Below are 144179 nucleotides of genomic sequence, written 5' to 3'. Positions count from 1 at the left end.
CATGAGGGACAGCACGGGTTTATCAAGACTGTGGAAAAGGTGAGTGGTTCAAAAATCTATGTTGTCCAACCACATCGCCAGCTTGTGATACAAAAGGCCAGGTGTATAAGAAAATATGTCCAAAGATATCTCCTCAAGGCATATATTTTTCGTGGTCACAATGGGTTGCTTCATTACGTCACCTTTGTATACATATAACGTTTATTAAACCTGCAGTTTTTAAATATTGAGCTGAGTGCAAAAGTTAAAACAGATTTGATATCAGTGAAAGTCCGAAATATTATCCTGCAATAGGACGATTGCGTGACATGGAAGAATTTTCATCCCCGAGCCGTCCAGCTAACTCCAAACTGAGGAAATCCTCACGTGGACCTTTAGCCGTCGATGCAGTCAAAGGGTACTCAGAATGTCCTGCTCTGGATCGAGACGTTCTCACCATTTGTGGACGTTGTCAGAATATTTGGTATTCTTTGAGAATGAGCAAGAAGAGGGGAATAATAAAGTCGCCGGAGGAATGTGCCGCTCCTACAAAGGACAACAACGTGCAGTCGAGAGGCGTGCACGGGCGGCTTCCGAGACTGCCGAAGAGAAGGAACACCGACTATCGCAATGAGCCGCTTAATGCAAGAGGAAAGTCGAGGAACATTGCAAGAACACTGGCTTCAACGCGAATTTTCAAACTTCTAAAAAGCTAAACAACGATAAAAGAAGCTAAACAAGGCAAATTGATTCGCGCAACGAACTCGCCCTTACGTCAACCATGAAACTTGAGAAAAAATTTTTTTACGGCCTTGCTCTTTAGGGTGTCAGGGCATCAAAGAAGCGCTAAATATGCGAGACGCACCTTTAAGAGCGAGCATTCCGAATTCTGGCACCACGTTTGCGAATAAAAAGACATTATCAATAAAAGGGCAGTTAAGGAGCATTTTTAGATGCAAGCATAGATCCAGCTTTCGCTGCGGAGAAGAGGAGAAAGACGAGATGTGGTCTCTCGCCTCAGCCCGCCCCTCCAATTCGGCTTGAATTGGATAACCTTGTCAAGCTGGATTCGTCGGCGGATCGTGAGTGGTGGCCGGCGCACGCGGACCTTGGCAGCTCGCTGTCTCTGCTAGGGCCTCGGCTGCCGGACTTCAGCTGTCCCGCTGCAGTAACCGGGTTGCAAAGGCCACTTTAGGGAGCAGCTCCTTCTCCGAGGTGAGCCCGTGCATCTACTGTGTAGATCCACAGGCAGCCCCTACCCGAAGAACTCGAACATCGGCACCTCGTCAATTGCAGATCTGCGTTATGAGCAGCCATTAGTTTCGGTCCTCCTTAGTGCAGCAGCCGATCGTATTGTTCAGCGGAGTAAATTGTATCGGTCAGAAGCGGAAATTATTGGAGGTGACTTGAGTTTTATTGCAGTGAATACCACCTAGACCGAAGATAGGTCCGCCCAACCTCTGTACCATTCTCCGAAACCGATCACTTCCTGTGTAAGCGGGGCTGCCTGATATGAAAACAGCTTTTCTTTAAGATACACTCATCTCCCTCCCAACTTTGCAAGTCAGAAGAACCGCCTTTGTGATCGAATGGCGCCTAACAAAAGATGTCCTTCCTTAGCCACGTTATGTTGTTGACAGAGATTCTGTGTATGGCTTTGTCGCGAAATTATAATCCTCCTTCCATTTGGTGGCACAACTCAAAGGTTTGTGTTTATAGTTTTATGACCTCGGCGCTTTCATATTTCACATGGGTAGTTCGTTGGCGTGCCAATATTGTGAGCAAAGCGACGTACTGCACTGAAAATACCTCTGTAAACCATTTACTTAATGGGACTGTTAAGGCTTACAGCACTGCTAAATAATTCAGACAAAAAAATTAATCTGCTCTGAACGCAGTCCTAGAAATTTTGTGTAAGATATTCACTGTTTAAAGCTTCTTGTGCTTCAAGTTGTGTCCTCCGCTTCCTGTCGACTTGCACCTTCGGGAACTCCTCCTCCTGTACCAAGGGCAGAGGCGGCGCCGTTGTCCCCGGGATCTTAGGTGCCGCATTTTATCTTGTGCACTCAAGGTGTGAGTTAAGGGAGGCGCCACAGATTAACCGTAAGATAAGGGAAGGCGCAAATAGCTAATAAACTTAGTCTAGAGCAAAAGCTGCGCCAGCCTTGACGTGTACGCCCTCTCATTGCGCTCGTGGCAGCCACCATGGCAACGCCCCTTCATAGCGTTCGCTCTAAAAAGGACGGAATAGATGAGATGCTAATGGGGTAACAACCATTTTTCAGATTCCGTGAATTGATCCAGTACCATGATATCTGCTACGGCAGCATTTGAGCCGGTGTTTTAGGATTACATGTCCCGGAAATATTGTTTTGAGATTTTACCGTTTGGTAAAGCAATAACGGCCTTATTTTGTGCCTGTTTCTGTGCTATCATAAAAATCTTTCGATGTGTTGTCACGAAAATCTCGGTTACGCTCCGCCCTTATGTTATGCCTTCGGCCCTTTAAGGCAAAATGAAAGACATGAAACGATACTTGGCAATGCAATTAGGACGCCGCAGATGATTGCCACAAGTTCCTCTCTTCGTTTTATAAAGCGAGGAGAACTTTCATAATAAATATTTTAAATGCGCAGCGACGTATCCCTCGCTGCGCATTTAGAAATAATAAAGTTACGATGTGCATTCCATCATGCAACTCGAGTCAGCCGTTCCCAGCGTCAAAATGCGCCCATTAAAAAGTGTAAATCCTTTAACATTGACGTGGGCACGATAGGACATTCAGCCTCCGACCTGGCGTAGTGTAACATATTTAACTTCTTCAAAGTTTTGCGGTGCACTCCCCCCCATGATAATTAGCCGTTACTCTTACTACTGCTCTCAATGCAGGGATTGTGGGAACAGAGGTACAAAACGGCCCAATGCTACAAGCTTCCGCCCGTCTGCAGAGCAATGTGCTTGTATAAATTCTGATCGGTCTGTCATTATAGTAGCAGAGATATCTGCTTTGAAATTTCTTAATTTCAATCCCAGTGATTGCATATTGACTACAGCATCGGTGTGTCGGCCACATGTTTTTTTTTTCATTTATTTATATCGCTCTTGTAGTCCTCGATGTGCTCGAAATTATTGTTTCTTTGGAAACCCCGGAGACGGTGTATCGTGCAGCGTTTAAACAACGTTTTATGCACCGGCTATATTTGTCTCTCACGCAAGCGCATGTCTTTTCGTTATTGTTTACTTTTTGTTTAGCGCTTTATACTGTTTTAAAGCGTTGAAATCTTTTTCGTCTGACTGCATGATATGCGCTTTTATGATAAGCATCAAATGCCGTTCTCTTCCGCTTTCTCGCGAAGGAAAAAAAAAAGACGCCGTATCCGCACCAGTGAATTTATGAAACGTTGCAAAGTTAACGGCGCTTTATTTTTTCCTGTTGCGACATTTTTTGGCTTCCTCTTTTATATTTTTCAGTGGTAGCGCAACGAAGCAACAGCCATGACAGATCAGTAAGAAAAACCTTTCACTACACTCTCACTTTTGTTTTCCACTTGTTTAGCTCTAAATGCTATCTAAAATGCCGATACACTAGCTGCTTGTCGGGAAACGGAAGAACACATGTGATCGCCAGCTCTAGTGCTGAAACGTAGCCATGAATTAAAAAGAAATCAAGCCCACAATTGTATTATGTATGTAGGAAGCACACAGTAAACGAATGCAAAGAAAGCTTGAAAATAAAGAAATTATCCTTTTTATTGTGCTGTTAATTTATGAAAAATTAGTAGTGTAATCTTTCTATGGCTCAAAGATAATTAATTAGAAAGTATAAGTTAGCAGTGCAAAGTAGTATAAGTCAATGTGTGTCTAACGAGCCCCTTATTTCGCTACCCTTGTCCGCTCAATTGCATTAGTTTTGTTATCAAGAGCAAAACACACAAGATTTCTACTAATTTTAGTATTCCTTAGTTATCTAGTAAAGAAACTCCTCATTACAAGCTGATAATACATAAGCAGACATTTTGTATAATTTCTCGTGCACTGTATTCTAAAAATAGCCAAGAAGGAGTTAACACTCCACAACAGCGCCTACCTAATGCATCGTAGCGCACCTCAGTACCAATTGTAGCAGCTATGATCACTGAGTTTTACGCTTGCTTGGATCAAACAGCCTAATAACACTATTTTCGTCTCTGTTCTAGAGACCCAAAGGAGGGCACAATTTAACTAGCAGCCTCGACAGATGTCCGAACCGAGAAAATGGCTGTCCGCCCCAGTTGTGGGCGCCAGTGGCGGCACGCGGTAATAGCGGGTTTCCTCTCAAACAGAGTTCATGAGGTCGCGCACTTAAGACAATTTTTCTAGTCGAATGCAAATCCCTTTATTGATTCACACTCTTAACCCTCTAATGAGGCTGCTTACAGAGAGGAAAACGAGCCTAACTATAATTCATTTTCATTTTAAACAAAATTCATTCAAGGACAGAATCAGCAGTTACCACACCATTCCTGCCAGAACGTCTACTCTTCTCCTCGGCACCACTCCGCAATTTATTCCACATTTCCAGTTCATCGGTGAAACATAATTCCTGGCGCATATCACTATGTGTTAATATAGGTCTTATCAGGAGTTGTTGGTTGTGAGAGGTGACACCTTGCTCCCATTATGTAACGTGATTGCGCCCTAACTGCGGCATTCGCTGAGTAGCCTTCATCATCCATGTGGTCTACAGGAGTGGGATGAGCGGCATGGAGCCGGGCCCCGGTGAAGGAGGAGGAGCCAGCCGCCCCTGGCTCTCGTCTAAGGGCATCCTGCTGCTCCTCTGCGTCTTCATCATCTGCATGTGCGCCATCATCGGCCTAGTGGTCTACCTGATCATCCTCAAAGGTGAGCCCACATAACTAAAGCAAGGCTCGTTGGTGGGCCTGTTGATATGGCATGTTGAAGGCGATCTTTTACCAGCCAAAAAACAAAGCACACAAAGCAGAACCTTTTCCTGGCTGGAAAAAAAATCTCCAGCATACCTAAAGTACCGCCATTCTTTGAACTTCGCTGCTGGATCACCGACCCTCCGATTTCCTCCTTGCCCGCTTCTCTAATCAGCGCTTGTCCGAGGGATGATTGGCTCCTCCAGTCCTCGCCTTTGGAGATTTGAGCTCAGCAACGTTGTTATCTTTCTTTTTTTGCTCGGCGCCATTTACAAGCCCTGTGGCCTTCTGCCGCAGCTATACCACTGCTGCTAGCAGAGCTTCTCCGCACTCGGTGTTTTCGCTAGCACCGCACAGATGGAGCTTTTGCATGAAACGCCACGTCACTCCCATCTGTTTGATTACAGCCGGTACTGTCAGCATTGAACAGTATTACCGCTGCTCGTACAGATAGCGCGAACTGGTTAGTTTGAGCCTGTTCTGTCACCAGACAGAGCTTTAACGAAGTCTGTGCCTAGCCGTGCATGTAACAGAGTCGCTCATATTGAGGCTGCATGTATCTACAGTCGTGGACAGAAAATTACGAACCACGCTAACGAGGTCGAACTCTTCTGCCGCTTTGAACAGTGAAAATCAGTGTTTTTTATGCTTACGCGAAGAGACCGCGCTTTAGCTCTTCCGCATAAATACAGCGATCATTTATATATCTGGCAGGCAATGCTAGTAATTAAACTCCTAAAGTATTCGGTAAAGAAATAAAAGTGGCTTATTGTGCATCACTCCTGAACTCATGGACTTTTTGGGACTCAAACTGGACAAAGGTTAGAGAAGTATGCCTTCAAACTAATGCACTAGCCGCCTCTTGAGCCTGTTCCTCACCACTAATGCGACGCTGTTAACATTGGTCACAAACTAGTCTTGAACACTGTTTTCGCCACGCTTACCAAAAATCCGAAACCCGCTGAAAACCATTTTTCTGCGCAACCTATGCAATACCTGATAACCACAATCACAAAAATGATGTTAAGATCAGCGCGGAAATACATTTACGAACGTGCAATCCAGATATAAATCATGGCTATTTCATTTATCTCTGAATCCGTTGAGTGGAAACGTCTTTAAACATAGAAGCCAATGTGCGCTGTAGCGTGCGCGTTGAGCGGCTTCAACGTATTTTCCATGTCGCCAGCGTTCTTCTCTAGAAACTTCACTGCCCGTACCAAAGCGTTACAGAGGCGGCTTTTCTTATGGCAAACAGCATCAAATCGCATGCGTGCCGTTTTCTATGCAGTAGCCATAAGGAAGCTAAAATGTAGGAGCGCTCAATGGTGTTAGCCAATCAATGAATATGGTGTCTCACCCGACACTTTCTGCAATTTTTTAAAAAAGTTCTTTGAGTTAGAAGACCACTTTTTTCGGCAAAGCATTGTCAGCGGTGTAATGTTTTAGAGTGCAGCTAAGAAGTACTAATTGAAGGCTGGTTGACTAATACCGAGAGCGAATATTGAAGTTACCCGGCCATTGGCTGGTTGGCAACTGGACCTCACTATTGGCTGGAAATGACTACTATGTGGCGACTGGTGAGGTGTGTCGCAGCACACTGTCAACAGCAGGCGACCGGACTTAGCCGTTGGCCGCCTTTAGCTGGGATATGCAACCAATGATGAGGTTCGGTTGACCCGGGTCACTCTATGCAGACGCTTGAAGCACGCGAGCCTATTTTAGTGACCAATGACAGAGGACCAAACGGACGCGAAATAGCAGTTTTAAAATGCATGGGTTATAGAATACGGCCTCTGGTTCTGAAAAGAGCAAGGAATGAATCTGGATAGGACTACAGCGCGACCACAATAACAACACAAGAACAAGCCGTCTTCTGTATTTTTCTAACGCTGATCTCGTTAGCTAAGCCACACTGCGCCCACTGGTTATTAACCACTTGAATGCACTCCCATTTTCGCGACAAACTGCTTAGCGTGGAGAAATATAAAGGTTTATTAAGCAATTCATATTGTGCGAAATGTAGGCGGCAACTAGTGTGCAGTTTTCTACACCCTTGCCCTAAGCGGTAACACTTTGAGAGTCAAGGCAACCTACAAGTGCTGTTCTCTGGTACCTTTTCTGCTGTTATTGCGACACGCTCATTCTCCTCTCGCTTCTACGCAGGAAAATCGCTACCCGGAGGAGCACCACTAGAGAAAGAGGGGCCGGACCGCTAAAGTAAGTGGCTTGTGAATGGTAGGCGTGAAGGATTGGTCCGCTGTGGCAGAGTGTCTAGCTGGAAACAGTGCAGAATCCACTATGATTTGCCGTCGCGCGATATGCTGCCCTGCCCTTCACCGATTTTGCAATTTTGTTTTCTTAACGCGAAAGCATATAGGACGCATTGACAACAAATCCCGACGTCAGGGATGACCAGTAACAGTGGTCCCAAAAATCCCAGATGGCTTCACAATGGCATCAAAGGAAAATGAAATTTATTTCCGGAATGCAGCCTCGTAGCGTGTGAGAAGGTTTGGGACATAAAACCGCACGTACCATACAATACCATGCCATACCATACCATCCATACTGCACCTAACCGCACGATACCACACCATACCATACCATGCTATGCAGCACTATACCATACCATACCCTGCCGTCCATGCCATACCGTACTATACTGCACGGTACCGTAACGTACCGTACCGTACCATATCATACCATAACATACCGTACCGTACCATACCATACCATACCATATCATATCATAACATACCATGCCATGCCATGCTATGCCATGCCATACCATACCATACCATACCATACCATACCATACCATACCATGAAATGATTTGCCTACGCAGCGCCTCTTCCTATAATTTGCGCCAATGGTCATCATTAAAACGGCCAAAAAAGACTCAACACTCTCGTTACTAACTCAGCTGCACGTCGTGCAAACCAGAGTAACCATGTTAGCAGATTCCGCTACATAAACCCATAAATCCACTAATTGTAGCTATAATATTAATTGCTTTATATGCTTTCCTTAGTAGGAGACTGAACACTACGGTGAAACCGGCTTAAGACATTTTAGAAATCTGTCCATTCCACTCCCAAACAAATGTCATAATGCTAAAAGAAACAAGCGGGTGGAAGTTAGCATCTCATTTTGTTGTGAAATGCTGGACGACATAATAAAAGAGCTTACATGCATACATATAAATTAATAATTACATCCAGAAACCTACCTGCTGTGATGGCTTAGTGTTTGCGGTGTTCGGCAGCTGAGCGGGCGTTTGCAGGCTCGAAACCCGTCCGCGTTGGCCGCATTGCGATGGAGGCCAAATAAGAAAACTTGTGTTTGCTGTGTGATTTGAGCTCAGGTTAAAGAACCTCAGATAGCCAAAAAAATAGGAAGCCCACAGCTGCGGCATCTCTTATGCCCCATATTCAGCTTTGGCCTATTAATCCTAATAACACCGTACGATGCCATTCAGAAACCTTTTAATGAAGTTCCCAACTGAACAATGCATAAGGGTAGACGGAGCGTAGTGGCGAAAGAGGGTGGCGTGAAATTTAGTATCGTGTTGCTGTGTAATTTTAAAGTTCTCGAGTCAGACACAGACAAAAAAAATTCGGTAGAGAAACTTAAGACTCCTTGCATGCGGGAATGCGAAAGGATTACAAACACTGTCGTGCTTCTTCAGCGTTAGCGTATTCGCGGGGACGGCCACGTTTCACTTCGGGTGGTGCCGATGTCGAACCTGTTAATCTTGATGGTTCACTGTTCGTTGCACAAGCACACACAAGCGGCCACAGTAAAATGCAGCAACGGTGTACGGTGTACTCAAACACGCGTATGACACCACTCGCAACGCTGTAGGACGAAGGGATGCATCACAGTTTTGATACAAAAGTGTGCGACGACATACCATAGAAGTCATATACGTCGTCAGTTCGAATCCCTGTCGCGAGCTAGCTTTCAACTTCACTGGCACCTGTAAGCTATATGCAACGAGACATCGCATGACACCATCCGGAACGCTGTACGACAAACTGTTGAGCCGCAATTTTGATACGCGAACGTCGTGAACTCTAGATGAAAGTCAGCAAGTGGTGGTGCTCTGCTTGCTGTGTGACTCATACGGTCGTTTAATGACGTCAACCTATTTCTCTTGCCATCGCTGGGATTTGCTGATCCATCTGTGAGTACACATATGCGCGCCGCCGCCTTTTCTCCTAATTGGTCTAGCAATGCTTTCGCATTTTTAATGCACAACCAATTGGGTCATGAATCTATTCATCCGCGGTGCGTGGGGATTCAGTGCTTAGCGTTTTAAGTGCCGCTGCTGAGGGTTCTGAACGCCAACCATAAAGTGTAAATGAGTCGTATGCTGCATAGAAGCAGTAGGGCTCTGTGCAATGTTCCTCGTGTCACGTAGGAGCATTGAACGCATCCATCGTTGGTTAAAATATCGTTCAAATTCCAACTATACACCACCCAATGGACTGCCTCCCTACCACTGGTTCTGCTCAGCCTCCGTGCTACACTGAAACGAGATCGTCGTTGCACTCCGGCAGAACTTGTCTTCTCCTCGTCCCTGCGACTTCCTGGTGAATTTCTCGAATCTACTGATCGTCTACAAGTTCCGACCCTACCGATTACGTGACGCAGCTCCGCTAACTTTTCCGCCATCTCACAGCGCCGCATCTCCGATGACAGTCTCGACCATCTTCACAAGTTCCATCCGAACTAGTGACTTGCACGCACGTCTTCGTTCGCCGAGACTCTGTACGCAAGCCGCTTCAGCGCCACTACGACGGTTCCTTTCCTGTATTCGAAAGAAGACTGAAGTTCTTCATCGTCGTCATTCATGAGCGCACTGCCACAATTTCAATCGACCGCTTGAAGCCAGCCTTCACAGCGGACGCCCCGCCCACTGGGCCTTCATGTGTGCATAGCTGGGCTTACCATGGTGTTTCTGATATATACATATACAAGCATGCATATATATATATATATATATATATATATATATATATATATATATATATATATATATATATATATATATATATATATATATATATATACGCACACACACAAGCTATACCGCCACCGCGCTCCTTCAAATGAGGGCTCGCCGGCTGAATGAAGTTTGGGCTAAAAACACGGATTTCATTCCAAAGACACCGCTCTTGTACAAGGCGGAAAATCGGGCCAGGACTAAGAAAGGGCGCCCGGGTTGACAAGAAAGATCACACGCCGCCGTCAGTGATCTCGAATCGCGTTGCATGTGGATGTGCACCGGCGGGAACGGTGCTGGAAAGTAAGATGATACCAGCACATAGGTAAGGTGCACAAGCTTGGGCCGCCCGGGGAGGAAGAACCTCAGCCAGGACGGAGGAGCAACCGCGCTGGCCATGTTAGGACGTGCGCAGGGCGCTGAGAGAAGCGGCGAGATGGTCGGTCCGGGCCTCAAGCTGGGACATGGTGGAGGACTCTGTTGTGGTATTGAAGGCGGCGACAGAAGGAGAATGCGCGTCGTGGACTCGATCAGCTAACTTGGGCGAGGCGATCGAGGGGCACGTCCCTGCAGCAGCCATGACGAGGCGGGTATACTGCGGCAACCGCTGCAGGAATAACTCTCTCAACCACACAACGTTGGATACGACGTTGCTTTCTCCCAGGAGCTGCCGCGTGCTATTGAGGAGCTGGGAGGGGCGGCTTGCTCCAAGCTCTTCGCCAGTGAGCAGGGGCTCAAGGCGCGCGCTCTCGGATGCTGTGGTGCGTTCCAGCATGCTCTGCTTGAGGTGCTAGTAAGAGGCATCATCCAGGGGTCCAGAGATAACAATAAATTCTTTATTGGTGCAATGTCTTGGTACCGTCTTTCCGAAAATAACCAGGCTAGCATGAACGGCCCGGGAGGGGGAGCGCGGTCGTGAGATGGCATCGCGTTCGACGACATTTGGAGGCGAGCCCTTATTCGGAGATCACAGCTGATGACGTTGCTTTGCGCCTTCATGCACACGTGTTTGTGATCCACGCAGCGATCGTGATGACGCAAAGCAAAGTGGTAACAGGCTTTGGTGAGAGACTTTGTTGACGCGACTCCGTCGTCATAGCTTAGAAGCTCTTTCGCATCAAAACAGTGGGTATATTCAACAGATAAGAATACACTCGTCTTTTTCCGACAACTTTTCCTTGCGCACTGGCCGCTCCGTCGACTGTCCTTTTCACACGTGCACACACACCGAAGCTCCCTCCCTCCCTCTCCCTTGCCTGACACTGTCCGTGTTCTGACCCCACATGTCCATCTTGGCCTTCGTCTTCGGGCTCGGGGAGAGGATATGTTTACTGGCTTGAACTTGCAGAGTAGGCCGTGGTGCTGACCCAGTGTTGACCCCGTCGCTTCCGTCGGCGTTTCTTTGAGCTTCTCTCGGATGCATCCGTTTTCTCGCGAGAGAGCTCCGGCTTCTAGCTGTTCTCTTACCTTCTTTGGGATCTTCTGTTTTTCCCGGTATCAGGCCACTGCATTTTTTCCCGCTTCTTTGTGTAGTTGATGTTTCTTATATCTTTTCTTTACAAGCAGTACGTGCGTGCAGCAGAGATAGCGTGGAAGAGACAGAGACCGAAACGGTATTCTTAAAGGGAAACGACACAAAATTGGGGCATGAAGTACAGTGATACTCTCAATTAAAGAAAAAATAGCCGCATTCGTAAACATAGCCGCCGAGTCAGCTGTTTGTGTCACTTTCTTACGCCTAACGCGTTACTTGTCCGGGTATTTGCAGAACACGTCGGTTGACATGAACTTCGCGTTAGACTATGTAGACCTCGTTTTGTGTGGGATGAAAAGAATGGCTGCTAATTCTGAGGAGTAGTTTCACAAAATATTCTCTGTATGCCAAAAGACAGCGGCTGATTTTGGTGTAGGCTCGGATATGCCGCGAGTGGTTGACTCTCAGAAGCATCGGGCTAATTACTATTATACTTCAACTGAGGAATACAATAGGCGAGCGACGTTTATACCTTACATGGACAATCTCATAGATTTTCTTCAGCGCTGCTTTGAAAACCACAGGGAAACTTTAAGTAGTTTGCAGTTTGTTCTACCAACACACGTTTCTAAAGGGAAGTTTGAGTCCGTGCAGCCAGCTATTGATTTTCACATACAGGACATGCAGACAACGCATGTTTCTGCGCTAAGGGGAGAGTGGCAGATGTGGAAAGCACAATGGGAAGCAACAGGAGTAGTGAGACGCTGCACTACGCAACTGACGCATTAATTAACGTCGGCAACGTCCTAATTACGGATGTTCATGCACTCTTGAAGATTTTAACAACGGTGCCAATGACTAGCGCCGCCGCAGACCGCAGTTTCTCTACATTAAAGAGCAACACATACCTTCGGGACCGAACAGGTGAAGAGCGCCTTAGCGGGTTAGCCCTGATGTCAATTCTTCGGGCTCCGTTTAGCGTTGACGTAATTATTTCGGCATATATTGCGAAATCACGGCGACTTTGGATTTCAGCGCGAAAAAATGATATTGCAATCCAAACAAGAAGTAGAATTTGCTGAAGGAAAAAGGGGAAACACCATCATATATAGCGGTTTTTGAGATTTATATTTGCCACTCACATAATGGTGTGGTAGTGCTGATGCTAATGCTTATTTGTGGCAGCGCATACATCGCTGAGGTGTCCCTTCTGAGTTGCGATTATTTGTGTGCAATGGTGTTGTGTATTTGTTTCGTCGTTTAAATTGTAAGCTGTGTATTTAATTTTCACGGTACATATATGCTTCGTACAAGCTGCTTCTGTGTAACTAGCATTGGTAGTAGAAAAGTTGCATACAATGCCTCACTGAAATGAAGCTCTGTTTTTTGTTTCTTTCCTTTACCATTACAACTTTAATGAAGCCAGATTAAACAATTGGTTACCATTATGTGTGAAGTCAAATAGAAGATATGTGTTTTGTAGTGGACGTTTTTCTATTTACTTTAGCTTTTTTCATCTGAGTGTATATACGACCATGTTGTATTGAACGGTTGCCGAGGATGAAAATTCGCCTGTGTGCGCCACTTTAGTGAGGGGCATTCCACACATGCGAACCAGACAAACTTTAATTTATTCACACTTGCTTTAGAAACAATATTCCTTTCCCGCAGTGTTAAAAGAAAATTTTGTTCAGTTGCACCCCTACCCTCCCCCCCCCCCCCCCCCAAAAAAAAAAAAATTCTGGCTACGTGCCTGCTGCCCGTGCTTGGCTTGTGCCACGAGCATGCTCCGCTCCCCTTTATTTTTATTTTCTGCCAAATTGCGTAGCAGGCACCAAGCCTCGAGCTGGGAGCGCCGAACTGAGCATTACCGCGTTTCGGCGTCGGTGGGCGCCACAACGGGGCTCCGATTCCATGGCCAGGACGGATTTTTCTTCATCTACGATGTTTCTGGGAAGGCTGTATAGCGTTTCTTCGTGGATCAATGGCTGTGCTTCGATGAGTGCCAATGAGTGTTTCTACCTTAATATTTCAAATCTACGCCACCTTTGGGGATTGCCCTGAATGCGTACATTGGAGTTAGAGGCACGTGCAAAAGAATAAGGTCGATGGAACCACTTAATTAATGCGATGACGTTAAGCAGAAACCCCAGCGTCGTTGACTGTAAGGGAAAAATCCAAGAAATACTCCCAGCAAAGCAACCTAAGCGGCAGTCGTGCACCTGTGTCATATAACCTTTTGGCGTCATCACGGCCTGCCCACCGGATATTGAACAAAGTGCCCATCGTGGCAGGCGGCATTTAAATGAATGATTGGTCGCTCGGCAAGAGCAACCTGGGTCGCACAAGGCCCACCGCTGGGAGCACCTGCCATCGCAGGGCAGTGGCGCATCGCTTAACCGCTGCACCACTGCGCCAGGAGTGGTATGAACACTACCAGCGTCGTGTGAATGTTAAGTGGAGAATGACCAATTCTTCATATATGCTATCACGTCATACCCTTAGGGCACACATTAAGTATCGCTCCAATTTTTTTTCATTCTCTTAATGTTTTGCAGACAAACATCTAAGCACTCTGGGATGTCATGCATCGAGAGCAGTAATTAATCGAATTAGAAAGTCACGATTGTGAGAATGCACTGCATCGACAATGTGATGGCTTTATGGGACTCAGTGCACGTCGCCATATCTGCCCTGTCTCAAAATATTTGCTGCAGCTCTCTCGGAAACAAGCGCCACTTGAAACCTTTTTGAGGTAGCAGGGGTAGCAAATGTAGCGCATATAAATACTAGGCTGGAAGGATTCCCAAGCTGCCATCGATTTCTTCGCGGTCCCCATTTCTTTTGTGCATTTGTAGTCAGGTTTGCTCTCTTATTGAGACTGCGATTTTGTCTGCTTCCAAAAGTATCTATGGCCATAAGTTTTTTATCGCAGATAACGTTTAAAGTTTTCTAAAAATTTTTTAATATTCCCTTTTAGTTTATGCGCAATTTTACACTGACAATTCTAAAAGGTGTAAAATTCTCCTCATGAAACATAACCAGCAAGCATTTTAACATCAGTGTTGGGATGTGAACACCACTTGTCGCTTGTTTCCTTACTACGTTATTCGTTGGCTATGGGGTTGCCCTTGCGTGACGACTATGCGGAAGCTCAGCCTACAGAAACCTTTTTTTATAGCGCATGGTGTGCTATTTGAAGCATATCTTGTAACACTACGGGACTAATCACCGCAACCTGCACTCTTCCGCACCTCGAAGTCTTTTTATGCGGTGGATGTTGTGGAGAAAAGTACATTAAAAATTTAATTAGCAAACTTCATGCCTCGTGAATTCATTACAGAGCAAGCTTGCGTAATGTACTCTGACGCTAACATCTCTTCGCTGCAGGTCGGATGTCCGCAGGCGACGGAGCTTGGCCGCTCTTCTGCTATCTCATGAGATGAAAGGCCAAGTGTCTTGGGCATGCCACTGCCGCCGTCGTAAAATGCATTGGCCTATGGCCTGCGAACGCTGGTCGCCTGTGCATGTGGAGCGCTTCTCCGGTTCCAGGACGGCACCTCTCGGAGAGTAATAAAACGATGCTTTCCGAAGCGCGGCGGTTGGCACAGTTCACAGGCTAACCAACGCGTTTGGTGGTAACGTTTGGGACACTATGGCTGCCGAATTCAATTAGATGCCGAGGAATCCCTCAAGCTGGACAGTGTGTCTTTGTATGTAAGTACGAACAATGGCAAGCCGGCAATAGCAGTATCCTTGTTATTATAGCTACCGATGCATACGCGACAAACCCGCGATAAAGTTTCTTGTCACCCTACTCTGTGCGATATTTGCAATAAAATAATTCGTCTATGCTCTTCGTTACCTACAAACACTAAATTTTACGATAATGATGAAAATCTGGAGCCTCTTATGCAACTTTTAATTTAGTTATCATTTCATTTAGTCGTGACATAAGTGTGGGGAAGCAAATTACCAACAATAGGCTGAACTCTTGAAGCCGCGCAGCCTCAGTTAGCTACCCTTCGGCTGCAAGCAGACAGTTTTTTGCTCAATAATTTCGAAAATCATCAGGCACGTGCATCATAGTGCATCTTCAATCATCGTCTTCAGCGCTCACACTCAATTGCGGCATCGGCACGGTTCTGTGACGACCAGCTGCGCGCCATCCGCAACTACATACGTCACAGGGAGCCGCAGGGTATTGCTGTGCATCAGATGCAGCAAGATTTCAAACATGGCCGTTATAAATATTTCTAATAAGGTACGTAATTACGCGGGGAGAAGGCGTATGACATGCAAAGAGCGTAACTTCCGAGTAGTTTTGTTTCATAGAAGGCCGCTGCATTTATACCAGTTAGGGCAATAACAAAGATCAAAAGATAGTCACGTTCATTTGATTTCAGCATTCTACCACTGCAACTATCTTAAATATTCGACATCTTCGTTTCCATTTCAAATCGCCGCAATCTTAAATATTCCCAATGCTGTTCCTTTCTCCCCTTTCTCCTACTTTATGTACTGATCTATGCTCGGAATCTTTCATACCGAATTTACCCACTTCATACCCAGTGCCAATGCGGGCAGAGCAATTCACTCCCGACCAGGAATGGGCAACGCACCTCCGAGAGACGCGAAAACTCAGCTATCGAGACATATTCGGAAGAGCCTACTCATAAAACCACCTCCCAAGAACATGCATCCCGTGCACCACAAGGGCTGTCATAAAGCCAGAGCATGCGCTCTGCACGAAAAGTGCAGACAGCACTCGGGAGTGGTGTACGTGGATACACGCGGAGTACCCACACAAGGCCTAGGCATTGGTGGCGGTGGATGGACCCGACGGACTTCTCCGCGACTATCAAAACAAGGAGCTCCGAGATTGCAGAGGAAGCGGTAATGGCTTTAGCTATAGCTAATACCACCGCTGATATTATTTTCAGCGACTCGAAATTCGCCGTTTGCGATTTGGCGGAGGGGTGGGGGGGGGGGGGCGAATAGCACACATCACCCTTAGAATTCTTAAAAAAGCAGCCCAACCTTCCATACAGGCTGATTAGAATTCTTAAAAAAGCAGCCCAACCTTCCATACAGGCCGAACTGATTTGGGTGCCGTCCCACTCGGACAATCCGGGCAACGAGGCAGCTCACAATTAAAGCCCGAGGTTTCATAAAGAGGGCAGGGAGCTCGCCTATTAATCCGGGGTTTACGAGAGACGGCATGACCTCTTTTCATAATATTATCCAACATTGCACCTTGGGCACACGAGTTTATCCCTCTCCGGCTAAAACGCTGTCCAAAGCACAAGAAACCAAGTGGAGGCGGCTTCAAACGCGCTCCCTCACGAACCCCGCGCAACTGTCACACATGTACCCCTCGCAGTACGAGCCCCAATGTTTCCGGAGTGGCGAACGCGCCACTTACGGCCACAGCTTATGGGATTCTAAGGAAGAACCGCCTCTGGCGGAGATAGCACAAATCCCTTCTCTCGAGCGGTGGGAGGCTGTGCTGGCCAGCTCAAACCCGGAGACGGAAGTCCGGGCCGTCGAGTGGGCTAACCAGGTCGCCCACAGTCATGGACTAACGGCCACGTTACACGGCCCTCCTATCACCGAGGTTTCTTCTTGACGAAATAAAATGTTTTTCCAATCCAATACCCAGTGCCGCATGCCGATTGTTCAACAATTTTATTTCCTTATTCGGGTGTCACTCACGTATTGTTTTTTGCTAGCAGTGTTTGTGCGAATGCCCTTGTTTTCGTTCATCTTGCGTTGTCTACTCTTTCCGTGCCTTAGGAAAAATAAGCATTTTTTAAAAGTTCCCTGTTTAGTTTTACTTTAAAAATATGGAAGCTATATTAGCACCCTCAACATAAAAGTGAAGCTCAAAACGTACTCTTTGACAGAATATATTTTAATTGAAAATTTTGGAAATGAAAAACTTCAATTCTAATACAAACTCTGGGAAAAACCATGTCAAACTTTTAACATGTTAGGCGTACCAAAGGAGAAGAAGATATTCCAGAATAAAGCGCTTGAAAATTTCAATTGGTTGACCGACAAGTACCTCCAGCTCCGGAAAAAGTTTTCTCCCTCTCAAAAATACGTATATTTTGAAGATGTTACAAAATCTATTTTAGTTCACATATTATGATTGTAAAATGGTGGAAAGTATAAGGCGATTTACTAACATTACTTCTCTTCTGAATATGGACAATGAAAAAAATACGGAGTAGTTCAAATTCTAATGACTAAAGGTCAGGCATAAAAAGAGTGTGTCTTACTGATAATGCTTTTAGCTAGAAAAGAAAACCTTTATTAACAAATGTTCACAAGTCGCAGCGCAAAACTGCTCCTGACTATAGGCGCGTACAGACATCCAACAATCACAGACAGCGAATAAAAAACTTTGCGCACAATATCCTCAGCAGAAATAGACCTGAAAACAAGATATAGTATGATTGCTATAGAGATGCAGTCGATCTCAATGGCTACACATCTACACATAGTTACTCGTGTACACTGAAATCGTATTGTTGTTGTTGGGAAAAAGAGCACGATACATCGTTACATCTTGTCAGCTGTTTGATTCACCACATGTGACCATTGGCTTCACTACACATCGCCGCCAAGCAGGGGGCAAGTTCCTTTTCGGGCAGAACAGCTGTATCTTTAGAGATGATGGTGCCAAGGTTTGGTCACATAATGCAGACAAACGGCAAATATCGGTCATAGCACTGCAAACATCTCTATTACATCTAAGGTAAGATAAAAAATTCGTACCGTAGCAGCTGGTAAATCGCAATGCTCCTCGGTAGACAGAAGTTGCACTATATGTGACATCACTTTCAGGTTCAGTGCTACTGCAACCACTGAAAAACATCAGCGTTACGGCCAAAAAAAAAAAACACAAATCGGACGTAGTTTGCTAGTCGGCCATGATATCTGGGACTTTTCCTTGCTCACTACGACAACTGCGCACTGTGCTCTTCAGGCGCGCGCAAAAACTCACCGCTTCGTAGCAGAGTTTGGTTTATTCGAAGCTGAAAGTTGACTTCTTGGAATACATAAATTATCGCATAACAAGTCGAGAAGTTCATTGGAAAGATTGAAACAGCGCGCAGTCCCTATGGGTCACCAGTGACCCACGCTGACTAGACATGGTATACGTAAATAGTAAAGCACAGTCTTTCTTTCTTGCGCCGACTGCCAGGTAAGCTACATCGGCGAAACCAAAAATCTCAAAGAATTCGGAAACATAAAAACGACGTCCGCAACTTCGCAACAGAACGCAATCCTGTAGCCGAGCATTCGGAGGACTCAGACCATACAATCAATCACCATACAATCAACTTCGAAGAAACCAGCATCCTCAGAACCGAAACAAATTACCACAAAATTACCTGGCACATCCAAACCACCCCGAACAACATCAACCGCACAAAAGGAAACCTGCCCCCAGTATATGCTCAGTGAATTCGCTCTTAGACTCAACAAAAAAGTCGCCTTTGACCGCCTCCCCACAGTGCAACAACATGACTAATAGCCTTAGCCCCCCCTCTTCCCCCTCCCCCACGCCTTTTCCATCACAGCTTTCGTTCCTTAGACCCCGTGCTCCCCTCCATACTACGCTAGCTACTTCCCTCAGTCACCCCTGATGAAGGAGCCGAGTCGGCTTCGAAACGTTCGGTTAAAATTGAAGTTTTTGGTTGCAGATGTGCAGTTCATTATAAGTATTCAAACCCAACCAGACAGGCAAATTTGTCAAAATGTTTAGTTTTCAGTCTTCACAACGTCTAGTCAACCAAAGCTATCCAGCAACATGAGGCATTTCATGAGTACGGACTGTTACCTCATCAGAACTTCGATAAGATCGTGATACGTGTGCTGGCATCGTGAAAGAATAGCACAAAATCAGTACGCAGGAAGAACTAGCAATGACACTAAAGCGTTTTTGTTGTTGTTTTCCGCTGCTGCGCCCTTGGGGCTTTTTTTTCTTCTTCAAGCTGCCTTTCCTATCTGTGATTAGGCTGCCTTCTTACACACGCAAGACACTACTTGATATCTGTTTTCAGCAGTTTTTTTAAATTGCCCCGCCGCGGTGGCTCAGTGGTTAGGGCGCTCGACTACTGATCCGGAGTTCCCGGGTTCGAACCCGACCGCGGCGGCTGCGTTTTTATGGAGGAAAGACGCTAAGGCGCCCGTGTGCTGTGCGATGTCAGTGCACGTTAAAGATCCCCAGGTGGTCGAAATTATTCCGGAGCCCTCCACTACGGACCTATTTGTTCCTCTCTTCTTTCACTCCCTCCTTTATCCCTTCCCTTACTGCGCGGTTCAGGTGTCCAACGATATATGAGACAGATACTGCGCCATTTCCTTTCCACCAAAAAAAACCAATTATTATTATTATTTTTTTAAATGGGATTTTAAAAGCGTTGGCTCTTACTGCTGCCACCGCGAAATCGCAGCGCCATCCGTGGCAGCAACTACTCATCACATTTCGAGATTTCGTGGGTCTGGTACCCACGAAATCACAGCGCCATCTGTGACAGCAGCTATAAAACACCACCATTTGCATTGATACTTGTAGCGCCGTCTACAATCTATACATTCGTTCCGCTATATATTCTCCGACAACAAGGAGCACCCATCCGGGGACAGTTGTGTACCGAATTTGGTAGGCAAATAAAGCCCTATGGATTGTGGTATAGAAATAAAAACACAAATAACTAATAGGTAAACATTGCGTACATGCAATTACTAACTGAAGTTTTACTATATCGCACCGCAAGCCGAATTCTAGGCCCAGCTTGCAAGTCCAAAAGAAGCAAATTTCGTTTGAGACGTACAGTATTGTGCGTTTTTATCGCTGACACATTCAAAAATTTCCCCGCCTCAACCGCTGGCTCATTTGCGGTGAAACTGCACACAGAGCTTGCGTAGTATGGTAACTTTTGTATCGTAGGAAGTTTGACAATGGTACTTACTTAGTTCAGGCGCACATGATGCGAAAACGTAAGCGTCTACGAGAGATCGGCGAGCCAAAACCCGAGACGACGCTTTTTCGCTCAGAACCGGCAGTGGCGCCATCTGTTTTCGGCAGCGGAAAGCATCACGTCAAGGCCGCCGAGGCGAGCATTGCAAACAATATTCTTTAAAAGGTAAAGCCTCGTTAGATCATTTGTTCTGATATTTTCGGCTGAATTAGTCGAAAATGTTGTAAGCGCTTCAGTAGAAGCAGACGAAACGACAGGAACAGCATGTTCAAACGGCCCGCGCTCCTTGCAACGCTCTCCTCGACGGCCTTATCAAGACGCTTTGCAATACCGCAAACAGATGGCGCCACTGCCGCCCTGCAGCGAAAAAGCGTCGTCTGCGGGTTTTGGTTGTCGATCTCTACGTAGACTATTATGTTTTCGCATCATGCACGGCTCAACTAAGTAAGTACCGTTGTCAAACTTCCTACGATACCAAAGTTACCATAATACGCAAGCTCTGTGTGCAGTTTCACCGCAAATGAGCCAGCAGTTGAGGCGGGGAAATTTTTGAAAGTGTCAGCGATAAAAACGCACAATACTGTATATCGAGGTGTTTTCACTCGACAACGGGTTGTCGTGCATCGTAATTTCTCTGATAGATGGCGCTAGCCGTCGATCGATCACTAGGTGGAAAAGTTTACTTTTCCTAACAGCTCTTGACGCGCCGCGGTGGCTCAGTGGTTCGGGCGCTCGACTACTGATCCGGAGTTCCCGGGTTCGAACCCGACCGCGGCGGCTGCGTTTTTATGGAGGAAAAACGCTAAAGCGCTCGTGTGCTGTGCGATGTCAGTGCACGTTAAAGATCCCCAGGTGGTCGAAATTATTCCGGAGCCCTCCACTACGGCACCTCTTCATTCTTTCTTCTTTCATTCCCTCCTTTATCCCATCCCTTACGGCGCGGTTCAGGTGTCCAACGATATATGAGACAGATACTGCGCCATTTCCTTTCCCCAAAAACCAATTATTATTATTACTAACAGCTCAGGGTTTTTTTTTTTTAATGGCCCCGCTGGATGCGGAAAGACTTTCGTTTTACGCATGGCCACTAAAGCTAACGATCGTTACTTCAACGTCTTCCACATGGCAGCGACCTTTTTTACTTTCAAAATCACCAACACGGAAATTGTTTACGACGTCGCCTAAATGCCCCGCCGCGGTGGCTCAGTGGTTAGGGCGCTCGACTACTGATCCGGAGTTCCCGTGTTCGAACCCGACCGCGGCGGCTGCGTTTTTATGGAGGAAAAACGTTAAGGCGCCCGTGTGCTGTGCGATGTCAGTGCACGTCAAAGATCCCCAGGTGGTCGAAATTATTCTTCTTCTTCTCATCAAGTAATATGGCACATACCCACGTGGGGGGGATTGGCCAAGGTATAGAGTAGAATGCCAATGAAGCATTTGCGCGGGGAAGGAAACGTCAGAAGACTGAATCAAGATAAAAAAATTGGAAAAATAAAATGAATTCAAGAGGTATGAGTCATCCGGAATAGAATCAATCTAGCCTTTTTTGGACATGCGAAAGAATTTTGTATATAGCTAACAAGATAATCGATTAGTTGCACTTATGTAATCGTGAAGGTAGCCGCATACACTGCTTAACGGGAATCCCTTGGCGCTCGCACCGAACGATAGAAGAACTGTAAGAGACAGAGGCAGTCCTGGTCTCGAAAGAGGAACCTCCAGATATTGCTTTCTCTGAACCGCGAACCGCCGGAAAGAGAGGAGAAAATGATCGATTGATTCAACTTGCCCGCATGATACACAAAGGTTTGTCGCAGCGAACCTGCACCTGCATAAGTAAAAGTTTAAGTGAGGGATTCTACATCGCAGGAGCGTCATGGACACATCACAAAGCCTTGACTTTCACCACCGGATATTCCATGGGCACTTTAGGTGTTGGAAGTCCACGGTATTGAGCAACGGATCACTCAAAGTGGCTGAAATATGTTGGAACCGCTGGAAACGTGAAGCTGCTAACAGAATGAGGTGAGGGACGGGATATATTACAGGTGCGCTGAGAGCTGACCTTGCCAATAAATCAGCCACTTCGTTAAAATAGACGCCTGAATGCCCAGGTACCCAGACCAAACGGATCTCGCGCACTGTGCTCGGAACAAAAAACCTAAGTGAACGAGTCAAGAAAGATTTTTCCGAATTTTGGAGAGAGACAATAACTGAAAGGCAGTCTGTAAGAATAAGAACGCGTGCGACATGTCTGGGAATTTTGAGAAGAGCCAAACCAATGGCCACAAACTCTGCGAAGAATATAGGAGTATAATCAGGGATACGAACGGAGTAGCTCCAAGCTAGATCCTGCGAATATATGCCAATCGCCGCCTTCTCACAGCTGCCGGAGGCATCAGTGGAGAGAACAGTATGATGTGGAAAATTCTGTAGGTGCTCAGAAAGAAGACAATTTAGGGTATGTGCGGGCATATGCTTCGCATGGGACGGGGAAATAAAGTCGTAATAGAAGACGGGATCAGCCTGCGTGTCAGCAACTCGTTGCAAGGAGATCAGATCAACCTGAAGCGGAGCTAACAGATTCTGCGTGAACCTAACTTGCGGAAGCTGATAACATGGCCAGTGATTAGTCAAAAAAAGGTGTGGTTGGGATAAAAAATTGGAATACTAACGCCTGGGGCCGGGTCAAAAGACTTGAGGAAAGTACGCACTGTTAGAAGTTGGAAGCGGGAATAGAGGTTGGGGATACGGGCTTCCAGATAAAGGACAGCGTTGGAAGCTGATTTTGGGAGCCCGAGGCATAGCCGTAGGGCTGCAGCTTGTAGTTCGCGCTACCAGAGAACAAGGGGCAACCAAATTCCAGAATCGGTCTCATATAAGCCTTATAGAGCAACAGTAGCGTGTCACGACGCATGCCAAACTTTTTATTGTCAACTCGGGTCAAACGGCCCAGTGCACGTTCCTTTTTAATAACATTATTCTTAATATGGTGTCCCCAGTCCAATTTTTGGTCATAAGTAACACCTAGGTATTTAACCGACTCCACCTGCGGAATTGGAGTGGAGCGGTAGGCTAGCGAGATGTACATAGGAGCGTCGGGTGGAAATACCAGCACGCCACATTTGCTGACATTAAGTGATAAATTGATTTGGTCCAACCAGACTTCAAGAGCATTCAGATATGCCTGCAAATACCCGTAGAGCACATGAATATCCTTTGCTGATGCGAAAAAAGGTATATCATCTGCGTATACATAAACTGTAACGTTAGGATGAATGGGGTGTCCCGAACTAATATGTTGAAAAGCAGCGGAAAAAGGACAGAGCCTTGCGGCACACCTCTTGATTGACCATAGGTATTAGAACAAAAAGATCCGTCTGTACAGAAGAAAAATCTACCTTTTAGAAATTCACAAATCCAGGCGTAGAGGTAATGCGGTGGTTGTAGTTGAGCAAGATTGTTAATGAGGACTGTGTGCTCCACGCTGTCATAGGCCTTCGCAACGTCAAGCGTCCCCAAAGCCGAAACTTCTCTCTGGCGCATTGAGAGTCGTATTCGGCTCTCGAGATCCACATGCGCGGACCATATGGAACACCCGCGACGAAAGCCAATCTGTGCGGGGCTGAGGCCGTTAATATGATGAACATGCTTTGTGAGGCGACTGTGTACTACTCTTTCTATTAGCTTTACTAAATTTGAGGTTAAAGCAATCGGCCGAATATTGTCTAATTGAAATGCATTGTCTGCATTTTTTAAAAGTAAAATTATTTTCGCAATTTTCCAACTGTGAGGAATCCAAGAGGTTTCCAATGGCGCATTTACAATATCTAGAATGTGAGTTGGAAAGTCGTGCGCTAAAATCTTTAACATGCCCACAGTAATCCCGTCAGATCCCGGAGCAGCAGAGTGCATCGAGGAAACAATTTGCAGGTGCTCCGACGCGTCGACCTCAGGATAGTCCGAGCTGGGGGTGAGAGTGTGCAAAGGTTCTGCTTTCTGCACCTGGAAACGTAAGGCCAGCCCCTGCGCGATGCGTTCAAGGTTTTGCTTAGCCTCCTGCGGAGACATTACCATTGACATTATGCGATTGGAGGCCGGAGAGCTGTTATTCTGCGCCATGAATCTATAGAGAGCCTTCTTATTCTGGGGTTTTGAGAGATACGTGTTTAAATTTTGATTATAATCCTCCTTTGCCTTTTTAACAGTTCGTTTGAAACATGCAGAGAAGAACTTATAATTTATCCAATTAGCTGGGCTCTGATTATAGGAAAGGCTTTTCCAGGCTGCTTTTCTACGACGATAAGCTTTCTCACACTCCTCCGTCCACCAAGGAGACGGCTGTCTGGCAGGAGCAGTAGTGCGCACCGAGAATACAGAGCTCTCAGCAGCATCTTGCAGAAAGGTAATTGTCCGCTGAGCTCTTTGTGCTCGACCTGAGCTAACTATGGAGGGGAGTGAGGCAGATATCAATTTTTTGTACATAATGTGGTTTACAAATTTCATGGTTGCACCACCTTTTCTGATAGGCGAGGATATAATAGAAAAGGTTATTGGAAAGTGGTCACTAGATGTACCTGAGTCTTCAGTTGACCATGCAGATACGCCAACCCCACGAGATGCTAATGTTAAATCTATGATTGAACGTGATCCTCGTCGCATAAAGGTTACTGCTCCGGAATTACAGCAACGCACTGCATTCATTGACATCCAGGACCACAGAAGCTGGCCGCAGGAGTCAGAGCGACTATCCCAGACACTGTGGTGCGAATTAAAATCTCCTGCGATGACTGTGCTGTTTGCGCCGCTCAGTAAGGTATCCAAACAGTCTGTCCTGTGAACACCGATTGGGAAGTAGACGTTAGCAATAGTGACTTTGGCGCACTACGGCACCTCGTCTTCCTTTCTTCTTTCACTCCCTCCTTTATCCCTTCCCTTACGGCGCGGTTCAGGTGTTTAACGATATATGAGACAGATACTGCGCCATTTCCTTTCCCCCAAAACCAATTAAAAAAAACGTCGCCTAAATATGTTTCACATTTAGGAGAAATGTTCCGCCAGAATCTGCTGTTGCAAACCTGCGAGGCTAGCAGTATCGCGAACCCGTATGTTGTGGAGCAGTGCTCTCACGTGTTTCATTCTGATAACGTTTTTACACTTCTGGGTCACTTCTTGGGTGCTCTGCTCCTGTATAGGTATGCCCGTTTATATTAAGTGTCACCTGCAACTCACTAATACAACATGCGCGCTTTCATTCTGCGGCATGCATCTTCTGAACAAACAGGGCCACAAATCTCCGGTAAGCTCTTTCTGGTTATGTAGACGAAGTTGGGTAGAGAGCCAAAAATCTTGCTGTCGACAGGCACGAAATTTCATACCATATGCCTTATTTGACACAAAATGTTAAAATCCCCCAAATGTTTAAGCATCAAAGGTTTGAAATATCCTAATTGTTTGCGAGAAATATTATTGCTCGAAATAAGTTTTCAAAATTTAAATTTAAAACATCGATTCTCACCAGTATCAGTGCAAAACTGGAGTCATGCTATCCACTGCGTGTTTTCATTCAACGTAAACGAAACGCCCGCGTGGTTCCAGTTTTCCCCTAATGCTGCAATACCCCCTGCATGCTTACGCACTAAACAGGCTAAACGAGACTAATTTTTTTAAAGTAACGCCCAAAGTAGCTTTAGCGGGGGTGTCGTGTTATGCCATTTTGGTGCTAACCAAAACATTCATAAAGCGTAACACTTAGCAACCATCCTTACGTCATGGCGCGCACTTGGAGTGAGCATTAGCCTTCTGGTAGAAAATTTCGATGATAAGTGCTGAAAGCTGCAATCTTTATTCACACCTCCGGCTCCAGCCCAGCGCACAAGTTCAGTTAGTCAGGAAAAGGAAGGGGCGGGAGGGACACTGGTGACACGGCTGGGCAACCGTTACGTCACCAGAACGTGCAGCGAAGTGTCCTGTTCATGGGACTGTCTTCTCGGCAATTAAATGCTTCGGCAAATGAGGCCATGTTGCTGAAGGGAAGGTTCACCCTGCGAAAGTTTTGTCACAAACATTTATATTAGCGCAAGCAGAAGAATGACGAAGCCACATTGTAGCAGAAATGACAGATAAACGCAGAAGTAAAAAGACACAGCTTCATTGAGAGGTGTAACTTTGTATTAATGCTAAAAGGCCTTATTTTGTAGCTACCGTCAGCAAATCTAGTGAGAGCAATATTTTGGAACGTTGTTTATATTGATGTTCTCAAATTTTGAGACATTGTATTTGCGGTAAACATTCATTCATCAAGCAGCGATTACTGGAGAAAACCGGGGTATGTTTAATAGCATGAAATGAAAATACCAATGCTTAGAGTTTTATACCAGCAAAGAAATCCTCTAGAATTACAGTGCGCACGCTGAATTGAAAATATAATTCATTTTGCAAGAGGCCAAATAGTGGCGACTGCTTGGAAGGTCGCCTTCTTTGATGCACTTGCATTGCATTGATAAAATTTAGAACAGCAGTCCTCTCAATTCGTCTTGAACTTTGTGACATCACAATAAAGCACGAGCCGCGAAAGACACATCACCGTCCGTCTTCGGCAAAATGCACGTTTCACTACTCTTGGTAAGTGTTCCAAGGCTGATATTCTCGTAGGTACGAGTATCAAGTACAATGCTGTTATTTGCGGCAGTCGTTTAATATGCAAGGTGGCTTGATGGATGCTCTACGTGAAAGAACGTGCTATCTCTTCGCAGGATACGATACAGTAGCCCATGAACAGGACCAAAAGAGTGGTTTTTTCGTGCTTGAAAGGCACATCACCGCAAGGCAATGAATGCAAAGACGCTTGCAGTTGGAATCATTTCTTAAAGATGAGACAAGGATGGTTAAGGTGAGCGAACACTTAATAGGCCTTTACTCGACATACATGCGATACCTTGAAAAATATGCGACTTGTCGATAAGTGTTACAAAGCAGTGCTGCCAGGCAGTGCTTTATTTTTCATACTTCCATTCCATTTTGCTCATTCGATCTGGAATGGCACAGAGGTGCATGTTATCGCATGGAAAATATATATTTGATCGGTTAGCTGTCAAATAAATCGCTTCTTTTCAGTGCTCCTTTCTGCAGCGTTCTCTATGCCGGTCGGTTTGCTGTTTTTATTTTCCGAGAAACTCGAAAATTCTTTGCCTCTAATTTGATTAGGAAACGGGTTACGCAGCAAAAGGTCCCTTATTTCGGATTTTATGGGACCACATTTTTCACCACGAAGCAATTCACAGTCAGCTCTAATGTTCCTGCAGGACATAAAATGCTATGCTTTTTCACATTGTTGACGCGACAGCATTACAAGCCCCATGACACCAATATGCCTCGTCGGTCATATAATTGGGGATGTAACGTCACCAGACGAGAGGATTTTCACGGGCTCAAGGAAGGTGATGTCACCAGGATGTATGTGACGACTTCGATTTAAGGCATCAACAGGTGCTAAAGCTTTCACTTTTCCAACACATAATATGTCTTCCTGCGAATTTTATTTCGTAAACAAAAATTCGAAGTTCTGCTGCAAAGCACTCACAGAATCACGCATTTGTTTTTCTTTATTTATTTATTGCAGTCCTTTCGCCGCATAATTTACTTTAGCTGCTGCGCAACATTTACGCACTTGTGCACGACCTTCCTACATTTGCTTGTAGACTGCGACAACATTCATTGAAACGTTAGAGCAATCATTTCAAAGCGCAGAGGAGCCTTGAATCAAAACGTCTTTAGCGTGTAGCCGTGTTTAGGCTTATCACTTCTAAAACGCACTTTTCTATGCGGCCTCAAATTAAGTGCAGTCACAAATGAAAACGAAAAAAAAGTTTAAAATGAACAGCTGACTGAAAAAGCCTCTCTGGAATCACTAGAAGATGTCCGCCCATTATTGCCAGGTGAGTTCAGCTATGCCAAAAGGAAAACTAAATTCTCCATAGCGCTTATTTTCGGCGGAAATGTGGTTTAATCTTGGTTGCAGGAATCGTTTAAGACAACGTTTGATCCAAAAAAGTAAAAATTCTGGATATTTTTTACAGGCTGACATTTGAGTTTTCAGTGCACAGCAGCTGTCAACCCCGTTAATAAAGCCGAAAAAGTACGCGGCTTTCAATCCTTGGAATTACACGCAGTTGAACGGGTCATTCTCACCTGTACTTTGCTGGACTTGTCGTGCCATGAAGTATTTCCTTCCTGAGGAACTCTTCCTTCTGCTCTTCGCAGAAACCCTGAAAGAATGAAGAGAAAAGAAAAGTTTATGGTCACGCAAATAAATCAGGAAGCTGCCGGGCTGGAAAGCAGCCATGCGTTAAGCAACTCGCTCATCTTCGCCTCCCGTTACAATAAAAGAGCAGAAGAACTTGATTTGAGGCTAGTTGGTTCATGATTGAAGTTCTGAAAGGCGCAAAAGACACACACGCAAGAAAAAAGGAAAATAGGCGCTCTTTGTGTCATTCCACTTTTTTCCTGTGTGTGTGTCTTTTGCGCCTTTCAGAACTTCAACAGAAGAGATCTCGCTCCAACAGCCCACATGGGCCTGATCATGCATCTCGTACCTTCCTAAACGAAGTCTCTGCATCCCTTTGGATTCCGAATTTTTTCTTGTGGGCGAGCACAATAATTTTGAAGACAGTAAGTAGAATAGTTTTCAAGGGAGAACCATTTCCAGTATAGTGGGCACTGGGATTTATTTTTATCATTGGGAGTAGCATGATTTCATCTGCACTGAAAGGATTGTAGGCACTTTCTTCGCTATGAAGCAAAGACTATGGCTAGAATTTTCCCGCTTCGTCGCCTGAGTCTGAATCGACATCAAGGTCTGAATGACCTCCAGCAAGAGTTCCTGGATTTCCTCATTAGCGAGCGTCTTTCCTGCTAAAAATACCACAAAATTGTGCTAAAAATTTTGTTACTTTCTTTATACATCTACATCAGGATGTTTCTACAACGAAATTGGCAGTTATGTATTCTGGCGCCAAAAAATATTGAAACAAGCGTAACCCGGCCGCTTGCACGGGGATTTGAACAATACGCGCCAATTGAATCCTAGTGACCAGTATACTGGCCATACAAACATTGCCACATTTCGAAAAAACTGCTCATAACTCGGCCAAAATTTTAACTAATTTGTTTCAAATAGAGTTTAAATAACACGCACAAATTTATTTATCTGTATTTCGTGCAGAGAAAATTTTAAAAGAAATTATTTCTGAGCACGTCGCATGCAGCGTTCTGCTCGTGGAGGACGCCATTACTGTGTGCTGCCCTCCAAAGATGCGGTCGAAAGAACTATCATAATTGAGGTATTCCTCGTCTATTTTGAATGCAGTAGAAACGGATTCGGTATTGATTTAGGCTTTGTTTGGGTCTATTTCAGCGCTTTATTTCTTATGTCCAGTGTGCTGGTCTCTGGATCGGAAAGGGGTATGAAGCATGCATGTCATCTCACCATGGCGTATGAAATGAAGAAGAGCTGGTCCACGGTAAATTTGTCGACGCTGGCCAGGGAGAAGCGCTGGCCGTCTATGTCCATGTCATGGACAGTCTGCCGGAAAGCCTGCACCGAGAAAAGGAACGCGGACGGCGTAGTCAATTAAGTAGTTATAACTGGTGTGCTTTTCTATGGAGGCTGATACCTTTAAACCATATTACAGCGTGCAAAGCCAGTTCCTTAAGAAATAACTTTATTTCCGTGTTTCTTTCTATGCAACAAGAAAATGTGGACAAGCATATTTTTTTAAACGGAAGTTGTTTATGAACAGGATATCTTCATTTGCATGCACATTGTAAGATTACACCATAATAATCCATATAACTTCAGATCCCACTTCGGGACGCTGGTAGATGTCTTGTTTCAACATTCTGCAACGTATCGCAAGTTCAGGCGATATTTTTCAATATGTTCTTAAGAGTATCTTCACAATTTCTACGCAACAAAAAGGTGTTGATGAAATCTGGACTTGCTTGGCTTGCACGATTTCACATTGCGTAATTTTGCTCCGACTTCCTGAAGGCGAGGCGTCGTTTGCTAAAAACCCGAATATCAGTGACATGACATTTGTTATCTTGTCGCGCCTTCGTGTTTATGTGGAAGCTGTTATTAGGGCGTCTCGTTTTTTTATGTCAGAGTAGTGTTACCTTGATCATCACTATTAACTCCTGAAAGCGCTTCAACCTGACAGGATATTCTTCAGTATACCAGAAGCAAGGATGCACATCACATTTTCTGTTATTTTTTACTCCTCAAACCACAGAGTAATATTTATCATAGCTGATAACATTCACAAGACACGCATGAAGTGGGTTGCATATCTTTCCTTGCATTTTAATTCCCACAAAATTAATATTAAAGCCATGGACATCAACCTAACCCGGGTGGCATAAATGGTGGATTCTAGGTCCTAATCTTCGGATCTCTTGTAACTGCTGCACAGTAAGGAATCTGAAGAAGAAGTTGGCAAACAGTTCATCCAGTGTGGATTTCACGACATCGCGCTAAACAGCGGAAACGAGAAACTAAGAAGACTGGACATCAGCAGGCTCATCAATGCGTATTTTGAGATAGGTATCATGTTAATGCGAATGACAGCAAAACAAAGATCTTGGCAGTGGCTTAGCTCAGCTATGCCAGGATATACGAAGCAAGAGCTGCGGTTCCCCCCTGGTCTATTCGCGTGGTCAGTTATTCGACCAGCCTTTACACCCTCGTCTTCAATTGTTGCTGATGATGATGTTGTTGTCATTGCTTCATCTTGATTTTTTTGCGAAGGAACCATGCGAGCTGCTATGCGCCGCTTGTTACGTTCCGCCTCTTGGCGTCCCCGCTTGGCAAGACGTTCTTTTCTTTGCTCAGGCGTCTCCGCCGCTCGTTTATACTTTAGATGTTCATTCTTTCTCTGCAGAGCGGCCAAATACTATGCGACTACTTCTTGGTCCGAAGAATTCATCTTCTCATGACGATACCGCCGCATAGCGGCGGCTGGAGTCTCCTTTTCGTCACCCATACGAAGCAATTTTGATGCACCGAGTCGAATCCTCTCAGCTTTTATACTCACAGCCGCACATACGCAGTTTATCCACACGACTCCACATGCGGCCGCGGAAGCGGCCGAGCTCTGACGTCATGCGCCGCGCACCTGCAGCCCTTCTCCTGTTGCCGCACATGCGCATTCACGCGCGGCGCCGCTGCGGTTCCTCGCGCGGCGGCGGCGGCGAACTCTGACGTCATGCGCCGCCCCGCTGCTGCTCCTCCCTGGTTTCGCGCATGCGCACTATCGGCCTCTCAGGCTCACGACGAAATGCTCGACTGGATAGCAAAGTGAAGCTCTCGCTAGAAAATGCCTAGAAGAATTTTTTCAACAGCAGGTTTATTGATGTTGCATTTACCAGAGAGCAGCCTGATTTGTGATGTACACAGTCATGGTTTATATTAAAACTTGCCTCAAAAAGAACCTCTGGCGCCGCGTTGTCGGCGACATTCATGTCAGCAGTGCCAGATGTAGTGAGCTGAAAATGCAGAGTATTGCAACAACACATTAATTGACATCCAGCATATGTTGATTTTGTGAGTGTGATCTGTCATAGGGCATCGCATGTCCTACCCTTAGATGAAGCTTGCGGTCGACGATGCCCTTGTACTGATCCATGAAGCAGGACAGGACCTGGGCGTATCGGTAGTGCGTCTCTTCCGTCCACCACTTGCGGTACGTGCTCGAAATTGTGTACAGGAAGCCTGCGTTGTTTCCGTGCACCGTCAGAAAGGAATGGCAAGGCATCCGCATTTCATCCGTTATTACTGCATCTTGCGAAAAGTGCCCGCGTGCTTCATTATGAAAATCCTACCCAGGGCAAACATACAGTACTTGAATTTCAAGTTGCATGCTACCGGTTGTGCGAATCACAGTGCAGGTGGAAGTAACACCAATATGCGTAAAAACCGTATGTTGCTATTAAAATCCATGATAGCTGCGTATATGCTGCGACTTCAAGGGATTGCATGTAAGACAAAAGAAAAGGAAAAGCTGCAGTTAAGGCCATTGCAAACTTCCTACCGGCCACTTGTTATCATAGGGCTATAACACCTCTACAGAAAAAAAATGATGACTTAAGTACATCCTCTCGATTAATGGGCATCAGAAAAAAATTCAGCGCATAATCCTATTATTTAAAAAAGGTATTGTTAACAGTGTATATTTAAGTGCGCTGCAGCTGCTCACGGTTAAATAATTTTTTTTTGTTCCTTTAAATTTCGAAGACCGTAATATTTCCCACATGTTCCGTACCACCATCCTGAGCCTAGTATTTATAGAGCGTTGGTGGATATTTTCCGCCAAATACTTATAGGAATTTGATGTACAAGTATCTTATGGCGTTTACAGTAAAACAATCGGTGCTCTAAATTTTGAATGGCATGTTTTGCATATTCAACCATATGACTCCGGGGGGCAGCCAACACACCTAGGACAGTATGACCAATCTGACATGTACTTAGCTATTTCGTCATTCCTACTGCCTAAGCAGAGAGTTGATGCACATATAAGGCTCTTTTTTCTATGTGTTTATCAACAACTCATATTTCTGCAGCGTTAGTTGAGTTAATTGTGCTCGTATTTTTTGGGAGTGATATGTTACTTCTTTTTGAGACCGTTATCAGAGTACTCCTCTCGCAGATTGATGGGTGTTTTTGTAGTGAGCTCTGCGCTTCCCTACAATCTCGAAAACTAAGCGGAAGCCGGTAAACAGCAGCATGTTGCAAATTTGCGCGTCTGTGTTCGAGTGCTCTGATGAGTGAAATTTCAGTTATAATGGTAGCCCACGCTGAAGCGTCAATGAGTAACAGAACTTTATCGTTACTCTGGGGACGCAGCACGATATCCTGAAAAAAAGAATTGTTGCGTGGAGACATAAGAAAATATCATAAACTGTGTTTGTGGAATGTCCTTTATATGTCCTTAAAGTACCAACTTTCCGAATTTTCTGCAAAATACACATTCATAAGTGCTACCTAGCAGTTTTTCGATACAAAGCTGCACTGTTCCTTTACTTATTCTTTTATATCCATTCATTTATTAGCACACAGTCGAAGGTCCTCCCCAAGGCATTACTGCCGTTATTGTAGGGTGGTGCGTGTGTGTCTTTGGAAGTAGGGGGTGTTGGCGTTAGTTCAATGTGACAATGAAAACAAAACAAAAAATACAAAATAAAAAGCAATCGCACCTTTGTTTTGCTTCTTACAAACACTCAGTTGCTGTTCCAGAGGCGATAATAGTGCTGGAGTATGCTGCTGCAGCTATGTTGAATGATATCACGTTTATGTCAGCTGAAAGTATACCGCTCCAGAAGGGAGAAAGGTACGGGAGAAAAGACATACTGTGCTTCAGGCTGAAGCGACTATGCGTTCCTGGACATTCTTCATGGGTTTAGCATCCATGCTTTGCATATCTTTAAAGACGCCTTGCAAGAGGGCACCACAACGGTGCAGTTCTGGAGTGCTTTTGTTACTGCGCCTAATGTGTGATAGCATCGCTCGATGCACTACACTGATGTGACGAGGGATAACCGTTATCCTTCCACGTTCTACTTCCCGCGTTTTTGTCGCCGAAAAGGAGGAGGAGAAAACCGGAACCAGAGTGCAAATTGTTACTTGAGGCCCTAAAAGACAGCATTAAAGAAGCCTCTTTTACGTGTAATGTTATCGTTGTTAATTACATTTCATGCGCTTACCTCTTTTGTCGATTGCGGCCAGCATGGCGTGTGCGATCCTGGCTCCCGGTCTGGCAACGCTGAATATGCTGGAGAAACAGAAGCACAAAGCATGAGCGTTATTCCACGTCATAAGCATAGCGCGCAGTGAATACGATGGAGCACGCAGCGCGGCCTGGACGAATACAAGGCTTTGTTTTTCTCGGGACAAACTGAGACGGAAGCTACAACTTACAGAATCCAGTTTTTCTCACATCCATATAATGCCTAATTTCGAGTTGGAAAATGCATATGTAAGCCACTCCACGAATGTCAATGGTTCTCATTCATGCCACCTGTTCCGCTTCACGGCGTTGCACATGAAGATTACAAGTTAATGAATATGCTGACTTTTATTACCGCCCGCGTTGCAGGCGCGAAATGTTCACGTTTGTAATGTAAACCCAGTAAAAATGCATATCTCTGCAGTCTCTCGAAACTTTGCTGGAATACGTCTCAATTTTAGATTTCTGCGAAATCGCAGATTCAAAGCGAATTTTGCGGCTGGCACACGGCGAATTTATGGAAGGAAATGCATGAAAGTAGAAATAGACGAACCAGAAAAATTCGCTGCGTACTAGGCACGCCTACATGGTTCTGAAATCCAGGATTGCGAGTAATAGAAATACTGGCTGAGAAAGAGGCAGTGAATGCGTGTAAAACAGTTAGAATAATTACTTGAGCGTAGCGACCTTCTTATCCTGAGTAATAAAAGGGCATTTTTCGTCATCTTCAAAAACGTGGCAAGTTAGGCAAAGGTGCAACGACTATGCTTAGCGGTAGGAGACCAGCTTGTCGCATCGGCCGCTTCTAGTCATGCAAAAAATCAAGGCGTGAGAGCAAAACCGGCTACCCTCCCTTGAAAGATAGGACAGATACTTACGCAGAGACTTCGGAGTGAAGAATAGGCTCACTGAACAGCCCCATGGGTATATCTGCGAATGAGTTCGCATAATGCCTCCTTTTATTTTTCTCGCTGAAAAATGCGAGGTTCTGTTCTTTAATTTTCTCGAAGCAGTTCAATATGCAATGCGAATAAAAATCAGAAAAAGCGGGGAATAAAGGCGTCAAGTGCGATGTAGCGTTATCTTTTGTTGTTTCATTAATTTAAAGATACATAATTTATCGCATTGTTTAATTGATAATATTGCTTCCGTCTCACATCGGTGTTTTTTGACGTACTCCGATCACTCACAAAGAATGGCAATTTAAGACTATTGTTTATGCTGATCTTTAAATGAGTATATTAAACAAGCGGACGTCGAGATAACAATGAGGACCTGCAGAAATTGTTTACGTACACAAAGAGTTGGCCTCACAGTCGTACGTGCAGTCCATGTCGAAGACGGAGCCTTGCCATCTTGAAGTGTATTTGTGGGTAAAAAAGAAAAATTCAGTCATTTCCTGTTTGCCACCGCAAGTTCGCGTAATACAAAGAGTAACTATACTTGATGTGTAGTCGCAACCAGCTGACAGTATGAAAAGCAGTAGTGCTAATTTGCTCAGCTACTAAGAAAAACATTTTTTTTTTGCGTAAGCAGTAATCGCTGTAATAGTTGTGATCGTGCATACCGACATTCACCGAAGTGTTAATAAATTCTGTATTCAAAGCAGGCATTAAAACAATGAGACTAGCTCTAATTACAAATAAAAAATTATTTCCCCAATATAGGATATGCAGTGTCACCTTAAATCGCAAAATTGAGTGGTAGGCAAACTACGAACTAATCCACATTGCAGAAATCATCTACAGTTTTGTGTCCTTTGATCTTGACTGCGAACATTACCAGCGTTCAGCGGAACGCAAAATTATAACGAAAGAATTGCCTGGACCACTCCTTGATGCAGTCGTAGTATGCCCAACAATTCAGGACAAAAGTATTTTTGAGCTGGAAACCGTATATCATCGCAAATTTTCATCTAATGTTAGATTTCGCTATAAAAATCAATATATCCGCAGATCAACCGGTTGCAGTCTTGAATTTTTTTATTAACGTTTCGGCTGCCGTCAAAAGCTTTCCCCATTGTTTTCAATGGCACTATAAATAGTTCGAAGCGATCGATGGCAACACTTTTAAAAAATAGTTTGCAACATATCAGAAGAATGGACCATTACCTTCAATATTTTCATAATAGTATCTTACAATTTTGGTCTGACAATCTTAGACATGTGGACAAGATGGTTTAAAAGAACGGCAATTTGGGCTACATGGCGAACGCAATTTGGGCTACATGGCGCATACTATTTGACAACCTGTGGACAACCTGCATGTGGACAACTTGGATCATATGGACAACTAGCATTCCTGTTTTTTCTTTTCCACACATAAACAGAGCCCCATATGAACACCAACGAATCGTGCATGGAATCGCATTGAGAGTTCAAAGTTTCTACTCTAAGGGACACCTGTAACGTAGAAAGCAGTGCACTTCGATTATATGCAAACGATAAGAAATTTTCTTGCCACGTTCTCTGCCGCACGGCCGCTGAAAAATTACTGCCGAGTGGCTTCGTTACAAAATATAAAGTCTTCAGCAACCAGAAAGGTCATGAAAACTTTACCGCTCAGTAAAAAATAACCTTGTGAAAGTTATCGTTGCACCTTAACACCAGCAAATAAAAGTCGGGTAAATAGCATTGCGGTTCATTTCCATATAACAACGTGTTATCAGGCTTCGCTACAAATGTGGTAACTGTCAGGTCGCTTCGCAAACTAGTCGGTATTGAACAAAGAAAAACATGGCTGAAAATAACTAGAGAAATGCTAAAAGTGCAGCATTGCGTCGATAATTTGTTGTCAGGTTGAAGGCGGATAAAAATTATCGCGCATTACTAGCCAGAACTAAAGATAACAATTGACCATCTGAGTGTAGTTTAACCGCAAAGCAATTGGACCCTGTTACGTCGCGCCGTTAGAGAGGGCGGGTGGGGGAGGGGGGTGGAGTGTGTGTAAAGGAAAAGCACGACAATATAATGTTCTTATTCAAGAGAAATGGTTCAGTTGTAAGAATCAAATTGTAGAAAAGAAAACTCGCAATATGAATCACTTTAGGCGTAGCTGTTCGGCCAATGCGGTGCATTGGTGACGAAGTTGATAGCGTTTCGTTATTACTATCATTAAGCGGAAACGTGGAACGAACGAATGCCAAAGCAGAGTAGAGCCTTACTGCAGTTTACTTTTTTTTTGTTTTGACCTCGGTAATGTGGGGAAATCACACCTTCCTTATATTTTTTTCTTTCTTTATACATCAAAGTAAATTTAGCTTTCATGCCTCGGCAAGGAGCTGTGCTTGTCTCTGTCAAAGAAACCTGCCATCGAAAAAGGTGCAAGAAGCCTGTGTGTTGTGCGATGCCAATGCCCGTTAAAGATTCCCAGGTGGTCGAAATTATTCCGGAGCCCTCCACTACGGCACCTTATTCTTCCTTTCTTCTTTCACTCTCTCCTTTATCCCTTCCCTTGCGGCGTGGTTCAGGTGTCCGCCGATATATGAGACAGATACTGCGCCATTTCCTTTCCACACAAAATCCAATTAAAAAACCAATTAAAGGTGCACCGCGTAGACGATAACAAGTCAAAGCAAAGGTGCTAACGGAGTGTCGAAGAGCTTACTCCGGTTCTGCCTGTTCCTTGGAGAACTTGGACCAGTAGCGTTGCATGGTAGCGCGACGGAGCAAGTAGTAGCTCTCCGCGATCTCCTTACGGTTCACCGTGGTCTGCGAAATCAGCACGGGAAGAAAAGAGATGCGTCAGTTCGAGATTAGATTACTTTGTTGAGAACAATTCAGCGCAATATCTGTGCATGATGCTTCGGAAGTGTGTGCGACATCTTTTTAGCCAGCGAATGGATTAGCGCGACTTTACATGCCGAACTCTGTTCTAATGATTGTGTGCGGCTGTTTATAAGTGTACGACGCTCACGGATATCCCAGACACAAGACCCGCACGTCACAGTAGTCATCCTGACGCGAGATTTAAGTACGTGCTGGTACGGAGTCGTGAGTGGATCTGTTTCGTGTGTGTGTATCCGCTGCTTCTTTCACTGTGCCACGTGCTAGCGCACAAATGAAACTCGTCACTGCTCTACGAATTCGACTTGAGCGATTACTTTTGAGCATAAGTGGGCGCTCGCTGTAAATATTTTGTCATGTCCCTATTGATCTTGTGCCCTTGAGGGAGGGACATGCAGGCAAAAGGTGCAAAAGCAAACTTCCGGGGAACACTGAAATTCTATGGGCCGAGAAGTTAATTCTCAATGTGTGAAGGGGGCGATTACGGAAAGAAAATTACACTGGCTTAAAAGAAACAAAACGCAGTTGTTTGTTTCATTTTTTTCCCATCCTGGTTGAAATCCGGAGAAAAGTATTAAGCCGCAGAACACGCAGAAGAGCTCGATTTGTGCGGAGATTGGAGTGGCGAGCAGTCGCAACTTTCTGCCGCTGCACATGTGTAGGTGCCTCGCTGACAGAAATCGGTCACAGCTGGTTCAGAAAGTTCCCTAGCCACCTGGAGTACAAAAGCCGCAGAGCGTTTCCAAAGGTTCTGTCTACTAACGTATTGAGGCGTAAGCCTTTCTTGGCTCATGAGGGGCGTGGACGGAAGTAGTAGACGGAAGTTGTCCGCACGAACTGCCAATCATAAGTTGTATGGTAAATAAAATAAAATGTAAAAGTTGATTTAGCAACATCTGATAAGCAACATATATTTAATGAAATAAAACAAACAAAAAGGGGGAAATAAAAATTATGATACACAACAAAAAACAGAACAGAAAATAAATATGTAAAATAAATTAAAAATAAAGAACAAAAATAAAAATCAAACTGCAAGAAAATAAAAACAAAAATATTTTTAAAAACGTAAACTGTAGGGAGAAAGAGGACAAAGAAAGGCTTTCGCATTTCAGCCCTTAAGCAGACTTAAGTTCAATGCCGTAACCTTGCTGGTCAGTCGGGCGACATCAATTCCTAGCGCATTTAGACATTTGCAATGAAAAAGCCAAGAACAGATTCCTGCGAGGAACGATTATTCTTATACAAAGTATACGGTGTGTGTTGAGGTGTGTAACCGAACGATTACTGTGACGGCACAGGAGACTTCCCGCATTGTACCCGTTCAACCACCCTTAGGTGCCCAACCCCGCATCTACCCATGAAACTAACGTGTGACACTACCGACAACCAAACGTCGGCGCAACTTTGCCAAGAGGCAGCACAAAGCTCTAGCCGAGGGATGCAGCCAACGTTTGTCGAAGAAGCAGAAGAACGTCAACAGCAACAACTGACAAGACGAAACGCAGCAAAGACCGCCAGCGGGAAGGAATAGAGAGCTGGTGTCCGAGCAGCAGAGCGGAGAAACGAACGCTGTGCTCGATGGCCACCAGCGGCCGTTTTACACCAGTGACGCTGCTATTCATGCCGGCTTCGCATTTCCGTGCTTTACTCCAGAGTGAGTACGATGGGTGGCTAAGCTACGCTATGCGCTAAGTGCTCCCAGAAAGGGTGGCATTTACCGCTAAGCTGACGTCTACGCATTAAGAGAGACTTGTTAATGTGGATATGGCAAGAGTCAGGCTTCGATAAACGCATAGACTTACTATGTAGACATATTATGATCAAAAAGTGCTAGTTTGGAAACTTGGACGGAAATAGATCCGAGGAACACACAATTGCATACATGACATCTACAAAAATGTCAATTACATGTGTCTGTGGATGCCACATAAACGGTTGGTGAGATTTCTCGATAGTCGAGAGAAAAAATGACGCGTTTACGACTGCACGGTCAGTATGCCGTCGTTGCAAACGATGTTAAGATTAACACATAGGAGGAATCATCTCAGCGTACGAAGTTTTTTTTTTTTTTTGTTCTCAGTTAGACATACCAGGCCTGGACCTGGGTCTATCCCAGAAGAGAGTAGTCTAGAAATCATGGATAATTCAGTGCTTGCAATGCATAACTGACCCATGACGTTATTTTTTTCTCGGTGCATTGATTTGGAGAAAGCGCAGCCATGAGGTCCACACTTCCTTTTCAGTAACGTGCCTGCCAGGAAACATAGTCGCAAGGCAACAGCTTTGAGAGTGCTGAAGTAACGCCTGAAAATCAGCACCAAAGCCACTAAAATGTAGAGAGCGGTATTAAAAACTGATTACGAAGGCACGTCAGAACCAATCACCTGCTTCAAATGGAACTGTTCTATACGCACTCATTATGGCCTGTACGAGAGCTGCTGCCGTCTTTGTTTGTTTGTTTGTTTGTTTGTTTGCTTGCCAAATCGTCCACGCTACCCCATGAAATGCCAGATATGGTGAGAGGGTTCGTTTACAAGGCACTCACTGAAATGAGTAGAGCACGACTGAAGCGAGTTACCACTCTATGTACTCATCACAATGCTTTCACCATGAGCAAGTACCAAATTCTATTCAAAAGAAGAAAAAATTTCTTTTAACGAGCCTTTTACCGTGGCGTAGATTTTTTCCAGGTTCTGGGTGTCCATAATCCAAAGCGGGTAGAAGATGTTCACGTTCATCGTTTTAAGCTGCAGAGCACACAAATAAAAAAAAAGAAATGAGAGGAAATATAGTATACGGCGCAGAGAAGAACGAAATGCCCAGTATAGTAAATCGGTTCAAGGCCAACCAATAGCCGCTATGCCTGAGAGCTTTAAAGAATAGGACGACACATTCAGTGGCTGTATAAAAAAAGTCTTCATGACTTAACGCTAGTGAAATAATAGATTTCATTCTTATTCATTACTATTATGCATTAGGTTTGTAGACTCGTCAAGCTGCTCATCGGCAGATTTTTTCTACAACCCCTCCGTCTGTATTGTTAGGGGCGGAAATTAATAAAAAATCATTTGATTCATTATATAATAAATAAATAACTAAAATATAATAGGTTTGTTCGATTTGGCTGCATTCGATACATTAGTTCCGTGAAGTTCCGCAATAGTGCCGTGAATGTGCAGTGCCATTTCCAGCAGTTAAGTGCAGCTTGGAATTGGCTGCTTCCAGAATAAAAGGTCGAGCGCCGGCCTGGTCGTCTTCTAGTCTTGGAGTCACCAATAAATTTCAGTAAGCTGCATGCTGCCCAACAAAACGGCCGCCAACATCCTGAACCACGTGAATAAGTTTCAAATAGCGAATCAGAATGAGAAGTTGCCATAATCCAGCACCAACATATTTTTCGTTTTCCTTAAAAATGCCGTTTCACGCATTACCCGTGCTTTATTTAAGAATATGCACAAAAAGCGCTTCCCACGGGGCTTGACTTTATCGATCAGGTTTACATTTCTAACGCCACGAACAGCTGTTTACCTCTTCCTTTCTGGACGAAACTATACAACCATTTCACCAAGACTAAGGTCATATCTTTCAGGACTTTCGAGTGGAAACCGTAGTATTGCCGCTACAATTCCACTTCGGAGAGTGCACGGCAGGCAAGAACTCGTGCTGCACCAGGCGTCCACTTTTGCAATGAAAAAACATAAATACAGAGCGCGCCAGCTACACTGGCAAAACGAATGCGACAGTGTGGCACTTGTTGAACAGGTGCGACAAGTGCAGCCATTTCTAAGACACCTACTACTTAGTCCATGGCGCTGGCACAGCGAAAGCCCACTTGGCGTAATAGTTTTCTTTATGCAGCGCATTTATGAAATTATATACTAAAAAAATATTACAGTTTCTTGTAAACGTGTCCTTCTCCATTACAACAATGTAGTTGGAAAAAGAAAACTGCTCCAATCATCGATGAAAGCAACAGTGCACAATGATGGAAACAAACTTTTGATACTAAACTCAGTACATGTTCAAAAACATCTAGGCAGTTTCCTTAAAGACTTGGGAGCGCGATGAGGCATTCTGTTACGAACAGCGTGACAACTGCTGCGTGCACAAAACAAAAAGTGGGTAGGAAGGATGGGCACTATAAATGTTTCAACGGTTTCTAAGTGATATAATTCTTTAAAGCATAAAGCGGTTTAAGTCAGATTTTATGTCTGGTTCTCTTACATTTTAGCAGGGTGAAAAAGAACGCGCCTTTTGCTCGAAATGTAAGGAACAGACGCGTGCCAATTACAAGGTGGCCACAAAGTAGCCGCTGCATAACACAGTTCTTGAAATGCTAGTTGCAAAAAAAAACCTAGCTTTATCACTTATCCCTTTCGCTCAGAGAGCCTACAGTGTGTAGTCTCTGTTGGTTTCGGTGCAGTCAATGTTTGGTACCCGAAACTAGCATGGAAAATGTTTTCAATACGGAAGGTGCGTGCGCGTGACAGGAGCTTCGAAAAGTATCTTTCGTATGGGTGATTTGGAATCATGAAAGTTTTAAGCGACCAAAAATGTATTTATACATAACGAATACTTATGACATATGCCGACCGAAGCATCTAAAAGTAGTACCCTCAAAGCAACCTTGTTGCAATATATAAATGTGAGGACACGAAAAAAAAAGGTGATGAATAATCACATGGTATTCCCGGAGTTTTTCTTATTTTATGAGCAAGATCGGCGCGTTGCTAGCGGAAATGAGAAAATTTGAAAATTTTCTTCTCACTATACTTCATTTCGTCACTGAAGGGATTTATACTTCTTTATCCGTAACGCCTGTTGGCTTTTTCATGCTCCGTTTTACACTGTTCATTACATTTTACTTTATATTTTACATGGTGTTTAAACCCCATAGTTGTCTCAATAGAAAGAATAATATTACGTCCCCTTTTTGTGATGAGCACAACGCAAGTTTACTCAACCTTGTACTTCGCTGCTAACTTCGACGATTGCTCCATCCAGTGGGCTTGCTCGACAAAGGCCTTCATGAAGTAGCGGATGCTTTCGACGGTGTATATAACCTAGTAGAGGGACAAAGAGAACAAAGATGCATTAGAAAATCTTAAATAGTTACATGTTGTATTTTGGCATTTTTTCGAAGAACTGCAGTCCATATGACCCACGCTTGAAATTTCGGTCTATTCGTACTCTTGAGAAAGTTACCATGCCTGGCAATATTGCGTAACATAAACAAACGTGCCCATCCTAACTGGGGCCGTGACGGTGATTCTGCTTGTTGCCGTGCTTCAATTTCTAAGATGTGGTGTGGAATCACGGTGGTTTGTCGAAGGCGAGCGGATTGTAACAGCCATCTCATTCTGCATTCTCGTATTCGAGAACCACGCCGAGACATCACGCTTACCACGGGAGCTGCACAAGGTCGCTCTCAAGACAAAATGCCTCATGAGAGAGCCGAACGTTTTGGTCCAACATGTTCAAGGGCACAAAGAACCATGACAGAAACAGGACTTAGAAAGAGAAGTGGACATCCGTCTGTACGGCGCAAATTCACAGGTGCAGGCAAGTCGCTTTCCGATTTTCACCGTACTAACTGTGCATATATAAACGTTCAATTTGGACTGTTCTCAACCGTTTGCTTGGTGAGGGACTGCATTTCTGTGCAGCAAGCTATAGTTGCCTCATTAGAGCAGCAGAAATGTTAGTATGATAAACGTCGAACTTCCTGCGCTTGCTGTAAATCTGCAGTTCCGTACGCTACGCATTGATACCGAAAATTCCCAAACGACATTTTCACTCCTGCTTTGGAGGCCCGAGCTACGTCGTCACTAAACCGCATGATATTCTGCGGAGGAAGAGGCCCTCATGTAGCTTTATCCTTTTATAAACTCTATAGACATTTATAGTACCTCCCAAAATGGGGAAATAACCGTTTATCGAGAGGAACGTACGCAGAAGCCGGCTTGATCTTGTACTGATTTACATGAACCAATCTGCCTCCGCAGAGCGATTTGCCTTCTCTGTCCAATGACCGACAGTTGTGTCTTGTGTGCGCCCTGTGAGCTCAAGAAAGGTAGGCAGCGTCGTGAAATGATGCGTGGGTATTATGCAACTTCCTTGTGCAGGTACCAATTGTGGGCAGATTTTGACGGCAGCAATATCTGGAAGCGGGGGAGTGGCGGGACAATTAGAGGTTTAGAAAACGATAAATCTTGGCGACATCACCTAGTTGTGCACTATCTACGTCTGCCCCCTCAATCATCCCGCCACCTATATGTCGTGCAATACGTCGGCCCGGTTCTGCGTCCACCGCCGCTTTGAAATACGAGCACAGCCATGCCGAGTCAGCATCATGTCTCACTCGATGAGGGCAAGCATTAATTACAGCAACAGAAAAACTGCAGGAGATAATAGAAAGGTTTAGTTTCGCGTACGTACAGAGTTCACGTACGCAAACGTGAGGAGTCTACGTAGCATACGCGCATGTCGTTTCAAACCCTTTTAGTTGCACGTATGCGACAGACGCCACGCGTTCTTCCTAGCGCCATCTACTGACAGAGGAAGACACCGCTGTAGCCACTCTAAGACAAGACGAGTCAAAACCAATCCAGTCGAACTGCGTCGCAGCGCTGCTTCGTTAGGCTTAACAGCTGGGAAATCGCCATTTTCTGAAAAACAAAAGCTATTTGTCGCTTAAAACTTTATGCGAGGGTAAGAATGGACAAATTTCGAAGGCGAATACAACAGTTTAGAACACAATATCGCACCGCGGGATTAGCGACGAAGCTGTTATCGCTGTGGAGCGGGCGGGCAGGGCGCCGCCACGTTTGTCAACGCTACGTACGCAAGCAACGCAAAGACCGCAACGTAAAAATCCGAATCTCACATGCGAAAGTGAGACTCGCGCATACCCTTTGCGTTCTGCTCATGCGCACTGGTCACCCATAAGAGCTCTATGTACGTGAAGCCTCTACGTATTTGAAACTAAAACTCTCTAATACCTGAAGCTACAAGAAACTTCCGTTGACAATGATTGCTCGCCTAAAAAACGAAACCGCGATCACAACACGATCATTCGACCTTCTATCAGTGAATAAATGGCAGGTTGATATTTAGCAAGAAGGAAGAAGTAGTGCCGAGTGAAATCGTTCCAGCAAGCGGTCATGATCGCGGTTACTTTTTTGTTTCCTCTGGAAACATCATATTGGCACTCTGCTGAATTTCCAAAGGAAAGACACAGAAAATAGAACACAGCAAGACTCTTTCGGCGTTCGCGTTTTCGTTCTTTGTCATTCGTGCAACAGACTGCCAAAGAGTTGAGAACGTAGACGCCCTTTAGAGCGCACGAATATTGGCAAAATGAAGCGCGTTGCTATGATAATCGTAAATGGGTTTCTGGCACAGGCCGCTAGGTCGTGACCAGTGATCTGAAGTTGCGAATAGACGAGAACGTGAGACGGTTGCCGTACATGGTTAGCAAACGTCATGTTCGAAGATCTGCTCACTTCAACTCGTACATAGCACGGCTATAGATCAGGCTATATTACGGAGAACTGCAATAGACTGTACCAAAAGTAGTCCAGAGCGAAAATGGGGCGCAAAGTCAATGCAGTAGCACCGTACCACAAGCACTCCGCTGGCAGCAACGCTCTGCGCTAATGGATTCAACAACTCGAGTAAATAGATAGTCGGCGCAACGCGGAATCTGATTGAATGCATCTACTGGGGCAGGAGGTTACAGCTGGCCAAGTTACTTGTTAAATATTCTATTTTAGCGTAAACAACATATACCTCCCTCCACACCTGCGATCAAAATATATTTTACAATTCATTATCTTTATTCACGCACCTACAGACGGCAGCTGCCTTCAGCGTACAATGTTTCGAGTGACATCGCGTCTTGCTTTCGAATCTGGCGCCAGACCCACTCCCTAAATACTACTCAGACTTGCAGCGCCATCTATAAATAAAAAGCGCAACAATCTTCCTCCAGTTGTTGTTATCGTGATTCTTCGCGATGGATGGCGACGCTTGGCTAAATGGCTTACTTCGCGAGCTTTCTTTGGAAGAACATGCGCTATGACTAGATGGTGTGTACGTTCAGACATGGAAAGAATGCACGAAAAGCACGCACAAACAAGACAGTACACAGGAAGAGCTCGTCGAGTGCCCTGTCTTGTGAGTGCTTTTCGCTCAATCCTTCCAATGCCTGAACTCTCTGGGATGTATTCTTTCGTGCATGACATCCTGCAGTTCTAGCACAGCGCCCCATCCTGTTGCCTTACCGCACGCTAAGTTCTCACGGCTCAGTGCCACGCATAGTGGGAATAAGGGCTATATTTCAATGTGGCAAGCGCTGTGCCCGAGGAAAGTAGAAGAATTTTGCGCCATCCAGGTCGGACGAGTGGAAGCATTGTAACGCTGGGAGGAGGGAACTCCGTTCGCAATAATTGATGATAATCTTGATGGAGTGAAAAGCCGGGGCTTCTCAGTGCGAAAGCACTATTCATATACGTAAACCTCAAGCTAGATCTTTCGATGTTTCTGGTTTGTGCGCTGTGAAATAAATAAATAAGTCAAACAAGTATCTGCGACTGCGATTCGAACCCGCGGCGTAGCGAACAGATCGGTTTCGCTACGTACTACGCGAGAGCACTAGGCTGACACCGCAGACGAACACGCCTGGTGTTGAACTGCAACACATTCTCGCCCTTCTTCTTCTTCTTCCTCTTAAAACATGACACATACCCACTTGGGGGAGGGGGGGGGGGACTGGTCAAGGTGTAGTGGCATAGCAAGATTTCCACAGGAGATCATGGTTCTCGCGCTGTGCATTACATATCGTCTTCCCCATCAACTAACAGTACTCTCAAACTATTATTCCCGCTTTGAGCTATGTGGCGGTAGCAACAGAGAGACGTGAGCTGCAGGCATTGGCGTGGGCAGTGTTGTGGCAGAAACACGGCACTAAAGTAAAACGCGTTGGAGTTGACAACATTCCTGCACAAACGTGGCACTGGAGCATTGCCCGCCGGCGTACATTGTGTAAATTGACAGCGACGATCGAAAAGTTGAGACGCGCATAACTTGGTCAGTGCACACCCGAATCGCGCTTTCAGGTACGTGGCGGTGGCGTCCACCTGCAAAAAACTGTGCTTTCGCATATTATTTCGTGCTTAGTAATGCTAAACCCTGCAAGTGAAGACGTAAAAATAAATGAAAGCTTAAAAGCTGACGAAGAACTGAGAACTGTTTTTTTTCTGCATCGCTCCTATGACAGCTTACACCGTGAACCAGAAAGGTTAACAGCTTTATCAAATAACAGCTTAATGAATGACAGTGACTAGTCGTGATTATAATGACGACATGATTTTGAATGGTACAAGGCCAGCTTAGCGGCTAATGCATTTAGTCACGCAATAATGTTCTCGAAGCTTTTCGCCTAGAAGAGAACCGCGCACTAGGCCGGGAGAGACCTTCTGCCCATATTTAAGCCACTATTGCCAGCTATACTTTTAATTATGTGTTTTGAGGACGTGCGAAGTGACCGCAGCTATTTAGAGTGACCTAAAGCATCAAAGTATGCGGCAGAGCAGCGGCGACGCTGAATTTTATTTCCTCCATTCTGGACAGGCTGGTTGGCGTCATATTGTGAGCACAATCCACCCGATCCCGGTCAAGGTCATAAAGCAAACCTATGAAAATTTCCAACTTACACTAACGCTATTGGGAAGACTGCGTCCGGCTCGAGCTCCCCGTCTACATGTTTTTTCGCCAGTTACGCTGTCATTCAAAGCCAGCTAAAATCCTTGTTAATTTTACAGGACTTTTATTTCTTTAGTGCTATATTTGTTTCACATTTTCACCTCAAAGAGACTGTCAGACTCGAACCCAGCTCAAAATATTAACACTCAAAATGAGTGGTATCTCTGAGATCTTTTTACTGGAGGGCAGTGTTAATGCTCTAAACTGTGTGATATCGAATAAAGGATAATCATTTTCTCCACAGCGTCTGTCATTTTGTCTTGAAGCACCCAGCGCCGTTGCTTCAGCCGAACCTCAAAAAGAAGACGCGATGATACTGTACATGTCTGACCACGAAATAACGCAATGCATACATGGATTTCCAGCAAACTTTGAGCACGGTGATTCTCGCCTGCAACACCAGCTGCGCTTAGACCAGAAGTTTCTGAGTTTTAAGGTGCTATTTAAAATCAAATGTTACTTAAACATGCCAGCAGTCACACTTCATGTTTCCTTAAAAAGTGTTGTATTTAAAGGAGTATACATTCCTCTGCCGTATATTAGCTTCTCCGTTAATAACTAAGTAAAGAAACGAATCATCAGTGTTGAAGAAAGCGATCAGTTCGGAAGTGCGATCGATGGCCTGCCAGCCTCGTGTTGCTCACCTTCTCGACACTCGGCGCGTGGAGTTTGTTGAAGACCACAGCGTACACGTGCAGCGCGACCAGCGGCATGGCGTCCTCAGCCAGGTGGAGGCAGACGCGCTGTCGGCCCGCCGCCTCTCCGCGGGACTCGAAGCGTCGCCGCAGTCGCAGTCGAGCCACGTCTCCGGCCTCAGCGTCCGATAGCAGCGGCGAGAGGGTCAACACCACGCGGAAGCCCACGTAGTTGAACACCGTCGCGCTGATCGTAGGTGAAAGACATAGAGCGGTCTCCGTTGCAGTGGTATGTCCTTCTATCTTGGAGGTCTTGTCGCTACTAAATTTAATCAGGTCGCAAATGCTCTTCTTCGACTAAGCACCGTTAGCGCTCTTTAGTACCCCAGAATCATTTCCAGACTAGGCAACGCAGCGAAATACCGAGTGGGGGACATATTGTAATGCAAGCAGTCGCGGTAAGCAACTTGTAGAACCTAATACCTCATTTGTTCCTTGCTATGACACATTTCGATAAGAATATGGCGTATATCTCTAACAAGAGTCATTTCCCGTAAATACGCCGCTTGTGGCTAGTGTCCTCCAGATATTCACTTTCCTTACACACGGTCATGGTAGCGAGGAATGCAAAATGCATTGTACATGGTTTGGATGCCTCGCAGGAGGCGGGACAGGACGTCAAGGGACATGTGGCGCTTCATGCTAGATTTGCAACTGACAGATGTCCATCAGCAAACTTGAGAGGGGTAAATGTGCAGCCGCAAACTGGCTAGTAGACGTCGACCTACCTCTGCTGCGCAAGTGAAATTCCTGCGTCATGGGCCCGATCGCAGTTATGTTCTCGCCTACAGCATTTACAGTGTGCGATGTCAACCATGACGAGAAGCAAATGACTGTCGACAATGTGAGCACGTACAGTGCACGGAATATGTGGATAGAATAATTTTTTTTATGCACCTTCAGCCTCTTCACACGGCTCACAGTGAAACAGACGTGATGCCAAAAATGTTCCAGTGGTTGGAAATGCAAATAAAGACCTCAAGCGCGTAATTATTACTTTTCATGTTTTTCTTGTTCCAGTTTTCATGGATAAGTATTTCAGCATGAAATTTATTAACCTGACGAAATAAAAAAAAAACTTTCTGCGGGTAAGCACTGAGCACAAATTTCCCGATTTTCGGCTTAAAATTCAAGATTACAGCCGTTGATGGCTGTCATAGTAGTATCCTAGCGGCTGCACATCCGCCTGTCATGCTGCAGCTGCTAGGTTCGAATCTCCAAACCAGATAAATCCATTTTTTTCAAGGGGAGGGGGGGGGGGGGTGCTTGAAAACATGCCCTCCGCTTTTCGGGGAAGCAATCGCTTTAAAAACATTAACCTTCTTCAGAAGCATATACGCTCTCGCTCTCTATCTAAGAGTAGGGCTCCAGCTAAATCATGCCTCATTTACAAACTTGGTTAAAACGCCTGTGGACTGACATGCTTGAGTGGTTAACAGAACGAAGAAACAACAAGGTCGAAGGGAGAGACGACACGACGAGCGCAGCTTTTCCCTCCCTCTTTGTTTTTTGTTTGTGCTGTTACCCACCCAAGCATGTTAACCAACCAACTGGCCCACCTTGCAATTCTTACTCATGCGTGTGGCCTCGGTAGCAGGAACTCTCATAGCAGCTCAACAGCTACCACAAGGTCAGCTCTTTGAACGAATGACAGCGCTTACCAGAAAATACGAACAGAGCGAAAGTCCATATGATACACCTCAATAACAAACCATATAAGTTGTAGAGAAAAGGTGCACAATAAGAACATGGGCTATAATTAGCAGCTGCAAGTATACCGCCACGTTTGGCAGGTGTTGGTCTGGCACATTCGGTATGCTATCTATGCAGTTTGTCTGAAGTCACGATGGTATTTTACATAACTGTATAATATGATTTAAGTTACCAGTGATTCTCTTAGAACGAACGGGTAGCACTTTTATTGATCGTTTGTTTTCTTCGTGAGCACAGCGGCCACCGGGACGGGCACCACTTCTACTAAAAGCAAAAACTTGCTTCACTGCGTCAGTAGCGTTTTAACGTAGTATATATACTCCCACCGTCCTGAACGACGCGTCAGCTCATTCCGTAGCTACAATATCTGCAGCGCGAACAAAGACGAGCACAAAAGACAAGAAAGTGAACGACACGGCGCTGACTAACAACTGAGGGTTTATTGCTGATCACACAAGTATAAATACATAGATGTCGGCAATAAGGGAAAGGTTTACAAAGTGCAAAAAAACCAAAAACAAAACATAAATGTGACAACAGCAACATAAGCACGCTAGAAATCAGCAGAGATTATCAACCCCCAGGAGTGACAGCTCTTTTTGCAGAAGTGTTAGCGAAGGGGTAGTTATACATGCATTTCCCTGCTTGAATATGTTGTATGCCTCGATGATTTCCCTCGCAGTTTTTTCCCAATTTTTGGCAATGACCTTGGTTTCATGATATAGCGATACGCACTGTTTTTTTTCTTTCTTTGCCCATTCACAATCCCGGCAATGAATGCCGAGATGACCTGAAACTACTTTTGACACCTTATAGCTGTGTTCGGTGAGCCTTTTATTTATGCAACGTCCCGTCTGTCCAACGTACTGCCCTCCACAGGGAAGAGGGATGTTATAAACAACCCCCTTATCACAAGGGACGAAGCGTGACTGGTGCTTAGTTGTGCACTTCGCCACTTTTCCTTTGAACTCATTAACAGATCGGCACAAACCGGTAAGACGATCAGGCGCGGAAAACACAACATGGACCCCTGCTTTTTTCCCCACTTTTTTTCCCCACGACCACCGAATGGCTATGGCATCTGCTGCTTCCCCGGCTTCTGCAAATGGAGAACAATAGGCGGCCCCAGCCAGAGAGCACCGTCCATGTTCTTGGCGATGTTGAACTTCCTGACAACGTCCGCTGTGTACTCAGGTGCGGACCCAAGTTCGCCGTTGAACCACGGAAGAACATCCCTGAGCTGCTTTCCATGGTCCGAGCGGTTTCCTCCAGAGCCTCCCCAGCTGATCGGGACAGATGCACTCTGGATGGCGTGGACGTCCTGTCAAGAACAAGGAAGGATCCCAGGCGCTTGCCCGTAAGAGAGACTGTTGATTTTCTGAGGGGCAAGTCTCTAACTCTGTTACAGTCGGATATGGAAGGGGGGTTTGTTGTATTGCCCAACGAACTTTTCCTGTCAAAAGCAGGCGAAGCTGTGTGTGCCGTGTTCAGGGAATGCAGTACGGCATCTTTACAGAAGGCAAGGGGCCGTGCAAAAAAACTTTGCAACGATTACAACCTCACTAAGCTTGCTCAGGACATTACGAATAGCGATAAACTAAGTCTTAATATGTTCTTTTCCGCCAAAACGCACAAGCCTGAATGCCCGCTCCGTGTGATAGTCTCAGAGAGGGGTACTTTGCAGAAGTGCCTCGCTGAATTCATTAAGCGGCAACTCGCCGTAATCTCTGTTGACGATCCTTTCCAGGTAAAAAATTCGAACCAAGTAACTGACTTCCTGACGACGCACAATGCTGATGAACTTTTAGCTTTTTCTATTGACGTGAAAGACTTGTACTATTCGATTCCCCATGACGAACTGTTAACTAGTGTCAGTGAATGCATTGACCGACATGGCGTGGTTGCCTTTCAAAACGCGTCCGGTATCTCTGTAGCAAGATTTCTGCATCTGCTTTCCTTGTACCTGCAATCAACTTTCACTGAGTGGAACTCTTCCATCTTCATTCAAAAAAAAACGGCATATGCATAAGCTCCTGTATCGCTCCCATACTCCGTGACATTTATCTCGCCAGATGCGACCGCGCTCTCAACGAACTCCTTGGGAAAACTAAGGTCGTAAAAACATTTAGATTTGTCGACGACTACCTTGTTATTGTCAAGTGCTCTGGACTGGAGTTTGAAACGGAGGTGTTTCGTAGTCTGTCCATTTTTTCTGACACTCTCTTCCCCCTTGAGATCACTTATGAAACTCCTGTTCACAACCACGTCAAGTTTCTAGACCTTGGCCTGTACTTCACTCCTAGCCACGTTTGCTGGGCTTTCGAACCCCGAGGTAACAAGCCCCTTCTTCCCTATGGTTCTTGCCATTCCAACCTCAATGAGAGGGGTATCATAGGATCCTGTTTGAACAGCTCATTAACAAAATCCTGCCACCACAGACTGCATTCCAGCGTTTCACACCAGGTAAAAAGATTGCTTTCGGCAGGGTACCCACTAGAACTTATCACGTCAGTAGCTGAGTCGGCCCTAAAGAAGAGCAAGTCAGAACCAGCTACACGAGACGACCAGGGTTCGGACAACAACCGCAAGCGTGTCGCTGTGATTCCATATCTACATGGAATTTCACACTCCCTAAAAAAAGTGGGGAAAAAAGCAGGGGTCCATGTTGTGTTTTCCGCGCCTGATCGTCTTACCGGTTTGTGCCGATCTGTTAATGAGTTCAAAGGAAAAGTGGCGAAGTGCACAACTAAGCACCAGTCACGCTTCGTCCCTTGTGATAAGGGGGTTTTTTATAACATCCCTCTGCCCTGTGGAGGGCAGTACGTTGGACAGACGGGACGTTGCATAAATAAAAGGCTGACCGAACACAGCTATAAGGTGTCAAAAGTAGTTTCAGGTCATCTCGGCATTCATTGCCGGGATTGTGAATGGGCAAAGAAAGAGAAAAAACAGTGCGTACCGCTATATCATGAAACCAAGGTCATTGCCAAAAATCGGGAAAAAAAACAGCGAGGGAAATTATCGAGGCATACAACATATTCAAGCAGGGAAATGCATGTATAAGTACCCCTTCGCTAACACTTCTGCAAAAAGAGCTGTCTCTCCTGGGGGTTGATAATCTCTGCTGATTTCTAGCGTGCTTATGTTGCTGTTGTCACATTTATGTTTTGTTTTTGGTTTTTTTGCACTTTGTAAACCTTTCCCTCATTACCGACATCTATGTATTTATACTTGTGTGATCAGCAATAAACCCTCAGTTGTTAGTCAGCGCCGTGTCGTTCGCTTTCTTGTCTTTTGTGCTCGTCTTTGTTCGCGCTGTTTATTCAAGATGCTTAACCAACTAGCCCGCCAAAACGTGTTAACACAATATCTGCCTTTAAATCTATCTCACTAACCAGCATTGCTTGACGTCTGAGAGAAGGGCGGTTTAATATAAGCCGATATTAAAAATTTCTAATATGATCTTCGATGAAATCACACTAAAAGTGCTATATGATTAACTTTCTGGGGTAACGATGTGTTGTTTGTTAAAGCTACACTTACAATTTTGTATTCTGTTCAGCATGCCAGGAGCTGCATTGAGGTATTCTGACGTCTGAGCTATGATAACATTAAAAACGCGATGATTGATCAAAAATGGTTCTGAATTTCCCGCTTTATAGATTAATTACAATGTTAAACATGAGCTAACGCAGAGTGTACGATTGACTTTTGTCGATTTCATAAGAGTGTTTTAGATAAGTGAGAGCGTTAAGCTCCTTTTGCAGGTAGCCCTTGACTGCGTGAACCGCTTGCGCACTGATTGGACGAAAAAAGGGAAACAGTAACCTCGATACGGTGTTCAGTATGCGTGAGATGTGGCCCACGTAGAAAGGAGTCTTTACACGCACGTAATCCTTGTCGTGAACTTTGACGATTCCATGGAACACTGTGTTGAGAAACTTGGCCCAGTGCCACTAGGAAAGAAAGAGGGCGGGATAAATGTTGAATTGAATATTTTTCACATTTATCGGGTTAAATTTCATTCATCGCCACAAAGAAATACACCGTATCTTCCATCCTGTAATACATGAAGAGTATGGAAATCACAAATTTCTTTTTTTTAATGAAGCGCAGCAACATTTCTTAAAGGTATGGGTAACCACGGTCAGTCCCCCCGTCCCCAGTTTCAACTTTATCTTCATAACTAGTTATCTCACAGAACTATCTCTCTGCGTTCCAAGTTTAAGCGCCACTTAAATGCTGCGTCTTCGACAGCCGCCTTTCAAGTACTTTAAACTATTCAGAAGAGAATAAGTTTGTGCTTGTTTATGGCTCATGCTTAAAAATCAATATTAGCGCACAAAAGAGGACAGGACCAAGGAGAAGACACGAGCAAGCGCCAAACTTATAAAGAACTAGTCAAGGAATACTTATAGTTTAAAATAAATGACGCACAAAAGAATACAGGACGAAAAGAGATGAGACCGACAAACGCTTATGCGTCCTTCTCGTTCGCCCTGTATTCTCGTGTGCTCTAATATTTCTCTTTTCACTATGCTTATTAGTCCCCCCCCAACCATTATTACCTCTCATGGCAACAAAGAGACCGAGTTTCGGCCACTTTCACACCGATCCAGACTTCATTTGTATTAGTGAAACAACGAGCAGTACCAGTGGGTGTTTCTGTGAGCGCTTACCACCTAAACCTAAACAACCTTTAGTTTGCGCGCTACGAAGAGCACTAGAGTTTCGGCAATAACCGCCATAGCTTCGTTATTATGTGTATCGAGACTGATGCACTTACTCTGGTTTTCCCTTGAAGGCTGTCCAATCGTTCGCGAAGAAAATGGGAGCCAATCTTCGTTCGTTCTTTTAATGTCTTAGTTGACTGTAAAATACAAGAGAAAAGCTATTAGTGCCGGTATCGGAACGTCATTTGCATGCGTTCAGTTGGGAATTCGAGAAGCCTGTGTCTGCTTGAGTTCTTGTATTTATTTCCGTCTCACCCCTTTTCATTAATCGCATTTCGTACCTGATTACATGCTTATTAGTGTCCAAAAAATAATCAGATATTTTTTCTTCAAATGCTAAGTTCTCAAATCGCTACCGGCCAATACTACCTTTTACCAACAGATTAACCTCGGTGAACTTTGCATGTCTACATTGTTCATGCTGAAGAAGAGCGCTCGAGACTACTTTAGTAATTGAAAAGACTTATTATCTTTTACAATGCTTTCCTTCTCAAAAATATGGGCAGTCCTTGAAATATTTGATATTTCACTGACGCAGAATGCTTTTTTATCGTTGATCACTACGAGACTCTCTCTCTCTCTGGTTATGCGTAGAATTATTTTTCGACGCACTTGGTTGCTGGACCAAATCAGGTTTATTATAAAAAACAATGTAAACTCTATCTCTCTCTTTCTGTGAAGACTGCGCAATTCCTTCTTATTTCCTGAAGTACAGGCTAATTCCGGCGGCAAAAAACTGCAAATGATAACAGTTGTTAATGTTAAATGGCATAAATGTACCACGACAACCGCATGATAAGTGAAAGAAGCCTTCTACATAAAACCTCGAACCAACACCTGCCGTTTAGCATTACACTGCCGTATGCTGTGAACCAAATCAAGTGATAAAGCAAGTGAACCGTACTGGTAGAAATTTTCTTTCTTGAAAAGCAAAAGAGGTCAGCAATTCTAGGTTTGCTTCAATAATATCCTGCACAATCTCTTGTAATTAGAATTAAAGCTTTATTTTTCCATCATGTGACAAAAGGAACACGTCTACACAGATGAGATTTTTCTACTAAAAAAAAGGAGCACTTCCTTGGCATCCTAAAATGTGTAGCGATAACATTTACTAGGAAGTGACTGCTTACACCTAAGGGAATAAATTCTACATACGACGGGTGACAGCCACCATTAGATAACGTCCAGTTTCATGCAAATGGATTTCTTTTTTTCTTCGCTGCCCAAACTCCAGGTAACCTTCGTTCCTCCATCCCCTACCCCTACCTGCAACCTCTCCCAGAAACTCTACGGGTGGGGATTTGGTTGAAGGCAAAGATGCAGCATACAAACAGCAGCCTAGTGTGTGTGCCTAAAAAAAAAAAAAGCACACGCACACTACGTTGCTCTATGCAAAACAATGAATAATACCTTGGACGCTTCCTTCTACCATGGAGCAACCGCAAATCGCGAACGAAGAGAGGCAAGGCAGGTAGTTCCCTCCACAATAGCACTTCTTTCTTCTTTCTTTCATTCCCACCTTTGACCAATCTTTTACGGTTTGGTTCCGGTATTCACGTTGATGTGATACAATCACTGCTCCATTTCCGTTCTTCAAAAACCAATTTTCAGTTTCAATTTACGTCGAAGACTTTAAGCGCTGAACGGACTGTTTTAGCGAGGGCGGCTACTGGCCATCGGGACATAAAAACAGTTATGAACGAGGACGCAGGCCATACATGACCACGCGTCCTGACCTTTAAGGTCACACCGTGCTTCTACCGTTACCACTATTATAGAGCAGTTGCTATGTGCAGTTAACTTGGAGAGACGTGCTTTGATAATATAACTACTTTAAAGGGACTATGCAATAAATTAATTGAGATTACGTAAAGCAGACGAGAGATAGGCATTCGATCACTCGTTACCCCAGTGCAAGAATTTTTGAGCTAGCATCAATAACAGCGAAGATATAGACGATTAAAAATTGCGCTCCTCATCTGCCCCCTCAACTCGTACACGAGGAGCACCAGAAAAAAAATAAAGATAACAGCTCTGGGACTGGGCCCCACCCATAAATAAGTCATCCGCTGACGTTTATTTTGCAACTTCCGGTTGTTGCTGCTAGCCCCCCAGCAGCAGCATCGGCGGCGTGGCGGCATCTCTCCGGTCTCTTCTCCTTCCTGGATTGCGGCGCGCGTCGGGTTTCTTTGCTTGTCATCTGTGGTAATTAGCAGTAATAAACCCAGACCTCGAGGTGCGACTGCTCGCTTTTACGGCCGCGATGGGCATCGAGCCCTATGCGTGCGCACGAAGAGCCGTGCGAGTGGCTCCGGAACTCCCGACAGAAGGAGGCGGCAGAGGAAAATTGAAACCATATGCGCGAAGGCAATGCCCCGGCTCGCGCTTGCCCGACAGGCTCGCGCGGCGGCACGAGCAGACGAATTTAACGGCTACCGGAAGTGTGCCCGTGACGTCGTGGCTGCCGTGGCTCCAGCGAATGACAGCGTGTGGTGGCCTGGCGACGTCATGGTACAGTGACGTCTTTGTTCCACGATTTTAGTTTCAAAATCGGTCACTACGAGTACACCAATCGGCCCGCGAATTTTAAAAAACACAGTTTTTAAAAGTTCATAATAAATTGCCGGCTCAGTTCTGAAGACTCATACTTGGTGTGAATGCTTCTTAGCATCATTTATAAGCATTCCAAACATTTACAAGTGACTTTTTATTCGTTGCATAGACCCTTTAATGATAAACAGGCTCACCTCGAAGGACGAGGTCAAGAACTCATTCTTTGTACTTTGTCCGGCTTTGTACTATGTACTATGTCGTTAGTGGCGTAGCCAGATATTTTTTCCGAGGGGGAGGGCATGTTCAAGTGCAGCCTCCTCATAAAATTTGGGTGTCAAACGCGACAACAACAACAGCATTGCCACTGCCATTGACAATGCCATTGTGTATTAGATAACGCTACGCACTGTTTATACAAGTGAAATATGTATTTTTAAAAATAAAATAATGTTTCGTATGTCTTCAAAATCGCGGCGGACATAATTAAAAAACAAAACTGAGCAGAGTACAAGACACAGGGGAGAAGGAAACAATACGAGCTCGTCCCGTTTGCTTCTCTTCTGTGTCTTGTACCCTGCACAGTTTTATGTCTTGTAATCATGTCACACCAACTATCCCCTTATCGTTCACTCGTGGCAGCCATAGCTGACACCAATGCTTCCGTGTTTTTGCGTATTTATTAAGTAAAGTATTAAGTATTAAGTATTAAGTATTAAAGAAAGGTGGCAAAATCCAGAATGACTTCCAGCGCCGGCGCTTGTTTTGTTCAGCTTTGCGTGACTGTTAGAAAGAATTTCAGGTGGGGCTGAAGCCCCATAAGCCCGCCCCCCCCCCTCCCCCTCCGGCTGCCCCTGCCTGTCGGGCAGGTTAAGAAATTAAAGAAAAGACATGCGGACAACATACCCTGGCGATGCGGTGCACGAGGTTCATGACGTCACCGGCAAGGCCGTCGAGCTGCTCATTCGGCTTTATAAGGGACATAGCCTGCTTGACGATGTTACGGTACGCTTCTAGATTTCTCACGTTCCCTAGCAGATGGCCGCGGCGTATGGAAAGCACTGGCTGGTCTACCTGCGAGCAGAACACAGGGAGAGATGGATACGAGACGCAGACGAGACGCTTTAAAGAGCGAAAAAAAAACGAAAACGACGGCGATTAGTAGAAAACAGGCTGTCTTTCCAACTACGAACAATAGAATCCGGACATAATTTCTCAACCTAGCAATGTAATATCGATAGGTTTTCGAAATAAAAGCGCCCGTTAGTAACTGCAAACATTCAACTGGTATTTTTGCTTTGAATATATTTCCCCTAAGAGTCTAATCCTTGCTAACTAAAATTTCTCCCGATTTTGCTTCCTGAGCTAGTATGAAACTCGATACCTGAAATTGTAAGACACTAAGCAAAATGTATTTGCGATGTCGTTTGCACTGCATAAGTTATAATCGGTCACCGACTCGCCCAAACTACAAGTGTTTGAAGCAAAGGTAAAAAATCGCGGAAGATAAATGCCGCCTGTTAACCGAACTATCCGATTCGTTTCGTCAACTAGCCACTCAGCAGGAGAGCTTTGGTGTTCTCGAGTTCTCTACATAGTCTTTGTGGGTGTTCGTGCAATTACGCGCGGTACGCAAGGAATGATCACTCTTACACCAGTGCTACGATGCTGCACAACATTACTCAAGAGGTGCTAAATGTTCTTTATCTACAGATAGCTTCCGAGAGTTATGAGTATTTTGAGAATCCCTGATGTACAACAAATAAAATAATGTGTCTTGTGTCCCTGTCTTGTGCAAAGCTACAAGACACAGAGGGAGCAGACTGGGTCAGGCAACAAACGTGTTACTGCTATCATAGCTGCATGCAATAAAATAGAATAAGTTCTCTAAGACTACGCACTAGCATAGCATGATGAGCAAGGCGGAGAAGTGTCTAATGGCTTCTTGACGCGTAACAATGGATTTTTACACACGGTAAACGTAGCATGGTGTCGTTATCGCCACCATCAGCCTGACTACACCCACTGCAGGGCAAAGCCCTCTTCCTTGTCTCTCCAATTAACCTTGTCTTCAGCCCGCTGCGCACACAGTATGCCTGCTAACTTCTTAATCTCATCCGCTCACCTAACATTGTTCCGGCCCCTGCTACGCTTTCCTAATCTTGGAATCCACTCCGTTACCCTTAAGGACCGTCGGTTATGTTGCCTTCACATTACATACACTGCCCAAGCTCATTTGTTCCTCTTGATTTCGACTAGGGTGTCATTAACCCACGTTTGTTCGTTACACCCGCCGCGGTGGCTCAGTGGTTAGGGCGCTCGGCTACTGATTCGGAGTTCCCGGGTTTGAAGCCTACCGCGGCGGCTGCGTTTTTATGGAGGCCAAACGCTAAGGCGCCCGTGTGCTGTGCTATGTCAGTGCACGTTAAAGATCCCTAGGTGGTCGAAATTATTCCGGAGCCCTCCGCTACGGCACCTCTCTCTTCCTTTCTTCTTTCACTCCCTCCTTTATCTCTTCCCTTACGGCGCGGTTCAGGTGTCCAACGATATATGAGACAGATACTGCGCCATTTCGTTTCCCAAAAACCAATTAAAAAAAACACGGATCATTTTTCTTTCATTGCCAGCTTCGTTGTCCTTAAATTTAGCCGAACCCTTTTCGTTGGCCAACACGTTTCTTTCGCCATAGGGGAGTACCGGAAAAGTAGATCAAATACTTTTCTCTTCACCGATGTTTGTAAACCGGCATCCATGATCAGCGAGTACATGCTAAATGCACTCCACCTTATTCTTATTCATCTATTATTCTTCACTCTCGTGGTCAGGATCTGCGGTTACTACCCGCCCTAAATAGGCGTATTTCCTGAGCACTTCGAGATGCTGTAGTGCTAAGTGAACAGGGCCACAAACAGAGCAGGCAATATGACGTTGCGATGCTTGTAGGGGTGGCAGAAAGCAGACAGCGACCGAGTGTGCAAGAAAAGAAATGAGGCCATGAAGACTGCGCAGGCAGAACGATTGCATCTAAAGGACGACACGGTTTGTCCAAAGTTGATTTTAGAGGCATTTGTCCTGCAGCAACCCCCGCTATACGGTGTTGATGATTTGGAGACATGGAGGAACTATGGCCCCAGCAGATAGGTTCGCTATTAATGGCTCCATTACTAAAGGTGGCTTCGGTTCCATTGTATTCACACGAAACCGCCTGCCTCCTCAGAAACGTAGTCATTTCTGTACCTCCGGTCTTTACTTCTCCAACGACCATGCCTTAAATATTAAAAAAACAACATTTAAGATATTAAAAATAATGCCCGAAAGGACTTTTTTTTTCAGTGTTCTTCCAGCGACATGAACTTTCACTAACGGACGGACCAGTCTCAGCTTTATTTAAGTACAAAGAAGAACGCTGGAGATCTCGGAGAGAGATTTCGCCTAAAAGCATGCCATCATTTGGTGCTACCTGTCAGCCTGTCCAGAGGCACACACACAAATGCAAATCTGCGAGGTCCTCCATATTAGCAGCTAAGGTTACAATTGAGCGAGTAGAGCTTGCACGGCGCTGTTTCCTGCCAAAAAAAACAAACAAAAAGAAACTAATATAAGCAGTCTTGCGCGATTCGAAGATCAGTAGTGAAGTGTTGTTTTTTAAGTAAATGCATGTTTCACGGAGCTATGCAGTACTTGTGCTATTCGTGGAAGTAAAAATCCAGGTGATGTTTATCATGCGTCCTGTCTTCTGTTCTCTGTTCATATCTGAATTGTTCGTTTATCTAATAGGATAGTCTCACGTCTGCTCCGATCTGGTGAGTGCCAAAAGGGCTCTGGTAGCGTTTTCAAATTCTAATAGGCAATTTTCGTTTTCCACTGGTTTCAGCTTTTGCGTTGCAATAGACGATTAGGCTCAGTTGTGGATGCTGAGTGCAGGAAGCTCACAGGCATTTGGCCATTCCCTGGGGCGAACAAGTGCGCCTAATGTTAAAAGATTACATGTTCTCGAGGCCGTGTACTGTATTTAGTGGCGCAGTCTATCCTGAATCATGCAGACAGAGTTCCTACTCATAGAAAAACCGATGTAATATTGTGTGTGGCCATCAAATGAATGCGAGCACATTTGGATGTGACACGCTGCTACGACAGCGCCGATATGTTTACCGATGTAGGTAACAATATTCATTTAAGACCTGCTGATGTGTACGTCCTGTGTTCCTGTGAGCACCGAGACAGTCGAGTTGGTCGCAAATATCAACGAAAAGGACGCTTATACGATAGTATGTCAGACAAAACAAGCTTTTCAGCAGTACTATAAAGTGAATATATGGTATGTGACCTTTAGGTCTCCAGGCTCCACTTGTAGCATTAACCTGAGTAATTTCTTGCTATTTTGCCCTGATTGAGGCTGTTGCGTGTCACTTTTTTTGCTCGCTTGAGCTTTTAATATCTCTCTTGCATGATTTGACGCTTGCTTCTTTTAGTTGCTTTCGTTATCATTCGTTACTATTGTATTTCCCTCTACTGCAAGGCACTTTCTACAACTGCAAATATGATAAAAAATAAACAACGGCGTTACATTTTAGAACAGTATTCAGAAGAACACAGTAATGCAATTTCTACGTTGTCCGTCTTCTTAAAAATTCACTTCACTCCGATAACTCGTTCCATGTCTAGGCTGTAAAAAGGGCGGAAATGTATGCTTCCATATAACAGTCCCTTCGTGCTTACATAGTGTTCCATGGTAGATGTTCAAAGCCACCAGTTTTTTCCGCTTCAGAATGCTATTCTACTCAAGCAACAGTCTGAGCTCTGGATACTACTCTGCATTTGCATGAGAACAAAATATTTCCGGCAATGGGAGCTCTTGTCCAGCTGGACCATGCGGCGCAACTACCGATGTCATTTCCTGATCCGGCGCGTAATTGAAAAGGACTCCTAATTTTCATTTGAAGCGTTCTACATGTTGAATTCGTTTCCACTCACATGCTGGCCTTTACAAATAATACATTTGACTATATCGTCTCCTCAAAACTCAAAACCCTCCCTAACTTTTAGCATGATGATGTTGCCCTTAGTACCACCAGTTTTCTATTGTGCTCTTTCATAGTACTTTTCGCGAAGCAAACACTGCCTCGATTTAGCAGGCATGTGGGTAGGGCTTACCCGACATGCGCATGACTTCCTTTAACGGACTTGAAAATTGCCACATCAGGAAAAATAAGAGGAAAAATTTGAGTAGCATGTGTGCTCGCAGTGAAAAGCTTCGCGAAATGCGGTGAGCTTACGTTTAGCAGTGCTAAGGCCTAGGGAAAGTAAACATGCGCAAATCTCAGGGAACGTTCGCCTCACCGTGATGATGTTGCGAGAGTTGTTGGCCAGATCAGGTCCGTATGAGACCGAAAAGACAGTCGACTCGCCCAGGTCCCTGGCGACGAGTCCAGCGACCGCCTCCACAGCTGGCTCACTGGCCCGCACGCTAGGCCAGTTGCGGAGACCAAGGTCGGCGAGAACACGCTTCAGCGGCCCCATACCCACGTCGGCGATGCTTTCTGCGAGAAGCGGTCGTTACGGAGTTGGGCAGTGACATTATTAAATATATCGAAGCGGTGTGGATCAATATACCTGATTCATTCCATTCGGGACGTTCTTGTAAAACGTGTGTCGTTCGCAGATCTTGGCAGTATTTGCTGCAATAACAGCGGGCGGAATGGGGCGTGGGGTAATGGAACTTAGGCCATAAGGCGCTATCCGGAATGTGGTGTGTGTTAGTCATGACTATTAATTACTGTGGCCTAAAATTCGAGTTCGAATAGCCTAAAACATCGAACAGCGCCTTAAGCGCAGCATAACTAATAGAAAGCTACCAATGTCACTGGAAAGAAAGTCTCCTTATATACAACCTTTATCCGTAAAGTTTCGAGACTGATTTATTTCCTTCTCTAGAAACGTTTCCCAAAATTATGTTGGTGTGTATGTGTAGTGCCATCTTTTCGTGCTAACCTAAGCTATTTCTGTTTATTGCAGTGGCAGCCGTTAGGTGGCACTACTTGTAGAAAAATACGTTGTCACTATTCGTCTGCGCATTCTACGGTGAGTGAATGTGGAGAGATGGACGTCCACCTTGAACAGCGTGTAAACATAAAATTCTGTGTGAAGCTTGGCAAGACAGCCACACAGACGTATGAGCTCCTTCGTGACGCTTATGGGACCGATACATTATCGCGGGCGCGAGTTTTCGAGGGGTCCGCACAAGAGGTTCGTTTCGGGGGGAACGTCGGTGAAAGACGACACAAAGCAGCGGCACCCTTCAACATCACGGAATGAAAACAACGTGGCTCGCATCAGGAAAATCATACAGCAAGACCGCACAATTACAGTTCGCATGCTATCATCTGCTCTCGGCATCACTAAGGCAACATGCCACCAAATGGTTTGGGAGAACTTGGGGAAACGAAAGCCTAATACCAGACTTGTGCCGCAATCCCTCGAACAGGACCATAAGGACAAGCGGGCATCAGTGAGCGCTGGTTTGCTCTCTGAGGCGGAGAAGTTTGCTGCATTCTTCGACAGCATCAGTGCTAAAGACGAAATATGGTGTTCTCAATACGATCCTCAAACAAAGAGGCGGAGCGCCATATGGCTGTTCACAAGCTCTCTGGCATCGAGAAAGGTTCGGCTACAGAACACCAAAACAAAGACGATGCTGATAGTTTTTTCGATGCCAAAGGTGTCATACACCACGAGTTCGTCCCACAAAGGCAGACGGTGAATCAGGAGTTTTATATCCGCGTGCTCCAAAACATGCGTGTTGCACTGCAACGCCGTCGCCCTATATGGACAATGGAGCCTTCTCCGAGATAATGCAAGGCCGCACACTGCTCTCGGCGTGACAAAATTTCTCGTCAAGCACAAAATTACTGTACTTCCTCATCCCCACACTTGTCTAACCTCTCCTAATGCAATTTTTTGATTTTCTTGTGTGAAGAAGCCCTAAAAGGTTACTGGATGGGGACCATGAAGGCCATTGACGACGCCAGGAGAAAGAAGCTGACAGCCCTGCCAAAAGAAGCATTTTGCAATTGTTCCCAAGACCTCAAGAAGCGTTGGAAGCTGTGTATGGACTGCAAGGGAGACTATATTGAAGGGGTGCCGCACAAATGATTTCAATATTAATCATATTTTTTTTAATGAAGTCAGCCTCGGTACTTTACGGACAAAGGTTGTATGACAAAAGCCTTCATCGAGGAAAATGGCGGAATGAAATAGGATGGGTTCGTAATAAAGTCATAAACTGCACAAAACTGCAAGCACATTTCCACTGTCGTGGCAGGAATGTAGCCCCATGTTTTGGAGAAAAAAGTTATATATGAGGCGTGCCTGCCTGGCTCTTAATCTTGCAAATGTAACTTGATAAATGCGGTCATCAGGAGTGTAAATTTTTCATTGCTTCAAAATGAGTTGATATCATTTTGTTCAATTATTTTGCAATCTAGACGGATGGTACGAGGGTTAGCACTTATCATAATTAGATTCATGTGTAAACGAGGTCAGCCAACACCCTCTAGACTAGTCAAGGCCTCTCTGCTCCTCCGTAAAATCATCACACTACGACGGGCGCCGGAGTACGTGCTCTTCCTGAAGGGACGGTGCTGCGGGCTCGTTCTTTCTTGTGTAACTGCAGCACTACGTGAAATCGTCCTTCGAAGATTTTGGCCCCATAATTTAATACTGGCATATATGTATAATGTCATTTTCTGTACACAGTACGCGGTGAATAGGTTTAAAAACTGAAAGTTAGCTGTTTCCGGATTATGAATATATGTTGGCTATTCAGTATCTTTTACTTTTGCCTAATATCGCCTGAAAGTCCGCAAATTGTTTTTTTTTCTGCGGGGCACTGATATTGCGCAGTGCGTTCACATATATCTTTATTTTTGTTAATAGCTCGCTGCATGACGAGGACTTGGAGATTATTTTCGGGCAAAAATTGAACCGTGTGGTATATCACCTAGCGCCGACTGTTTTCCAGGAATCTGACTACTATTTGTAACCTTTTTCTTCCAAACAAACGCTCACCCTCTCTCCACAAACACACGCAAAAAAACATTGCCATAAGGTATGGCTCTCAGAACAGCTTACAGCTCCATGCATGGCATCTGAAGTGAGTGACTGAGCAGATGCCATTCGACTTGATAAAATTGAAGCAAGCTGTGTTACATAAAAAGGATATGTTTATTAAGAAGTACTTGCAGCTGGGCTTGTTGCTGCGTATTCGTGAAAGACATGAGAGCGCAAAATGGCAACACGCTTGAGTGAGAGAGCAGGACGAGCGCTCCAATTTCAACAGTATTTATTCAAGGAAGAGCGTTTATATAGGCTCTGCCCTTATCCATGCTCTTAATTGCAGTTGGCAAACATTGTCAACTGCGATTAAGAACGTGGATATGTGCAGAGGCTATATAATCGCTCTTCCTTGAATAAATCCTCTTGAAAGTGCAGCGCTCGTCCTGTTCCCTTACTCGTCCGTGTTGTCATTTTGCGCTCTCATGTCTTTCACGGATATATTTATCACAGAGTACAAGCATTCTGAAAACTTTCAGAGATGTGCTACCCAGAGAATCAGAACAGCCAAGATTTCAGAGTGTTGAGCTTCTGTTTTTGAGCAACTTTCGCTTGCACAGGACTGTCGCTCCTATTTTTACAATAGTTTTTCACCAGAATGTTTGTTCCAGCGCTAAGAATGTGACGTATGACCAAGTGAGGAATATGACCGCTTTCACATTCGTCGAAACTGTCACCGTCTTCTATCAGGTTGGTAGCCAGTGTGAAAAGGGCTTGCTTTTGGTTCGCTAGAGAATGGAAATGCACAGCATACTTTTCACTTCGCAGATTGTTCAGGACGATTTGAGCAGTCATTAAAGCATTAACAACTGGAGGTTGGGGGAACTTGAGCCCTCCGCGATTCATGTTTGCTATAATTTCAGCATTCTGAATTATGATGTCTTCATTTTCAAATAAATTTGCTCGGCAAGCAGTGCATGCAAGTTTTTGAAGTGGTGCATGTGCGCTGTATCCGGCCACGTACGTTATAACTGGCAGATTTTGTGCCTTCATTTCGAAGTGCTTGTCATTTATTTCAATGTTGTACCTCTGTAGAATCGCCTCACCAAAGATGGCAGGTGGCCCTGAATCCATGTCTGGAAGCGCCAGGGCTCTTTGTAGGCGAAGCTTGCGTTCGGATTCGAACACTTGTCTGATGGACACATGGTACTGCGACCTGGAAAGCTGCCTATACTTACCAAATCCTTCCTCCAAGCAGTCTTTCTGGAACTTCCCCAGAAGTATGTAGTCAAACCCAAGGTCTTCAAGGCAATAGTTTATTATCTTGACCAAGGCTTCCGTATTGAGACTCAAGGCACTGTGAGTCTTCCGAGTGAGAATTCTATTGTCCAACAAACTCTCCCAGAGGTCAAGCCACTGCATGATGGTTTGAAGGAATTCAACTTATGGAAACAGCTTTTCTGCAATGGGAGTCTGCAGGTCATCACGAAGCCGGCGTCCTTTGCTGGGCGACTTCACATTAACAATCCTCCACCAGGCTTCGACAACCTTTAAAAATTCCGCTGTTCTAGCTGCATGCTGCAGTGCATAGCGTGGACCGCATGCTTCTAGAGCAGCTATGGTTGATAGGTTGAACGCTTTTAGTGCAAACTTCACGTTTTGCCTTTCCATATTAGATGGATTGAGAGCCTTTACTGACAGTGTTGAAGCAGCCTTGATAAGGTGGTCTCCTTCTTTTAGGTGAAGATCACGAAAGGTCTTGAACGAAGCAGTGATAATTTTGGGTTGGAGTTCAAATTCAAAGGTGAAGGAAAAAACATGCATGTTCTATGGTTCTTTTGGTTGATCCATTTGTTCCGAATATATTTCAACAAGTGAACAGGGTGAATAACGAAAAAAAGAGGGCGAGTGGGATCTGATGGGTCAGGATAGGAGCTGCTGACTTTTGATGACAAGCCAAAGAGAAACATTGTTTTTCGATTGATAGAGTTGTTATCTGTGGTGACTGCAATGATGCGAAGCTCAACCTTTTCATGCTCCTTTATGATGCTGCGGAGCACAGTGTTCAGCTGTTGAGCATTCATTTATTCACTGGCAAAAAGTGAACAACCCTTTTTTGTGATGACAGGAGGCTTTGAATCATAAAGACATGAGCTGTCTTTTCTTCATTTGAAGTGTTGCTGGCAGTGCCGACAATCGTGCCACCCTTATAATCAAAATACGCCTGTAGATGGATCTCATCCATCATGAGAATCACTGACTTCTCATGATCCTTTATTGCACTCGCGATCTTCTTCGCATAAAGCAGGAAAGAAGCATCCTGCTGCTCAGCTGCTGGATTTATAACATATGCATTGCATACACGCCTGATCGTGGACTCATGCGGCAATGCGAGACCTCCGCAGTTACGCAAGTATCTATAAGCATGAGGAGAGATGGTGAATAGAAGGCTGGAAAATTCCAACAGCTCGGGAGAGTAGCGGGGTGACTTGCTTAAAAGGAGAAAGACTCGTTCTTTTAAAAATGTCAAAGCATCTTGCCGATCTTCGTCTTGCATTTCTTGATTTGTTCCGGCTTCAAGAAGAGATAGCACAAGCTTCAATATGCCACCTGTCTTGGCTTCAGGTTTGCGGAAGGCAGGAGCCTTATCAGAGCTCTCAACGTCATCCAACAGACCTGTCAAGCACAGAATATCATTCACAGTTTTTGGAATGACCTCCACGCCATCAAGTTTGGTGACTTCGACATTATGAAAATAAAGCTTTAGAGAGAGGTCCTCGATGACTTTAACTGACTTTTTGATTGCCGGGGCACCCTCGACAGTCAGATTGAGGAAGAGTATAAAGGCATGCTGGGAAACCACCGTCCAGAATTTGGAGACCTTGATACATGGTATGTATTTCAACAGCGCCTGAAAGTTGTCAATTTTGTGTCTGTCCTCTTCTGCCTGGTGTGCCTCAGTAGACAAGTTGATGGCATCCTGTAACGCAGCTGCCTCTCGGCGCGTCCTCTTTTCATCTGGGACCTCTCGATACGTGCTTGCATTTGAGGCAAAGAGATATGCCGGGCAGTCTGGAAGTATGCTTGGAACAGCATCGGGTCGTAACCGTACGAGCTTCAGCGCCACTTCAATTACTGTTCCGGTCTTTGCATCCGTGTAGCTTGTTCTATTTACCATGTCAGACGGTTTAAAGTGGTGCTCGCAGACCTGAGATAAGAAAAAAAAAACTGTAAAAACTCTAGAACCTGAAGTTTAAACAGACAGGTGGATGACAGTACGAGAGAAATTTCTATAAATGTCGTGTGAACTGAATTTCAGCATTACTAATTCATTGCGACTTTACAGATTTACCCGGTCAAAAAGAGGCAGCACTACGGAACTATCTCGCAACATGATGCCCGCAGTGTTTTCAATGCAACTGAGGGAGGAGTAACAACGACAGTTAAAGGAATGTTTCCTTACCACCGACCGGTTTCCTGGAGTAAAGTCCGCACGGTGGATAGCTCTAATCCATTGGGCTCTTCTTGCTTGGTCCGAAGGGAAGGTGAAGACTCGCACACGCTCACCACCATCATAGTTCCCGCGGCACCGCGGTACGCAGCAATGCCCAGGCATTATCAAAGCCTGCACACTGGACACACACTTCCCAGCACCGACGTAATTCCTCGTCCTAACCGACGTCGTTACCGTACCAGTGCTAACTCGTAAACAGCGTTGAATTTCTTGAAACACGCTGCACGAACAAACGCAGAAATGCGAACACGTGCAACTACATTCACGAAATGAAGGAACCATTTATGTTTACCACAGTGAAAACGCATTTTCCTGTCGAGCACTCTACGAAAACAAAAAAATATAACAAAACCACGTGCAAAAAACAATATTACCTTCCAAAATAAGCAGTTCAACAAAAAGTATAAATTTTTACAAAATAACATTTTTATCTTTGCATCAAAGCAGTTATGAAAGCATCAAAATGTTTTCTTAAATCCGATACTTCGGCTTGTACTGCTCCGCGCACGCGTTGTTGCACCAACATCACGGAGACCGTTTGGAGAAGGGGGGGGGGGGGCATGACGGGCGCTCCTCGAAAGCGCCGAGAGCTGGTCCGTCATAGTGCGATGACGTAGCCACAAAAGAGAGGAGGATATGGAGAGGCCTTAGCTAGTCTAGAGGGTGTTGGGTCAGCTGGGCCCCATCAGACGATGGTTACGGACCAGTGCAAAAACTTGGCTTGCGCGGAAAGGCGGCTGATTGCCAGAGGCAACACAAGGAGTGGAGTGTTGATATTGTATATCCGAAAGGGCATTTCATTATATGAGTCAAAGGCTTACCGATTCTTAATGCTGCTTGTATTTACGCTACTTATGACAAAATTAGGTACTGGCTGTCATCAACCAATGGGCGGCTATGAATGTCTACGTGATGCACGGTTATCGAAGTATCGGTGTAGTTTCTTTGAGATTTGCGTGACCAGAAACAAACTGAGTGAGGCGCCTCACCTTTTTGCTCACAGCCGCGCACGAAGTTTACCAGCTTCTTTACGACGGTCATGTTGTAGGTTGCCTCGCCGTCATTCGACCCTGTTGTCTCCGCTGAAAGCAGTTATAGGCACAACAGTGTTGTTTGAGAGGTAAACTCTGGAAAATGCGGAGGACGCAGACTATTACTCCATTACTTGGCATGCGTAATTTAATAAGCGCAAAGCCCGACTACGGGCGTTACGAATATGAGTTTTGTGACGCATCACTTTTATGCTCTTTTGTACACACCACTATTTTTCATTTCAACGCACTTTTCTTCCTAGTGAGATCGCGATCTTGAGCTGTGACATTTGTAGGATTACTTTTCGCTGCTTGCGGTTTTAAAACGATAACATTACAGGTCCCATTATAGAGAGAAGCCGGCGTCAGCGTTGTCTGTGAGTGGAGTGAGTGGTGATGCAGAAAGAGGCAGTTTCACTTAAAAGAAAAAAAAATATGGTCTACTGGAATCGAATCACTCTCCATTGAGTGGAAAACATGGTACGCTACCGCTGCACCACTCAGGAGCGTTCGGCGTGCTACTATCGCTTTCTACTCTTAGGGGTACCTTAAGCGTCGTCGAAGGTTTTTATGTGACAGACCTCAGAAAGATACTGACGCCGTAGATGGCCTTCTATGAGAACCATTTGTCTCTAATTTTGCCCTATGTATACTGATAAAGTTTATCACAAACTCTTGTTTACAAATCTCAGACAAAAGAAAAGGCGCAGGTTCACATTTACTACCAGCAGAACGTATAGAGAACTCTATATTATAGAGTCGAGCCCACTAATAACAGCCGCAGTTAAAACGAATGCTTACTCATTACGAACTAGGGCGGTGCTACCATTAAAATGAGTATAATGGCTGGGGCATTGTATCTCAGAAAAAACGAACAACCGTGGCCGCACCACTCAGTTATAATGGACAACAATGCGGAGTAAACTCGATTCCGGAGTCGAAAAACGCACTCTTCCCGACAGCGCGCAGGGAGAATAGAATCTCCTAGCACGCATGATCTCCACCCATAAATTGTCAACCCCCAAAAAGCAATAAAAAAGCGGCATGGAGATTGGACTTAACGACCGGCCAAATACGCCAGCACAGTCTGCAGGGTCAATCGGTGCGTGGTTGTGTGCAGACTGGGCCCAGCGTTTAAAGCGGAAGCAGAATTGTTGCAAGAGCGAGGCAGGGGCAGCGTTGAAAGCAAATCCGCTCCGGAAGGCCGGTGATCAACCAGTGGCAGCACATGAGAAGTTTCAATATCAGTCATGAAGTATGTCTGCCGGCCCATCCAGCCACGTGGCGTGCGACGCCTGCCAAATCAGATCTCCGCCTTTTGCAAGTGACAAATGCACTGCGGAGCCCTCGAGTTGGCTCTTGTTACTTCTTTTACCTGGTTATACTCTGTGGTCTTGAAGCAGCGTTCCCATGTAAGCGCGCGGCTTTTAAAGGGACACTGAGGAGAACTCTATCATTTTTTTTTGTTAGCAAAATCTGATAGTTCGGCATTTCATGACTTTGTTGCCGCTTGACCGGGCGCGAAAGATGCAGTTATTTCAGAGAAATTTAGATACGAAGATGAAAAAGTTTTTCCCGCCGCTCTGATTCAAACTCAGGGAACTCTTATGACGTCACGGCAACTCTTATGACGTCTCAGAACGGAGTGACGTGAAATGTGACGTAAACGCAGACTCCGTGATTTCTGACGGCTAGCGGTGCGGTGCGCAAACCTTCCTTTGCCAGCCTCGGAGATTCGTGGCTTCCATGAAGTAAGGAAAATTCCTCCAAGGTGGCGCCTCTTGTCCTAGGAAGTCATCACGCTTGTACTTGCGAGATTGGCCTGTGGCGGCGACACCTATATTTTGGTTCTTGCTATTTTCTACATTGCAAGAGCTTTGTTTTCAGTAAGAGTGGCGTTTTTGTTATCAGGAGCTGCTATTCTATCGATACAAGCCAACTTGAATTTCTCCTCAGTGTCCCTTTAAAACTTTGGCAATATAACGAACGCTATCGAGAATGGCGAGGCTTGCGTCGGCACCCCGTCAGCTACAGGACAATAGAATGAAATTGCCTACCTATACGACAGGCTCGTGCCTGCAGCTTTCTTTGCCTCTTCTCTGGTTATTCACGGTGTGTGCGCATAAAATATCAACTCTAAGAAATTAAGGGCCAGCAACTCCGCACAGTAGCTGCAAACACCTAGAGCCAACGTGTTTTAACTCTACGTCTATGACAGATGGAAATATAAAGCGCTGTTCCTCGTCGATCAAATGTCTGAATGAACTTTGTAGAGCTAAGTATACGCACTTCCTTAAAATATAAGGAGCACTTTTTAGCTACCAATTCCCGCGGCAATTAATCACGTTTTGACGGTACTACTGTAGCTACTTTCTAGCCGTTCTACAGTACCTTACTCGATAGTGTTTCAGCGAGTGCGTTTAGAGTGACCGGTGAGGACATACCTTCGACGAAGGACGTCATGCCGGCCTCGACGCGCTCCCTCATCTCGAGGCTGTACGAGTTTCGGGCGGCGCCGCTGACAATAGGGTTGTCGCGCAGCCAACCCTCGCAGGCGAACGTGTAGAAGTCCTCGCACGGGCCCACCTTCCCGCTCTTGTTCACCGACTGCGCGATGCGCTGCGCTACATTTAACAGAGATGAGTGTCAGTTAAATGTTTTCTACCAGCACTGTCTTTCTTTTTGCACCATTGCAGTCAAAACGCGCCCACAAGACCGCATGATGACGTCTCCGAGAGCTGCATCACATCGCTATCAGCCATGTTACGCCCAATTGAGGACAAGTGCCTGGACGTCTGTCTGCGATCTACAAATAGTCCTAACCTTTGCCAGCTGCGCCGCAGCATCCTTGAAATTTTCCAAATCTCAACACCGCACCGTACCCGGCTGCGCTCTTGTTATTACGGAAGTCATAGAAAAAGAGGGCTATATATTTTTACATTCCCAATCATACGCGGGCGGCGTAACCAATCTATGGGTTAAAAAAGCCATTGCGCACTTTGCTGCATCTTTGAGTCTACCATTGTAGTTCTGGGGCCCGCCACAGGCTCTTTTCATCTAACTTAAGATGGATTTCGAGCATTTCTTTGTTTCGGGCTGTTACTTGCTGCTGCTGGATATATTAGTTCTGTTCAATACTACTTCTTAAGCGAACGCGTCTCCTCAATCGTCTTAATCGTAGTTTATTACCTACCTTCTCTGACGCAAGCGTTAGACGAGCAGGAGAAGGCACTTTTCGCTCGTTGGTGTTGTTCTGCGAGAGAAACAAGAAGCGAAAATTCAACAGGAACTCTTAATCACGCCACCCAGTTAGTTTTCTTTTTAGATCTATTACAGTACATCTTCCTATACTCGCCAACAGCTTTTTGCGGCTATGCTGTGGAAGCTACGAGCGCGCGCCGCCAGCTGAAACGCCCATCTCTGTCCCTCGGGAGAGTGTGATAAGAACACGCTTGCGAAAGCCTTGCGCCTCGCCCACGTAACTTCCACTGCATACACATCAAAAGCTGTCCGCGAGTATAACATTACAAACTTAACAAAAGGCAGGACACGAACATCGGCATGGCCTGTCCTCCATATAGCAGTTTTCAGCACTTGTGCAGCTCAAAATATTGACGATCCTGCCACTTAAATAATACGACAGCAACGTTTGAGCCGGACAGAAATGTTTATCCAATTGATTACCAATTTCTGCGAGCGCAGTACACTGCAGTGCTTAATATGTTTTTTTAACAGTCACCTAAAAAAAAAGATTCTTCGTGCATGAAAAACGATCAAGGCACTAGATTTCGTCCTGGTCGCCAGTAAAGTGCACTTTCGACATTGGATTTTTTAAATGTTTAATTGGACTGTTATGTAACAAGCTACATTGTGCCTAGTACCGTATCGTCTCATTCATGACACCAAGCCGCGGACGTGATGGATGTCAATATAAGTTTGTTTTGCATGACGTAACGCGCTGCAGAAAGAAAAAGAGACAACAGTAATTACTTCTAACATAGCAAGTAGACTTATGTACGTATGAGTCCACACTTCTAGGAAACCTTGCTGCGAGCTATCTCAGATGCTTTGCTTACTTGTATAGTGAGAAGAGGGCTTCTGTCCAAAAATTAAATGAAGCGTAACGAGACGCCGGGTTGGCTCATATCATTGCTTGCAGATGCGCTCGCACCGTCCTGATAAGTTTCTCGTAGTCGTCGTGTATTTGTCTCTATTTGTTGGCGCCAACTTTTCGACACATATAATCAAATGTGCAGGAAAAAAAACAAGATATATAAATTTTGATCATGTGTTCACACTATCATGATGATGAGGCTGGATGGGGCCGCATATTGCGAACGCGACTCACAAGCGGTACTTTAGTAAGGCTTTCTGACGGGCTGGTTGGTACATATTCATTTTTGATAGACTGCGCTAAGATGCACAGGACACCTCCACAAAGCTCAGGCAAGCGAAGGCTGCAGTTCGAGCGCGTAAAGAAGCTTTGCAACGCTTACTCAGCATGTCTTTGGATGGTTTCTTGCATAAGTGGGATAAGGTAACGCTGTCAGCGTTGGTTCTAGTGCCAATAGTGTGGCATTATAATATTAGGTTCCTAAAACTTTGACCTCACCACTCAAGGTGCCATCAAGAAAGTTTGTCAAAGGGAACATGGCGCGCCTCCCGCCAATGAACCGGCACTAGATAATGAGCGCACCACAAGTTTTTTCAAATCTTGTGTGCGCGGGAAATTGCGCTACAGTATGCCCCTATGGCTTGGTTCTGAAGTAAGCCCTGGTTATTGATATATATCTAGTGGCACTTCGTAAACAACCCGTACGAGCGTATGCGGCGTATTGTAGCGTCCTGTTTCAACACCCACCGGTTAGAAGTAACGGCAGCTTATATGCGACGTAGCAGCAGTGAACTGAGCGCTCAGATCTGTCGGGCTACCTGAACTAATTTATGTGGATTGGGTTCATCGCCGCAAGAAACATTACACGATGGCCAAGCGGAACCCTGCTTTTCCCCGCTGCACACAATATAGGCCCCAAGGCTTTGAGTGAAATCATGTGCAGGGCATTACTCCTTCGTCGAATCTTGCAGTGTATTTCGGGCGAAAAACGGAGCCGAGTGAACGCTACGGCAAAGCTTCGAGTTACGGTAAGGTTAGCAGGGTGGCTGCGAGAGGAAGGAAAGGTGCAGAATCTGTGCCATGAACGCTGCACACCTCAACCGCGCCGTGAGAAAAGGAAACATAAGGGGTGAGATATGGAGAAACGGGGAATCGGCGTAGTTGAGGGCACTGGATTAACTTCGACGACCTGAGCTTTAAAGTGCGCTGACATCCCTCAGCACACGAGAGTTTCTGTAGTTCGCCTGTCAATGAAATGCAGTACTACGGCCTCGATTGGAAGTGGTTGTTACAACCAAGCAAATAACGTCATCATTGCGTGCAATAACGACTTGATGCGAAGTGGCGAAACATGTGGCAGAAACAGGCGATGCTGTGCGGAAAAGCCGTTCTTGAACTCGTTGAGCGAAATTGCGTCACTAGGAGAGTAGAGTGTGAACTGGTAGCCGATCAAAAATCGAGCTTCGGGCAACATTTGATTTGTTTCTGCCTTAGCTTTCACCTTATGAAAACGTTCGCATTGAGTCTACTCATTTCACTAGATTTTTTTAAATCTTCGGAATCCCCGCGACATTAAATATGGATATGAGGTGTGACAAGAATTCATTCAAAAAGATTTTCAAGATCTCTTATATGAGCCACTGTCTCCCCTTTTAGGGTTTTATTTCACGCACTCTCTATAACACGTCGGCTTACCTGGTTTCTCTTCCACTCGGGCATGGACAGTCCTAAATGCTGTAAGTGAGCAGAAATTAGACGTCAAGTGGAGAATCGAAGAGGAGAACGGGCAGCATACCAAGAACATAAAACAATACGTCCTTCGTGACGAAACAATTTCAGTCAGGTCTGGTGTCACGTAACTAAGCAACTTAAAATTGTGCCACCATAGTATTGGGTTGAATGCCACTGCATGAAAATTTGCCTCCACACGCATGAAAATGAAGACCGGTAATTTGTTAGATCGCGGCCGCTCGGCCACACAGAACCCTAATAACGAACAGTGCGAACTGAGAAAACATCAACATAGCGGGATACCGTCTTCGGCGCTTCCCTGTTTTCACCAAATCCTCAAAACTGATTTAGAGGGCTTTAAACTTCATGGCACAAGTTAGGCTGTAACCGCGCATGCATTTTGAGACGCATTTCAGGCCTCATTTGTCTCCAACTAGTACCGAACAAGAACTACATTTTACTTGATTCGCTCTTTTTTCATATCTTGACTTTTTCTCTATATCGCTTATTAAACAGTAGTCACAGGCCTGAATTTTTTTCCCGGTGCAGTATACGATATGTGGCTGCTGTCTCAGAAGAAAATTTATCTGGAATAAAACAAAAATTTACTGAGTAGATGTCTACCATTCTCGTTCAATAGCTTTGCATTTGCCTGTAAATAATGGTCGAAAAAATTACCCCTTTAATTTTTGTCGTGTTTTTAAAAATTGCTTTTTGTTACAGGAAAGAACGTTTTGATACAATTAGCACACAAAAGAACTGCGTGTTTTGTTCAAATTTTCACCAAAAATAACATGCACTGAAGCATCTGTTTAGTGCTCACCAGACCCACAATCATTACTACTGTGAACTTCACGCTTAAGTGCTCGTCACTTTGTTTCTATGACCTTCTTTGTAGTTTGGTGTAGGCCGCTCTGAGCACAGGACATTCTAAGACGACGGCCCATCCTACCCTAATATGTGATTTAAAACTGCGGTAATATATCAAAGACACTGGTCGTTAACACGTCACGCGGCCGCCATAAATATTACAGCTCCCTCTAAGGGGATGATCCGGAGATATGCGTTCGAAGAAAGGCATTCTTTGGTACGCTTTCCGAGATAGAGGTGCTGGTTAGAGGGTACGTCCACGTTTTACATTCTTCTATAGACACATTTCTGAGAAGGTGTGATTAAGACCATTGCTAAAAAATAGACACTATGAGCTGATAAACTGACTGGAGCGAGCTTTTGTGTTCAAAGGGCTAGTTCATCAGCTGAGTTTGCACGCAGACCAAAACGTCGGTATCCTTCTAACACAGCTTGCGAGTGCGTCGTTGTTGGTCACCGACATTGGGAAGTCGCCAAAACATACATTATGAATGATTTCTAATATCCTGCTTGTATAATACAATGCGCCGCTTGTGCTTTGCCTAACTGCGGTTAAAAAACAACAGCTCATGCAAAAAGAAAGTAAACTTTTCCTTTCGACATAATTTTTTCTAATATGTTCAATGTGGTCAAGATTCAGACAATAACTCGTGGCGTTTTGCCATTTAGTTTTGAACACCAGGCTGTTCTCACTCTACTAAAGAGCAGCAAAGCGCCTAAGTCACTGAACGATATTAAGGAAGACTTAAGTATTCGATACTGAAAGAGAAACCAAAAATGTTTTCGTTCTCATTTCAGCTTAATGTACGCCCTTAAACACGGCTGTTACACGTTAAGTGTAGCGCAAAGACTGGCAATGAAACTCACACTATTTATTTATTTATTTATTTATTTATTTATTTATTTATTTATTTATTTATTTACTTATTCAAAATACCCCCAAAGGCCCTCATTTGAGGGTATTACATACATGGGGGGGGGGGAGTAAGTACAAAGCATTGTTATAAGGTTAAAGATATTGCACTAAAATAAAATAGAAATCACAAAATATTAATCATAAATAGGCATTCACAGAAAGGGTCGCAACAATGCACATAACAGCAAAATTTGAGCATAAATAACAGCACCGCTAGAAAAAGAAAAAGACAACACTGGAAAAGGTGCGCTGAAGTACAAAAAAAAAGACAAGGCGGAAGAAAAGAACGCTCAAAAAATACCTTTTTAGTTGTTGAAACATGAGTGCATAAGATGTTGGAATTTATTTAGATCAGATTCAGTGGCAATTTCTGATGGCAAAGCGTTCCATTCGGTTATTGTGCGTGGTAAAAAAGAATAGGCATAATGGAATGACTGGCAGTTAATGCGTTTAACTTTGTAAGGATGATCGCGACGTGGAAAGATAACTGGCGGTGGCTGAAAGAATTCATCATGAAGGGAAGGATGGTGATAAAGCTTGTGGAAAAGTGACAGACGGGAAATTTTTCGGCGCAGTGCCAAGTTATCTAACTCGGCTTTAGTCTTCAATGAGGTGACGCTGGTGTAACATGAATAATCAGAAAAGATGAATCGCGCAGCACGGTTTTGCAGGGCTTCGATGTTACTGATGATATAATTCTGATGAGGATCCCAAATGGCAGACGCGTATTCGAGTTTCGGACGGATTAATGTGGTGTACGCTAGTTTTTTTAGATGTGTCGCGGCCTCTTTTAAATTATGTTTGAGAAGTCCGAAAGTACGGTTAGCGGAGGCAAGAGTGAGATTAATATGATGATTGCATGATAAGTCGGATTGTAGGTTAATGCCAAGATACTTGTAACTTGTGGTGAATTCTACACTATTGTTATCAAGAAAGTAGGCGGTAGGAATACGTGGCTTGTTAGTGAAAGACATGAGCTTAGTTTTGGAAAGATTTAAAGGCATTAACCAATTAGAACACCATGTGCTTATCGCTTCAAGATCAGACTGCAGTGGCTGGCTGTCAGTGTTACAGGTTATACGTCGATAAAGCACACAATCGTCAGCAAATAGTCTGATTCTGGACGTCACGCAATTGGGTAAGTCATTAATATAGATAAGGAAAAGTAAAGGTCCCAGTACACTGCCTTGTGGAACTCCAGACGTAACATTAGCGTAACATGAGTTAGAGTTGTTAACTGATGTGAACTGAATTCTAGATGAGAGAAAATCTGCTATCCATGCAATAATATTAGGGTGAATGTTCAGTTGGGAAAGTTTAAGCAACAAACTTTGGTGTGGAACGCGATCAAATGCTTTAGAAAAATCTAAAAATATTGCGTCAACTTGGAAACCAGCGTCAATCAGTGCATGAATATCGTTAATAAAACCGGCAAGTTGGGTGTCGCATGAGTAGCCCTTGCGAAAACCGTGCTGATGATCGAAGATAATGTTATGATCTTCAAGGTAGTTGATGACCTGAGTATGTATAATATGCTCGAGTAATTTACAAACTGTACTTGTTAAGGAGATGGGACGATAGTTAAGCGGAGAAGCACGATCACCTGATTTGAAAATGGGTATTATCTTAGCTATGCGCCCGTCGTTAGGAATGGTGCCAGTTGATAGCGACTGGGAAAATAATGCGGTTAACATGGAACAAATGCAAAGTGATGTATTCCTTAAAATTTGGCTTCTTTTGGTGGAGCGCGCGTGATTATGGTTCGAGACCTGCGATAGGAAGGGTGATGTGGAAGGACCGCAACGAGCTCATCGAACGGCTGTTTCGAACGTTCATTCGACTTCCTGTAGCCTTTCGTGTCGGTACGTATTGCTTCAACGCCGGTATCCTTGCGTTCTACATGCAGGATCGAATAGTAGATTTAGACGATCAAACAAATTAAAATTTAAATTAATCGAAGGATAAAACAGCGTGTGTTTTGCGGCTTGCAGCGACATGGGGGAACGATGTCGCTTCACCTCTGCAAGCAGACTGCACCGGAGACTCAGTAATGTGAACACTTCGAATATGCATGCATGAGGTTGGCTTACCGGACTTCTTCACGACGACGGTGGTGACGCTCACCGACACCGTCAGAAGGCTGAGGACAGCTGCAACCGACGCCGATAAGATGAGGTACCTCTTCAAGGTCCACCTGATAATAGTAAAGGCCGCATCGTTCCTAGGTACAGCCGCGATTTAATGGTGGGAAAAACAATAAATTTGCCCAGAAAACAGCTAAAGAAAACAAGCCTTCCCCCCCCCCCCCCATTATGGTGGCGAATGCCTTTAGGAAGCTCCCCGTGCCACCCTTTCTTTTTTTTTTTGGTTTAATGTACCAAGGTAGTCACATCTGATAGTACCGACAGTGGAAAGTTATCTAATTTTATTTTGCTATGTCATTAAATCTGAACTTTGACACACTCCATCGTGCTTTGCACGTTCCTTCCTTGTCCTTGCTCTGGTGCGTTGTTTTCATCTTTATCTGAAATATAACCAACGTGAGCAAACGGAGCTACGTTTTTTTTTATTTAAAGGATTTCAAGGCTTTCAGTACAATTTATTAATTTCTTGCTCGTGAAGGCCCTCCATTTCCATGTTCACTTGAGTTTCATACCATCGAGATTCATTATGTGCGAAGAAACATGCGGCGGTCTTCGCCATTAGACACTACAGTCCAAAAAGTAGCGCAGGGGACTGAAAAAGCCCCTGCAGAAATCATTACTGACCGATCGATCAAACCACGACTGCGACAAATAGACATCAAAAGTGCGATATTGTTCGTAATATTTATCACCTCAGCCATATGTCCCCTGCAGGTCAAAAGCCGTTTTTACTGTTTTCCAGCTAACGTCGTCCTGTGCCAGCTGCAGCCAAGGTATCCCCGAAAATTTAATATTATCCATCAACCTGATCGTCTGTCTTACGCTGCTATGTTTGCTATCCTTTGTTATCCGTATAGTTACTCCAAGCGACCATTGGTTATGTGCTGTCCACGTTGTACTCCATGTCCACGAGAATTTGTTCTTTTTGATTTCCGCAAGGTTTTCATTAACTCTCCGTTGTTACCTGACTCACTCTGCTTCTTTCTGTCTCTTGACATTACACCTACCATTTTCTTCACCACCGCTCACTGTCCAGAGCCACAATATCCGCTCTCTGAATTTTAACGCACAAGTTGTCCATTGTACGAAACTCCATCACCTGCGTCATACCGCGGCGTTTACCCCACCTTTCGGCGTCGCTCGATGGAAGTGCGGGGATGAGGTCGCCGAAGCTCAGCTCGGGCTCCTCCGTTTGCTGCTGCGGTCGCCTCCGCCGCGGGCTCCCGAACGAGAACGCTGCGTGGTTCGCGAGGTATACTTTAAAAAAGGTGTAGCTTACGAAACACTGTGCGCTGGTTCTGATGATGAATTTGAGAGAAAGGTATGACGCACAGTGCTCCAGAAAGCAAATAAATGAACAACCAGGTGCATTTCAAAAAGGGTACGACACTTATGGCACATTCGGAAAGATAAGGAACGCAGCAAACAAAAATTAAGCGAATGTTTTTGAGCATCAATAAAGAGAAAATATAAAATTTCTGTGTTTATAATCAGATTGTGCGATCATTCGCAAGCATTTCGTCTCTATAGCAGTCCGACACCATATTTTCCAGAGCCCAATAGTGTTCTCATATTTTCAAGATGAATTGAGGTTTTGTGGAACTCTGCTCCGCACCACAGCATCTGGCGCGTGGTGACAAGATCACCTTACAAGGAGGGTACCGCAACACGGTTCCCTCAGTCCGGATCACTGTGGCTGGGACCCCGTTGTTTCGGAATAAAGGGAAGTTTTAAAAGCCATTTCCTCGCAAGAGTTGGCCTTCATTCTCTGCACGAAGTTCACGTCGCTTTGCCAGGCGTCAGTTCCATCCTTCGCTTAACTTCTCTCTTATTCGCCCAACTCTTGATTGTGGAGTGCAGATTATGAAACTTCTGTTGTATACGCACGAGTCGGACGTCATATTCACAAGGCGATGTATTTTGTGTCAAGAAGCCTTGGTTTACAGCGGGGCAGCGGGACCTTGGTGCGACAGGACTTTTCGTTTCTTGAATGTATTCTACTATACCTCCCAAGTTAAGGGGCTGTTCGATTATAGAACTGAAAAGGTGATAACATTGAATGGTAGTTTCTTCTAGCCTTTTTAAATGCTTGCGAAAGTAGCAGTAATGTCATGAACGCACCAGAAAGGCCGCTGAACCTGGATGTATTCCGCGACATGCTGCAGCAGCCTGGAGGGAAAAAATACAGTGTTATGCCTGCCCAGAATACCAAAGAAGGCGCTCAACTCAAAGCAATGCGTTGGTCACGACACCGTTTCTCGTAATAGAATCATCATCGTAATTATCAGCCCGACTACGCCCACTGCAGGACAAAGGCCTCTCCCATGTCTCCCCAATAAACCATGTCATTTGCAAGCTAAGGGCATCGTATCCCCACAGATTTCTTAATCTCATTCACCCGCCTAACTTTCTGCCGCCCCCTGCTACGCTTGTCTTCTCTGGGAATCCACTCCGTTACCTTTAATAACCAGTGGCTATCATGCCTTCGCATGGTCTGCCCTTCCCAGCCTATTTCATCTTGATGTCAACTAGGATGTTATTAACCCGCGTTTCTTCCCTCACCCACTCTGCCCGCTTCCGCTTTCTTAACGTTACACTATCATTTTTCTTTCCATAGCTCGCTGCGTTTTCCTTCACTTCAGCAGACTCCTTTTCGTTGGCCTCTACTTTCTACTTCATATGGGAATACCGGTAAGATACAGGATAAGTAAAATAGCAGGTTAGGGCTAGCAATCAAAGATCACTACTTTGAATTCCTATTTCAAAATCGGTTACAGATTGTAAATTACAGCGTAAAAAGTGCACACAAAACAGCCGAAATACCTTGCCGTTTTGTAAAAGCATGCTTAGCACCTGTGTCATGAAAGTGGGGGAATAAATGACCAACGTACCTGGCGAAGCTGTTCTCGTACTGCTTTATCTTCTTCTTGTTCTTCTTCTACCTTATCGGAAAACCATATGGATATGGCGGACGTCATTTCATGCAACGGGATGAGATTTAGAGCTGGGAATTACCGTAAACATTGCGGAATAGAGGGAAGAGCATATAAGCAATTTTAGCATCTAGTACTCTTCGAGGCATTTCTGAGGTATGGACGAGGGTGGCGCTGATGAACACCCGCGAGGTAAAGTTAGATGCATCAAATATACCGCCCCCCCCCCCCCCCCAATTTAAATGACTGAAGAGCCGCCGCCGTAGCTCAGTTGATAGAGCTCCTGGCGCGATATTCGCACGTCGGTGGGTTCGGATCCCACCGGCGGCATTTGGTTGTTTTTCTTCTATTTTTTCAATAATTATCTTTCAGCGATTAAGTATTTACACTCATATTTTTCAATTAAAGAAAGGTCAGACAATCTCTTATTATGTCACGAAAACTGCGAGAAAGACGGTGCAAGAAGATAAGGACCGACAGTCGCTTCTTGTCTCCCTGTCCCGTTTTTCGCGCTGTTCCACTGCTTTGAGCATAAACCAGCTGTCCGAAAAATCTTCCCTTTCGCAGTTAACTCCCCTCTGCAATTCGGTTTCTTTTACTGATGCCTGCATTCATATTAAACATAACAAAGTAAATCATTCAGACCAACAACCTACGTACAAAATAACAAAAAGAATATCAGGACATCCTCCTGTCCAAGTCACCCAGTCCATACTGCCTGCGCAAGGAGACTAAAAACAGCACGAAGATGTACAAAACGTGGCATCCAATATGTAAGTTATCACTTCTTTCTTCTGTTCGACAATTTAGGCCGCAGTACTGATTTTAGCACGTGTCCATTTAGCAGTTCTCTAATGAAGTATTGGTTATAAATATATTAAGCAAGCGTCTGATTGTATCTATATTTAGATGATTTTTTTACCTGAATAATTGAGATATTGTATCGCTCGTACTACCTGTTTCACGCTGGCGTCAGCTCAAACGTTCGGCAGGTGGCACATGACGCAACCCTGGAAATCTGTGACACCGATTCTTTTTTCTCGAGAAGGGTCCCAATGCTATCGCATTAAAAATGCTACTTCGCTCAGAGAAACCGTATAGAGCGCAAGACATAGCTGTTTTCTAGACTTGCCGAAATTCCTGAGGAGACGGCCTCATAATTTTATCTGTATTTATTTTCATATTTAACTTCTTTTCTAAGCCCTAACAAGTACTACCTTCGAATTCGCCTGACAAATACAATAATCTTCCATCATCATCATTATCAACCTGACCACGCCCACTGCAGGGCAAAGGCCTGTCCCGATTTTTCCAATTAACTCTCTCCTGTGCCATTCACGGCCAACTTATCGCCGCAGACTTATCTCAGCCGCCCTCCTAACTTTATGCCGTCCCCTGCTATGGTATTCGTTCTCTCAGAATCCAGTCTGTTTTCCTTTACGAAAATCGGTTACCTTACCCTCGCATTACATGCCCTGCGCAAGCCCATTTCTTAATCTTGATTTCGACCAGGATGCCATTAATCCGCGTTGGTTGCCCGACGCACCCTTCCCTCTTCCTGTCTCCTAACGTTACGCCTATCATTTTCGTTTCTATAGCTTGCTGCGTTGCCTTCAATTTAAATACAAGCGTTTTCGAAAGCCTCAGTGTTCCTGCCCTATTGATGAGTAGTGGTAAGATAAAGCTGCTTAGACTTTTCTCTCGAAGGATATTGGTAAACTGCCATTCATGATCTGAGAACACGTGCCAAATGCGGTCTACCCCATTCTTATTCTTCTGGTTAATGCACTCTCTTGATCCGCATTTGTAGCCACTACCTGCCCTAAGTAGATGTATTCCCTTATCGCTTGCAGCGCTTCGCTACTAATCGTAAACTGCGGTGTTCCCTTCCGAGACTGCTGAATCTTACTTTAGCTTTTTGCATACTAATTTTAAGGATCACTGTTCTGCTTTCCAAGTCTGTCACTGATCATGCTTTTCAGTTCATCTTTCGAGAGACTTAGCAAAGCAATTTTATCAGTGAATCGACGATTTATAAGGCATCCTCCATTAAGTCTTATCCCCAACTGTCCCCCAAGTAACTATTTTTAAGTCATGCTGAATACCCTTCCTGAAATCCTATCCTCTGCACGCTTCCTGGCTTTAAGCCGCCAATCCTTGCGCCTCTTTTTGGTAATGTCTGCAGCGGGTATGCTCAGGTTACTTTTCTTAAGCCCATTTTCTATAGTACTGGAAATTCGCATCAAGCAGTAACAAGAAGGCATAGGTGGCCGCTGAAAGCCGAACGAGCCACGAAACTATTTCATAAGCAATGCCGGAACTAGCTGTTTGGATTTACGTGTGATAGTGAGCGGTTCCGCCATGACCTCCATAGGCACATCATTATCATTGACTTTCAAATTGTAGATGGAGATTGTATTGCATAAGATCTCTGTCTCTTCAGCCGGGCTCGGTTGGCGTGAGCCTGTAAATGAAGCCATAGGCTGGCTGAGATTGGGTTCCCAAGAGCATGGGTAAGCTCTCACTCGAGGCGACCCTATTGAAAATAGGGCTAATTTGTGTTCCCAAAAGAGGGTACGGCGCCTCGGGGCTGACGGTTGCTTGGAAGGGGTGAACCGCGGCCCCAACTAGAACATTGCCAGTTTCACTGATGATGGGCTGGATTGACTGGTGCGCTGTGGTAGGCTGTAAACAGGAGGGTTGGCTACATGGTCACAGTCTAAGTTTGTGTCCGGGGCGGTGGAATACTAGGTTTGCTCCCAGGACGGCTAACGCTGGAAGGGCTAGCGTCCTCATGTAACCTAGCGATATGCGGGCACTGGCGATGCAGCCCCTAGGTGTAACGCTGGGATTAGTTGCGTGCTCCTGTAATCCATTGAAAAGGAGGCGACGTTAATCGTGAACCTGGGAAGGGCTGGTGATGACTCTCTCCCAATAGCCCGAAGCGATAGTGTTTATACACCATGGCAGCTTAGGGCTATGACTGACTAAACCATCCCCGCTGACTAAAGCCATCAGGGGTAGGGGTGTTCCTGTGTAACCGGCGCACTTCGATCACTAGGGAGCTCTACTTGGGTCTGTCCTTGTTTCCCTCCGGGAAACGAGTGCCATCTCTGCGAAACGCTGAAGCCTGCGGGCGTCTCATTAGGCTAAGAGAACGAGGGTGATTGGAAAGCAGAACTGGTGCTTGCGTCCTTTGAGAGTCTGTGAGTGATACCGCTCGGAGACCAAAGGGGTATGGCATGAAGCCCACACTCGCGCTTCCTGTACGTAGGTGGTAGGTGGTGGCTTAGTACACCAGGGCTGGCATCAAGTTCAAGACATTTAAAAAAAGTTGGCAGAATCGTGCTCTCGCTTGGAGCGCTGCACGAAGAGATTTCCCGAAGTCAAGGGCGCCTCGGCGTCTGGCAGGGTACGCAGCACGGAAGCGAACTACTGTGAGCAGCGACCCCGCCTGTCGAAGCTCGTTGGTTGAATCCACAGGTGACCAACGAGGTGGCAGTAGTGGACTAATCCGCCAAGCTCGCGGGGACGGCTTTCGAGGCCGAGGATGACTAAAACTAAATCGGTACAAGAGCAGTCTCTGGTGTGGGGGTCCACCAGTTATTGAGCTTTGCTCTCACTTAGGGGACTCGAACTTGGGAAGTGGTCTGGCCCTGGCCTATTCCGTGAGTGGCTGGGGGGAAACTCTTTGGCAGACCGAAAATTGCTTCTTTGGTTACGGATGCTTTACGTGTGATCGTGAGTGGTTCCGCCATGACCTCATAGACACATGATTATCCTTAACTTGCAAATTAAGGCTGCAAGAAGTGCACCCGAGTGCAGTCGTCACTACAATTCAATCGTGCATTTTCACTTCATGGTTACTGCTAAGTGTCATAACCACGGCAAATAGTATATTATTTTAATTTGGTAAGTCCTTGTACAACTTCTGCTTCCTCTTGCGTAAGGTTTGTGCAACTTTCCTGATGGGGTAAGGGTTGCGTACTCCACCCATTTAATGTGATAACTCTAAAATAATCACATGGCATTCACGATCTTTTGAAATAACCGCGGCAGATGTAGATTAATATGGCGCCACGCCCTGATATTCCGTCTTTTCCTGCATCGTTGCTGAGGTTCGGAAAGATACATTCAATAATCTGTTCTGTAGTGCGCAATTTTCTGTGAGACAGAAAAAAAGATAGCACCAATAAAAAAATGAAAACAATGCATTGGTGGATCAAAATCAAACGCAAGCACCCTTTGTGACTACAACGCAATCTTACATCTTTTTTTATTTCAGTTGCATTGAAAAACCAAGAGAGTTCGTGTTTGAAAGCGAAAGATCGTGCGAAATATTAATTGATAAGCCAGGTTGAAACCGATACTGAACAAAGAACGTCGAGCTGTGTTCGCGCTTTAATTACGCCCGGTAGTAGCTGTAGCTGCCCCAGGTGTAAGCCAGCAAGGGAGTGCAATTAATTCAGGAACTGATCCATGTACCATGAGGGGGAACTTCTGATAGGGTAGTGCGCAGCCAAGCTGAAATCTCGACTCGCTTTCATGAAGGTTGTACTATACCGATCTGCCTTTCCTTATGTGTTCCTAAATGTTTAATAGATGGGTGATTACACGAGAGACCAAAATTCTTAATTACTTGAATTTTTTAATTTGATTAATTACATATATTAAGCACAATTGTTGAGCGGAGCCATAGTGCATTTCATTTTGTAAAATAGCTTATAGTTGGGAACAAAAATTATGAACGAAATCATGGCAGAGGCAGTGTTTTCGCACACAGCGCTTTTTCATAACTTTACTACGAGGTAATATTGATTATAGTGAAGCCATGATGAATATACATTGCGTACTAAACGTAGATTTGAGGAAGAATACGTCAGGCTTACTTCCGCGGTTCTGAAGAATTTTCCGTTTCCTACAGAAAAACCTCCAAAAATGCCACATGTCTCAAATGAGGCTCTATTGAATAATTTTTGCTCTTCAGGACTATGAGGCACACCTCCTTCAATATCGCAGGATAGATAAGCCTCTAAGAGCCAAAAAAGTTTACCTGCTGTTGTTGTTATCTAAAACATGCAAATTCAACAAAGTTTGCTTAAATCTCGCATTTTCGAACATAGTAGTCTTTATAAAAAATCATACTAAACGATCACCATCACTAATGTATCTTAAAAAAACTTAAACAAGTCTGTAAAAGAAGAAATATTGTAGAAAACATGCTGAATTATATAGTTTCCAACGATGTTATCTATGCTCTGACCTGTAGCGCCTCTAGCATCGGCAGCGGCGGCTTAGTCAAAGTGCTGCAGTACAAAATTCACCCTCCGCTTCTCTAAGTTCTCCAGATGGCAAGACGAGACCTTTACCCTCAGGGCAGAGCATGCCTAATTAAAATTGAATGGACAAACACTGATCTGTGACGTAAGCAGGACTCGGCGGCGCATTTATTGTCGAGTGCAGGTAATAGCTAAGCCCGCAGCTGATACGAGTACATCTAAATAAAAGTTTTTATGTATTTTTTGGTTTCGCAGTGCAACAAGGATGCTGTGTATGTCCACATGCAAGCATTTTTTTTGCATTTCCACTACAGGCATACCGATGTTTATTTATCTTTCAAATTAGTGTTTGATTTAAAGAAATATTTGTGATCTTCTTTTAATCCCTTTTCATTTCTTTTGACTAGATTAAGCCTGTGATTGCTATGATAGAGTAGGCGTTCTCTCAACTTTTTTTTTACTATTTTAAAGCGTAGCGTTGAAGCCCTCGTTCCTCATAAAATGCGCCCATGGCATTGTCGGCGTTGTGAGCGAAAAATCACTGGCATGGCTTTTGCAGGGGCTGCCAGAGAGCAACCCAGGAGGCAGGTAGGCCATCTAGGTCCCGTTACCTCGAGGCGTCTTCACAACCTGCCCAATGGATAATGAGCAAATTGCCCACCGTGTCTAGTGGTAGCTATGTAAATGATTGGTCGCTCGGGAATAGCAGCTAGGTCGGACAAGGCCCGCTGCTTGGAGCGCCAGCCATCGCAGAACACTGGCGCATCGCTTAGCCGTTGCACTGCTGCGCCAGGAGAGGTATGAGGACTCCCAGAGATCTATGAATGTAAAGTGGAGAATGACTTTCTGCATATATGGTAATTAACACATTGCGATATTTTTTAATGTCCGTAATTCAGAGCTTAAGTGTCCGCTCCAATATTTTACTTTTTCTTATCACTGAGACTCCAAAATGAGTAAATGAGGTTATCCTGCATTAACAAAAGATAAGTGCCTAGAATAAAATGTGTATTTCTAAAACCTCTCTGGCAAGCGCATAATGGGACGTTTTAGATTGTGCATTGGCGTGAAAATATTTTTTAAGCTTCGACGTCCTGTTCTAAGATATAGTTGGCTTTTTGTAACGAAAGACACTCTGATAGGTGCACTGTGCAAATAAAAAAAATTTGATTGATTGTGTTTACATAGATTTCAACTTGACACACCCTCAACTGCTACCTGTCGCAGAACAACTGTAACATATCGGTGTTTGTCCATACAGGTGTAATTACGTATGCTCTCTCTTAATAGAAAAGGTCTTAGTTTTCGCATATGGAGAAAATTTCGGCCAACGAAGGTCGAATTTCCTGCTTTCCCCTCCTTCAATTAGGAGCTATTGGTGATGCTAGTGAAGCTACAGAATTGGGCTTGGATAACATTGCTGGAAACAATATAATACAACATATTTGCTCGGATTCGTCTTAGCCTCATTCTAAAAAGTCGTTTCACAAGTTCTAAGAAAATTTAGGGACAAGGTTTTTTGTTGCTTTCATTAAAAAAAAAGACAGCGCTATTAAATATTGCGAGATTTAGGGCAAGGTTTCCTGCATGTGCCCATTTTATATAGCAGTGAAAATCAGCACACTTTTTTGCACTTAGACGCTTATCTATCGTGCGGGCTTGACGGTTTAGCTTACAGACCCAGAGAAAATTTTTTTAATATAGAATTATTCCATATTTGTAGCGTTATCGAGATGTTTTCTAACAGGCAGTAACTTCCTCACAATGACAGGAATTGGCGTGACGTAATCTTTCTCAAGGATATATATTTTTTCTCGCGACGCAAAATATATCCATCATGGCTTGAATACCTCGGTTCTTACGCCATTACAAATTTCCGAAACAGCAGAGCTCGTGAAAACGCTGCCTCTGACTTGGTGTCGTTGACTATTTTTTTCCCTAAAGATTAGCATTTTCACCAAGTGAAATGCACTTTTGCCCTACTGAATAATTTGCGCATAAGATATCAAATGACAAAAGAAACAGAAGTATTTCGGCAGTTTGATTTGTCGTGGAATCATCCAGATGGGAGGTGCAAAGAGGCCGTAATGGCGTCTTCTAACTAATGAGCGATATATGGCTGCCCCACAAGAACAGCCCTGAAAATCAGCAAGCGGGCCCTTTATCTAATATAGTCACGCAGGACAAAATAAACGTGCAACACTTTGTGCGATACCGGACGTCCGTTCTCAAAGCGGAACCTTCCACACTCAAAATTGACCTGAGCGCCCTCTTGCCAGCAGGGAACAACACCCCGCGCTTGCACCCGCGCGTTGTGACGGTTCCATGTATGGACCGGGAGTAGCAAGCCGGCTTCAGTGTCACGGCCCGCCCGATTTGTTCTGAGCTTCTTTCCCCTACCCTCAAGGAACACAGTGATGAGAAGAAATAACCTGGTTCGTCATATTCGGAACCTTGAATTTCATTCTGACTCCCGTTTTTTCTAACACTACCCTCCTTTCATTTTGCGGCGTTGCGCATTAGGCCAAAAGACCTCTTCCCTATCGCTCCCACTACTTATTTATATTTGCGATTTTTAAGCGCATTGCCCCCATATTGGTTTTGCGCTGTAGACAGCCATACACTCGGCCAGATCATACAGATATGTAGAGTACAGCATAAACACAAAACAACCCCTCCCCCCCCCCCCCCCTCGAGTTGCACAACTTGTGCAACTCGAGGGTGCCTTTTTTGCATATGCCGTCCAACATTCTTGAGAACAAAATAATCATATTGAAAAACTGCAACATACTGGTATGGAATTGTTGAAGACAATGGTTCTTTCTTCCAATATGTAGCAAAATCTTTCTTTTATAATGTTTCCATCGCTCACATCTAGTAATGTCCGCCATATAAAAACAATGTGCAACGCTTTCGACGACAGCGAAAACGTTAATAAAGAAAAGTTGCGAGCCTGCTGACAGTAGATCTGCGGATATATTGATTGCTATAGTGAAGTCTTACAATGGTATGAAAAAATTGATTTCATAAAATCATTCCTGTCCAAAAATGCTTTTGTCCAGAACTTTCTGCTAAGTATGACACCGCTTGGTAGGTCACTGAGTCCAGGCCTATTTTTCTGCACGAGAAGCAACCGTCCAGCGACCGTAGGTAAAAAAAAAAAAACGCAATTAACGGCCAGAAAAAGGTTACAACGGGCAGCCCCCTCCCCTTCCACAGTAGAAACCTCGTTCTTTTCTCTTCTCCCACTCCTCACGGTGCCCAGCCGGACACAGCGGGCACTATTTCCCCTAGCACTGCGTAAAGTAGGAGAGCGGTGGAGGTCTGGGGAGGTCGCGAGGGGGGCCTTGGCGTGCTCATTGATTCGCTGCGTGTGGGTGCTGCTGACTGGCGCTCAGCGTCGGTCACTGCGCAGCGGGCGTTCGGTATGTGGCCACGTGGGAGCAGTAACTTGCCGAAAAGGAATGCAGAAAAGAAAAATTACTGGAAGGGAAGCTGCAGGTTGTCATAACCCGGCTGTTTTGCTGAGTCACCACGCAAGCAATGCATTCGGCCAGTGCAGGGTCCTTTTGTTGTGGCATTTTAGCAGTTTTGTCCTGTAAGAATTTTTGGCAGAAATCTACATTATCCGTTGTGAAATTTAATTTTTATTTAGATTGATATCAGGTGCGAGACACAGATAATCGCTTTTTCTCTGGAAGAGCACTCTACTGGCAACGCAGTAAAAAAAGATTCCTCGTGCCGTGGTCTATAACCTGACCCCTTTCCGTTCTCCATTTCGCTTCCATTCGGTTCACTGCCAGTGGTCACTCACATAAATCAGCGGCTTTCAAGCGTCTGGTGCAAGCGACAACTACATTGGGTAGTTGGGGACCAGACATCGCCACAGGCTCAAATTGGAAGTAATATACAGAATTGGTGTGGATAACCTCCCAATATAAAAATAAACAGTAAATTTGTACAAGAGACTGAATTCAGTATTAATTTTTCCTATGAAGTTAAAAATTACAATAATTAAATGTTTCGAGGAAACTTTTAAAAAGGAAAAGGGTGTTTGTCCCTGATATGTATTTGCTCATATGTTCTCTTTCACATTGGAGGTCTCTGTACCAATGTAGTTTTAATTATCTTATGTTCATCTTCCATCTTATTTCCAACTTAGACATGCAGGTCTAATGAGGAGAGTACATCAGCGCGCAAACAAAAGTGACCGCCTTTGTGTGCTTCTGAAATACTCGCACACCGGTCCATCGCTAATACATTGCTCTAATAATCTGTGGCACGATGGCGAAAGAAATCGGTCATGCGTGTCTGGGATGGTTACGAAATGTCTTATCGGGATAAATCACGGCGCTGCTGAATAGGGCTGTGAACCATACTAATGGCAGCAAGCACAAGCCCCCATCGATATCCACACATGCGCGTAACGTGAACAATCGCTTGAGAGTAGCGGCGCCTGTTGTATAGCGACTTCCACTGCGCTGCAATAAATGAAGCTGCCCCCCCCCCCAAAAAAAAAAAAAGAGCCCGTCATGTTCTTGTTGCCACGTACCACTAGAGGCCCGCTTGTGCAGCTTTCTTCTCGCTCTTTCGGTTCTCCAGGCCACTGTCTTGAAATGCGCCGAAAAATGCGTACAAACAAGCAGACTCTGAGGAAAGATACCGGATCACTAATTATCATGTCACGCTCAGAGGAGGAATTCACCTCAGTTGCCGTCGAGCAGTATGACATGCATAGAAGACATACATAGTTGTCAGAAATTTCATTATCATCATGATCCTGATCACGCCCACTGTAGGGCAAAGTCAAGTCCCTCCAATTAACCCTGACCTTTGCCAGCTGCAGCCACCGTATCCCCGCAAACTTCTTAATCTCATCCGCCCACCAAACTTTCTGCCGGCCCCTGCTAAGTGAGAAATTTATTCTGCTGTTAACCGATATTGTCTATATTCGGATACAACTGGAGAACGAACTGGCAGATGCCCCTGAAAGCAGGCACTCCATCCCATAGCGTCGACCGATTTTCATGACACCGTGGTTATTCTGATTAAGTCGCAGTTATGCCCGATTCATCGGCCACTCTTGGCTATTTCACACCAGCAGCTCCAAAGAGAGAGGTCAATGGGTATAGGAGTACAATCGATCAAGGGGGAGAATTGGTCGACCCCATTGGATGGAGGCGCTCCTTTAAGGGGCATCTGCCGCTTTTTTCTTAATTTCTGTCCGACTGTAGCTTTCTTTACTTTCCATTTTCGTTTTTTGGCATTCCTGAACTTCACTTTGCTGTTCATTGCTTCATACTTTTTCAAATATAAGGAGTATTCAACTATACTATCTTCTGTGGAAGCTGCTCATTCCTTCAGCGTTCTAACTGCTAGCTGCCTTATTTGTTGTATTCTTAGCTTGTTGTATTCTTAGCCAAGATAAAAAGTGTCTTCGGCGGGATAGTTGATGCATTTCGTTAATTTTCGAAGTGCACGAAACAGCGAGGACCGAGTAAGGATGACACACTCGCACAGCTGCGCTCTGTGTGGGTCCTCCGTCCTCGTTGTTTCGTGCTGTTTTAAACGAAAAAGACAAAGGTTTTTCAAATACGTAATTAGAAATTACGCCGGCATTTCCTTTCCCGATCAGCCACGTGACCAACCAGAAACCACCAGCATTCCAGTAATGTTAACACCGTTAATTAATCATGCATTCAACCAGAGGTCCGCCAAGTAGACGTATCGCCTAATGCATCTTAAAGAGACAGGAGACAGTGCCTTGATCGTGCATAATCAAAGTGGCTTTCCTGTTTATTTCAACAGACCTAGTGGTCTATTGCCGGAACACTTGTTATTATATATATCTGGGGTTCTCGTTTAGCCCAGAAAAGATAACTGAGATTGATGGGCCTATCTACTCGTTTCGAGTCGCGCGACAAGTTGTGTATGCTCGCTATCAGCGTTTTCTTTTTTATAGTTTTATTTTATCTAGTTTTCCAAAGATAGTTCCTATCTGCGATATAACTGTGACGCAGCGGACATTACCGGAAAAACTCTCACCAACAATAAACAACTACTCCTGCTTGCTTGCTTGAAAAAAAAAAACGAAGAAACGGTTGCTTTCTTTCATCCAGGCCCAATGATGTCTTTAGAACTTTTTTTAGAACAGCACTGTTCGCTGCACAGAATACACGTTCTCGGAGCCGTTCCAAAAAAAGCTGCTGCCCTTCTTCTTACGGCTAAACCACCATCGGTCATGTATGGGACAACGACGGGCGCCCGACCAGAGCGAGGCAGCCCATGAAGCAAAGCCGGCCGTATCTCGGGTCGCCTTTCTTCAGCCGCCCTCCGAAGCGGCGCTGCACGTCGGAGAGCAAACAAGAAATGCTCGCAATTTTTCCCCGCCTGGAAACCAAACGAGCCGTCCCGTCTATGCGCTCGGTTGGTTCCGATCATCAGACAGGGACTTTCTTGCTACTGACGTGCTGGTGTATTGAGCGGATGCAAGCGAGCTGAAAGCTTTACTCTAGGGGTAGCGCTTGGCTTCCTTCCGGGAATTGCTCCTCGGTAGATTCTTTGTAAATTTAGCCGTTAACGGTGCAGCAGAGGCTGTGCGATGACCTCGGTGTATTTTTCCCCGCGTGAGCTGTTGTTATATTGATGTTAAAGTAATGTTTTGTTGTTTTTTACACCCTACAAATAACACTAATCTCTCCCAAAGAGAACGCTTGGTATCTTTTCTATACGTTTGGCTTATTTGTTTTCTTTATCCCATAATGATAAAAACCGAGTAGCGCTACAGACACTGCAGCGTTGGTGGAGCTGATCTCTGCAGGTAATCTCAGATTTTGTGTTAGTGCCTTTTAACAGTTTTGAATGCGGCACTGTGATGTGGAGTTCGTGCCCAAGGTTAATAAACGCATTTCTACATTCCTTGATGTTTCACTATTCTGCACAAGGAAATCCGCTGCTCTGCATGTGAGCGAAAATTCACGAACATTCTAGCGCTATAAGTAGAAAGGAGCTGGAAAAAATTGCAGATCCAAAACAAATACTTATCTCGCTCCGTCCATTTCGGTCGCCTTGGAAATTACACTTCTTGACACTCTCACGGCGGAAATTAATTGGCAATTATTCCTTTCACAGCAGTCTCTGATTAGCTTAGATAATACTTGCTGTACATTGTTTGAGGAATTTATTTGTAAGGGCTTTATTATTCGAAGTGCCTAGTGCCCGTACTGTTCTCTCTATTTTGCGAATTTTCGTTGCGCTGAAAAATTCGGTAATATGCCTGAAAACCAACTTCCTCAGCAGTTTCCTCTCCTAAAGTGCCATCAATAGCACAACGCATTCCTGCCGCAAACAAGCTGCATGGCAGCATTGGCTAGCAAATTAATTCAAGCCGTAGGCTTAGTTGGTTTGTCATGAAATTTTCCTCGCCTGTGAAAAGCTAGTAACTGCTTGAAGGTAAACAATTGTGAGAACCATCGGTGTAAATTTTCTCATGGTAACGCTACTTCGAGAGCGTTCCCCCGCGCTTTGAAAACAGCCGATTCATTCCAAGTGTTTGGGGCTGCAGTTTACATGAGGGTGTATGTTGAACACCCTGCACTCTACCACTGGCTGCTGGTGTCACGTAGTATTGTCCCGAAGTACCAGTCGCTCTCGGAACCCAAGAACAGTCGCAGTTGCGTTCCCCTTCAACATTTTGCGCGCTCCTTACTGAGTTTAAAAGAGAGTGTAACGAAATCCTTTTTTTTTCGAAAATTCTGTCATTCACGTGTCCCATATAATAAGGAGTCTGAAATAAAAGTATGAACGCAAGAGGTTTGAAGAAGACGACGAGGATGGCGATAATGATCACGTGTATTAGCAGAAGAATAAAGAAGATGAATAAGTATTCGGTGAGGTGGGGAGAGATGATTGGTGGAGAAGAGAAAAAGAGGAAGACGACAAGGATGACGTGGACAAACGCCATGTTTATAAAACCGTGAGGGAGAGCGAGGCACGGGGAAAGGAACGGAGAAGCGGAGGCCCCGGCGGGTCAGGGACGCTTCGGCTGGAAGACAGCAACGCCAGCTTCTGCTCCGGTAAGCTCGAGTTCTACGGCTTCGCACCATGGACGTCCTGCCGTTCCTGAGCCCGTTCCGGGGAGTCAACGGAGGATGCTACCACCTGCTACGGCCAGGAGTGTCCCCAGCGCTGTCGCCATCCACCTGGGTAATGCCCCCAACGTTAACATATCCGGCATCACCTCAACGGGGACTTGGACCGGGAGTTTGTACGACGCCGCCAACGACGCTGCCAGCGACGCCAACCTGAGCACTTCGAACGCCACCTCGACGCCGGCTACTGGACCCATGCAACGCTGCATCACCACCGAATCAACAGTGAGCATGAACGTGGAACGCTACTAGTAGAAAGATAGTAGTAGACGCTGGTAGTAGTGTTCATGGGTCGTGTATATTGGTAGTCTTGAGTTTTGTGTTATTTTTTTAGTTAGTTTTGTGTGCTTGTGTTTTGTCACGCAGGGCCTAATAAATGTGCATCTGTGTGGCTATACCTGTGGCCTGGTCCATTCCTTCTGTCCCAGTGTTCTCCCGGGAGATTCGTGACATCATGGTTTCAGTTCATCGCGTCCATTTGGACACTTTTCTTGATAACCTTACAATGCCTGACTGTGAGAAGTAACCCGGTCAAGCTGGTTCGTTTGCATTAAAAGAAAAACAGCGTAAAACATAAGAATGACAGAAAAAAAGAGAATACAAACGCTGACTTTTCCTCTGTGCAAGAGGCCGCCGCGGATGGCTCAGTGGTTACGGCGCTCAGCTGCTGATCCGAAAGACGCACGTTCGATACCGTCCGCGGCGGTGAAATTTCGATGGAGGCGAAACTCTAGAGGCCCGCGTACTTTCAGTGAATATTAAAGAGCCCAAGGTGGTCGAAATTTCCGGAGCCCTTCACTATGGCGTCCCTCATAGCTTGAGTCGCTTTGGCACTTTAAACCGATACCTCCCCCCCCCCCCACCTTCCAAAAAAAAAAATACTCTGCGAAAGCCTATTATTATTTTAGGACGTTATCTGCCAGAATAGCGTGAAGGAGTTGTAGCCCAGCTTGTTCCCCGCGACCGGTGACTGTAGAGTCGCGAGTAAACAACATTAGCACTAGGTAGTGACGTGCCACAGGAGCAGCAGATAGCATTGCTCGGTGCTGTGGTTACGAACACGCCGATAACAAAAGTGTCAGGTGTGTGCGCAAAGCACGGCGTCGCGCCAGCCCCACGGTGCGATTCCCACCGCTCCGGCGAAGTCAGTGTGCTAATCTTTTTTACTCGCGACTGCACTGGATCACAGTTATTCCTGCAACCTGTGCAACTTGTTTCTCAAAAATGCCTACTTCATGGGTGCTAGCACCAAGCCGTTTCAAGCACGGATTAGCACGCGATTATTTCGAACAAACACGGCAAGCCTAAACTGGAGGGAACAATTAGGGATCACCTTAACGGCATGACAGGATAGCGTTAATGGGTTAATGCCCATTTTGCGGAATAGCTCATTCCTTATTGTACATTAATGGATTCCTGGGAGTCGTCATACGACTCCAGGCGCAGTGGTGTAGCCGTTAAGCGATGTGCCACTGCCCTGCGATGGCAGGTGCTGCCACTGGTGGCGCTTGTGAGAATCGGGTTCCTCTTCATGGGCAACTTCTCGCGACCAATCATTAACTTAATAGCTAAAGGCCACGGCAGGTATTGTGCACACAATATGGTGGGCATATTGTGATGACGTCAGAAGGTCACGTGACCTAGGTGGCCAATCTAGGTTGCTTCGCTAAGCATTTTCTTGACACGTGCTTTTCGGCGACATGGTATCCTCAGCGTTCGCGCGTTAATATGGTGAAAGTTTCGGCCTTGGTGACGCTTGACGTTGCGAAGGCCTATGACAGCGTGGAGCACACAGTCCTCATTAACAAGCTTGCTCAACTACAACCACCGCATTACCTCTACGCCTGGATTTGTGAATTTCTAAAAGATAGATTTTTCTTCTGTACAGACGGATCTTTTTGTTCTAATACCTATGGTCAATCAAGAGGTGTGCCGCAAGGCTCTGTTCTTTCTCCGCTGCTTTTGAACATATTAGTTCGGGACATCCCCATTCATCCTAACGTTACAGTTTATGTATACGCAGATGATATAGCTTTTTTCGCATCAGCAAATGATATTCATGTGCTCTACGGGTATTTGCAGGCATATCTGAATGCTCTTGAAGTCTGGTTGGACCAAATCAATTTATCACTTAATGCCAGCAAATGCGGCGTGCTGGTATTTCCACCCGACGCTCCTATGTACATCTCGCTAGCCTACCGCTCCACTCCAATTCCGCAGGTGGAGTCGGTTAAATACCTAGGTGTTACTTATGACCAAAATTTGGACTGGCGACACCATATTAAGAATAATGTTATTAAAAGGGAACGTGCACTGGGCCGTTTGACCCGAGTTGGCAATAAAAAGTTTGGCATGCGTCGTGACACGCTACTGTTGCTCTATAAGGCTTATATGAGACCGATTCTGGAATTTGGTTGCCCCTTGTTCTCTGGTAGCGCGAACTACAAGCTGCAGCCATTAGCCTTACTGGAAAGACGTGCCCTACGGCTATGCCTCGGGCTCCCAAAATCAGCTTCCAACGCTGTCCTTTATCTGGAAGCGCGTATCCCCAACCTCTATTCCCGCTTCCAACTTCTAACAGTGCGTACTTTCCTCAAGTCTTTTGACCCTGCCCCAGGCGTTAGTATTCCAATTTTTGTATCCCAACCACACCTTTTTTTGACTAATCACTGGCCACGTTATCAGCTTCCGCAAGTTAGGTTCACGCAGAATCTGTTAGCTCCGCTTCAGGTTGATCTGATCTCCTTGCAACGAGTTGCTGACACGCAGGCTGATCCCGTCTTCTATTACGACTTTATTTTCCCGTCCCATGCGAAGCATATGCCCGCACATACCCTAAATGGTCTTCTTTCTGAACACCTACAGAATATTTCACATCATACTGTTCTCTCCACTGATGCCTCCGGCAGCTGCGAGAAGGCGGCGATTGCCATATATTCGCAGGATCTACATTGGAGCTACTCCGTTCGTATCCCTTATTATACTCCTATATTCTTCGCAGAGTTTTTTGGCCATTGGTTTGGCTCTTCTCAAAATTCCCAGACATGTCGCACGGGTTCTTATTCTCACAGACTGCCTTTCAGTTATTGTCTCTCTCCAAAATTCGGAAAAATCTTTCTTGACTCGTTCACTTAGGTTTTTTGTTCCGAGCACAGTGCGCGAGATCCGTTTGGTCTGGGTACCTGGGCATTCAGGCGTCTATTTTAACGAGGTGGCTGATTTATTGGCAAGGTCAGCTCTCAGCGCACCTGTAATATATCCCGTCCCTCACCTCATTCTGTTAGCAGCTTCACGTTTCCAGCGGTTTCAACATATTTCAGCCACTTTGAGTGATCCGTTGCTGAATACCGTGGACTTTCAACACCTAAAGTACCCATGGAACATCCGGTGGTGTAAGTCAAGGCTTTGTGAAGTGTCCATGACGCTCCTGCGATGTAGAACACCTCACTTAAACTTGTACTTATGCAGGTGCGGGTTCGCTGCGACAAACCTTTGTGTATCATGTGGGCAAGTTGAATCAATCGACCATTTTCTCCTCTCTTGCCGGCGGTTCGCGGTTCAGAGAAAGCAATATCTGGAGGTTCCTCTTTCGAGACTAGGACTGCCTCTGTCTCTTACAGTTCTTCTATCGTTCGGTGCGAGTGCCAAGGGATTCCCGTTAAGCAGTGTATGCGGCTACCTTCACGATTACATAAGTGCAACTAATCGATTATCTTGTTAGCTATACACAAAATTCTTTCGCATGTCCAAAAAAGGCTAGATTGATTCTATTCCGGATGACTCATACCTCTTGAATTCATTTTATTTTTCCCAATTTTTTTTTATCTTGATTCAGTCTTCTGACGTTTCCTTCCCCACGCAAATGCTTCATTGGCATTCTACCCTATACCTTGGCCAATCCCCCCCACGTGGGTATGTGCCATATTACTTGAGGAGAAGAAGAAGAAGAAGACCGGTCTAGCTGGGAACGATCGGCTAAGTTTCGGGTGGCTGATTGTGGCATTTTCTCTCTGCGTCTTTGCGCGGTAAGGCAGTAGGCCCGGACTATGTCCACCCAGTCTCCCGGCCAGGGGTGTTCCCTCTGGTCGGCTTCTCTGTCAACTGATCTCCTACCGTTGGAAGCTTTTTTGCGCAGTGGTGTCGGCAGTATCCCTGTCGCGCTGGTGCCTAAGGATGGTGGTGCTATCAGGATGAACAACCCTGGTGCTGTTCGGGCTGCTCTCCAGTCGGCGACTTCTCATTATGAGTCAATCTCAGAGGTTCGCCAGTTTGGACGCGGTGGGATTCTGTGCAGATCGCCAGACCTCGCCTGTGTAAGAGATCTACTAAACTCTTCATCCTTTTCCTCCCTCCCTTCGGGTAAGTTCTTTCATCCCTTCTCATCTGGCGTGCACGAAAGGTATTGTACGAGGTGTAGAGTCTTCCCTGTCTCCGGCAGAGACTCTTGAGCTTCTGTCGGCTGCAGGTGTTGTTGCTGTGCACCGCTGTAGCCGGGATGTAAACAACGTGCGGATGCCCACTGAATCAGTGATTGCTACCTTTGCCGGCACTTCCTGCCCCTCTGAAATCAAGGCATGGCCTCTAATTTTTCGGGTAGACCCATTATCATCTCGGCCTCTGCAGTGCAACAACTGCTGGCGCTATGGACATAGCGCTGGCGGTTGCAAATCCAACTTGAGGTGTTGCAACTGTGGGGATGGTCATTCAACAAGCACCTGCACTGAGAAGAATGAGAAGTGTTGCCTTTGCGGTGGTGCGCACTCTGCAAACTACTCAAATTGTCCCTCTCGAGCTCAGGAAATTCAAATTCTGGAAATAATTGAAGGAAACGCTGTTCGCGCCGTGACGCTATTTCAGAGGTCAAAGAACGTGCCCACGGTTATGCCGGTGTGACCGCTCGGCAAGGTGTCATGTTAGACTCAACGCTGTCTCAGGCAATTGCGGCTGCTGTGGAGGCTTCGATGTCTAAAATGGTAGAAAAGATTGTCGCAAGTGTGTCGGAGTGCTTTACAAATGTTCTAGCGACTCAGATTACACATGCCGTGCAGGCTAGCTTGGCACCTCTTTCGACAGCAATTCCCTCTCCTCTTATCCGGTCTCAAATTCCAGTAGCATCACAACCCCAGGAACAAACTTCTGTCACTTCTGCTGTACCCACCTCGGGTACTTCGAGAGATGTTGATATAATGTATGATTCCGAGATGGTGGAGCCTGATGCGCGGCTTCTTAAGCGCAGTGAGTCCCCCATGTCTTATTCGTTGTCTTCTCAGGGCACCCAGCCCAAATCAAAGAAGAAGCAGCTTGGGACTAAACCCAAGGATACCATTTTGGAGCAGGCAGTTGCTGCTGCTAGACTTTCGCGACCATAGCGTCGTTGCGAGTTCTGCAGTGGAACTGTCGCTCTATTCTTTCCGCTTCCACAGATTTACACTGCCTTTCTACTCAGCTTAATCCGGATGTCATAATTCTGCAAGAAACGTGGCTTTCAACCGACAAACATTTTCATATCAAAAATTACCGGTCATTTCGCCTAGACCGCCAGTCAAGAGGCGGGGGTTTACTAACTTTAGTCTCTTCAAAATTTTGCCACAGGGCTGTGGTATCTTTTCAACAAATGTCTCCTGACTGTGAGATTTTGGCAATAGACTTTGTACTTCCTGGGTGCTCTCCATTTTCAATAGCAAATTGTTATTTCCCCAATGGAGTCCAGGATGTTAGACCTCTGGATTTTTTACTCGTAAACTGTAAAAACCCAATTCTCGTGGCTGGGGACTTCAATTCTCACCATGTGTCTTGGGGTTTTAGGACTAATTCATGCGGCAAGCGCCTTTGGGACTGGGTTTCTGATCACAACCTGATGTGCCTAAATTCAGGATCGGCCACTTATCTTCGCTCACACACTCAATCTGTTTTAGATCTCACGTTCATTAGTCCTGGAATTGGCGTAGCGAATTGGTCGACAGTTGATAGCGGCACTTCAAGTGATCATATACCTATTCATTTTGATATCATATGTCGTGTTACGCCAGCGTCTTCTCAGTTGCGGTCACATGTAAATTATGACAGATTTCAGACGGCGTTGCGCTCCGCCCTTGCTCCAGTGTCTAACATCGCCGAGGTCCACCAGTCAGCAAGCATATGTGTGGCTATTGAGGAAAGCCGTAAAAAGTTGGAGTTCCTCGTGAGGCCAACAAAAGGGAATTCTTCTAACTGGTGGAATGCGGACTGTACAAGAGATTACAGGCGGAGGAAGGCAGCATGGAAAAAGCTTCTTCATAACCAATGTCCGAATAACTGGAGTGATTATAAATTTATTGCAGCCACCTATAAACGCACAGTTTCTCGCGCAAAGGAAAAATATGACTCAGAACACTTCGATTATCTTTCAAAGGCGGGCAACCGACGTGCACTATTCGGTTTTCTACGGTCTAGGAAACAGCTCATGTCCTCTCATAATTTTAAGTCATTAGTTATGTCACCTGTAGAAGCTATGCAGGCGGTTGAATTAATAGCTACAGGCCTGCAAAAGCGGTTCTCGTCTTTACTACCTATGCGACCATTGTTGTTTGCACCAGTCGTACCAAATGATAGTGCCTCACAAGTAAATCTATCAGAGCTTTCACAAGTTGTCCAGAGATTGCCAGCTGCTGCTCCTGGCCCTGATGGTGTTACCACAAAGATGCTCAAGATTCTATTTGAAGAGTCTCCCAGCTCCTTATTGCACCTAATAAACTACTCTCTCAAACATGCTTGGATACCTTCTGAGTGGAAGCTGTCCAAGGTGATCCCTTTACTTAAAAATCAGGGTGGAGGCTATGAATTGGATAATATTAGGCCAATTTCTTTAACATCAAACGTGGTAAAGTTGATAGAAAGGTTGTTACTAATTCGGGTGTCAGCCATTGTGGACCGCAAAAGTATACTCAGCCCGTGCCAACTCGGTTTCCGGTCACGGTGTTCGATATGGAATGTACATGCTGATCTTGAGAGCAGAATTCTCCTTGCTCGTCGTCAACGCCTGGTCGCGGCTTTGGTTACGTTAGATGTTGCCAAAGCTTACGACAGTGTAGAACACTCCATCCTGATACATAGGCTACAGTCTCTTCAATTTCCAGATTATATAGATGCATGGATATCTGCATTTCTTCATAACAGGGAATTCTTTTGCGTCCATAATGGTGTTCATTCAGAGAGGTATAGACAAACGCGAGGTGTACCGCAAGGAGCTGTTCTTTCTCCTGTGCTCTTTAATATTCTGTTAAGCTCAATTCCTCTCCACCGCCTTGTACGCACTTACGTCTATGCGGACGACATTGCGTTTTTTGCTGCTGCGCCGGATATACATTCTTTGTATGGTCTGTTGCAGTCATATTTGAATACACTTGAGCACTGGTTGAGCGCATTACACCTGAAGTTAAATGTTGGCAAGTGCGCTACTCTTGTTTTCCCTCTATTCACTCCTGTAGTGGTCTCTCTCACTTGCCAGTTAAAAATAATACCGCAGGTTCAATCCGTAAAATACCTAGGGGTCATTTATGACAAGAAACTCACCTGGCGACCTCACATTGACCATGTCGCGGCGAAAGGGGCTCGTGCCGTGGGCATGTTACGGAGATTATGTCATCACCGGTACGGCATGCGCAGAGATGCGCTCTTAATGATCTACATAATGTATGTCAGGCCAATTTTAGAATTTGGGTCAGTGTTGTTTTCAGGCTCGGCTACATATAAACTTCGCCCTCTCGTCCTTTTAGAGAGGGAAGCACTTCGCATGTGCCTCGGCCTTCCAAAATTTGTGGCTATCAATGTGCTGTACCTTGAAGCCCGCATTCCGTCTCTCTTATCACGACTTCAATTTTTAACTGTGCAAACTTACCTCAGGATCTATGAATCCCATTTCCACCGTTCCCAAAGCATTTTCTGTTCTCAGCCGACCTCTTTTTTTGGTGTCCCCTGGTCTCGTTTCAATTCCCCTCAGGTAGTGTTTGTGCATAGATTACTTCAGCCTTTAGATGTAAACATTTATGATATCCTTCCTGCGCTTCGAAATGGGCCCACTATCCACATTGTTTTCGACGACATATTCCCAAAAAATGCAAAACTTTTGCCACCGAGTATTCTAAATGGTCTTCTAGAAGATCATCTGAGGACCCTACCTACAGATATAGCAATAGCCACTGATGCATCGCAATGCAATGAAAAAGCAGGTGTGGGAATATTTTGCTCGCATTTAGACTGGTCCTTTTCTCTGCGCCTTCCAGTTGTACTTGCTCTACGCAAGCTAGGCCCCTCTATTACAGCAGTTGCAGTAATTACTGATTCTTTATCTTTGTGGTCGTCCCTCGCTGCACAGGTTGACGGTCCCATTTTATCAACTTTCTTATCCCTACTTCCTCCGCATTTGAGCCTTGTTCATTTAGTATGGGTTCCCGGCCACAGCAGTGTGACAGTAACTGAGATTGCTGATAATCTCGCAAATGCTTCCCTCAGCAGCCCCGTGTTGCCAATCATCCCGGCTACAGCCTACATTACAGCATCTAGATTTCGGCGACGTGCGTTTTTAAGCACGCAAGACACATCACTTTTAACATCGGCGGATTATGAGCACCTTAAATATTATTGGAACAGGAAAATTTGTTGCTCTCGGCAGCTTGAAGTATCACTGACGAGGCTGTGCTGCCGCATCCCCCCTCTAAATTTCTATTTACACAAGTTGGGTTTGGCGATCTCTCCCCTTCGTGCATTTTGCCGTGAGCCAGAATCTATTGAACATTTTTGGCTGTATTGTCGCCGATTCAACTCACTGAGAAAAAGGTTGCTGGAGGAGCCCTTGCAGCATCTTGGCCTTAGTTTGAGCAGCCCGCTCTTGCTATCATTTGGCGCCACCACATTTGGGTTCAGCCACAGATCTGTTTGCACCGCTGTTCAAAATTTCCTGATAGAATCTCACCGACTGCCTTGCTAAGTGTTCCATCCTTTTCTTTTCTTTCAATTATTACATTTTGACTAAATTATTAATATTTAATCACTATCTTTATTATTATTCTTAAAATTTTAAAATCAAAACACTCATCCCTTTTCTGTTCATGACGAAAAATTCACCGGTGTTATGCTCCCACGTGCTTTTCCTTTTTGTTAACTGAGTTCAGTTGAATAGCCACCCGATTCTTGGCCGATCCCCCAGTGTGGGTATGTGCCATCTTTTGATAGGCTAACAACAACAAGTTCTTCGGCTTCGGCAACCCCAATGGCACAGCACAAGATCCAGAGTTGGTCTTCTGGATGTGAGCTGCGCAGTGCAGCCTCCCATCGCTCCTGACGCTGAGCCTCCTCAAAGCGGAGGTAGGTTTATTGGTACAATTTGCGAGTGAAGTCGGCTCACGGACTCAAGCAGAGGCGAAAACGGGGTGAGGCGTCACCCATATCGATTGTATGCTAGCCCATGACAATTTGTTACATGTGTCAGCGAGTACGAAAGCGGCTGTATTTTTTTCTTTCTTCTAGCTGAGCGGAAGCCCTCAAACAAACAATTTCATGCGTTTTGTTTTCTTCTATAATATGAGAAGCGATGATATAATTCCGCTTTTCATTTCTTTCGCAAGAATTTTTTTCTTCCTATCATTCTCGCGTGAGCCCCACACCCCGTGTCGTTTCGTTTTATATTAATGAATTATGTTCTTAGGACGATCCTCTGCAGGCGCGTATCCACGGATGAAATCGGATGCGTGAATATCGGACATGTGGTCTGGAGGCAGTTTGCTTACATTATACAGCGTTGCGATGTGAAGGTCCCATCTTGGGAATGGGAGATGGTGAAAGGCAATACTGCGAATTTCACTCAACCAAGCCACGCTTTATTTTTCTAAGTGATTTTTCCTATCTCGAATTTCAACGCAACTCAGCGCTTTCCAACGATAACGTTTTGCTTCGGACGTGCGATTTGGTTGATGTTCTTGAAGCATTAGCCCGCGCTTGGTTCCATGAAAGCGTTTAGACATCTGAGACGTCACAGTAAAGAAATTGCTATAATCCAGGAGATGACGGAGGGTGCGTCTCTTCTCGTGAAGAAGCTCTCGTATTTCTCTAACCTCTTCGTGGGTCAGCGATGATGCTCTGCCTGCATACTAACACAAGATTGCAGTTTTCCGGCAGCAAAAATGTAACTCCAAGAAATGAATTCAAGAAACAGCGAATAGACTTGAGGTGGGTACGAATAAAGTTGAATATGAATTTTCGCGGAATCGGCTGAAGTGAAAACAGAACCTTTGTTCAGAATTGCTTTTCAGAGACGCGAGGCATAATATCAGCATTATGTACAGTTGCGAGTGCCAACACAAAATAGTTATTGTCGTTTTTTTTGTATTGGATAGAACCAAGTAACTAAAAAACGTCATGACGAAAACCAACTTATTACATTATTTGAGGCGCGCTTCAAAATAAGCGGTGGATTACTAAATAATACAAGAACATTATTCAGGATGCGTTTTTTAAATATTTACCAAAATAATACTGCTGCTATTATATTGTCATTGACGTCTTCGCACGCTTGAGCACATAGGTAATTTCGAGTAATTTACTGAAGTGACAACAGGCTATCTTTAACGGAGGTGCTCGATTAGCGCATCGTGCATACAGACAACTGAACTAGTTTATCACGCAAAGGTCTACGTACAAGTCACGCCAGCGGAACTTATGATAGACATTGCATGAATAGCACGTAGTACCATCAAATGATTGCATCCCCAATGACTGAGTCCTGCTTAATATCTGATGGGCCCCTCTACAGAAATCATAGATTTCGTTCGAAATTGCCTTAGGTTATGTTAAAAACTGTTAAAAGTTTTCTTTTACTTTGTCACGTGAGTTGTACTGCAGAAAGCCACCACGACATGGCCACCTAACCACAAATGTTTCCTTCAATTCAAGTTCGTTGTAACCAAGTACAATTGAAGCAAAGACAGCCTCTCAGCGCTCGTTCTTGGGATTGTGGGATCAGGATCCTTCACAAGAATGCTCTGAACAGCGGGCGGGTTAAGACCAGCATTCAGGCCGTTCACATAGAGTATGGCACAAGTTCCGCAAGTGCCTAAGGATTCGGATCTCAGCGGTACTTTTTTGTACACGCTGGACGTGATCGGCTTAGCACGGGTGATCATCCGCTGCAAAGATTCCATTTTGTCGGAGTCGTATGCGATTATGCGCTCATTCCTCTGGGATGCAATATTTTGTGGCTTCTAAGAAAATAACTATTGCAACTGTAAAACGAAGGTGATGTCTGTCGATGTGAATTAGAAACATGATAGTGGGGCAACTTAAATGTGAGGAATGCACCAAGTTGGCTCTTCGCGCTAGTTGGTGTGACATAGCGAAGAGATACAGCGCGGGAGAAACAGGGCAGAGCAGAGAGGACACCGCTCGTCCGTGTCTCTCACTATGAACTGTCTTGGTGGAGAATGAACCGTGTGGAAGAATGTTTGGTGCTTTTGGCCTGGCGCATTCTAAAGCGCAAATCAAGGAGAGTACGACATACGATGCAATTTCGATAAGTGCCCTTGACAATATTTCATACAATATGTGCTTGACAAGTATAAAGAATCGCTACGAAATACGTACCGCTTAACACTGTCAGCAGTTTCATACGCAATTGTGTGCGTCGCGAATTGGCAGCATTTTTTGGAAGCACTAAACAATGGTTAGCTACTCCTTTTTTTCATAACATCTCAACACTCGTTTTATTTCAGATGCGGTGCTTTTTTTGCATAGACTACGTTCACTGTAAACTACTGGACGGCAGAAATAATATACCGTATATAAGCTGGTAAGGGCCGCATTGCTTTTATAAATTTTGGCAGTGAGCAGCCCTTACCTGAAAGCGTTTGAGCTGCAGCGCTAGCGTTTAAGCGTCAATTTTCCGTCGGTAACTGTGTCTTGTGGCACAGTGACAAAACGGACAGCGCTAGATGTAGCACAAATGAAAGTTACGTCTAACTACACGGAACAAACGTGAGAACCCTCATAGATAGCACTCAGTTACACAGCGGTGCATGCTCAAATTGATAATAAAGAGAGAGGTCGGCAACTATCATCATCTGCCGGCACTGTGGGGAACACGGGCGCCCAATAAAACAGTTGATTTCAGCCGACATTCAAATAGTAGACTTCTTACTTGGGCGGAGTGGCCCATGCGTGCATGATGTGGGTTGTGTTACCCGTTATAACGTCTTTTTACTAGTGTCTTGCGCATTTTGCTGAAAACAACAACAAACAAAACAGAATATAGATTTCCTGATCCCGTGGGTTGTCCTTAGACAAATCCTTATGATTCTATATTACAATTGGTACCCACTGTGACACTTTGTCCGAACTTTACCGCATGCCTGAATAAAAATTACCGTTGGTGTTTTTCGAGGGTTCCACAAACTATTCAGAGGGAAACTATATTCCTTGAAGAGAAATGGCAATCGGCGCCATTGAGGGTTACCGTTAGGTTTAACAATTTGCTTTCATAGTTTCACGCGCCTACGTAGGCTGTTTTGGCCCGCGTGCTTTTTTGCTACCACCTTCTTATGCCTCAAACCCCTCTATAACGCATGCTTAGTAACATGTGGGCAGCTTTGAATACTGGCGAAAATATCTTTTAAACGGGCTTGCTTTAAGGCGGTCGTGTTGCAGAAAATCGGCCGTCGGCGTCGTCGGCGACGTTAACCGTAAGCACAAAATCCACGAGAAACCACCAGAAAAACAACCTAGCAGGCAAGTGGGCCACCTAGATCACGTAACCTTGCGGCGTCATCGCAACCAGACCACGGGATTGTGAGCAAACTGCGCATCGTGTCATGTGGCCGTTAAATTAATGATTGGTCGCGAGAGGTTGCTCAGAAAGACTCGCACAAGCCCAACCGCTGGCAGCACCTGCCATCGAAGGACAGTGACGCATCGCTTAACTGCTGCACCACAGTGCCAGGAGTGGTATCAAAACTCCCAGATATCAGTGAATGTTAAGTAAACAATGACCATTGCTGCATATTTGCGAATTAGCCCATTAACGTTATCGCGCCGTACTTTTAAGGAGGATCTTAAGCGTCCCCTCCAATTTAAAAAAAAATGTTTAATCTACACAAGCTTCTCTCTTCCTGACCTAAAATCATTGCCTTCATCTCGTAAACAGAGCACCTTTTGATTTTTCCAATGTCCACTCTGGGCTTCATGCAGTACGGCGCTCAGCAATACTTTTGTTGACTTTTTCGTTGAAATATTTTTGTTTCAAGATATCATCTAAAAGATACTTGTGAAATTTAACGCTGTCATTGAGGGTTTCTGTAGTGGAGGGTACAAGAGGAAATTAGAGCACCTGGAGTTCTTCAACATGCGCTAATATAAGACTCCACTCTAGCGCTTTTCTATTTCGCCTCCATCCAAATACGGCCGCCATGACCGCCTAAGCCACTTATCCTCCGCGACAGGTAGTTTTTCATGTAAGAAAATCGCTCTAAGGCTTAAAGAATTTACTGACGCTCATGCTGCGGAAACCAATAACCCTCTGTGAAATCACATTTTTCTTCGCTCACTGTGCGCCAATAAAGGCACCAACGCATTTGAGTGCTTGCAGAAGATCGAGATCCGAAGTCTTGAGTTTTTCCATTGAGGCCATCGACTAAAGTTCGCACAAGGCAATTTCTACGCCTCGTCCGCATATTCACATCTTCTTCGAGGTACAGGAGGGTTGATTGCGCTCCAACTTCTAATTATTTCTTAATGGGTCTCACATTCCTTCGCACGGCCGACCTGAAGAATGCACCTCGTTCGTGGGCGCATCCCTGCTGCGTAAGAACAGGCCGACAAAGCCGGAGGGAAACGATCATCGGAAGACTCGTCTTCGATTTCCACCCGGAAGTGTCGATGCCAAATTGGAGTGCTCCTCTCTCACCGAACGAGATGCAGGGACCGCGACGGAGGCCTGTTTCGCCGGCAACCCGGGTGTGGCGGCAGATAAGAAAGGTGGGGCAATTGAATTTCAAGCAGCGTTCCCTTTGATGAGACGCAGGCCTTGGTTACAAAACCCGCCTACATATGCCTCCTTCTTACGTGGAGTCGAAGGTCTGACGACTGGCACCAATTTCTTACCTGACACATCTGTCCCTTGGAATGCCAGCAGAAAGAAGCTCCAGGTAACCAAGAAACTACGTAGCTGCAGGAAGTATTTCCTTGCATAATGGAAGACATGCGTGATGATTTCCAGAAGTGCCGACGTGATCTCCTTTCGTGTGCCCAACCTTGCATCTGTAAATGAAGGAGAGGGGTTGCATCCTTTTCCTTTCTCTATCGCTAGTTGTAGAACTCCTTAAGTATTTCAGTCATGTCGCGTCACTGTGTTGCTGTTTGCCACATTTCTTGATGTCAGATCCCGCAATGGCAGCGTTGGTAACAAAACAGAAGGGAAAATTTCTCAATTCATGAATATACATGAGAGGAGCACGAGGAATGGGAGACAGAAAAAAGAGTTTAAGACACACAAGCGCTGGCTTTAGTTACTCTGCGTTTGTCTATCTGAAGTGTTATCTTGTGTGCCCTGTTATTTACAATGATTTTCTGAATGCCGTAATCTTCTGAGTATAACTACACACGGTGTATAGCCGACGGGGCTCAGTTCTTGTAGAAAAACAAAATGATTTGCTATACTGTCCTCACGCGGTAAAATACCTGGGTTTAGAGTTACCATTTATTATTTTCATTCTGAACTGCACATTTATCTTACGGTCGCTGCAGCACTGCTACCAGTATGCTAACGTGGAGCCAGTGAACTGCGTGATGGTAAGAAACTTAAGCATAGCGGAAGTGGAGAGTGCTGCTGTTGGGCGAGAAAGTCGTTCGTGGTTCAGCAAGGGTACTGCGCAGAAAAGCATGGACGAGAAGACAACAAGGACGAGTGCAGAATCGCGACTGGGTTTATTCAGAAGAACATCGATACTTATATCGTCAAGTCTGCCAATACATTTACTGTGCGTGTGCTAAAAACCTGCTTTCTTTCTGATACATCTTTATCGAGGTATCGCTGACACAATCATCCTTTTTTTTTCTTAATAAAAAAAACCCTCAGCAAACTCAGGTGCCATATGGTCACTACTATGCCTCAAAATTTTCGTTCTTGACCCTTTTTTCGGTTTTTACCGAAAACTAAGGTAGACTAAGGGAGCACCAGCTTTTGACAGAGACATGAAAAGCGTCTAATTTCCCGTTGCACTGCGGGGCATGCCCTTTTAGTACCTGCGATAATCCGCGCCTGCGTTTGCTGGGGAGGACAAATATTTTTAGGCCTAGGAGTGACCAGATGGCATGTGAACTTGAGGCTTTTTTCACTATGAACAAAAAGAATGATTGTGTAAGCAACACCTTGATAAAGTTGTATCAGAAAGAAAGCGGGTTTCTAGCATGCGCGCAGTAAATGTTTCGGCCGACTTGACGATATAAGAATCTATCTTCTTCTCAATAAAACGAGTCAGGATTGTACGACCGTCTTTGTCGTCTTGTCTATGTTTTTTTTTGCGCAGTGCACAATCTTAACCACGTAAGTAGAGCCGTGAGAACATCGAGACAGTGATAATTGTGGCGGGAATGGCGCGTAGTAAATGACGACTTCAAAAAAATTCTTCGGTGTAACTCAGGCATGTATATACTCCGCTGAGCTAAAATATTTACCCTTTAAACAAGTATTTTTCGCAGACTGTATACCGGAAGCTTAAGTAAAGTACTCATAATGAACCACGATATAGCCAGCATCAAAGTTTTATAGAAAATATGGTGGTATTCAACTCAAGAGCGTAGCAACTGATTCCCCTCAAAGGAGGCCCTCGAGCAGATTACGGGGACCATGTGCCATTACAATTTATGTATATTTTGGTCCAAGTTTGTGTGAGCAGGCTACGCTATTTTAGGAATTTATGAAAAAATATAGTCTGTTCTAAACTATTTAGGAATTACTTGATGCGCTTTTTCGGACCTATCATATTTGCGAAAAATGGTTCATTTAATGCAAACATAAGTTTCGAAGAAAAACTGGCTGATTAGCTAAAGCATGCGTTTTGCAGCGTGATCGACTGGGAACTTTATATCCAGGCGGCACGAAAAAAATACGAAGGATTGCGCATTCGAGTAGCAATGTTGTGAGCATCTTGCTGCGACATTTATGATGGGCAATTTTTTGTTCTTGTTTTAAACGAAGAAATAAGCAACCATTTTTTTTTAATTTTATGCCTCAAATGTGGTAATGTCGAGTTGCCAAAGACATTTTGTTGTTTGTGACAGATGTCTAACCTCAAGTATTGGGGTGAATGTGCAGAACAACGCGAGGAATCTGTAGGTAGGAGTCGAATGAACTCCGACGGCGTGCTCTGTAGTAGCAGACAGGCGCATTATTGTTGTTACCCTCACACAAAGACCTTAGTCATTGAGCTGTCCGCGTTTTTGTCTTCTTCATTTTTGAGGTATCCATGTTAGGCGATCCGCTTGCAAATGGGCAAAAGGTCGCGCTCAAGGACAAGTTTATGTGGGGCTCCAGTAAAGCTGTGGGCTCGCGGAGACGACTTCCACAAGCGCGCCGTTATCACGCGCTCGACCGCGAAGCATTCAGGCCCGGAGGCCTCCGTCTGATCCTCGGAGCTTCTGATACTGAGAGGCAGAGTGTTCTCCCAGGATATAACATCCTGCAAAGCCCAAGCGGCCGTGCAGAAAGATTTACTTCTATCCTAGCAGATGCGGTCCTCAGCTGTGAAATTGGACGGCATAGTTTTGTGAAACCAGAGATTCGTGAAGGCACAATTCCCTGCGAGCATTCGGAATGCCGAACTCTCGTCGCACATTGAGCTAAAGCACAACGCAGATCATTTGTCGACGCATAGATATGCCCATCAAGGCATTCAGGGCAGTGATGTGACCTTGCATCAACGATAAAAGGTCGCAAGCCCGTTGTTTTTGCGCGCGCTGACATAACGATCTGCACGCCTTCATTATTCTAGATGAGGAAGAGGATGCGCTGACACCGCAATGAGCAATGTAAAGGAACTGTAATGGTGTTCGGAAGAACTCACAGGTGGTATCGGTCTATGTCTTGCAATATGAGAAAAACTCATAAACAGAATCCTCCAGCGGATGCACTGAGGATATGGTAAAGCTAAATCGGGATATATTTCATCTTTTCTGCTGTGTCTCTCGACCCATGTCAGGAACCGGATGCACAATGATGGAATCTCTTACTATGTTAACTTGCGATCTTTTTTCCATTTTGGCGCACAAATAAGCTCCGTGCATTTAGAACGGGGCACGAGTGCCGGCAGTGTGTATGGCCACGGCGTTTCGACCCCGATATCTGCTTCTTTTGGGGTGCCTTGCGCTCTATTCTCCTCTTTGCCTTCTCTCAAGCCAAACATATTGGCACTGCGGACACTTTGACGGACGGCAAACACTGCTCCCTATGCAAATAGACATCGCATGAAGCCGCCGTATCGAACTTCGGGAGGGCACTTACAGAACACCGGACGCAGAGCATTGGACGGGCGGCTCGTGACCCATCTGTCCTTTGGTCGGACAAACGTGAGCGCCTCGGCATGTGCAGAGCTTCATGTCGCCAATGAAAAGGCTTCTGAAGATGGCACTTCCCTGTATTCGTCATGGGTTGCTGACAATCGGGGATCTATTTGTCCTATTTTCAGCCGCACCAAGAATGGTGCAGTAGCTTGTGATGCCTATTTCCTCCTTTCTTTTTCCTTTCGGTCCGTGTTTTGTTTACTCTCTGTTTTGTCTTTCTCGCTACCTGTTTTTTTTTTATTTACGTACATTGAGTTTTGCTTATTCTCTCTTGTTTATTGTTTCTTTTCATGAAAGAAGGAAAGGAAGAGAGAAGAAAAGAAAGAGAGAGGGGAAGAAAGAAACTATTAAAAGGAGAAAAAGAAAGGAAGAAAGAATAAATGTTAAGAATGATATGGCGCCACAGGGCGATCTGCCATGCGCAGTTGCGGCTCGTGGTACGAGGTAAGCGGTAGCGGTACGCGCTTTGTTAAATGTATCTGTTATGACACTGCTGTCAAGGAGTAAAATCTTTCCGCGTACCATGTTTTGTGAACAAGTAGAAACGGGCCTCAACCAATGTGCTTATGTTTTCGCCATACCGCAAGGCCTGGATTGTTGGACATGAACTTTAAGTGTAAGGCAACACTGGAATATTGTAAGATACTGCTATGGAAATAATGAAGGTAATGGTCCATTGTTGCAATGAATAGCAAGATATTAAATTTTTCCCATCGCTCGCTTCGAGTAGTACAGACGGTCATAGATAAACCAAAGAAGACGCCTTTGAGAATCGCGAAAACGTTATGAGGAAATAAATGCAAGCTTGTAGAGGGGAAATGTGGTGATATTTTTATTGTTATAGTGAAGCTTATGTTACATGAAAGAATTTGCGTTGATGAAATATTTCTCTTTCAAAAATGCGCTTGCCCAGATTATCTGGGCATTTAGGCAACCACAAAAAGGTGAGCGAGATCGACTGGAGTCTCAGTGGTATGCGATGCACAGCTAAAGTGAGCACATGTCCACTGCCCTCCATTTGATATCAAACTGGGTTTTAAATTTTGAGACCAAGAGTCGACTCTCGCCGCGAATGTAGTCGAATACAATTTTGTGAGAAAAAATTCGTGGCCATCGGCTCCTTTTTTCTTCCTCTTGTGCATTGGCCGAAGAGCTTAGCAATATGCCATATTAAAATGGAAAGCACTCAGGCCACAGACCTATCCCTGTCAGCAACCTTTAGGCTCGAAGCCCCGATACTGCGAAATGTGGTTCACTCCTTTCTGCCTCTGCTCCTGAAAATTCAAGTCAAATTCAAAACGGTACTGCTGTAGAGCAAATGTGGTCCTGGAAAATTTCAGCAGCCGTGCTGCCTTTGTAAATCTCAGCCTGATTTGTTAGACGATTCGTCTACTGCTGCAACCCGCTACGGTGTATAACAAAAAAACTTACCTAAACCTCTTGTCTTTCTAAATGAAAAATGTTTTCTCCTACCTTGCTTCTCCTTCCGTGTGTACCGCTATAAGTAAGCAGTGACTCCGGTCCATCTTCGGAGAAGAGTTATAAGGCGAAGCAAAGGACGGAGGCTTGTTTCCCAAGTGGACGATTCCCACGAGCCGTGCTCTGGAGAACCAAACAGCGGAAACACACGTAGAGGCTGAAACAAAATCCAGACTGCGCTTGGGGCTCCGGAACAAAAGAGAAGCCCCGCTCGAACGCAGCCCAAAAGACCAACGCGCACTACTCTACCGAGTGCAGCGAAAAAGAAAAGGCGCAGGGTTCCTTCCTCCACCCTCTCAGACTGCTCCAGCTTTCTAGAGCTTCCGGAGCAGGGTAGACGCTATAAATAATGCTGGAAGTTTCCGTAGGTGTATGTTGCCCGGGATCTGCTCTCGGCGCTTTGCCCGCAACGCAGCTAGGGATTGCTTATTTCCGTGGAGGAGGTTTTCTCTTCTGGGGCATATGATTGTTTCCTCCATCAGCTTCCTGTATTCATACAAGCGATTAACTTGAGGCTGTTTGGGCGTCATTCGCTATTCACAGTGTCATGTTCTCACATTTACGCACCGATGATAAAACACACAATGGTTTTTACTTGGACGGCGAAAGTAATATATACTTAAGGCTGTAGATGGTTGGGAAAAACCGCGTGGGACACTATTCTTTCATTCACTGGACTTCCTTAACTGATTCATAAAGGAATTTATCATATTTGCACCAACGCTTCCAGTGACGTCTTAGAGAATCGCTTTGCACAAAAAGGAACGAGAAAGCATGTGATAAAGTGAAAGAAAACGGCAGTGCGTCGACCTTGCAGGTACTATGGCTTTGGTACCAACGTATCTTTAAATTTCGTAACCGAAAATTTTTGTTACTTTGAAGCGCATTGCTTGCGGCTAAATATGACACTAAAATATATAACCTGTGTTGTTAGTTCATTTATAGAAATACCCCAAGGGGAGTAGGTTTAAAAGAAGACAAGAATTTTTCATTATTATTCGCCAAAGCTCTGCAAAATGGCCATAAAGCAGCGCTACATTTCTCACAGATATGTAGGGGGAAAAAACTTTCTACCTGTTGTAGCGTAAAACCCGCGACCATCATCTGGTGACCATATGTTGACTTCGGTTTAAGGATAAACTGTCATTCTGATTTTTATTTTTATACCTGTAACGTTTTGCCTTGTAACAAACGCAATCATTTCATTTCCGGTCCCCATAATAAACTGAATTTCTTGATACCATTAACTTGGCAATTTCTGTAAGAACGAAGTATCGTTCATGCCTCAGCTATAGCTATAATGTAAGCACACATCAACGAACGTGCTGTCCAAGAACAACATCTTTAATGCAAATGCGAAGACTCTCTGATCACGACATTCAGAAGAAAACCTTCGGAGGTGAGAACACAGCGTACGTGAGAAATTGATGATATGGACGGGTACAGAAAGAAACACGAACATCGTCATTATTTGAAAGCCGTGGAGTAGATTGCGTATATAAAAATGCAGAACAAAAAACGAACACGTAGTGCGACTATTAATATTTTTTCGCGATGCAGGGTCAGAAAAGATGAGGTTTAGTTTTTTTAACGACAAATGTGAACTTAAAGACAGGGTTGGAGCTCTATGGAGCTGTCTCCCTTCTGATCCTTTTTCGTTCCCTTTTTTGTCTGTCTCTAAATAAATTTCACTTGCCCTTAGCAGCTACTCCGGCCTGGGAACCTCGCTGGCTCCCGTGCACGTTGTGTATATCAATGCGCGTTTACAAGTTTAAACACAAAACATTTTCGAAAGCCCCGATTTATGAACCGTACTCTTCATGAAACAATCTGCAAAGCTGATATTATTTTCTGATTTGCTCAAAATTAGAATAAATCCCTCCGCGGTTCTTCACAGAATTCTAATACTGTGTTTTATAAGTATCTTTTTCTCGAATCATTTACTTTGCCTCTTTTTCTTCGGTCAGCGCCTCCATTAATATAGGAACTGGCACCAACCATTGGATTTATCCCGTAGTCTTGTCATCGTTGCCTGTACAGGGCAGGAGTTGAGGAAAAAAACAACTATGTCGGAAAATACCTTTCTAAAATTACGGCCTCTGCTCCAAGATTCGGGCGGCAAGATTTCACCGCTCCACAGCGAGTGGCGTAGATAGCAGGGCACAATGATAGTAAAAAATAGCCAGGTGAGGAAGCAGTCGGAGCAGTTATGCACACGTCATCGTTCGTCTTTTCATCCATTTCACACGCTGAAAAAGTGGTTTGAAGACCAAAACTGTAGAATAGTTGCATCCGGTTCAATTATTGTATTCTCACGCAATTTCTTAAAGCCCATGTCTTTAGTTTTAATACTTGTTGCTTTCGTTGGAGGGTGTGACCTTCATGATTTGCATTTAAAAAGCTTTGAGCGCGTGCATCTTCCCGCGTTCATTTACTAGTAGTTAGAGCACCTGCCCTTTCAACACTGAGTCTTGCTTTGGCCTCGCTCTCTAAGGTTACTATGTTTAGAAAGCCATTTAGAAATCGTTCTTCACAATTTTCGGCTCCTAATACGACTGGGCAATAGACAGAAAACCAAATAGAGATTCTTTTCAACGAGGGTCAGAAGAGACATGAGCCTCATCGATTTTTCACTTCAAGTTCGTAGTCATCTTTCTCCCACGCACAGAGCAAAGCGGCCAAAAAGATGCTCGTAATGGCACCTCTATCAAAACTTAGGCTTAGTGAATAAAACTTCCAACTGCACAAACATATCTTTTCCTTGCCTCCTTACACATAAAGGAAAGTTCGTTGTAAACGCCCTCGTTTTGAGACTGGAGAACATTTCAAAAAGACGAACCTCTTTTAATCATTCTGCACGACTACAGCGTGTTCTTATCTTTTTCTTTTCATTTCTGCGCCTCACCATTTCAGAGAACGCATTAAGGACATTGAAAGGCTTCTGTCCCGCGGTCATTAGCACTTCCTGAGAGATAAGAAGGCACGTACGGTCACATCGATCGCAGGGCGGTGAATGTAACAGCGACGATGGTGTGGCATAGATTCGAGCTAGGCTATTTTAGGATATTTTGATTGAGGGGAGAAATGCTCTAAGTTCTTAAACACACTTTATCAGAGCGTTTTATAGATAGTGAGAAAAGTGTGAAAAATTTATCTCAAGTTGCATACCAGTTCTGAGGGGAGGTAAAACGACCAGCATGAAGGAGGAAAAAAATGCTTAAAAGTTTTGGCGATTGAACCCGTGGCATTGCGGGAGATCAGCTCGCACTTTCCCACATTTTGGTTTCGTGATTGTTAAATTTCTTTTATAGTGCTGCTTCCACTGATGAGTGGCTGATTATCGCATTTATCTTTGGGCGGACTACAACTAGTGCTTTCTAATGTGACGAATGTGTGGGTATGGACTTGAGCAGGGCCTCGAGAGAATTCTTTCTCTGTTTGACCCACCGCACAATTGTGTGTTTTGCCGCAAACATACGTGCAGACTTTAGAGCCCCAAATTATCCCTTGAGTACATCCGTAGCCTTCCTGAAACACTAATTCCATGCTACGACGCCATTGGCGACTTTCTTCTAACTACGATGGCTGCTACTCTGCAGAACCGCAGGATTCAGCCCCATCGAGTCCATTGCACGATGTCTTCTTGACAGGCATTTAAATACGTTTGAAGCAGTCTTGTTGCAACCGGGCGCGCCACATTATGTCGAAGAAGTTGAGGAGAAGCGGGAGGCTCGGGATATGTGCACGTGGCAGTCACGTTAGAGCGGATGCTTTTTTTTAGTTTTGAACACTAACACTACGCTGGCTAATGCTTTCGCTTTCACTGCTAACGTTGTAAAAATTGAAAGTGCAGGCAGTGAACACACAAAAGTAACAAACTGCACATACTTGAACGAGCATGGACGACTGTCTCGCTCTGCAACTTGCAGTGACAACTCTGGATGTCTCAGAACGAAAGAATAAAACTCTCTCATAATGACGTGAAGAAACTTCAAAACCAGAACGACGTACTAAAAGCTCCAAAAATATTGACATCGATACAATGGCCACTCGTTTGGATTCATTGAAGCCCTTTCTTTCTCGGTAAAGACCATTTTCACCCGACTGATGCACCCCGAGGAAATTCAAGGCACATCAGATTAAACCAGAATTTTGCCTGAAAATGCATCCTAACGACGGTGGAATTGACCGTGCAAAAATTTGAAGGCATCACTCTGAAACTAAGGGATGTCCTGTCCTTATTCTAGAACAGTATGTCCATCTCACCGTTGACAGTTTTAAACATCTTTAAGCATGTGGCTTAATCTGTGGGGTAATTCGAAAATTATGTTTTGGAAACGAGTAGCGAGAATACGTTATTGATACGATGTTTCACTGGCAATCTTGTGTAGAGCTCTATTCTAACGTCACCCTTCTCCAAAGCACTTGAGCTTTTTCAAGCGGACGCTCTGACGTTCAGTTTTTGGGGCCTGTCTAAGATTGGCAGGTACAACGCGGACATGGAAGTGTTCAAAGAAGTGGTAATGCGTTTTTTATGTGATATAATATTTGTAATAAATGAGCAAACAGAACATACTTGACTTCTTGAGCAGTTTCTTGCGGTAATTTGTCATTTGTACACGCTGTATAAAAGTATAACCAGCAAGAACAACGACATTTCGCGTCCTGTACCAAAACATGCCTAAATAGCAAATTACGTTTGGGAGAAAAACTACACGAAAAGCCAAAAATATCTCTTTTTTTATGACTGGACTGATTTCTACTCGAATTTTAGCTAAAAACTGTAGTCTCACTGTTAGCCCCAAAATCATAAAAAATTAAAATGCGAATAAAGTGCCCTATGTATATAATCTCCATGGAACTGTCGAGGCTCAGGTGCGGCTTCACGCTTATTTTTACCAAAGACGTTATGCCTCAGTGCGTACTTCAAATGCGAGTCTAACCAACGAAATCGTGTTACCTGCCAGTGCCGCGACCACATAATGGCGCGGCTTTAGAAATGATGCCAACGCCACCATCAGAGTGACACTACTACACAGTGAGATGGAAATGATAACGACATGGGTATAGCAATGACGAATGAAATTTTACCCCCCAAAATTGTGGAAAGATGGGAAGGAATATGTAGTGATTAGAAATGACTCCTGGGTCGCCCACACTGAGAACAGTCTATTTTGTGCTAAGTCACGGTTTCTAGCAAGGATTTATTTGCGTCTGCTTAAGACAGTATATGTAAGAACTGAATGCACCATACCTCGTACATCCTAACCTCATGAAAAATGGAATATCATGAACTACGCGCTTTCCGACAATGTTTAGTAAAAAAAAAACGTCGAGAAATTATTTCATGGCCAAGAAACTAAACATTCGTGTCAACTTGATAGGGTGCACCTATTTCGCTGGGTTTTGCAGCATATCTCCTATCTTGTATGCTTACACCGTTACTATCGCGTATATAGTACACAGACTGCAAGATGTCGATAGAAGCGGATATTTTGAAAATAATTTAAGTGATGATTTTAATTAGGAATTATGCAGCGAAATGTGGTGTGGATGTAAAGCTTAATTTTTTTTAAGACCGCTGGGTTTTGAAACCGAAAATTATGTATTGAGGAAAGAAAATGACGCCGTATCTGTTTCACATATCGGCGGACACGCTAACCGCGCCGTAAGGAAAGGAAAAAGGAGGGAGTGAAAGAAGAGAGAGAAAGAAGGGCCATAGGGGAGGGCCCCGGAATAATTTCGACCATTTGGGGATCTTTAACGTGCACTGTAATCGCGAAGCACACAGGCGCCTTAGCGTCTCGCCTCCATCAAAACGCGGCCAGTTGTTTTGGAAATGTGCTGCACGCAACGGTCTATTTCGATTTTGTGGAACTTTGACGCATTACATCCAGTTCAGGGGTCCCTTCAGGCATACGATGGTAAGGTGCCAGCGGCGAATGTAGAACACCGACCAACTCCTTGTTCAGAAGATGATCTTCATTTTACCTCTTACGCCAATATTGCATCGAACATGTTTTTAAAAGCCTATAGCGAGCGGGACACCTTCAGAGATATTTAACATAGCTGGTGCTTACTTGATAACGTTAACAAACAGTGCTTTTCAATGCACACTAGAACAACAAGAACGAAAAAGATGCCGTCACTGATCGCTCTCGTTATCTGCACCTTTCTTTGCCGCTGTTTTGGCACGTTAAAAGGTCGTTCGATATAATACATTGCTGGCGACAGACAATGGCGCTCTATCGAAACAGAAACTATATATGGCTCCGTAAAAGCTTCAGGGCCCCGCATGCACTGAGCCGGATACCCCTCGAATTTGTTTACGTGTCGTCGAAAACTGATTTTCACCGACCCTTCACTGTAGATTAAAGGAAAAATAAAGAGTTCGTTAATCTTATTAGCACTTCGGGATTCCCAGGTGAGTGAATTTTTTTCTGCTCAGTAACTTCAATTAACCGAAGTTTGCGAGGCCCCTCGCTCTTCCGAGCAAGCTCCCCGAATCCCATTTGTGGGCGAGCAGCCTTGTGGGGCTTATAAGCAAAATTATTATGTTTTTGTTAAGTATTGGCTAAGACAAATGCACACTCTATCTTGATTATGTACCTTAGCGATCCCGGGTGAAAAGCAGTAAGAGTTGTTATTTATTTCCGCGTTCTCCGGTCCCAAGAGCACGCAGCTTGCGTCAGAGTAAAGTGTGGTGCCTCGAAGAAAGGAATTCAACCCGCTTGCACTTGCTGTACAGCCAATATTACTTACGCTGCTGCTTTGTTACTAGTCACAAACTGCGCTGAAGGAGAAGTTCCAAAGGCGACCTCTTCAGGCAGCAATGATTCTCTCTTTCATTACTTTCAATTATAGAAATTCTTTGAGCGTCTTCCTGTGATGTAAAAGGACTAAGTAAAAAACAAAGTGGCCGGGAAAGACGGAAGCGTTCAATGGGCGACAAAGGTTCGTTTATTAAATGCCGAACTGCTGTATTATTTACTAAGCCTTAGAAACTACTCGGACAAGACAGGGCTCTGCAGAGGCTGCGAATTCGTTGTGTTGCTGACGGGTGTCGTTGGAGATTGCGGCTATTCCGGCAAGTTCTGCCTGCGTCTTAAACATTGTGTAGGCTGTTAGCACCATCGGATTGTCGAAGGGCCCTTCACCAAGGTTAAGCAATATAAACAAGTGCACTGCGCTCAGGCAACGATGTTCCCAGTCACCTGACAAAGCATGCTGAAGCTTCTGAAGGATGGTTGCGGAGCGTGCGATGGGAAGCACACACACACACACACACACACACACACACACACACACACACACACACACACACACACACACACACACACACACACACACACACACACACACACACACACACACACACACACACACACACACACACACACACACACACACACACACACACACACACACACACACACACACACACACACACACACACACACACACACACACACACACACACACACACACACACACACACACACACACACACACACACACACACACACACACACACACACACACACACACACACACACACACACACACACACACACACACACACACACACACACACACACACACACACACACACACACACACACACACACACACACACACACACACACACACACACACACACACACACACACACACACACACACACACACACACACACACACACACACACACACACACACACACACACACACACACACACACACACACACACACACACACACACACACACACACACACACACACACACACACACACACACACACACACACACACACACACACACACACACACACACACACACACACACACACACACACACACACACACACACACACACACACACACGCATAAGCGCAGCGTGTTAGGCAACATGATTTCCACGTAAGTGCCTTCTGTGAAACATCTGTTATGTATAGTTGTTCGCTGGGCTAGTTGATTATGCATTATCAAAAACAGTGCTGGAACACACACACGCACGCAAAGACACACGCGCACGCATGCAGGCTCACCACAGGTTTATCCGCGAAAGAGGACTATATATTGTTAGCGCAGTAGAAGGAGGAATCCGACGGTGATGCAAATTTACAACGTCCATAATGGTAAGGGATTTGTTAGAGAGTTTTCTCTCTACCTGTTTTGTTGGGAGTGGGTCTCTGCTTTTCCTTATATTCAGAGCCGTGGAAAGCAAAGCATGGTTGTCCATGCGGAAAGAGACTTTATATCTTCATACGCGGATCCCAGCTTTCGTTTGCTCGCCTCGAATGCACGGTATAAAGCAACTGCGGGAGGTACGCTTTCTGTGGCCGGGGTAGAGAGTTGTATATCCAAGCTTTGTTTGTGTTGAAAACACGCTGACGTGGTGCGTGAGTCAGACCCGCGATGGCTGGCCTGCAGTCAAGCGTGAAAAGACTTTTCCTCCCCAGAGCGAGTAGAGGCACGGACAGTGACGGACGACGAGGCTCTGCGGAGCTTTTGCTGTTGCAATGGCGCACCCGTAAAGAGAGACGAAAACAGAATACTGACTTGTGTGGTTAGTAGGAGATAAAAAGGCAGTGATTTTAAGAGGAAACGACTTACTTTTCTTTGCAGTATTTTCTTTATTATCGCTACCAACATTTTTACTGCATTCCCAATTCATGTTTTCTTTTATTTTGCGGTCGGAGTTTTTCTTTCTCACCATTGTGCATTATGTTACGTTCTTTAGATTTGTGTTGTAGAAAAATAGCTAGTCCTGTGGTCCCTATATCGCTGTTGGTTCGCGAAGGCGTGCGTTTTTTGGACGCTCATGAATGTTATTGCTAGTATTGCTTGTCCTTTAGAAGGTTTCCCGTCATGCAGGGCGATGAAAAGCCGCGGTCATTCTGATTTTAATGACTAAAAAATGCGCATATCTCAGTCATATCCGCAGAATTATGCCCGTGCGACACACCTGCTGCCTTGAAGTTCAAGAAAACTCTGGGGTGAGAGTTACTTCTGGAAAGAAGTTCGGAACATTCGATATTTCGTCGTTTCAGTTTCATTCATGGCAAAAAAAATATAAAGAAAGACATTTTTTGAGCAATATAATCTCTAGCAAAAATTGCACATTAGTATAATTTCCGAATCTCTAAAGACAGTACAACTAGCACCACATGCTTAAACACATATGCGAAGTCAATTTGAAATTCAGTTCCATTTACTGTTGAAGGCAAATATTAGGCGAAAATTTCATGTTGTGTCAGGCTGAGCGTTAGGGCGTCCATGACTTGATTTTTACATCACACGGTTTGCACGTCTGGCACCTGTCTTTTAAATTTTTTTCGAAAAAGTATTAAAGGCATTGCTTCTGAAATACTGGCAAGAGTCTAGTGCATTCCGTACCGTCTTGGATGTGCTGGTTATGGTTATGATTTACTCTTTTTCGGCATGTGCCCACGGTTCCTGTGTCAGATCATCACCCAAATTTTCGTTCGATTGCTGTTTGCTGGCAACGAGCAGCGAGTTAAACCATAAAATACCAATAAAACTTCATTCAGTCTCTTAATGGACGAGTTGAAGTCAAGAAGGTCCACGACCCGAGAACTGAGAGACTGAGCTCCGGGTCGAATTTGATTTCCTACAGTATGCCGAGTTGTGCAAAAAAAATTGGGAGGTAGTCTCTGTGATACGCACAGGCAGCTATTTCATACAGAGCCAAACACCAGTGCTTATAGTTCCGCGGCATCAGAGACGTTTGAGTAGCCTGTAAAGCAATACCGGTTTACGTGTGCGGTACGGCAGAGGTACGGACAGATGGTGGTCCTAGAGAAACGGGCCTATATCGTCCATCACTTCCATGATGGAGTGATAATGCAACTACGCAGGTTATTATATTTGTTTATTTATTTGCTTCTTTATTTGTAATACTCGAAGAGGCTCTTACGGCTATTACACAATGAGATGAATTCATCAGTGAAAAACACTCAGGATTCATGAAAAAAAACAAAATAGTAAATACAGGAAAACGCGAGCAAAAAACATCTTCACCGTCTCTAACAAAAGTGATGAGGCAATGGCGCACGCTACTCAAGCGTGTAGTGAAGGCCTCACGGCACTGCTAACAGCCACAAAGGTCTGAAAAGGCAAGGACAAGGCACCTCGTTACCTCACACAGGTTTAGAGCTTACGTTGTATAACAAGTGTTCAATTGCACGCCTTAGAAACGAACCTTAATGCCTGGTTCCTGTTTGCGAAGATGGCACATATAAATCAGCGATAAAAGATGAAAGAAACTCAGAAAGTGGCATACTTACAAGATTTGCAATAAAACTTGTACAACAAACAGCTTACCTGGCCCGGCTTTACAGATCTTCGAATATTCCCGTATGTTGAAACGCGCTGCCTGTCGACATCCGCTGTTCAGTGCCTGAGTGCCCAGGGCTCTGGCGTCTTGCCCAGCTTTTGGCAAGAACTAATATTTTCAAGTAGATTCGCGCTTCATCGTCGGTAGCGGTCTACACTGTATGACTGCTGGTTGGGGCCAAACCGACGCTCTCATTATGATCAGTAGGGGCTTGAGAAGAACATGCACAAAACACAGGATATATTCGAGTCTTACTAGCGTCAGGTCACACCAGTTGCTTCATTTTACATCAATTTGAAAGTAGCCCGCGTCACATCACGGTAATTAATGTTCTGAAACGAAATTTAATGATGCAACCTCTGACCTATAAATGAATAAATTGGAAAATAATAAATTGAGCCACCCGCCGCAGTGGCACAGTGGTTAGAGCGCTCGGCTAATGATCCGGAGTTCCCGAGTTCGAACCAAGCTGCGGCGGCTGCGTTTTTATGGAGGCAAAATGCTAAGGCGGCCGGGAGCTCTGCGATGTCAGTGCACGTTGAATATCCCCAAGTGGTGGAAATTATTCTGGAGTCCTCCACTACGGCACCTCTTTCTTCCTTCCTCCTTTATCCCTTCCCTTAAGGCGTGGTTCAGGTGTCCAACGATATTTGAGACAGATACTGCGCCATTTCCTTTCCCCCAAAAGCAATTATAATATTATTGTTATTATTATTATTATTATTATTATTAATATTGATTTTGCGAAAGGAAATGGCGCAGTATCTGTCTCATCCGCTTCTAGAATAGCAGAACATTGTACATCTATAGTGCGCTAGGAAATTCGATGGACTGCTTTAAGATTTTTGTATTATTGGCGCCCGTACTTTGGTTTGGTTTGGTTTATATGGGGTTAACGTCCCAAAGCGACTCAGGCTGAGAGACGCCGTAGTGAAGCGCTCCAGAAATTTCGACCACCTGGGGTTCTTTAACGTGCACTGACATCGCACAGTACACGGGACCTACAATTTCGCCTTCATCGAAATTCGACCGCCGCGGCCAGGATCGAACCCGCGTCTTTCGGGCGAGCAGCCAAGCGCCATAACCACTCAGCCACCGCGGCGGTTAAACCCCGTACTTTGTGGGATGTGTTATGCCGGGACACAAAAAATGAAGTAAAGATCGGAGGCGCGGGGAGAAGAAGACAAGGTAGTGAAATTAAAGGCTAGGCATTCGAGCGGACGGCCGCGTATCGGCTTCAGTCCTTTACAACAGTGAAAACAGAGAACTGCTGTGCAAACTTTCCAAGAAAGCCGGATGTCATGGCTCTCCCTGCTTAAGACTCTATAGAGGTTTTGACTAGAAAAATATTTGGTTGCTTGCTGCGGTGAGCGACGTATTTGCTGTCGATCCGCCATCTACAAACCTTATGCGCCGACGTTAAGAAGAATGTACAAAAAGGGGTGAGTCATAGCAACATCCTGTCAAAAGTCTTCTGCTGGAGGCATCTATATTTTTCTTGGTCATAAAATGCACTTTTCTGCCTTAAGTTTTAACTATGTCTTGAGACATTTGTACTAGCGGGGTCGGCCAAAGGTAAGCGAGACCCTCACTAGCACTCTGAGAGCGATGAGAGTTTACATTGAATCAGTACTTTCCGTTCCAGCACTCTTCGCAGTTCTCAGATTCGTAAGCAAGTTTTAAGCCCAATTCTTCAACCATTTCCTTGTTTCGAAGGTGTCGTCACCAGTTACGTTGTAAGACCGGCGCATTCCATTGGCTGGAGTGAAGTGATGTCACCGGACAGCATGGGTATTTACAACAGGCGCCCGTGTGCTGTGGGATGTCAGCGCACGTTAAATATACCCAGATGGTCGAAATTCATCCGGAGAGCTCCAGTACGGCACCTCGTTCTTCTTTTCTTCTTTTACTCTCTCTTTTATCTCTTCTCTTACGGTGCGGTTCGGTTGGCCACCGAGATATGCGAGATTACGCCATTTCCTTTCCTCAGAAACCAATTTTTTCAATTCAATTTTAATGTTATGGCTTTGCCAACGCATAATGGCATTGGTGTCCCCGTGGATTTTTTCTGTGCTGTTCTCTTGTACAGCAACTTTGATTTATAAAGAAATGCATTTTTTAGTGCTAACCAAGGTTTTTATTAACGCCGCGGCGCTGTGTTGGCTCCAAGTAGAGACTGGCTAAAAGCATTGATATTCTGTTATTGCGTTTTTTTTGCATAACTAGCAGACAAGGAAAACTATACGCATAGTGCGAAATCTGGTACGAGTATGAATACGAAAGATCCATGGAATTATAGCCGGTAAGGCAGATCACATACGCCTTCTTTTAAATTTCGGTGCAAGAGTACTGGAAGGAAAATAAATTTCCTACAAGTAGCCTTCATTTTGATGCCGCCTTGCTTTTTTCTTAATATTATTTCCGACAAACGGTGGTTATTTATAGTAGTTTTTTTCTCTCCAAAGTTGGGCAGTATCCCCAGTCTACAGATGAAGAATTTAGTGCCGGGGAAATTCAACGAAGCAGCAGTGGATCCTGGACTGACAGATCGGAAGTCACCAAATGCACTGCTTCACGAGCTCTCTCTCACAAACAGCGCATAGCAACGACACTTCTTCCACTTTGAACTCACTGCCACTTGAAGGAGGCGAAAGCTGCGACGTACAAAATGGCGCAGTACACCTCCTGTCTTCACAACCCTCTTTCACTCATGCTATTTTCATTTCAAAAGGAATCCATTTCCCGCGCGGCTTACGGGTCAGGCTACGCCTATTGACGTTTTAGATTTTTTTTCTTTTTTATCCCGTAAGGCATAAGAGAAATGACCCAAGTTCCCCCATGGGTTTCCTTTCATTTGTGGCCTTCCTGCTTTTATTTTAGAAATCCATCCCACCAGTATGCTGGGTCGCATTCTGGGCGACCGGCGTTAATCTCACCGCCTCTTTCAGTCGCGCGCCTCTACAGGAAAGCAGCTCTCCCCTATTCCTCAATGGGGCCACGAGCGACAATAGCCTGACTCACGACAAGCCGATGTATATGTCCAGGTCAGCATGAACGCACCGTGTGGTGGAACGCAGCGAGCGACGGGGAGTACCGAGAGCGCGCTGATATGTCGACGGGGCGTGCCGCGGGAGGCTGTTGTCCACGCAAATGCTAACGGACGAAGTAAAACCGAACCGAGCTGCAACGCAACAGGAGCGCTGAGCGTCTGCATATAGCCTTTCTCTGCAATGCGGACGGAGTGGAAGCCATTCCTTTTCTTTTTTTTTTCACGGGGGGCCTTCGGCAAGCTCCAACGCCTCCCGCGTCGGCCGCAGCGGGACTGTGGATCCCCCGCCTCCTTCCCCTTTTCCGCCCCACTTTTGTCAGCGCTCCTAGAGGGAAAGATTTAGGGAATAGCGGGGAGAGAATCTCCCGCTCATTCATCTTGTGTTTGCGCGGGCACCGTGCGGTGGGGCCCGCTCGGCCATTGTGGTGGGCGCTCAACCTCACTCCACGCGGGGCCTGCGTGGGACAAAAATAAATAAAGAAATGAAGCCCCGCCGCAAGCTGGAGCCCCTTTTGCTTAGTCACCGTGCAGGTCATTCATTCCGGCAGTGCCGCTACCTTATACATATGCAGCGTGGTGATCCGTTTATCGGGAATAGGTGTTGTGTATTCCTGCGACTGCTGTGAAAATAAAAGAAAGGCCAAAATTGGCGGCAGTCGATTGGGCATTAGTCGTAAAAGAAACGACCAAAATGGATACAGAGGAACGGGTAAACGCATTTAATTCTACTTAGGCTTAGCTGCGGAAATAATGCTCAGGAGGTAGCCACTGCATTTTTGAAGAAAGAATAGGGGAGTTTGTTCACTGAGAAATATTTTTAGCTTAAGCACACTTGAGCGGTCCCTCACAATAACAGGTCTTTGAATGCTTCCCGCAGAGTAGGAAAGCTTTCCTGTCAATTTCGCTTAGACAGTGTCCCGATATGATGAATCGGCTGGACAGTTTTAAGCATGGCAGGGATTCACCTGGATGCAGTAACACGACAAATGCATGAATTCGCAGCACGGAATAAACTCTGCCTTCAGCCACCACGGCATACACATATCTTTTTAGACATTTCAAACCGGTACTTTGGTGAGAACACAACAGCAGAAGCTGGTGTTTGTTTGAAAACTTGCGGCTCGCAAATCATGGAGGTTGGGCAGTTCTGTGTGTTTCTGAAATGGCATTGCTTATTAAACGATTGAATACAATGAAGCCGCTGTGGCTTCGTGGTTAAGGTGCTGGGCTGCTGAAGCCGAAAGACTCGGGTTCGGTCCTGGCCTCAATACTCGAATTTCGAAGGACACAAAATTCTAGACGCCAATGTACTGTGCAATGTCAGTGGACATAAAAGAACCCCAGGTGGCCGAAATTACCGGAGCTCTTTACTACGGCGTCCCTAATATCCTGAGCCGTTTGAGAAGTTAAACCCCATAAACCTAAACCCAAACCTGAAAACAATCAACCAAGCCTAAATAAGAGAAGAAAAGGCTTATTCTGGATGCAGATGGGCTTAATTCCAACATAGCATTTTCCCTTCCTGTACATTCTTAGAGAAACTATGCTGGCACGCTTCGGATGAAAAAGCTGTATAACAATAAATTGACGCTTCTCTCTTGCCTTTACAGTACGGAAACAGGGGCTATAATTAAGAAAAATGTCATGCGCAATAAATCTCCAGTTAATATACGGCTGCTTGAACCGTGGCAATGAGTGTACTAGAACGCATTATGAGACATACATCCTCTGATGCGGCGCGATATTATACACGAGGGGTGCCTACATTTATGTCTAAAAAAAGAGAGAGACGGTGAAACTACGGTGCAGCAATTTAAGATAACCAGGTCAAAGACGCCGCGCTATTCCATCAGTGAGATCCCTTCACCAGTCTAATGTGGCACAGATCACGTTAAGATCCGCAGCTACAAAGCGAAGTATGGCTTGTGAGCAAAAACCGAGAAAACTATCGGCGTAGACCAGGAGGACCGATTTAAAGGGTAATAACCAGTGAAGGGATACATCGAAGAAACACATGTCAAAGTATTATAAACATTTGATTTTTCTCATCCCATCAGGAACTGATGGGACGAAAAAGTTCTTCCCTATAGAGTGACATGGTACGTAAAGCCTAGCAGGATGTTTACTACAAAAAAACGCTTCTGAACTCAGTGAGCAAGTAGTGTTTTGTCTGTTCAATAGCTTTCATTGTTCTGACGCTTGCAGCGCTCTTCAAAAACATCGGCGCAGGATGCGCTGAAAACCGGTGAAATATTCAACTTGCCAACCATTCGCTATTAACATCCACTCATTATGTCTCACCTGCTCATCAGCTGTTTCATATACGAAGAAAAATCAAAAATATATAATTGATTGGAGCGGTCGTATGACTTACCGCACATTACCACTATAAATTTTATTTGCGCCTCTTTTTGAGCGCGGATTTAGCAGCCACCGTAAATTTGCGAGGAAGACTAATTAGGCCTTATTTTCCTGCTGCATTCTCGCGAACATTTCGATGAGCTTTCAAAGCTGAAGGCCGTGCACACTGTAAACAGGCTAAAATGCGTTGACTAATTTATAGTGTACAGCAACCGTTTACGTATATGCACGAGCCAAAGGTTTAAAGGCGCAGTTCTACTTGTGCACATTGATATAAAAATAAACGAGACTCCTGTTTCTGTACACATGTGCATGCGCCTGTGCGTAAAAAGATGTCTAGTTCACATTCAGTGCGTGCCTAAAAAACTGCTTAGAAGTTCGCCTTAAATGTAAAAAAAAAATGTATGCTGGGTTTCTTCATACCTTTGGAGGACTGAAAACATGGCCGGATTTTCCTTTTTCCATAGCAGTGAATAATGACTAGAGAGCAAAATTTGGCCCCTAATCCTAAATTAACCCTAAATAGAGGGTACTGGATCTTTTCCTACTCCTCTAGCTCTTGGTGTTTTTGATTTGTTAACTTTAATGAACAATCATAATACCCATAACAAAAAGCGGTAAGTCCGAAAAAAATGTAAAAAAGGCATATGCAAATATCTCCCTCTTGTCGAGCCAACTGTGTGGCTCTTGGTCGCAGTTCATGGGGTCACAGTTGCTACTGGGTTCCTCTGAAGCGTCTGCCGTTGCGAAGTTGCAGTAACGAACTGGTATACGTTTAGCTGTCGTGTTAGTTTCACAAACTAGAACAGCTCTACAGTGGATACAACTTATGGACTCGGGGTTCTTCGAGATGAGCGCGAAGTAGGATGCATGTTTCTGACGAAGGGCACAAGACGCGGCAAGACTCTTCTCGAATGGGCTTTTCTACTGACCATGTAATCGCACCGCAGTGTCATACCGCGTAATCTTTCACCCCCTCCCTCTCCTACTACCCACTCGCTCCCCACCGGCCTAGGCGTGTGTTGTAAAACTACTCAAGCGCGAAGCAGAATAGAAAGGGAGCGTGAGGGAAAAAGGGGGGGGGGGCGGGGCGAATCTGGTCCAACAACAGCGGCATCACCTTGTAAACTGGTGTCTGTGTGGAAAAGCGACCTCCTTGGTTGCGCGAAAGCCGAGCGTACTGCTTTCTAGCTCATAGCTACGCGCAGACAAGCGTGCTTACGACGACAATCGCACAACCCTCCCCCCCCCCCCCGCCCCCAAACTCATCTTCCGTCCTTCCGGCTCCCTTTTCTCTGTAGTCCGAAGGGGAAGCTCCTGGCAGCCTTCCACCAATCTCACCCACAGTTTTACAGCGTGCAGGACCCTAGCCGTGCAACAGGCTGGACCCCCACTGTGGAAATCGCTTTTTATAATAGGGGCCGACTTTTGTGACGCAGCGATGTTGTAATGACGTCAACCTTTCCTCCCGGCTGCTGCTCCCTCCCCGCTGCATTATTCGCCCCCTCCTACCTCGGACTCGCCTCAGCCACCTCATCCCTATTTTTGCGTGTTTATTATTCCACCACTCGAAGCCACTCCTAACTCACGTGCCCCCTCTGTGTGCTTAGAGAGGCTTTCTCACGGGGGATCATTTGTCTTTTTTTTTGTTCTGCTTGCCGTGGAATGCGAAACGCAAGTTTTACTTGGCGTCGGACGCCACGCCCGGTACAATGTGAGGTGCTGGAAAACGGATGCTCAGAGCGACTTCTTCGTATAACTGAGCAACAGTCGACGACCCTGCAGTTCTACTCTGTTTATGGCAGAACCGAGAAACTGATTTCTTTTTGTGTGCACTTCCAGCCCTGCTGAAGTTGGCTCGGTGTTTCGCGGATATTTCTAACTGTCAATGAGTTCTGAAATGAATTCTTAATTAATGTCCTTTCAAGCTTTTGCTTCCACATTCCGGTAATTCTTGCGGTACGAAAATTCCTCTGCCTATTTTATTAACCTCACAATGAACAAAAGAAATGCTTGTAGTGTAGAGTGGCATGTGGCTCCTTTTCTTGTTTGTTTGCAACACACATGCCTTCCACACCTGAGCAACGACTCTTCGAGGTATTGAAGCATAGGCGGGGACCAGTGTTCCTGTGAAATAGCGCCGATGTTCTCGTGTATATGAAAGAGCAGCCAATGGCACATAGTTCACGGTCGTCCCTTGGCGGTGGCATACGAAATATCAAAGGCAACCGCCTTTTATATATGCCGGAAGACCTTTAAGGCACCGCCAAAGCCTTGATCACGATGGCCGCTTGGTGGCGGGATGACCGGAAATTCTAAAGGGGCTTATTTTGGATCCGTTAGCTATTTCCGAAGGTTCCACAAGTGTGTTACAGTTTTTCCTTCTCTTTAGATTTGCTGTTTGTCTCGAGAATGCGACAAAGCACAGAATTGCTGCGTGGAGCATGACATTTTTTTTTCCAACACATGAACGTAAGCACTTTCATGACGTTCATACAGCTCTCGCGCCTCTACTGGTCCAGTAATGAAAAATCAGCTGCCTATGTGGATTTTCTGCTGGACCACTAGGCTAAAAACCGTGGAATGAAGTCCTGGCTACTCGACAGCATTTCGATGGGGTGAAACGCAATGTCGTTCATGCTCTGTGCGATATTAGTGCACGCTAATGAACCCTATACGGCCGAAATTCATGCAGAGGCCTCCACAACACCTCTAATATTTCGCGGACTACTCCAGTATTTTAAACCCAGCATATTATAGCCTTCCTGCCTTGATGAAAAACGCTCGGTAAAAGGAGAACGCCTTTCGTCACCATGATTATTCGATATGTAGTGGTACGGAGAGGAGGCATTATGAAAAATTTCGGGAAGCTGCAGCTTCTAGGACGTTACATTTTCTACACCGTTCTTTAAAGTTTTAATGCTCACATTCTTTGTCATGCAGATTCTAAACGTTCTGGCAAAATGGAATTGGCAAATAAGAGTTTCTATCATCGCTTGTACTACACAGACTCAAAAAGAAAAGAAAAATCAGTTTTCGTCGCTTCGAAGACCGTGTCCAATAACTGATAAAATCGAATTTTCAGTGTCATGACTGCTACTACTACTACTACTACTACTACTACTACTACTAATTATTATTATTATTATTATTACCAACATGCATTATTATTACCAACATGGCGCCCAGTAAGGACGCATGTGTGCTGTGCTCCCGTCCGTTTTTTGGTAAGCAGCAGTTTTTTCGTTGTGCCGACTGCAACAAACGTGTACACGCGAAGTGTGTCACTTGGAGTGACGACGAGCTGCAGCTTTTGATGTCCGGCTCGCGACCATTCATGTGCAATCTGTGTTTGTCGTCTTGCGGCGGTGCTAAGCCTAGCGACGGTGGCGAGTCAGCGGCTGCATTCCTTTCTTCCAGGGCCCACCAGCCCCATCACCCGACCGACCCGACCGGTTCCCTCGCTTCCTCCCCGACGGTCGAACCTGACGGTGCGCTTGCCTCCCTTCGGGCTCTCCTCCTCGACGCACTTGAGGGAATCTCGTTTCTGAGCGACGAGGTCGCCCAGCTGCGGGAGGAGAATGAGCGCCTTCGTGGTGACAACTCGCGGGCGCTCGCTCTCCAGGCCGAGGTCGTTGCCTCTCTGCGGGCTGATGTTCGCAGCTTACGCGAGGAGCTTGCGAGGCGCCCTGCTTCATCGCAGCGTGATCCGCCTTTCGTCGAGCCCCTGTCCGCGAGCAGTCCTTCCCGTATGTTCCAGCCGTCCAAGAGCTACTCTGCTGCCCTTCACTGTGGGATGGCACCCGTTGATTTGGACACCTGCCCGACATCTGTATCTGTTCCCCCGCTTATAGTTAATTCGCCTGAGGCGCGGAAGAAGCACCGAAGCCCAGCCATCACTGGCTCGTCGAGCTCATCCAGTCTGAACGTCGCCAGACCTCAGAAGCGCCCGAAGGCTATTTTCGTCTCCAAGCTGTGCCCTGAGACAACGTCGGCTGATCTGACGAACCATCTGAAATGCGTGAACGTCATCCCCCTATCCTGCCGGCAGTTGAAAACGAAATATGACTCTTACTCGTCCTTCTACCTCACAGTCAGCGCGGAATTTTACGATCAGGTTGTTTACCCTTCGATGTGGCCTACTGGCTGCATCTTCAAGGCTTTTCGTGGAAAGCTCCTGGATGGTATGTTGCATCCTTCCGAGCTGACGGTTGATCGCAGTCAACCCTAACTTGGATATGTATTACCAAAATGCCCGAGGTCTTCGGACTAAGGGACCTGTATTTTTTTCTAAGGTATTAGCCTCTTGCTATTCGGCTGTTATAATTACTGAGACCTGGCTGTCTAGCGAAGTGAACCCAGGTGACTTCTTTCCTAATAACTATTCTGTTTTTCGAAGTGACCGCCCTGAATCAGCTTCTAAACAAAAGGGAGGGGGAGTGCTCATTGCTATTGACAGTTCCGTGCAGTGCGTTCGCGTTCCGACCTGGAAACCATCGAAGAATCTGTCTGGTTATAGTTCACTTTAACTCGACATCAAAAACTCTTATTGGCAGCTTTGTACATTTCCCCTAATCTGCCTCCTCCTGCCTACGATGATGTACTACACTCTATCGAATATGTTATCACTTCTCATAGCAAGCACAAACTGCTCATTTTAGGGGATTTTAATACTCCAGGTATTAACTGGAATACCTTTAGATATTCTCACAACAACCATTATGTAGTTAGTAAGTGCAACCGGCTTTTAGATTTCATAGCTTTTAACACCTTGCAGCAACACAATTTAATTGAAAACTGTTGCGGTAATGTTCTTGACATTTGTTTATCTAATTTTGAAAATGTTCGAGTCTCGTCATCTGACATCTCACTTACTCGCTGTGACAAATTTCATCCTCCAATTCTAATAACGGCTTCGGTTTCTGTCCCACCTTCTGCTAATTCAAATCGTGCGGGGAATTCCCCCCGTTTCGCTTATGCACTTGGCGACTATGTTGGTCTCTTCGGTTTCTTCTCTTCTGTCGACTGGTCTGCTTTAAGCGAAATCAGCGATGTTGACGAACAAGTCAGCGGCTTCACTGAAATAGTTCTCAATGGTATGCGCCAGTACATACCTGTGCACACTCATACTCGCAGCAAGTTTCCGTTCTGGTTTTCCAAGGAACTTAGAACAGCGCTGAAACTTAAGGAGCGGGCCCACCATAAAGCGAAACGCCCTGGGCTGGATACATGGGCAGATGAATTTCGCCGCTTGCGTTCCCTTTGCAAACGCCTGTACAAGCGGGATCATGAGTCCTATCTTGATTATTTAGAGAATAGTGCCTCTAATCGTCCTACTGAATTCTGGCGATACGTTCGCAAGCGTTCGAATAAATCTGATGGTCATATTCATTTAGTTTACTCTCATGGGAATGAAATTCGGAATGTCGCTGACGGCTTTGCTCAACACTTCTCCTCCGTGTACAAATCTCCACGTTGCGATTCCGTATGCCTTCCAGCTGGCGCACCTAATTCCGTTCTTCTTGACGAGAAGTTAGTAAGTGAGAGTCTTAAGTGTTTGAAACCATCTTTGTCCCCTGGACCTGATGGCATTCCAGCCGCCATAATAAAAGCCTTCAATAGTACCTTCGTCCCTGTTTTAACCACGATATTTAATAACTGTTTGAAAAATTCTGCCTTTCCCCGCGTGTGGAAAACGGCGCGTGTTTTCCCTGTCTTCAAATCAGGAAACAAATATGATGTTTCGAACTACCGCCCCATTTCTCTTCTCTGTGCAACCTCTAAGCTTTTTGAATTAGCTTTGCACAAAGTACTTTCCTTCCACCTCAAACATGTAATCATTCATAATTAGCATGGTTTCATAAAAGGTCGTTCTACTACAACTAACCTTGTGACTTTTATGACGTATACATCAGCTGAAGTCCTTCAGAGGAGTCAGGTAGACGCTGTGTACTGTGATTTCAGCAAATCTTTCGACGTTGTTACTCACTCATTACTTCTTCAAAAGCTTCTGCTGTTTGAGATCGACGTTTCAATTGTAGCCCTCCTACGCAACTATCTTCTTGATCGGTCCTGCTTTGTCAGTGTAAATGGACAGACCTCATTTGTTTACACTCCAACCAGCGGAGTTACTCAGGGCTCGGTATTAGGCCCGCTTCTGTTCTCTGTTTTTATCAATGACGTTTCCTCCGTGGTCAAAAACTGCTCATTTCTCCTTTATGCGGTCGATATAAAAATGTTCAAGGCAATACATACTCTTCACGATTGCTTGTTTTGCAATAGGACATATCCGCCTTCTCTGATTGGTGCTTGAAGAATGGGCTCACTCTCAATTCATCTAAAACCAAGGTTGTCTCATTTACGCGTAAAACGCACAGTCTTCTCTACTCTTATTCGGTCAATGGTAGGCCGCTGCCCAGGGTTGATGAAATTAATGACCTCGGCGTACTTTTCGACCGTAGCCTCAGCTTCTCCTCTCATACAAAACGCATTGCTCTACGGGCTATGCATACACTCGGCTTCATCTGCAGGCTTTCGAGAGAGTTTCGAGCCCCACTTCCTTTCTTAAAGCTCTACCTCTCCATATGCTTGCCGCTTTTGGAATATGCGTCTGTTGTTTGGAACGGCACTTGCCAGTCGAACTGTGAAAAAATCGACAGAGTTCAGCTAAAGTTTTTACGCATATTTCAACATCGGTTTTCTTGCAAAACTTCCAGCTCTCGTCCCAAACGGAGTAACTCACTGCAGCTTCCTTCTCTTAGCTGCCGTCGCGTGAGGGCAGATATAATTTTCCTGTATAAACTTCTTCATGGTCACATTCTATGCCCTCAGCTCCTAGCGCGTATCCTTTTGCGTGTACCGCGAAAGAGCATAAGGGAATCCAGACCATTCCAAGTTTCTGCGCTCCTGCACTCCCTCTCCCCTCTGGACAGAATGCAAAAGCTGTTTAATTCTCTTTGTCCCCACCTTGACATATTCGAAAATTCTCTCCCTTCCTCTATACTGGATGTCCGTGACGTTCCACTTTGAGCACTCTTTTTCTCATACATAACTTCTCCTGTCATGCATTTCGTCTTTACTACACTTGTGCATTTGCACCGGTATTATATTGTTTTTTTTTCTCCTTAATTGTTCATCACATCTATTTGTTTTCATTAATATTATTTCTTTAGTACTGTGTTCTCACGCCTGACTGTCTGTAACGCGTTCACTAATTACATTTCTTATTGTTGTATGATTGTATTTCTAGCTTGTATTTCAGAGGTTTCTTATTCGTTCATATTAGTATTGGCTTTATTCTTGTTTGTATTTTGCTATATGCTGTACTTTGCTGTTATCGGTCGTTCTTGTGTTCATTCTCTTTGTTTATTGTTTCTTTAGTTATTTATATGTCTGTTGCCTGTTCTAGCTGTTTTCGTTTACCGCTGCTCTCGCTGTTTTCTTCTTATCGCTTTTTTGCTTCATGCTTGCTGTCACGCCTAGTTTATATGTCTTTTTTTCTATCGCCTTGACTGCTGCATTACCTCCCGTGAGTCTCTTCCTTTGTGGAAGACAAATTTACATTTTGTGCGTGTGAATGGTGTACCAGCACCAAGACCTTTGGGTTGTTCCTGGGCACCGAAAAATAAAGATTGATTGATTGATTGATTGATTGATTGATTGATTGATTGATTGATTATTATATTAATACCAACGCCGCCACTACCACCACTACAACTACTGCTACTACTACTATCGCTGCTGCCGCTGCTGCTACTACTTCGCACTTATGGACAACTGGACGAAATAAAGAATTGGTCGATTTTGGAATATAACTTCCGTAATTGTACATATGAGGTGTGATCATTTAAGAAGGTGAGGACCAAAGTCTCTAGTGCAAGCCTTTATTAGTGACCTCTATCAGTTGCCATAAGTAGGAGAGTACTAATGTCGTTCGGCACTGCGTTTTCGGAAATAAACAAAACGCGAACTGTTTTGGTTGCTTTCAAACACCGCAACAGCATCGGGGTCACTCTGCAAGCTTTAAAATATCCTTGCTTAACTGCTTCATTCGAGCGAGAATAAATATTTTCTTTGAGATCCGGAGGTACACCCAGCCAATCCTCTAACACTCTCACATGAGCATCGAAGAGACCTTGGCAGAGCGGCATATGACAAAGCGTCAAAGTCTTGGCATTTTCAACCTATTTCGCCGCTCTGCTTCGCCACCTATTGTTATAAGGCCGTCTCTTCGAAGGTTACGTGATCCTGTTAAGGAACTGGCCAAGTAGAGTACCTTGTAGTCTCTATTTTTCGCACATCAAAGCCAGCTGCATAAATAGTGGCTGGGTGCGCAGATAAGATTCCCCGTTCGACAAGCAGCGATCAATTCAAAATCATTTCTTGCCTTGTGTTGACAAGAGAAAAAAAATAAAGGCATGCATTCTACCTTTTTACCTTACGAAGCACAAGCGAAAGAAACCAGTACGTGGTTTTGGACGCATATTAGTTTACTGCCGCTAATATCCCGTGTTGAAGAGATCACGAGTTTCAACTCCCGATATCGGCATTGTGGGAAAACAAGGGATACAAATTGTTTTGAGCGCGAATTGTGCGTTCCCTAGCAAGACTCTGCTTGCAAGCCCCGCAACCAAATCCCTGCGTCGTTTAATCCCGAAACAGCTAGATACCATGCTATGGCGCGGTTCCAGGGTCTTTGGCAGTATTTATTTTTCCGATGGCACCTGAATAATGCAGAGCCCGCTTGCCATGTCGGTAACGTTCGCGCCCCGTGCCAGTGTCGCGTGGTTATAAATGGCCCCTTGCCTCGTAAATGACAGTTTAAATGGAGCCTGGACTGAGTCACGTCCCGCTGAATTAGGCAGGCTTTTGGAGATCCAAAAACGAAGGAAAAGGTTCTGGACAAAGAGGGTGTGTGCCACCGGGAAAAGAAAAGAACGGACGAACGCACCGGGAAATTTATTTAATTTATTTACCCCCCCCCCCCCCCCAACAGTTGTTTGGGAGCGCTTGGGAACAATTTAAGCCGATGACGTCCCCCTACGAGTACAGTAACGCAGTACTGCTTGCCTGGCTTACTAGTACATGGACTGTATTGCCATTAATAGTGACAGAAAAAAAAATCGTATTTTATATGTTCCTATTTATAAGGTAAATAATAATGTCGCCTACTTCTAGCTGCAACACTTGTCCGGTTGTATCTGGCCATCAAGAGTCTACAAAAACCTTGGGGCGCCTGTTGCTGTCACTTAAGCGACAGTGCAATTTTTGTTTACAAATGCCGCGCCCACTGCTTTAGTACTTTGGATTCCGAGTTTTCATATCCGAGCTCCCTTAAAAATGATACGCCTCTTCCCTTTGTGTACAAGTTTAGCAATCCTAGCCTCAAACGAATGGGCAAATTTCTTTTTCTTTTATGACAAAAAGCCCGCTATCGCACGAGAGGCACCGCGGCAACAAGTCAACTCATTGCATTGTTGCGATATTGTTTGTCACTGGCTTACCAAGACCGTCGCTGCAAAACCATCGTGCCTAGGCCTCTAAAATCATGTGGATGGGGGAATTTAAGGAGGGGGAAGTTTGGGGAAGAACACTCGAAGTGGCCTGCCTGCGAGAAGGCGGGAGCCCGGCGTTAACCCCACGCTTACGTGGCAGGAGCCAGCGCGCATATATGCTTTCGAGTTAGAAGTGCGAGAAGGGAGTGAAGGGAGGGAGCAAATTGTCAGGAGAGGGTAAAACGGTGACACGCTCGGGTGTTTTTAATGTGGTCGAAGCCCGACGCCCCGCGCGTAGGGGATTCCGTGAGCTGCAGCCGTCCCACTCTCCATCCATCAGCGTTTCGGCGCCGGCTGTGTTTATGACCCGTAACGACACGTGTTGCTGCCCGGGGTCGTCGGCTGCGGTGACTAAGAAGCACGCAGCGGATTGGCTCACCATTGCGGATGAAGATGACGTCAGGGGTAAACCGGACAGGTTTCTGAGATCGAACACCGCAACGGTGCGAGGATGTGGAACATACGAAACATATATGGTAGTGAAGATTTCCGTCGACACACTTCGACACATTTTGTTCGCTTCCTGCCTGGACAGTTAGATAAGAGATCAGTGCTTTTTGTTACATTTTCATAATTCCTCTAATGACTCTATTTCCAGCGCATGGCACATCTTGTCACTGATATCCATGTTTGAAGTACATCATAAAACATTAAACAACGTTGGTTAAAGAATACCTATTACACTAGGAGGGCCCAATGTGAAAAACGAGAGGGGGGGGGGGGGCTCTCAACAATAAAACACATTACAAAGAGGTGCAAAATACAGCAAGCAGTGATAATATGGTACGCCATTAAGTTTTTGAACTAGCGATAGGAAGCAATTAGCCAACTGCAGTGAAGAAAAACTCTGCAATTAGTCCCTTGCGAATAAGTCAATATCCTCACGGAGTGCTGTTTAACGCGAGAGTGAAATAAATGTAAAGCACAAGATGACTCAGTTTCAAACGGCAAAGTGTTTCACAGTGATCTGCCAGCAAATTCAGTTGTCAATTTGCCATAGTTAGCTGTAATTTTAGCAATAAGGAAATTGTACAGCTCAGAAGACCGTGCGTTACTTTTATAGTTACGTGACGGACAGCCGAAGAATGAGATGAGATGACTGATGGCAATGAGATGGTTTTAATGGCCACTGGCCTAGCGCGAGCGCTCCGTCTCGGGCCACAGCCAACTTCGTCTTCGTCACACTACCCGGGGCCACCGAGCGATCGTCCCGATCGGTGACAAAGAGCCGCGCGAAGTGGTGATAAGCTTCAGAGGATGGTGAAACTGGAAGCAGAAAGGGGTAAGGTGCTGGCCGCCACGATGAAGGAGATGGTTAAATGATTCCTGGCCCACGAAGCTTCCTGGCCACAGGTCACCAGGAGCCGACGGCCGAGGTCCCAGGACGCGCCGAACGACATGGGCAGGGGAACGGTGTCGCCACGTGTGGGCAGCGTCTCGGGTCGGTGGGATCGCCAGGTCAGATCCTTGCGTCAAGTTCAGGTCGTCGTGTCGAATGGTCAGGGCGATGGGCGGGGCGTGGGAAGAACGGCAAGACTGGTTCGGGTCTGAAAGGTTGGGGCAAGGCCAGGCGACGCAGGCCAAGATCACACGGCCGACGACCATGGCTTCCGCATGCGCCGAAGCTCCAGGACCAGGATTTGAATGAACTCCGCACCTCACACCAAATGTTACGTGGCGGCCAGCCGAAGAATAAGACGGGTTGAGTGATGGCAATGACATGATTTAATTGATTTAATGGCCGCTGGCCTATCGCGAGCGATCCGTCTCGCGCAACTGCCAACTTTGTCTTCTTCCTCACAATATTATTGAGATTACCAATAGAGTATGTTTCACCTATAATATTGCGATCTCTTATTTGCTGCATGGTGAGCGCAAGTTTGAAAGTAGAATATGGAGGAAAGGCAAGATATTTTTTCTTCTTTTTTATACAAATTTCAGTCTAAGCCACAAAATTATCTAAATACTCCACTCCTTGTCCATGAGTGCGTTTGTGTCCGCAATGCAACCTGTCCAATCCCCCGCCGTGGGTGTGCGTCATTAAGCCTGAGGACATCGTCATCATCATCATTTAGCTGACGGTAAATTGGGGCTGTGGGAGACGGTAATGGGCTAAATGTTAATATTACACCAGCTTGGTTTTGAAAGCACTGGATGGGGTCAAGGTGTGTAGATTATGTGTTGCTCCAGGAAGACAAGCAAGAAAAGAGATTATTATTACTTTTATTAATATCGATACGTGACGTCAACCTTATGAATGGGATTAGATGACAGATGGCTACAGGATGACTTAATGGTGGACGGCCTGGCGCGAGCACTCCTGCCCGCGCCACTGCACAGTTTGTCGTCTTCTACTTCGTCACACTACCCTGTGCTGCCGGGCGATCGTCCCGATCGCGAATGCGAAGATCGGCATTGAAGATGAAATACTGTAGATGACGATGGACTTGAAAGATGGTGGAATACAGAAGAAGGAGGTGAAGGGCGTGCAGCCACGGTGGATGAGACGATCGGCAAGTGAGTCCTGGTCTGCGACGCATGCGGACCGCAGGGTGTCAGGAGCCGACGGCCGAGGTCCTTGGACGCACCGGACGGCAGGGACAGGGGGGTGGTGCCCTCACGTGTGGGCCGCGTTATTATTATTTTTTAGAAATACCTTACATCCTCCTAGGAGGCATTGAGTAAGGGGGTAAACACAAAAATATATGTAACAGTTTTTTGAAAAATGGTACCAAAATTTGTTAGTAGAAACACTGTTAAGGTCGACTAGCTGACTGTATATATCACGACGAACAAAACGCATGTAAACAAAAGAGTGTATCATGAAAGAAAATAAGCAAACAATAAGCGTACAAAAGTAATCGGGCATAAAAACAGAGGTATTTAAGCAAGAAGCAAAAAAGACGGTAGCCACACGGGAGATAAAAACAAGTGATGACTGATAATCAAAGAAGTAACGTGCTAGGTGTTATCGACAAAATGCTTCATAAGATGATCATGAAATGTACCGTGATTGCGCTGCGAGGCAATGCAGTTTTGCAGATCATTCCACAGCCGAATCACATGTGGAAGCGGCGAAAACTTAAAGGCATCCAGCGCTGCCATAAATGCATGTCTAGCTGAAGTTATTGCATAATCTGGTTGATGAATATAAAGGCCATCGTAAGTGGGCTAATGGTGACCGAGTTGCGTGGATTCATTTGTAAAACAGAGATAAAAGGGCAATGCCTCGATGGATTCCTAAAGAAGGGAGTGAAAGGTCCAGTTTTATTTGGGTCAAGATTGATTGATATTTAAAATTGCGGGAAATTAAGGAAGTAGCATATAGTGCGCTCTTCCTAACATGTCGATTAAGTACTTCTGATAAAGAGACCAAAGGGACTAAGCGTACTCAAAATAAGATGTGACACAACTTAAATAGGCTTGTTTACGCACGCTAGCTGCAGTACTTTAAATATGGATATGAGGTGATATGGATATGAGCCTACAGCGAATAAATAGTATAGGGCTGAAAATTTTGGTGCTTTTTATTTATTTTTTTATTTGTTTGATGTATCTGAACAATACATCTATCATAGCAGAGGATAACGTTTCTAAAAGCAACTCTGCAAAAGACAGCAATAATGTAGACATTTCATACAGCACAAAAAG

At 45.0% G+C, this 144179-nt stretch overlaps 1 protein-coding gene and 1 long non-coding RNA gene across 3 annotated transcripts; one reads left to right on the top strand and one right to left on the bottom strand.

Annotated features, from left to right (window-relative positions):
- Positions 1 to 1005: 1005 nt before the first annotated feature.
- Positions 1006 to 14980, top strand: LOC144118955 (uncharacterized). 2 transcript variants are annotated; one of them, XR_013312203.1, is made up of 5 exons: positions 1006 to 1194; positions 3451 to 3485; positions 4706 to 4860; positions 7068 to 7121; positions 14778 to 14980. It is a non-coding gene; the product is annotated as an uncharacterized LOC144118955 (long non-coding RNA). The 2 variants fall into 2 exon arrangements; XR_013312204.1 differs by lacking the exon at positions 3451 to 3485.
- An 11225-nt stretch (positions 14981 to 26205) lies between these two features.
- On the bottom strand, positions 26206 to 110417 carry LOC144118954 (neprilysin-1-like). Its single transcript, XM_077651715.1, has 23 exons — positions 110270 to 110417; positions 80911 to 81019; positions 79730 to 79833; positions 75818 to 75856; positions 73202 to 73261; positions 72453 to 72632; positions 69967 to 70059; positions 62752 to 62951; positions 58318 to 58485; positions 54915 to 54998; positions 53957 to 54084; positions 48365 to 48602; positions 42920 to 43018; positions 40625 to 40702; positions 37774 to 37877; positions 35464 to 35522; positions 35046 to 35097; positions 34145 to 34212; positions 32023 to 32153; positions 31862 to 31927; positions 29871 to 29978; positions 28574 to 28650; positions 26206 to 26427 (listed from the first exon to the last, which is right to left on the bottom strand). The coding sequence occupies exons 6-23, from the start codon at positions 72493 to 72495 to the stop codon at positions 26328 to 26330; spliced, it is 1896 nt and encodes a 631-aa protein (XP_077507841.1). The 5' UTR covers positions 72496 to 72632; positions 73202 to 73261; positions 75818 to 75856; positions 79730 to 79833; positions 80911 to 81019; positions 110270 to 110417; the 3' UTR covers positions 26206 to 26327.
- Between the last annotated feature and the right edge of the window lie 33762 nt (positions 110418 to 144179).

Source organism: Amblyomma americanum, chromosome 2 (genome assembly GCF_052857255.1).
Source record: "Amblyomma americanum isolate KBUSLIRL-KWMA chromosome 2, ASM5285725v1, whole genome shotgun sequence".
Lineage (NCBI taxonomy): Eukaryota > Metazoa > Arthropoda > Arachnida > Ixodida > Ixodidae > Amblyomma > Amblyomma americanum.
This window is presented reverse-complemented; position numbering and strand designations above follow the sequence as displayed.

What these genes read in the sequence shown, in the direction of transcription:
- LOC144118954 (XM_077651715.1), bottom strand. Translation starts at nt 72,495, where the DNA reads ATGAGGGAGCGCGTCGAGGCCGGCATGACGTCCTTCGTCGAAG. An exon ending in AAGGAACAGGCAGAACCGGA is followed by an intron (nt 35,523 to 37,773) that starts GTAAGCTCTTCG and finishes ATACACTTCAAG; the next exon opens with ATGGCAAGGCTCCGTCTTCG. An exon ending in TCTTCATTTCATACGCCATG is followed by an intron (nt 28,651 to 29,870) that starts GTGAGATGACAT and finishes TCATTCTTTCAG; the next exon opens with GGTTTCTGCGAAGAGCAGAA.